Here is a 144179-nt window from a genome sequence, read left to right on the forward strand (position 1 = left end):
TGGAGTTGAGGATTATTACCTCAGCCATGGCGGAGCGGATCTGAGGGGCTGAATGGCCTACTTCTGCCCATGTGTCTTATCATATTGTTAACCATATTTGAAATAAAACTTGTTGGTGGAATTTGGATGTTACTGTCAGATGCTGGCACAACTAAAGCTGAAATCATACAGGAGCCTGGACAGCATGATGGAGGTCTTGACCAGTGTTAAATGTACTGGATGGATTGTTTCTGGTACAGGTCTTGAAGGCAGAACCTGGAGGACAAAAATCAGATATCTTAGTATTGTGGACCCCCACATTTCCTCCAGAACCCATCCGAGAATCTCTATCCCCAGAGGTGGTGGGAGGTCAATGTGAAAAATTGACTGACCGTGTTTGGACTGACAGGGACTTCACTGGGAATCTTCCTGGTAATGGAGAGGCCTGGTCTGAGATCTGATGAGGGCCTGACCCGGAGAGATTGGGCTGGAAACCCCGCAACATTTATTCAGTAAGACCTTCTCTCACTCCAATCACAATCGATCTGAAAGAGGGGGCCACAGGTGTAGCTGCAGGTCATTCTGTGGAGTGGCTGGTGGCTGTGGGACAAGTTTGTCTTTATTTCATTTCAATTGAGTCAGTGATTGGGGCATTTACAGGGTCTACCCTGCAGCAGAGGCTCCCAGTCCAGCTTATGGGGACTGTTGACCTTCGAAGGCTGTCAGCCCCCTGACCAAGCCTGACACCTCAGGAACTCCTTTGCTGTCCTTAACTGGACAGTTGACTTGAGCCAGCCTATGAAATGGCTGCCTCGGGGAAGAGCTCTCAAGTGGCGTGCTAACAGGAAGTCCAAGCTTGGAAGTGGCCAAGCTTCCTGACTACTTGGGACGAGGGTGTGCAAAAATGGTGCTGAACATTCAGAAGCTGGCTATGTGTAGCTACAAAGGGAATATAAATGTCAGTCATTTTATGGCACAGCAAGTTCCAGGAGGAAAAAACCCACGGTGCATTGAAATTCCTGCTCATATTTGAATACTGTCATTCGATCTTCTTATAATCTCCATATGATGCACTGTTACAAGCTGTTGCCTCTCAGTTTATCATGTCATATAAAGTGCAGCAGCTCTGATAACGCAGCTCTCTAAATAAATGAAATCAATAATTTTGCAATCATCTTCCATTCAATTTAATTATTCCCAAATTAACATTCCAAAAGAGATTGTGAAACTTGCTGTGAGAATTTGAGTGTCAAAACTCAGAATTTTGCTTTTAGCCATGAACAGATTGAGCACTAAATGCATTTGTGAACATTTTCTCTGTTCAGTACATTTTTTATTCATTCATGGGCTATAGATTTTACTGGCTAGACCAGCATTGGCCAAGGGCAGTGAAGGGTCAATCATATTGGTGTGCATCTAGAGTCACACGCAGGCCAGACCAGATAAGGAGGGCAGTTTCCAACCCTACAGGGCATTAGTGAACCAGATGTGTTTTTCAACAATAGATGTTGGTTTCACAGTCGTCATTAGACTCTTAATTCCAGATGTTTAAGAAAAGTTAAATTCAAATTCCAATCATCTACCATGGCAGGATTCAAACGGTCCCCAGAATATCGTCTAACTCTCTGGATTAATAGTCCAGTGATATTACCATTCGGCCATCGTGCTCCCTTTCAAAACGGATTGTAAATATGTTCTCACATTTGAGGCCATCTTGGTCAATCATTATGTATGCATGGCCATAATTGTTTTAAGAGAATGCTGATAATCTTGTCAGATTTTCATGGCAAAGGTTCAAAGAAAAATATCTGGTAATCTAATTCATTCTAGTGGTTGTGTGTGTTTGTTCTAAATAGAGTCATCGAGCTATACAGCATTGTCCATGTTGACCAGATATCCCAAATTAATCTCGTCCCATTTGCCAGCATTTGGCCCATATTCCTCTAACCTCTTTCTCTTCATATAACCATCCAGATGCCTTTTAAATGTTGTAATTGTACCAACCTCCACCACTTCCTCTGGCAGCTCATTCTATACATGCACCACCCTCAGTGTGAAAAAGTTGCTCCTTAGTTCCTTTTTAAATTTTTCCCCTCCAACCTTAAATGTTGCCCCATATTGTGTACTTTGCTCTGAATTTAAACTGTTGTTAGACCCACTGAAGTTCCAGCATATGTGCGCATTAAACATTCCTTTTTCACTTTCTTTCTCACTTCCTGCTTAACCATGCATTCTTGTTACCTGCAAATGCTGTCTGTGAATAATCTCTGATTGTACCTGAGAACAGTTCAAGGTGATTCACTCTCCCAATTATTTTCTTGCCCATCCCTATTTGAAAACACATAATTTTTTACTCCACACATTCATCATAACAAGGTTAGAAATTCATGAGACACAAATGCACATCTGTGACTTATCCTGCATGTTAGAACATTGTGTTCATCTTATAACATCTTTATTTTAGAACTGATCTGTTCCATCTTGTACAGATATGATCGTCAAAAATCACAACAAGTTATTCTAAGTTGAAAACCTTTGAAAAGGACTCTAACATGTCAAAGCCATGAGAGGCAATATTTTAATATTTCACATGAGCCAATTGAAATTGCCCTGTTTTATTAATAATGAAAGTGTCGATGCATTCAACAGTATTTCTTTGCTGCTGGTTTATGGATGATGATAATCATGACAATTAATATCTTTGTAGAAGAAAAGTTTCATGTTGCATTTGTTATAAATTTCACACAATGCACTTTGAACTCAAAAGCACTTACTTTCCTGAATTTTGTTTTATGTTTTAAGTGCTCAGGGACAACTCAGAGATAGTTTCTGTTTGGCTCACCATTCATATTATATTAAGGAGTAACGTTCCAGTAAGTCCTATGTGGTGCCCAGCAACTACAGACCATGCAAACTGCACTGTTTGTCAAACAATTGAAATGTACAGCACAGAATGAGGCCATTCAGCCTGCCATGTCCTTGCTTGTTGAGCTTAGTTGTTCATCCCTTAGTTGTTTATCCATTAACCTAGAGTTGCTTCATCCTCAAAAGTGTTAAGGCCAAAACATTAAATGTGTTGGGAGAAGTTAGATGTAGCTCTTAAGTCTAAGAGGATCAAAGGATAAGGGGAAAAGTTGGGACCAGGGTCCAGAGTTGGATGATCGGCCATGATGATATTGAATGGTGGAGCAGGCTCGAAGGCCCGAATGGCCTATCCTGTTCTTCTTTGAGGGTCATCTTTTTACTACTATAGCATGAGCTGTGGGCATACTTGCTACCCATTTCTAGCTGCCTTGAAACTGATTGACTCTCTAAACAATTTCAGCATGGGCAGTTAAGAGTCAATCACATTGCTGTGAGTCTGGAGTCATGGATAGGCCAGACCAGATCAGGATGATAGATTTCCTTTGTGAAAGGACATTGGTGAATCAGATGGATTTCTATAACTGTGGTTACATTACAGCTTTTAGTTCCAGGTTTTTATTGAATTCAAATTTCACTGTCTGACACAGCCATTTGTATTTAGACTATTAACCGAGGACTTTAGTGACAATTCAAGGAGTGTTCTCCTGGAATATGGACGGGAGGTAAGTTATCTAACTTTTTCAAGCCCATGCCCTTATGCCTGAAGTTTCTTATTCCTGGTGACATCCTGGTTAACCCCAGTATTCTTTCTAATACCTTTATATTTTTCTTGAAGTGTGAGGCCCAGAATGCTCTGCACTACTCAAGCTAAGAACAGACCCAATTAATCAAGTTCTATCAATGATAATTTTCTGTTCATATTCCTCAATTAATAAACCCAAGTAACTCAGATTTCAGTCCGTTTCCGTGCTGTACATCTCTATGACTCTATGTGTTTTTAACCCACATTATCAAGTTGCTGTGGTAACTTTAAGGTTGTTTTTCTTATACGAACTCTGAAGACTCTCTGCTCATCTATACTTTTCACAGTTATGCCACTTGTCACACTGTCTTTCCATATTAGCACCCACAAAGTGCATCTCTTTGCACATCTCTACACATTGACCTCTTAACTGCCATGCTTCTGACCATTTCACCATCATGGATGACATTCCGACACCTTTAGCTATATTCACATCACCATCTACTATTTTGCCAGATTTTTAACATTTGCAAACTTTATATGTTGCACCCTATTCCTGTGTCAGGGTTGCTTATAAAAAACTGAAAAAAACAATGGTCCCAAACCTGACCCTTGTGGTATTCTGATACGAGCTTCCTGTCACTTGCCAGGTTAGTTCTTAACCACTTACCTTGACTATTTACTCCACTTGTGCCATTAGAGATTGCTGTTCCTTTTATTGTTCACCCTCCAATTTCACAAATGCGTTGCCTCTACGTTGGTCTTTGTTTCTGTTTTTGCTTCCGATTGCGTAGTCCTCTATTTAGGGCTCTTGTGATGGAGTGGTAGCATCCCTACCTTTAACCCAGGTCTAGGCCCCCCTGTTCCTACCTGGTGTGTCATAACATCTCTGAACAGACTGATTAGAAAATTGTGTTTTTTAACACTCCAACCTTATTGGCATCTTGTGGTTTTTGGCTTTGTAAACACTACCAGTTAATCAACACTTCACAGCATGCCTTTGTTTTTCTCTCTCTGTTTCTGTCACTGGTATTTCCTTTTCTCTGAAACCACACAAACACTAATAATAAGATTCCCCAGTCAATGACTATATCACTAATTATATTATTTCCCTCCTTCAAATCACCATGCCTGTGCCTTTGATTTGATAAGCAATTTATAAGCAGTAAAATTAATCAATTTAACATGATAGGTTACAAAATCAAGTTATCTTTGAGCTCTAACACCATTCTCTTATCAGGTATATGACTACTTCTGTTGTTTTTACTATTGGAGGGTTTTTTCTTGTTCATTAAATCAAAAGGTTAAAACCGTGCGATTTGTTTTTCCTCTAGTGACTTGAGGGTCATAGTCACAGAGTCATAGAGATGTACAGCACAGAAACAGACCCCTTGGTCCAACTCATCCATGCTGACCAGATATCCCAACCCAATCTTGTCCCACCTGCCAGCACCTAGCCCATATCCATCCAAACCCTTCCTATTCATATACCCATCAGATGCCTTTTAAATGTGGTAATTGTACCAGCCTCTTTCCACTTCCTCTGGCAGCTCATTCCATACACGTACCAACCTATGTGTGAAAAGGTTGCCCCTTACATCTCTTTTATTTCTTTCTCCTCTCACCTTAAACCTATACCCTCTAGTTCTGGACTCCCCCACCCCATGGAAAAGACTTTGTCTATTTATCCTATCCATGCCCCCCATGATTTTATAAACCTCTGTAAGGTCACCCCTCAGCTTCTGACGCTCCAGGGAAAACAGCCCCAGCCTGTTCAACCTCTCCCTTTAGCTCAAATCCTCTAACCCTGGCAACATGCTTGTAAATCTTTTCTGAACCCTTTCAAGTTTCGCAACATCTTTCTGATAGGAAGGAGACCAGAATTGCATGCAATATTCCAACAGTGGCCTAACCAATGTCCCGTACAGCTGCAACATGACCTCCCAACTCCTGTACTCAATACTCTGACTGATAAAGGAAAGCATACCAAACGCCTTCTTCACTATCCTATCTACCTGTGACTCCACTTTCAAGGAGCTATGAACCTGCACACCAGGGTCTCTTTGTTCAGGACCTTACCATTAAGTGTATAAGTCCTGCTGGGGTTTGCTTTCCCAAAATGCAACACCTCACATTTATCTGAATTAAACTCCATCTGCCACTTCTCAGCCCATTGGCCCATCTGATCAAGCGGCAGATTTTTTTTAGAACGCTAGCTTTCCCTAGTTGGCCATTGACATCTTTTCCTTTTTATTCATTTATGGGATGAAGGCTTTACTGGGTAGGCAGCATTTATTGCCCATCCCTAATTGTCCAGAGGACAGTTGAGAGTCAACCACATTGCTAGAATCACACATAGGCCAGACAAGGTAAGGATGGCAGATTTCTTTCCCTAAAGGGCATTAGAGAGCAGATGGGTTTTTCCTCACAGTTGACAATAAATTTATTGTAGTTATTAGCTTCCCAATTCCAGATATTTCTTGAATTCAAATTCCACCTGTTTCCATGGCCGGATTCGAACCCAGGTCCCTAGATGTTATCGGGTCTCTGGATGAACAGTCCAGCGAGAATGCCACTAGGCCATCAACTTCCCAGTTTGTCCATTCTGGCTTTGACAAAGAGTTTTCATGGCTTTGGAATAGGAAGTAACTGTTATGGCATTTCCAGAGTTTGGGAACGTTTGGTGAACTAGCCAGACTTTACCTACCTGTCATTTTTCTATATTTTAATTTCCAAACCGACTGGTGTAAAATTTATATTATTCCTTCAAATCTTTCAATAGCACTTTCAAAACTGATGATCCAAATAGGCGTGGAAAAATGGCACATCTGAAAATGGGAGTTGCATGGTGGGCCATCATGTTCATCTTATTTTGATGTATTTCTTGGGATTTGGATGTCGCTGTTTGAGCCAACGTTTATTGCCCAATTCTTAATTGCTGTTGAGAAGGTGGTGGTGAGCTGAATTGTTGAACTATTGCAGTTCATGGGAAGTTCCGATTTTGACCCAGCCACAGTGAAGGAATAGCAGCAATATATTTCCAAGGCAGAATGGTGAGTGACTTGGAGGAGAACTTGGAGGTGCTCCCATGTATCTGTTGCTCTTATCCCTCACAGTGTTGGAGTTTTCAGATTTGAGAGGTGCTGTCAAAGGGGGAATAATAAGTTACTGCAGCACATCTTGCAGATGGGAGATAGTTCGACAGTTCTGGGTCAGCAGTGAAAAGAGTGAATATTGAAGATGGTGGATGGAGTGTCAATTAAGTGGGCAGCTTTGTTCTGAATAGTTCAAGCTTCTCTTTTGTTGGTCATATTTCGCTCCAATGCACACACTATCTTGAATGGAAACTATATCATTGTTTTCTTCAATGCTGCTAGGGACAACACATGAACTGCAGTGGTTCAATATGGTAGCCTTAGCCCCCATCATCTTCTGAAGGGTAATTAAGGATGGGCAACAAAACACTGGCCTGTTCTGCAGTACTCACATCCTATGATAGAATCATAATAAAAGTGATTCAGACAAATGATTTATGCGTGAATATAATTGTGTAATGTGGCCTCACTCCAATCTTGCTTTATCCTGCTTGCAAAAGGATTGTTACGTGCATAGAGGGGCCCACCTAACTTTACAATGCAAGTTGAGAAAGAGCTGGCCTTAAATTTCCAATGTTTGCAGAGGAATAGTAGAGCAATCAGAGGTTTGATAAAACTAAAGGTTTTAAGGCTAAGACTGTGTTACCCTCTATTATTAAAGAGGATCACATGGGCTTCATAAAGGGTCGCAGATCCTCCAATAACGTTAGGAGGCTGCTTAACATAATTCAAGCATGCTAACAGCAGTCAATACAGAGATGGTGGTTTCTGTCGATGCAGAGAAGGCATTTGACCAAGTTGAGTGGCCGTACTTTTTCTATACTCTAGACCGATTTGTTCTGGGTGAGGTTTTCATAAGATGGATAAAGGTTCTCTACAGTGTACCTCTCACTGCGGTCATTACCAATGGGGTACGATCAAGCGATTTTAATATTTCTAGGGGCAGCCAGCAGGGCTGCCCCCTTTCACCATTACTTTTTATGTTGGTGATTGAACCGTTGGCAGAGGTCATTCGTGGGGATCTCAATATATCAGCTCCAGAAGTGGGGTCAAAATTACATAAGATCTCACTGTGTGCAGATGATGTTCTAATTTTCTTGACAAATCCAGTGGTCTCAGTGCCTTGCCTGATACAATGCATTCACGCGTTTGGCGCTTTTTCAGGGTATAAGATTCATTTTGCTAAACCAGAGGCTATGCCTATGGGTGGTCTTACGAAAGAGTTGGCCCTTGAGAGTGACTATAGATTCCCATTTAGGTGGTCACAGGGGGGTTTTGTGTATTTGGGCATATTCATTACTCCAGTTCTGGATTGGCTGTTCACAGCCAATTTAACTCAATTATTTGAAAAAATTAAACAAGATCTCCAAAGATGGGAGGCACTGCCAGTCTCATGGTTGGGTCAGATAGTGCTTTATTAAGATGAATATTCTCCCTCGTTTGCTATACCCTATATGGATGCTCTCCCTGATTTTCAATAAACAAACACTCAGGAGACTGAACAGTTGGTTCAGCTCCTTTACCTGGCACCATAAACAGCCCCTCATTAAATTAGCCAAACTGCAGTTGCCTCACAGATTTGAGGGAGTAGACCTTCCGGACATTAAAAGTTACCAATTAAGCTCACTTTTGACCTAAGTAAGTGATTGGGCTCGTGGGGACCCTCTTTCAATATGGCTAGATATCAAAGTCTGAAAAAGGGCTTATGCCCGAAACGTCGATTCTCCTGCTCCTTGGATGCTGCCTGACCTGCTGCGCTTTTCCAGCAACACATTTTCAGCTCTGATTTCCAGCATCTGCAGACCTCACTTTCTCTTCGTAGATATCAAAGTCTCCCAGGCAAGTTGCCCCCTTACCAGTTTGCTGTTTTTGGACAAGGTGAGGACAGTTAGGGAATATTGCCATAACCCAATAGTCATCAATACTGTTAAAGCATGGACAGCAATTCGGCAGAGGGAAGGTAATATTGGCATAACATCTTTGTTTACGCCTTTAGTGGGTATGCCGAGTTTTCAACCAGGTATAATAGATTCAGGATTTAAACGTTGGGCAGCTAGGGGTATATCTTGCATGGGTGATTTATTTGAGGGAGATCTAATGATGTCCTTCGATCAGTTAGTATGGAAGTACGAGTTACCTAATAGAGACCTCTTTCGTTTTTTTCAAGTTAGGGATTTTATTCAAAAAAAGACCATACTTTTGACTGATCCCTACAAATCTGACATAGAAAGAGGGGTACTAAGGGCTAAGAGCACACTCTCTGTCAGTACTCTATATCACCAATTGGGATGTGCCATCTCAGATGAGTCTGATCGATTCTGCAAGATGTGGGAAAGAGAGCTGGGTGTTGAAGTTTCTTCAGAGGAATGGGTGGATATTTGGGAGAATGCAAGGAAGATATCAATTTGCAATAGGACCCATGCTTTACAGTTGAAGATTCTCCGCAGGGTCCACTTAGCCCCAGACTGTTTGTCAAAATTTAAACCAGGGGTATCTTCAGCATGTCCCAAGTGCAAGGTCTGTACGGGTACTCTTACCCATTGTCTTTGGTCTTGTGACAGGCTCAAATATAATGGAGCGCTGTGGTGGGTGCAGTGGAGAGGATTTTGGGTGTAGGGGTGGAGAAGGACCCTATTTCGCTCCTTTTGGGCCCACCCATTGTATTTCCTGCAGACTCGCATAAGGCAAAACGTTTCAATATTCTTACATGCTGTGCAAGGAAGAATATCTTGCTAGGTTGGATATCAGAAAACCCCCCCAGGCCTGTCGGGTTGGCGGAAGGTTGTTATGGAGCATATTCCCCTGGATTTTCTCACAAATATGGTACACCACAAAACTGAGAGTTTTTACAAGACATGGCCACCCTTTTTGAAATACCTGGACACAGATTTATCTGCCACACTAACAAGGGCTTTTATATAGCTGTAACGATTGTGTTTCATGAGTCCAATATCCAGGGAGGAGGAACTGTGAATGAGTGTTTTATTTGTCTGGGCTAAGTTATTACTATTTGTTTGTTTGTTGTTAGGTATTTATTTAGTTAGTTAAATAGTTAGTTTCGTTTTTTTTAATTTTATATTTCTCCATATATGTTTATACATTCATATAGGAGGGTGGGCTGGGAAATTTTTTTTATTATTTGGGTTTAGTTTCGTACTATTTTTGTACTGTTTTGAATTGCATTGTTTTGTATTTGTTGTAATATTTAAAAATCTATTTTTTCTTAATAAAAATATATTATAAAATAAACTAAAGGTTTTACAGAATAGAGTTCCAGGCTTCTTGCATGCAGTTCAGTGTGCCAGCGTACAGCATGCTCTGAATATAGCAGTACAAATTATGGAGGGCCTGGCCCTTTAAGACAACAGGCGTGTGCATACAATAGGTCTGCATAGGACCTGCTGACATCACTCCATTCCAACCAAACACTGAAATGTATTTTTAGCTGTAAAAGTCTTAGCTGAGCAGCTGGCACATACGAAGTAAGGAAAATGCAAACTGCAATTAAAACAGTGAGCTTGTTGCTTTGTGCTGACACTGTTGTAACTGGCTCGCTGCACTTTGTATTTGCTGCAAGACAGATGCAGATCAGCACAGTGAACACATAGCTTGGGACTGAAGCTCCGTGCCAGATGTAATCCTGGGCAATTGGAATGAGGCCACTCAGCAGCAACAACAACAACAATGTTCAGACAACATATTGAGGTTGTACAGGATGTTGGTGAGGCCTCCTCTGGAGTACTGTGCGCAGTTCTGGTCACCCTGTCATAGGAAGGATAGTATTAAACTGCAGAGGGTTCAGAAAATATTTACCATGATGTTGCCAGGAGTGGAGGATTTGCGATATAAATATAGACTGGAAAGCCTGGAACTTTTACACTGGAGAGTAGGAGGTTGAGGGTGACCTTACTGGAGTTTATAAAACCATAAGGGGCATAGATAAGGTGAATGACAATGGTCTTTTCCCTAAAGTAAGGGAGTTCAAAACTAGGGGGCATATTTTTAAGGTAAGAGGTGAAACATTTAAAAATGACACAAGGGTCAATTTTTTTACAGAGTGGTTTTTGTGTGGAACGAATTTCTAGAGGAACTGGCAGATGTGGGTACAGTTACATTTGAATAAGTACATGAATAAGAAATGTTTGGAGGGATAGGTTTGGATTGTGGTTGGCATGGACTGGTTAAACGGAAACATCTGTTGCCATGCTGTATGACTCTAAGGTTAACTTACATGGCACCTTTAGCATAATAGAAACATTCCGATATGTTTCACAGGAGTGTGGTCAAACTAAAATTGACATCCAGCCATATAAAGAGATAGAAAAGCAGACGACTCAAAACTTGATCACAAGAGACGTGTCTTCAGGGGAACCTTAAAGGAGGAGAGAGATTGAGAAAGGACATTCCAGAGTTTAAGGCTAAGACAGCAGACGTTCAACATTAAAATCAGAGAGGAGCAAGCTGCCAGATTTGTAGGAGTGTACAGATATTATAGATAGGAAGGCATAAAACCACAAACAGAAGGATGAGAGAGTTTAAATTGATTCATTGTGAAATGACAATATTTCATTGTTTCAGGCTTGCAGATGGCTGTAGTATTTATGCAACAACTAAACTCTCAGGGTGGACCAGTTGTTAAATGAGTTTGCTTCAGGTGAACCATTTATTACCTTCTGACTGGAAGTTTGAATTAGAGTTCACTGAACACATTGGTTTGGCCAAGGTGAACTGCCCCATAGTATCCAGGAGCATTCAGGCTAGGTTAGCCACCAACATGTGCTGTTAAGGGGATAGGGTGGAAGAATGGGTCTGGGTGGGAGGCTCTTCAGAGAGCCAGTGCAAACTTGATGGGCTGAATGGCTTATTTCCACACTGATGGGGTTCTATGAACGCCTTAGTGGAGATAGTAGCATATAGTAATGCAATAGTAAACAAAGGCCCAACAAAATGCCGTGAGGAAATGAATTTGAATTCTTTTAATAAATTTGAAATGGAAAGTCCACCTGGTCCACTTAGCATTCAATTGTTGTCAAAACCCATCTGGTTCACAAATGTCCCTTGAGAAAGGAAATCTGCCGTCCTTACCTGGTCTGTCCTAAATGTGACTCCAGACCCACAGCAATGTGGATGATTCTTAACTGCCTTCTGCAATAACCTAACAAGTCATGGAGATCTGGGGCAGTTAGGGATGGACAGCGAACGCTGGCCTGATCAGGGGTGGGACTATGTCCTTGAACAAAAATCTTTCAGTTTGTATACCAGCCAGTGGTGCAGAAAAGGTCCGGTTCTGAGGCAGTGGGAAGCCTACAGTAAAACTCTGCACCACATTCTTGTTGATAGACTCTGGTCTCTCCTGCTTCCCAACTTGGCATCCTGCTAAGGATTTTCGAAAATGTTTGAAATACTTCGAAGTGGCCATTGAAAGCGATCGAAACCAGAGAGTTTAAAGGAATTCCCTTTGACAAGTCAGTAAGGCGTCTTTACTATGACACAGTAAGATGCAGATGTTAATGCAGACACACTAACGCAGTAAGGCGTCTTTGCTATGACAGTAGCTTGAGATCAGAGGCTTTGGGGACAAGCGGTTTGCGAAAACCAGCCCCCACCCCCAGGAGAAAGCAGGAGGTGAAACTTGAGGCAAAGGAGTCGCCGAGCGGTTTGGGGCACTGACAATGAAGCTAATGCCAATTCCAATTCGAAGGTGTTCTGAAGCGGGGAGCGCTTCATCTCCAGTCAGTGTTGAGTTGAGGGCCAATGTCATGTGTAGCCCCTCAGCAACTTGCAGAAACTCTGCGCAGGCAAGCCAGGCCCAGACAGCAGGAGTGTCCAAATCAGGGAGGGTAAATGGGACAGCCGTCACCCCCTCCCCATTCCCTCCTCTGCCCTCCCTGCCCCTGGCTGGGACTCAAGCCTGCGGCCACCAATCTAGTAACGCCGCGATCGTCAAAGTCCAGCTCTCGCTAAAAAAAAGGAGCCCCTTAGTTATTAACCCTATGATGACCTTTACCCCACACTGGGGTTAGCAGCCTTGCAGCTACACGGTATAAAATCGGTTTCGATTGCTTTGACCGTGCGTCTCCACATTTGAGGTTCTTCACTGACAGATAAAGTGAGACCCAGAGGAAACACTGAGATCAGTATCTGGCTTCGAAATGGCACCTCGTGTATTACAGAAAGCCATTTTTTCACAAGGCTGGGAAAATGACCAAACGAACAAGACTTGATAAATCTATTTTTTTTGTAATAAATGAGATCCCCATTCATTTCCAAAAGCGTGAATCCCCGGGGAACTCTCCACTTTTCTCAAATCTCTCTTTGTTTAACTGGATCCACGGTGATCCTCATCTGCTGTTGCTTCTCCAGCTGTTTATGTCCCTCGTTCAAGCCTTCAGTTTGAACTTCTCACTGGAAGGGATGTCTTTAAAATATCCGTGTATCCCTTTACTGCGATAGCAACGAATTGTCAAACCAATCTGAAACTTGAACGAATTTTCCCACCCGGTACTTCATGTAAGATATCCAGCAATAACAGGAAACAATAATATCTGTAACTCAGTGATCTGCAGTTGTGCTGCCTGTGTTAACTTCGACAGGATCGTGAATGTTATTCGATCTACGAAAATTAGCCCGAAATGAACTGTATACCAACACCCACATTGGGCCAGGTGTCATGACAGAAGTTTTTAAATACCCTCTATTCAATAACCTCCTTCAGCCACTCACGGAATGACGAGGCTGACACAATGTACAAGAGAAATCGGCAACTAAGCCTCATATAGGCTCCACCAACTTTAACAAAGTGTACAATTATATTGGTTTGAATTCATTACCCCTTTGACTTGATTCGCAAACGATTTGTCTCCCCCGATTCAATCCTTAGATTATTAACAGTAAAGCCCTAAACATGAGTTTTGAAATGATTTGGGTAAAATCACATTAGTATAAAACAAAAAAAATTAAACTACGGATACTGGTGATCTGAAACAAACAAAAGAAAACAGAAATTGCTGGAGAAACTCAACAGGTCTGGCAGCATCTGTGGAGAGAGAAACGAGAGTTAGCGTTTTCAGTCCTCTGACTCTCCTTCAGACCTGATAAGTAAATAGTTTGTGATCTAAACTATAACGGACCTGCTCGGAAAGTGCATCTTCAAATACAGCAACAAACAACATCAGAAATTGCTGGAGAAAATCAGCAGCTCCTTCAGTATTTATGGAGAGAAAATAGAGTCAACGTTTCGAGTCCAGTGACCCTTCTTCAGACCTGCTGAGTTTCTCCAGCAATTTTTGATGTTGTTTGTGGAGTCACATTGCTGTATTTGAAGATGCATTTTCAGGGCTGGTTCGTTATTGTTCAGAAGACAAACTTATTTAACAGGGAAGAAGGTAGAATGTTGGTAAACGTGGGACAATTTACAATGAATGTAAAGGCCATCTGGACACAAAAATGGAAACTCTTTATTTTTGAAAAAAATAACGAAAAGCGTTCTGTCAGAAGGCATTAGGGCTGGGTGAGATAATCCGCTGGAGTTACCTGTTTGCAGAAGCAGAGGGCTATTTTGGAAAGTTACAAGATTATGGAGAGTGATAACATTGATGTGACAAAAGGCTCCATTCAGAGACTCTTCTCCCTGGAGATTGATTACATAAACTGCGGCTGTATTGTGCGGTTTTTGGAGCTTTTATTTAAAGGGGCAGTCACCGCTCTATTCAGCGGAATTATCAGAAGGTCAAATCGATGGAAAATCGCTCCATGGCGACCCGCGTGATCATAATGGCGCGCTATATAATTATAACTCCCTCTTGTATCAGTTCTTTATTTTTGTGTGTGTGTGAGCCCTCCCTTCCGGCCTTTAGGCCAACTCGTGGTTGGAGCGATCGGTGTAGAGATCCTGCAAGGTCAAAATGTTTACTTGCAAGTTGCGTCCACTCTAACTAGCAACGGCGGGGGAATAGAAACGGGAACAAACATGTTTAAAATACTAGTATCCTTTACTAGAAAGTTTGATGGGTTCCCAGAATTGAATTTTGTTCGTTTTGTACAATATAAGCAGAAAATGCTGGAGAAAATCAGCAGATCTGAAGAGAACCAAATATTTAATTTCAAAATGATTTCTTCAAAACGCATTTTTAAAAATATTCGATGATTACATAATTAACGAAATGTTTTTCGAGATTAACGTCGTTTTAATGCATTTTGTTTCCAAGTAAGCTGTGAATTGGTGCTGTGTTAACATTCAGCGCGCTCTCTCTCTATTGATACATAAATAATGTACACCTACTCTATGTATCTGGCACTAAGAACGAATAATTGGTACATTGCCGATGTGCGGACTGGTGCAGAATTGAAATATACAAAGATGGTCAAACCCCCATTTCATTATCTCACAGGACTGTAATCTCAGAAACTATACCATAGAACAGGACGTGATTCCTTTACCGAGAACATTGGAGCAAATTCGCCCTAGCGTGGCCCTTGTATAGATCCCGTCGAGTTTCCGACAGAGAAGCTGCTGCTTCAATACATGAAGCCGAAGAGATAATAAAAGCCCAGGTGTCCCCGCTCGGAGTAGGAAATATAAAATACAAAAATTTCGATTTGTCTGGCCCGGGCCTGCTGACCTTGTATAATCCAAATACATGTGTAGCTTTAATGACAGGGCAGATTCTGTCTCCCGCTGTTGTGCTTTTGCTTTCCTGTTCGAGAGAAGACTTTCTCCCAAGGTTTATTTAACAAATCCCCAATGAGACCCCGTTTTCGTGTCAACAAAACTGTACTGCTCCTCCCCTGTAGAAATGGGCAGTGTAGACACAAAAAAATTGATTTATCGGCTCATGCCGTTGACCCGTTCCCAACTTTATCGATCGATCTGCTTGTAGTGGTATCTTTTGGGGGGGTTAGTGGGGAACGGGTGTGTTCAGTTTCAGTGATTTTTATGGGGCAAATTTCTGAAGACGTTCATTAAGAGCTTGCCAGCGTTTCTGTTGAATGCATTGTTCAGGGTGCAATTAACCCAACACCTTCGATTACCATTTCGCGTTTAAAGACATTTTTTAAAAAATAAATTGAAATGCAGAATCATAAACCTCGCAAATTTGGAATGTTCGCTGCCTGGAAGTTGCATTAATAAAGGTTCAGTTTTTGCTGGAAGAAGCTGAGAAAATTGACTGACATTTCAGTCGGGGTTATAAAGTGGGAGTGAATGTTTTACCACTTTTGGCGAGGAATTGTATTTTAGTCAGCTCTCTGAGAGGTTACAGCAGCCATATTGGGTGAATGGGAACGTTTACAAATTGTCCCCAATTTATACTTTTGCAGCAAGCTTCATCCCCCCAGTAACAGGAAGGATACAGGATTGGAAAATAATCTACAACTGACTCTGAACGAAAGCAAACCGGGCTCTTTATAAACTGAGATTTAAACTGTGGCCCGAGCACTGTTATTAAGAGGGAAACGTTCGTTAGTATCCCCCATTACTAAGGACATGTCCTGGTCATTTCGTATATTTCTTCCCCTGGAGAGAAATGATTTGTATTTTTTTCCCCGACAGATCTACTCCATAATCACTCTGGAGCCACCGAAAAAAATATATTCTTTTATTTTTGCTTTTATACCGTCAAGAAATATCGATTTTCTTTTACCATTGATAGGACAAGACTTGATTCAATTTATAAAACACAAACATTCAAAACGACATTCAAAAAAAACCTTGAAGAATCAAACACTCCAGCCTGTTTGAGCGAGGGTTTAGTTTAGGGACAGAATATGGGTTATCCATCAGCAGCAACTGCGCCGGAATCGCATTTTATTAATTTGTTTTAGCGAATTTATGACAGCAAGCATTTTAACCAGAAGCTGACCCAGAGATCTGATTAAGAACGCAAAGTCGCTGAAGGGTTTTAGTTTGAGAGAGGGTAACTGTTCGCTGATCGCCGAGAGGGGAGTTAGAGTCAGGCATTGTTGACCGTGATAGCAACATATATTCAGGGGAGTGAGGGTGTGTGTGTGTGATGGAGTATTGTCAGAGGGAGCTTTGGGGCAATAAAACTGCAGTAAAGTATGGCCTAGGACCTGTTGTGTCCTATCGAGACATTAGCGCCCTCCTGAAGGGATATTGTTTTAGGAATCCGTTTGAACTACGACTCCCGAAAGAAAATAGCCAGGGCCGCTCAGTTCGGAATTGGAGATCTGTAAATATGACGAAGTGCGTGGAAGTCGGTGTTTTATTTTGATGCTTTAATTCCCAGATACCAAAACCTTGAAATGTTGAAAACCAAAACGAATTAAAACAAAGAAGCTCATATTTTTGAAACATACAGCCTGGATTTGTTTGAAATGGGGTTCAGGGTGCACATGCTCGTTTCATTTGTAATTCCTGAATAATTCTAAGTGATGGATCTTTTAAACCCTCGCGATGTACCACTTAACAATGTAACTTTAACAGCATATATTACAATTCAAGATTTGAATTTATCCTCCCCCACACACACAAAAAAAATAAATTGTAAATGTGCAACCTTGAACTAATCCTTCTGACATTTCGGAAAGCTGGGTTTGCTGGAGCCTGAGAGAGTAGACCATCTACAAACACAGTAAAACAGTGTCACCTTTCACAGAGTGAGCCAAACAATCCAGTCCTTTGAAACTACGGCCGGCAGCCCCAGAGTAAAACTCGCCCAGACACAACTCAACCAGCAAAGGGTTCGAATCTAAATGAGATTAAAACAGAATGATGTTCACCGAGACTGTTCATAACAAGTCAACTTCAACCTCTGGTGCTCACTGTTTTTATTTTTGGTGGTGGGGGGTGGGTTATTTTACACGGGGTAGTAGTGTGCTTATGAGGAATACCCTCAGTATGACTTTCCGCTCAAGTGAAGACCCAACTCCTAGAATCTCATTGCCCTGCTGCTCCCCCTCCCCACCCCCACCGAATCCTGTTTCCATTCCAATCTCCAAAAATCAGGCAGATTTATTCCCTTTTTAGAATTACGAAACCTGAATGGTTTTCATTCAAAGGCGAAATCCAACGCTTTGCTGATGTGTGCGTTAGGGAGAGGGCGAGAGACTAGAATGATCGGATTTCCTTGTACCGCTTCTCCTGGTATTTAACGGACGTCGGTGTTCCTTTTGCTCTCACCCCACCCCTCCTCCAGTTTTAAAAAAAAATACCCCGTGCCTCCAATTCCGCTGGCATTTTGAGCACACTCTGGACTTTGGCGCGGTCCAAAGTTCACCGTTTTGACTTAGGTGCGGAGCGATAAATAGAGGCGGATTAAAGGTGGCAGGTTTAAATGTAAACACGACGAGCCGGAGTTCACATGGTGCCGGCTCCTCCAACGCACTCTGCTGCACTCCGTGGCGATTTGCATATCGCCAAGACCTCTCTTTTTACCCTCCCACAACCTGCAACACACACACACACACACCCCCAGTGCTACACACTTCCGTCTATTTGCATATTCTTATAAGCTCTTCTCAAAGAAAGATCATGGCAGTTTAAGCAGCCTGAGGGAAGCCGATGGTGCATTCTCTCTTCTTAAATAATTTTTTTGTGTGCGTTTCGCAAGGCAGAGATTCCGATTGGTCTGTTTGTCTCTCTGTCCGTGTGTATATATTCTCCTACACACACACACACACACATACACACACAAAAAAAGCCCCTTTGATTTATTTGGAACATGGTGTCCAAATTGACATCTCTCCAGCAGGAGCTGCTCAGCGCTTTATTAAGTTCCGGACTCTCCAAAGATGTCTTGATCCAGGCGCTGGAAGACCTGGAGCCCTCTCGCAACTTCGAGGTGAAACTGGAGACTCTGCCCGTGTCCCCGCTCAAGATGAACGGCTCGGCGGCGGCGGCGGCGGCGGAGGGCAAAGCCGTCTTCCACAGCCTGACCAACGGCCACGGCAAAGGCAAGCTGTCCGGGGACGAAGCCTCTGAAGACGGCGATGATTACGACACCCCGCCGATCCTCAAGGAGCTGGAGTCCCTCAACACCGAGGAAGGAGCCGAGCAAAGGGCTGAGGTGGACAGGATGCTCAGGTAAGGGAGCTTCCCCGTTATTGTTGCTGGAAAGTGTAACCGAGAAAATAAACCCTCTCGGGGGGTTTTGCAAGGAACCCCACCGCCAAGCTCGCTCGCCTTGTCAAGTTAAAAATCCTAACGGGGCGTAAAGATCTTGCCCCACTCCCCATGCCTGCGGGCTGGTTACTAATTACCTAAACAGTTTGCTATTTATTTCTTATTCTGAATGTACAAACTGCATGCGACGCGAGGCAGCCGAGGTAGAGGTGAACGCGAACCCGTGGCTGTTTTTCAAAGGTTTTTATTTAGTTCCTAGCGCCTTTTGATCTGGGAATTCGTTCTAAAACTGGATTGTGGGGAGGAGTGGGCTTAAATCCAGCTGGGGGAGTGGGAGGGTGGTGTTTCTGCTGTGGAGTGGAGTGCTCATATTAACTACGGGAGGGTCACTTAAAGCAGCCTGTCAGTTTCACACTGTCATTTTGCCAGTTTCACCTTGATTACGAATCTGTCCCCGTTTCGCCAGGACAGCTTTCGCAATCGAGCCCCACGTTAAGCTGAGAGCGAGCAGAGGATCAGAAATTCACAACAAGTTTTGAATCGCTCCTATTCCCCCTCCCGGAGAGAAAAATAAAGAGTGACGGGGGGGGGGGGGGGGGGCGTGTTATCGGTTAGAAACACGGCCCAAAATACTCCCCCTCCTTAATATATAAAGAGCCTTTTCAAAACAAAATCCTTAGCAAATTGTGTGTTAGAGTGCCAAAGGTACTAAAAGGTTTTGTGTTTCCAATTTAGCTTGAAGCTAAATTAATTTTATCTGAAGCTGGGCTGATCTTCTGATACTTTTTAAAAAGAAATTCAAGGCGTTTAAAATAGCTGTTAAGCGGAATTCCCTAAATAAAAATTAGCCTCTTCTGTAAAATGAGCAGAACATCCCCTGTGCTGTAACGCACCGCCCGGGCTCCAAGCGTCTGCTTAAATCGCTGCTTTCGGCAATTCCTTTCGAATCCAGCCGCTTTTATTTCGGAACCATTGTTTTAGAAATCATAAAATGTGAAACTGTGACTCCCTTGTTGAGGAAGGAGCAGACGGTAAGCCAGAAAGTGAGTTACATCGACTGTGTAACCACACTGCATAACTAGACTGAATAACCTGTGTAAATAGACTGTGTATCCTACATAACTAGACTGAGTAAACTGTATAACTAGACTGTGTAACCTACATCTGCAAATGTGTTGCTGGTCAAAGCACAGCAGGCCAGGCAGCATCTCAGGAATAGAGAATTCGACTTGATGAAGGGCTTATGCTCGAAACGTCGAATTCTCTATTCCTGAGATGCTGCCTGGCCTGCTGTGCTTTGACCAGCAACACATTTGCAGTTGTGATCTCCAGCATCTGCAGACCTCATTTTTTACTGTGTAACCTACATAACTAGACTGAATAACTTGTATAACTAGACTGTGCAACCTATACAACTAGACTGAATAGCCTATGTAACTTAGACATGTAACCAAGATAACTAGACTGAGTAAACTGTGTAACCTATAGAACTAGATTGTGTAACCTGTATAAACTCTTGAAATGTCGATTCTCCTGCTCCTCTGATGCTGCCTGACCTGCTGTGCTTTTCCAACAACACACTCTCGATTCTAATCCCCAGCTTCTGCAGCCCTCACTTTCTCCCTGTGTCACCTCTATAACTAGACTGAGTAAACTGTTTAACCAGACTGTGTTACCTATGTAATTACACCGAGTAACCTGTATAACGAGACCCTGTAACCTGTGAAACTAGATTAAGCTACTGGGAACCGGGGAATGAGACTGTGTAACCTGTAAAACTAGACTGTATCACTAGTGAGTAACCCGTGTAACTAAACTGAGTAACTTGTGCACACTCAGCGGACCCTCTAATAGAATATTTCGAGAACAGGATAAGAATGTATTCGTTCGCTTCCTGTAATCCAAATGAACACGGAGTGAGCCGAATGATTAAGGTTTGATATTGTAACAAAGGGCATCATTTCCCCCATTTTCCACCTTTAACAACCTGAAGTAAATCTGACCGCGTGTCTGTAACAATAACCAAAAACAAATATAGAATTATTGAGATTGAAATATGTCCAGCACGTGTTGAAAATACGTAACGAGTCCCAACAGCAATCGGGCCGATATTGGAAGCGTGTGGAACGGGTTTCCTCATTTTTTTCCTGGTTGATTTGAGCTCCCGCCGTCTCTTTCTCAGCCGCCTTGTAGCAGTTTGTAAATATCAACCTGACCCAAGATTGTGGAGCACGTGCAGCTGACGTTTGTGCCCGAGTGCTATTAATTTATTATAAACCATCGACCCCCGAATGCACAGTAAAGTGCAGCAGCTACACTGACTCGGTGAATGGCTAACCTGGTTACTCATTGGCAAAGGCGAGCTGGAAGGGACTGGTCTCCAAACGCGGGGCATTATCCTGAACAAACAACACCTTGTGTGTTTGGATTGAGGGAGAGCAGATAACTTACTAAATATGATCCGAAAATTACAATCGACAATCAGATTTCCACACACACACACAGTATCATATACACAAGTCGATCAAACAGGCGCACAGAGGGAGTCTGTCGTTCCCAGTGTTGAGACCAACATTGTTGGATTCCTTATTGAGATCTCAACGCTGCAATTTCATTGTTTATTTCAGCGACCTCAGATCCGCACATACATTCCCCCGCACCCTGGGACCGTATTCCTTCTTTGAATTAAATACTATTTTTTTTTCAATACTAATTCGCCTGTTCCATTGTGGTTCGACTCTCGCTGAATAAACGCCACGGGAGGAAATAAATTTGAAAGCTGCATTGCAATGGGAGATTCGGTCCTGAAGCGGGTGGGATGGGATGGGAATAGTGGGGGGGTTACCTTGCTAAACGGGAAAGTGCTCGTTCCGGCCTGAGCTCATCTTTCGAACGACTTTTCGTTTCAGAGGGGGGGAAAAAAATAATGTCACCAAAGTGGCCTTTGGAAAGCTTCCGTTCAACAAATATAAGAACAAACGAAGTGTTATTCGGCATTCACGGGCATCCCTCCAGTAGCTCGATAAAGCATTGCCGTCTCACAGAAACACTGAAAAATGCAGTGCACCACGACCCGCCAGGGTCTCCAACAGGATAAATTAACGGAAGGGAGACAGTTCCCGTTGCACTCCCGCGACCCAGATGATTTCAGACCTCCACTGCACTCATTTTACTCATTTCAATGAGTATCAATCGACTGATATTCTATTCATCTGAACATCCAGCAAACTAGCCCATTGCTCTTCTATTAAAAATCATAACGCAGGCTTCGTTAATTGTAGATTTCAAATGTTCATGTTATTTCAGGACGGGGCTGTAACTGACGCTCACTCAGGTGTTTATTTTAATGTGGGTCACTTGTTCAGAATAGGCTGGATCGCGAAACGGGTTCAAATGAACCCCCGTGAATTGAGAGCGAGGTGGGGAGGGCGGGAGTCTCCCTGGAGCCAGCTCACAGTGGGGTCTCCCTGGAGCCAGCTCACAGTGGGTTGGGTCCGTGAGAGTGACTCTCCTGATCGCTCTGGGACAGTGCTGAGCTTCTAGCCTAGGGGCTCGCCTCAGCTGGTAATACATGTTCACCCACTCACAAACAGGACTCGGAAGGGAGTCTCCCCTGTTTGGAAAATAAGCGAGCAAGCTTTGTTTTTTTTTTGGAAAACCCGGGGTTTGCCACACTCTCTGGTGTTTCCAAGGTGCTTGAGATGCTTCTCCTCAGCACTGGACACCAGGAGGGTGGCTTCCAATGTTCTCCAAGCACGTGCTGTTTCCTCTGGTCGCCACTGAACTAGCTTTTCAGAGGCTGGGATCCAGTCACCAAGTCACCCTTTATTTCCATGTGCAGAGTACATGGGCTCAGACCAGTCCCTACAACCAGAAGACGCTCTGAATCCCCTATATTTTTTGCGGGTCAATTGGCCTTGGTGAAAATTGATCTCAGTCAGATCTGATCCACAGGCCACACATTGCAAATCAATGCAATGCAAACCAATTTGTCACCTGGTTCAGGGATGTCCATCGACGTTGTCCACCCTTCTGACCTACCTGTGACTCCAGATCCACAGCAAAGTGGTTGCCCCCTGGCCTAACTTGCCACTCAGTTGTGCCAAATTGACGCAAGGGCTTTCCCCCAAAACGTCGATTTTCCTGCTCCACGGATGCTGCCTGACCTGCCAGCTTTATCCAGCTCCACTCTAATCCAGGCAAAAAAAGTTCAGGAAGAGTAAAACTGAAAGGATTACCCACCTTGACATGGACTCAAAGTTGACCAAAGAACACCTAAACAAGACAACCCTGCAAAGTCTTCCCAACCAATATCTGGGGGATCATATCAGCATTGGGAGAGTTATCCTACAGACAGGTCAAATCAGCACTCTGACATAGTCATACTTGCATAATCATATTTTACAATCTCCCACACACCACCATCACCATCTCTGGATGTGTCCTGTCCCATCATTGGAGATGGATGGCCAAAAGAAAGAGGTTTCCTTGCCCATATTTGTCTTGATGTCTTGAGATAGGACAGACTCAGCAGAGTTGCTCGCACTGTGGTATACAGTTGCCATATGAGTTATAGAGTCATTGAGTCATACAGCATGGAAACAGACCCATTGGTCCAACTCATCCGTGCCGACCAGATAACCTAATCTAATGTCATCCCATTTGCCAGCACTTGGCCCATATCCATCTAAACCCTTCTTGTTCATATAACCATCCAGATATCTTTTAAATTTTGTAATTGTACTAGCCTCCACCACTTCCTCTAGCACCTCATTTTATACATGCACCAGCCTCTGTGTGAAAAAGTTGCCCCTTATGTCTCTTTTATATCTTTCCCCTCTCACCCTAAACCGATGCCCTCTAGTTCCCGACCCCAGGGAAAAGACTTTGTCTATTTATCCTATTTATGCCCCTCATTATTTTGTAAAACTCTATCAGGTCACCCCTCAGCTGCTGACGCTGCAGGGAAAACAGCCCCAGCCTATTCAACCTCTCCCTATAGCTCAAATCCTCCAACCCTGGCAATGTCCTTGTAAATCTTTTCTGAACCCTTTCAAGTTTCACAACATCCTTCCGATAGGGAGAAGACCAGAATTGCACACAATATTCCAACAGTGGCCTAACCAGTGTCCCAAACAGTCATAACATGATGTCCCAACTCCAATACTCAATGCTCTGTATAATAAAAGAAAACATACCAAACTATCCTTTCTATCTGCGACTCTACTTTCAAGGAGCTATGAACCCACACTCCAAAGTCTCTTTGTTCAGCAATACTTCCCAGGACCTTACCATTAAGTGTATAAGTCCAGCTCTGATTTGCCTTTGCAAAATGCAGAACCTCACAATTAGCTAAATTAAACTCCATCAGCCATTCCTCAGCCCATTGGCTCATCTGATCAAGATCCCGTTGTACTCTGAGGTATCCGTCTAAACATGTTCCCAAATTAAACTAGTCCCACTCACCTGCATTTGGCCTATATCCATCCAAAACTTTCCTATACATGTATGTATCCAAATGTTTTTAAATATTTTAACTATACCTGCTTCCCCCACTTCCTCTGGCGGTTCATTCCACACACAAACCACTCTCTGTGTTGTCCCTCACGTCCTTTTTAACATTTTCCCCTCTCATCTTAAGAATATGCCCCACTCTAGAGAAAAGTCTTGTTTTGAACTCGCCCACCCTACAGAAAAGTCCCTTGCTATTTACCCTATCCATGTCCCTCATGATTTTATAAATGTCCATAGGTCACCCCTCAACCTCCAATGCTCCAGAGAAAAACATCTCAAGGCATCAGGCCAAATATGGGCAAGGAAGCCTCTTTCTTTTGGCTATCTACCTCCTGCACATACACCACCTCACCCTCACCCTCACCCCCCCCCCCCCCCCCATGGTGAATCAGTGTCCCTCCATATTGTGCATGGAAAACACACTGAGGGAAACAAGAACACTAAATACTAACTGGATGAGCATTTCAATATTGATCACTGAGAATGGCTCAGTAATAGTGCTACTGACCAAACTGGCTGCGTCTTGAAGAACATTATTACCAGAGTAGGCATGTATCAGGGGATGAGATAAACTATACCAACAGAAATCCTACCTGATTTGTTTTTACTATTCTGCCTGCCACCAATACATCTGCCCATGTCATTGTTGCTGAGAGTGATCACTGCACAGACCTTGATGTGGCAATGAAATCCCATTTTCATACTGCAGCAATTTCCATTGTGTCATGCAATGCTATCACCATTTTCAAAGGAATAGGTCCAGAATGGATCAAGCAGCTTAAATCCCAGCTCCCATTAGGAACCAAGTTCCCTGAACAACAGCACAATGTCTTGCATTCCATCATAACCTGTTCCCTTATGTCTTGACATACCCTTCACTTTGCCAGTTCCATCAAGCCAGGAGACCATTCTAGTTCAATGAGAAGTGCATGAGAGGATACCAGGTACAGCAGCAGGCATACCTTAAAATAAGTTGCCAACATGGTGAAGCTCCAACAGCCTTGATGCAAGCAAGCATTGATAAAAAAAAACATGAATTCCAGAAATGAATTGAGACTGACTGCCCTTGGCATCAAGGCAGCAATTGACAAATCATGGCATCAAGGTGCTCAAGAAAAATTGCAGTCATTAGGAGTTGGGGAAACATTCCTACTGGTTAGAGTTACACGTAGATCAGAAGCAGACATCATAGCTTCAGGCCAATTATCTCAGCCCCTGCAACAGCTCTTGGAACTAGGAGACCAACTATGTTCAGTTGTTTCAGCAATGATCTTCATCCCCAATCATAAATTCAGATGTGACGATATTCAATTATGATTGCACAGTTTTCAATGCAGTTTGCAACTCCTCAAATACTGATGTGATCCATGTATGCATGGAGAAAGCCAATATTTGTGCTTGGACTGATGCATAGCATACATGTTATTTGCCACCTTACTGCCGGAAAATAACAATCTTCAAGAAGAGAAAGTCCAACCACATTCCCCTTGATATCCAATGGCAATTCTATCATTGAATCGCCTACCATTAACATCATTGATTAGAATTAGCACAGGCACAATAGGGAGAAGATACTAGGGTAAAGTCTGGGGATTCACTGGTAAGTCTTTCAACTCCTGATTCTTCCATACTTCTCCATCATTTACAAGACACAAGTCAGTTTGACACCATCCAGGACAAAGCGACATGCTTCATTGGCAGACCCACCACAATCATTAGCATTCAGTCCCTCCACCTCTGACATACCACTGAGAAGGTGCACTAGAGCAGCTTGCCAACTCTTCTTTACCAGCACCTTTCAAACCTATGACTTTTATCACCTGGAAGAACCAAGGCAGCAATATACATGGGAACATTGCCACCTGCAAGATCCACTTCAAAACACACATTATCCTGACTTGAATTGCAGAGCCCTTTTCCTAATATATTGACTACAACCTTCCCAAGGGCAATCAATGAAGGGCATCAAATGGCCTAGAGCGTTGCTGACATCCCATGAATGAATTTTAAAATCTGTGATCTAACAGTGAGAGGCCAGGGAGCTCTCCTAATAAAATGAGGGAGAGTCCCCATGTAGTATCCATAACTATCATAAATATAAATCTCAATTATAAATATAAATTTCAATTAAACAGCTTGTGGGTCGAGCAGTGTATCTGGAAGTACACAATGAATAGAATTGTGCTGCTGAAAGATGTGCTTTAAAAAGGAATTTTGCTCATTTCTTTTTCCTGTGGATATTTCATCCTTTTGTAGGGAGGTCACAGGTTTTCCCAAGGGCGATTAAGATGACTGTGTTACATGTAATATTTTTATTTGGTGTCTCCAATAGGGAGGACCCATGGCGAGCAGCGAAGATGATCAAAGGTTACATGCAGCAGCATAACATTCCGCAAAGGGAAGTGGTGGATGTGACAGGTCTCAATCAATCTCACCTCTCACAACATCTCAACAAGGGCACCCCAATGAAAAATCAGAAGCGGGCTGCTCTCTACACCTGGTATATTAGGAAACAACAAGAGATTCAGAGACGTAAGTATCTTTGCCCAAAGTGGGACATGGTATGGGAGCATTTTCTATTCGTTGTACATTATATATTGAGAAGAATTGCATATTCGTCTCAAATATTGTTATAGAGAGCAGTAAATATTGACTAAAAAAGGTGAAGAGTTTACTCATTTGTTAAAATTACCATTTTAGTTTCTGGTTATAATGTATTGAAGCACTCACAACCTACTTATACATCCAGATGTAATGTAACTTGAAGTTGATATTGTTGTGGATAAGCCAAATAATTTCAAAGCCAGAGGTTTTCTATTTCAATCACTTGTCCAGTTTGCAAATTTTGTATCTGGGAAGAGTTGAAAGAAGTTACAGGAAAAGCTTACTTGCCCAACAAGCTTGTCCCTGTTACTTAATTCTAGCTCCATCTTCCTGCTTTCTCATCATGACTTTTAATCACACCTTTCTCCAGAAACACACCCAGTTGTCTCTTGCAAGCATAGGACAAAGGAATGCAGATTTAGCAAAAGACAATTTAGCACTGCTATTACAAAGTTCTTTATCATGCAGAAAGTGATAGATTTGTCACTGGCTAGAGTCATGAAGGTAGGATCCCTGGAATCATTTAGAAGCCAAATTGAAATGGGGAAAATTTAGGATAATCCCGGATAGAAAGAAGAGATAGACAGATAGCCTTACAGGTCCATAACTGCCTTACAATCCTGAGAATCATTTTACACCATATACTTTAAGCACCACTTTGGTGGTTTGTTCATGGTAAAATAGGAAATAGTAATAAAGGTAATGACTATTTGTAAGTAAGTAACTTTGGAACAATTTATTGTAATAAATCTGCAATATTGTCTTTATTGTTTTAGAAAGAAAGACTCATTTATTTCATTACATCATTAGTTGCCCTCTCTGACCCTTCACGTGTACATATATAAAAATCTATCTGTTCTTGGTACAGAATAAAAACGCAGTTCATTAGTAGAGCATTTCTCTAACATTATTACATAATCTTTGGGGAAGAATAGTAATTTCAAAACAATTTTACAATCTGTAATTATTTGATACAGTTGAATAGTTGTGATATGATGCCAAATTTAATTACTAATTATCCATTGTCAGGAAGAAAATGGAACAGCATACAACATAATAAAGTCAGGATTTGCAATACACATTTAAATAAACTCAGTGTTACAGCAGTGCAAATAATTTGGTTCAAAAGCATTTCAGATCACACTATTTCAATGTGGAGTTTGTCATCTGCTACTGTCTACCATGACATCCACTACTAAAAAAAATCACAGAAACAGAAAAGGGTTTTGAAGCTGAACTTTTATATATTATGTGGAATGACACAATTCATTATGTAATCAAGACACATGACAACTTGGAGTAAAAATGGTAAAATAAATACTGGGATGAATTGGATCTGGTATTAAGTAATGGTCACAGGACCTAAAATCCCATTAATAACTCTTGATTTTCCTCAATCTTTCATTTATAATTGTACTTGATTAAACAAAATGCTTGATATTCTGAAACTGCCATTTCTTTGATTGATTCCAACCTATTTTTTGTCGTAATGCTTTTTTTTAAATGAGTGGACTACAATTTTCAATAATAAACACATATTACCAGTTCTTAAGCGGTTCTAGAGTCATGGAGAATTACAACACAGAAAGACACCCTTTGGCCATCATTTCAGTGCTGGTCATCAAGCATTTATCTAACCCCATTTCATAGCCCTTTGCCCTCAGCCAAGTATAATATGGCATCTTAGGTTTTCATCAAAGTAGTTACTAAATGTTGTGATGATTTCTGTCTTTGCCACCCTTTCAGGCAGAGTTCCAGATACCAATTAGGTGAAAAAAAATCTCCTTTAATCCTCCCTAAACTCCTGAACTTTACCATAAATTTATGTCCTCTGACCCCTCTACTCAGAGGAAAAGTTTATTTTTATTGACTTGATGTATGCTCCTCATATTTTTGTAGATCTCAGTTAGATCCCCTCCAAGCCTTCTGTGGTCCCTATCATATTGCATTTCATTCATGGAGATGCTGAATAATTATTTCTTAAGTTTTCTTTAGTTAATATGCTGACCCACATATAGCTAACAACATTTGCTAAAAGGTGACAACTAATTTTGGACTTCTGCTGACAGAAGCCATTTATAATACACCATTGGTACCATCTGACTGAAATTCCTTATTAAAAAGAAACTTAACATATTGGCTCCATTGGAAAATGAAGACAATGGTAAAATAGAGTTGATATTTTTAAATGATACTTTTTGCTTCAGTCAACATGATGTTTGGAATAACTTGTCTGCTCTTCACAATCTAATCCTCTTGTGCCATTATTTCATTTAAGTCATAATAATTGAACAAAGAATATTTACGCTTTATTATGGAATTTTATTCACATTTCCTATTCATTCTATGTTTTTCTCTAAGTGTCCATAACGAGTTATTGATTATACAACTTTCTCATGAAGGTTAGACTCCAGCACATCTAGGCGCTGAGGCTATTTCATCATCTTTATGGTTAATACCTGTATTAGAAGAACTAATCTATGTTAAGATACCTATGGCACAGTTCTTATTTCTTCTCAATCCATGTTCTCCACTCTAACTGATGACATATTATTTCCCTGATCTACAACAAAGTAGATTTGCCATTAGGTTCCATTACTAAGATCCATGTTCGTAATGGTTATACAGTCTCTGGCAATTGTGTGGATTTGAATCCATTCAGCATCGAAGTGTATGTTGCATTATAGATATGGGAGATTGATCTCCAGTAGCAAATATTGAAAGCACAATGTCGTGATTAGTTATCTCTCTGTCCTCTGGAAAAGCCTTTAAGAAATAGTTTTGAGAAGAATCCCAACTGCCCTGTTTATGATTCTCTAAACTTTTGTCTCTAACGTACCATTCTTACTGTGAGAGGCCAGAGGAATGGTTGAAGTGAAAAGTGCATTGGCTGAGTTGTGCGTATCCTTTTGGGCAAAGGCACAGTTTGATTAAAATTACTCTGTATAGCATCAGAATAAAATCAAAGACCACTTACAAAGGACAGTGAATATTAATATTTTGCTACAGGCATGTTTAAATTGCATTGGAAGCTAAAGAATTATAGCTGTCGAACTAAATACATAACAGAGATGTTTCCAGTGTAGAGGAGTACAAAATTTAGGATCTTGACTGTTACAAAGAAACATGGAAAACAGGAGCAGGAGTAGATTATTTGACCCTTTGAACCTGCCACGTCACTCAATGTGCCCTGTTTCTGCTTTCACCCGATATCCTTTAATCCTTTTAGCTCTAGATATCTCCATCTTAAAAACATTCAACTGACACTAACAAATTCAATAATGACTTCAGGAGAAGCCATTGTGCACAGAGAGCAGTTTGAATGTGAATTTTACCACATGAATTGATTGAGACAAGTTATGGAAATGTTTTAAGGGAAAGGTAGATTAGTACGTGAGGGAGAAAGGGTTAGACATATAAGCAAATGAAATTAGATGAAGATTAGGTGGGGATAAACAAGCATAGACCAGTTGGGCTGAATGGCCAGTTTCAGTACGAGAAATTTTATATAGCTCTATGTAGCTTTCTTTAGACCAATATGACACTGGGTTTGAAGAGTCACTGAACTGGTTCCAGTCCATAACCATTAATTATCCCACGTCACATTGTTTTACACTGAGTTAATATTTGCTGACAGTTTCTCAAATCCTCAAACCAGCGATGTCTGAAAAGCAGACATTTGTGGGAGGTGACATTATCTGATTTGCCCTCCTCACCAATGTCATTGGTGTAACTGAGCTGGAAATCCATGGAGCTGCTCCCACTCCACCACCAACTCTTAGCGGCTTATAAAATGGAGCTTTTCCAGCAAAGTGTCACAATGGATCTGCAGCTGCTTTAAAGAATTTTCTCTTGCAGCATCACACCTATTTCTTTCCAAATTACCCATAGCAATCATTACTTGGAAAACATACCCTCAACACTCAACATGCCTGCTATGTACAACATGACCCCAAAGCCCATAAGATCTGAAATCTATCATGGATCTTATCCTAGGGGTTGCCAGCTTTGAGACACTGTACCAGTATGACATTCAATAACAAACCATCAGCTGCAGAGAGCAACAGAAACCTGTGCTGTATTTCCACTTCAAGTTTGCAATCCATACTTCTGTTGATGAGATTTGATGGTGACTGTATTGACATCTTGTTGTGAATTTTTTTTTGAAGAATAAATGAATCCATTTCTCCTGTTGTGTATAGGCTGGGTCAAATCTACCCTTTCTCTTTCAGAATTCAACCAGACTATCCAGAATACTGGAAACAATATGACAGACAAAAGCAGGCCAGATCAGCTGCTGTTTCTCTTTCCAGAGTTCAATCAGCAAGACCAGGGGCAGGGCTCGGAGGTGGGCACTGAGCCTGCTAACAAGAAGATGCGTCGCAACAGGTTTAAATGGGGACCAGCATCTCAGCAAATATTGTACCAGGCTTATGAGAGGCAGAAGAACCCCAGCAAGGAGGAGCGGGAGGCTCTGGTGGAGGAGTGCAACAGGTAAGTGTTGATAACCCTGTCATTCACAAATATCATTTCTCCTTGGTATAGCAGTTTACAAGTGTGTGACTGGATTCAAGTTAAAGCCCTGACCAGTGTTAACTCAGATGATCATAACCATGATTGCAGTAGGGGTTTCCACCATTGGATTCAGCAGGCCGGGAGAGGGAAAGGCAACAAGTCAGCCTGAATTTCCACTCTTCATCCATGGACTCTTGCCTGAGCAGACCCATGTATGTTTTCAAAAGGCTGTGAACCCAGTGAACTGTATCTAGCCTCAAAAGAGTGGGGAGACAATAAGTTAGGGCAGGAAATTATTGGTGCTGGAGGGGTGTTACATGCTAACACAAATCAGTACAGTCTATTTTAAAGACTCATTGCAATCTTTACAGAACTAATGTTTTGCCTGGTAATGCTGGCTTCTGTGCTGCTGTCACTTTCTTGTCTTCTTCATATTTGGACAATGGGATTGCAAACATGGTGTTGTCATGCCACAGTGATTGTTACGGACAATCTTTGATTCTAGCCGGATATTCTTCATTAGGTACCTCAGCAATCTTTGAAGAGAATGTAGTCAGTGATGATCTCCCTCTGTCGCAAAATAGAATCAATGCGATGAACAGTTGAGGAGGTCAGCGTTAGGACAACTAATCGGGTATGCGTCATTGATGGTGTTTCTACTCAAGGTGATGCAGCCTTATCATGAGATTTTAAATCTTTGTGTGTTTCTATGTCATTTATTTTGACGGGGATGGAAAAGCTTTAGGGTAACCAGTGAGTAACCAGTGATATATTTAGAGATAGTATTGAGCAACAGGGTGAGGAAATTTGGTTGTCATCAGCACTGTTATTCAGAATGATAACTTCAGGTGTATTGTACCCATGGGGGAATAGGTTTTGCTATTTATTCATTTATGTTTCTGACAGACCCAGCATGATGCATTTGTCTGAAGGATTGTAATTTTTGTCTGTTGAATCAATCTAGTATTACACAGGAAAATATAATTTCCAAGGTTTTCTTATTTTTTTAATATAATGGGACATCACTGGTATTTATTGCCCATCCCTAATTGCCCTGAAATTGATTGCTTTGCTCGGCGATAGAAGGCAGTTAAGAGTTAACCCCTTTGCTGCAAGTATGGAGACTGATTTCCTTCCCTGGCCATTTCTTTTAACAATAACTGATGCTACTTCCATTGTCACAATTTCTAAGACTAGCTTTCAATCCAGGTTTTGTAATTAATTGAAATTAAATTGCACTAGTTGTTTGGTGGGATTTGAAGCCATATCATATCACTTTAACCTGGGCGTCTGGGTTTCTAATAGGCCACCGACTCCTTATGAGAACCTTCTGTGCAGGGAGGACAGGGACAGAAAGTTTTCAAGGGGTATTATGGCAAGTAATTTGTGATAAATCTCCCTCGAAGGTTTATTTCAATTTATGAAAATATAAAGGGCAAAATTTCACTCTTCCATTCCTCCAGACTGCTTTCTTTTGAAGTGAAACTATTTAAAATTAATGCATCTTCTGGCAGCACAGTAGCTCAGTGGTTAATACTGCTGTTCACAGCTCCAGGGACCTTGATCCGATTCCAGCCTTGGGTGACTGTGTGAAATTTGCACGTTCTCCCTGCATCTGTGTAGGTTTCCTCCGAGTGCTTTGTTTTCTTCCCATAGTCCAAAGATGTACAGGTTAGGTGGACTGGCCATGCTAAGTTGCCTGTAGTGTCCAGGGATGTGCAGGCTAGGTGGATTAGCCATAGGAAATGCAGAGATGGGGTAGGAGGATGGGTCTGGGAGGGATGCTGTTTGGAGGGTCAGTGTGGACTCAATGGGCCAGATGGTCTGTTTTCACACTATCGGGATTCTATAATTTTCCTCATGTAATGCCATTCGGCTCAGTGACTTATTTCAGCCAGTCCCACCAAAGATGCCATTTTGCTTCATGTTGAAACAAGGCTTGCTCCTTTTGTGTTCACCAACATTCAATTGTCACTTGTTGACTTTAATTGATGGGAAATCTATGGAATTCAAAAGCAGAAAATCTTGGCCGGAGACTTTAAAACAAGACAGAGGAAAGCAAAAGGATTTTAAATTTCAACATCTTTCTTCAACTAAGTTTCATATATGAGATTTGAAAGAAATCTCAATGCTGAATTTGGTCCTCGTTATTGAATTTCCTTTGAAAAAACCCTTATTTCCCTTATCCAAAGATCAATGGTGCACTTTGAAATAATCTGTCAGAATTGGAAGTATACACCTCTGGAGCAGATGTGCCTTGAAACCAAGCCCCCTCGCTCTGAGATAGGGACATATCATCGTGCCAGAAGAGACCAAGTGATAGTCCATGTTTATGGGTAAAAACAATGACTGTAGATGCTGGAAACCAGAGTGTAGGTTAAGAGTGGTGCTGAAAAGCACAGCAGATCAGGCAGCATCCGAGGAGCAGGAAAATCGACGTTTTGGGCAAAAGCCCTTCATCAGGAATAGAGGCAGGGTGCCTTAGTCCATGTTTATGCCAAGTGAAATTGTTTATTCTTGTATTTAAATTTATTTTCATATGAATGAAAATAGGCATGTGCAATTGAACTCAGCAATTCACTTTAATGGTAAAGGTGCATTCAACAGCACTCAGATGAAATATTAACACATTCCTATCATTTCTCACCTCAGAGCTGAATGCATACAACGTGGGGTCTCGCCTTCTAAAGCTCATGGACTGGGATCAAATCTGGTTACAGAAGTCAGAGTGTATAACTGGTTTGCTAATCGAAGGAAGGAGGAAGCTTTCCGTCAGAAACTTGCCATGGATGCATACAACGTTCAGTCACACAGCATCAACCCATTGCTATCTCACAGTTCTCCACATCACCCACAGCCGAACTCATCTCCCTCAAGTAAGCACGGTAAGCTGTTGGCCATTCTTTTATGCCAGTGTACCATTAAAACGTCCAATGTGTTGCAAAGGTGCAACTGAGGTTGGGAATGGAGTGGTGTGATTTATCATACAACTGCAATTTGAGCTTAAGGCACTGATGCTAAATGAAGTTTCACAACCTAACTGATTTTGACATCACATGAGAGTAGCATTGGTTGAAGTGTAAAACCGACGTTTTCCGCAATACAAAGGGATTCCCATTTGGAGAGCTACATGAAACGTATCCCTAGGGAGTTAGCTGGATTAATTGGTTTGGCTACTCTTTTAACCTGTGCTGTTCTTAAATGGTGGGACGTACTAGTGCAGTAGTTTCAAAGCGTGAGTTTGATTATAGGCACAGGAAGGAAAGTTGTTCTGTTAAATCACACTTGTCCAGATTGCTCGATATACCAATATTTCCTTGCTGGAGTTATACTTTTTAATCAAAGAAAGATTTGTAACTATCTATTGCCTAGTTTAGTTACTGTATGGTTTCCAATATTTTTTGCTAACAAGAAGTATAATGGAGACTGATGCCCATTTACACTGCTTTAGGAGTTTAATTCAACCAACATAGTCATTCTGAATTAATCAATGAGATCACAAGCTGAACAAATACATGGAATAAGGTTCCAAGGATGTAGATAGGTCTTTCTCAGGTTCATGAGGCAAAAGTGAGGACTGCAAATGCTGGAGATCAGAGTCGAGAGTGTGGGGTGTTAGAAAGGCACAGCAAGTCAGGCAGTGTCCGAGGAGCAGGAGAATCGGACGTTTCAGGCAAAAGCCCTTCATCAGAGGACCAGAGTGTGGTTTCAAAATTATGGTCCCAAAAGGCACCTCAAGATCCCAATGCCATGGGTGTCACCTTTGAACTTTCAAAAGGTGTACAGAATGAGGAGGGAACAGGAAAGCCCACTCTCTGTCAATTAGTGCCCCCTCCTCTCAAGCTCCTTATTATGAAGGGGTCTGCAGAATGGAGCTGTAAACTTAATATTGGTGAGCCTGAGCATTTGGTGCACATTAGCGTGCTGCATTGTGGTTTGCCACAGTCAAGTAATATTTATTTTTCGTTTAGTTGTAAGTGCTTTTCCTGAGATCTACTTGCATCGGCACATGCGCTGGATCTTTAATATTTTTACGTGGCCCATTGTATTTTTGTTAATGCTACTGGTATAAAAAAGGAATGCTAGGGAAGAGAAATGGGTAGTGGAGGTTAGGCGTTTATAGAGTTGAAATTTGAAAATTAAATGATGGGTCACCATGTCTCTGCATTCACTTGCTTTGAGGGATTTTGTTTATTTTTGTTGGAAGCACTGCATGGCAATACAAGTGGTAGCACAACTGGTGACAAAGATTGCACATCCTGCAGGGAGGGTAATATACCTGTTTATCTATGATACAAAGAACATTTATGAGGCATCTTTTAACATAGTACTACATCATTAATTCTTCAGTGGGATTCCACTATATTAAGAGGAAATAAACATTGTAAAGTCAGGACAACTTATTATTTTTCATTTTTTCATGGTACATGGACACCACCACAAAGCCTAACATTGGTTAACAAACCCTAATCCTTCTTTACCTGAGTCACCTGCTCAGCCATTTCAGAGGGCAGTTGTGGATCTGAAGTCACATGTAGGCTGGGTAAGGATGGTGGACCTCCTTCACTAAAGGGCATTAGTGGACCAGTATATTTTAAATACAACAATCAATGATAGCTGCCATGGTCACCTGCCTGATGAAGGCCTTATGCCCGAAACGTCAACTCACCTACTCCTCGGATGCTGCCTGACTTGCTGTGCTTTTGCAGTGCCACACTTTTTGACTATGGTCACCATTCCTCAAGTGAACTTTATATTCTAGATGTATTAATTGAATTCAAATGAAATCCACCAATGGGCTGAGATTTGAAGCCATGCCCTGAGAGTTATAGCCTTGAGATCTGGATTACCAGTCCAGTGACATTACCACCATGTACAACCCACATGACCACATCCCATTGACACTGCAGATACCGTTGAGGGTAAAAAGGTAGATTCAGTTCAAAACTTCCAATGTAATTCTGGCCCCAAGCTTTATTCCAATGTTGGATCAAGCTATTGGATACTGGATCCTAACATTATCCCATTCCATTCCTCAATCTGAGGATCATGCAATTTGTGCATTAAGGGGAGACATCCAGTTTTATCGTATCTCACACAATCTCCGAGTAATCCAAACTACTGTACAGCTAATGATGCACCTTTAAGGTGTGGTCACTGTTGTACTGTAGAAAATGCAGGAGCTGGATTGTACACAGCATAGTCCCACAAATAACAAGAGACCTTTTCCCTTGCTCAGTGTAATAAACGTGGTAAAAACCAAGAGTCTTGATTTGAACCTGTGGTAAGCTTGGTTCAGGTGGAGTGTGGGGGACCCTGTGTGATGAGAATGGGTTTCTTATGAATGGGCAGTTGTAAATCCTCCACGGACTGGTCAGCTCAAGGCCTGGGTTATTCTGGCCTTCTTGGTCTCATTTTAATGCTCCCCCCTTAGTCAGTTGGTGGAAATTGGGGTGGGACATTGCCAAAGACTTCTGGGGAATAAATCCCAGCCTAAAATAAATACGGTGCATGGAAGTATGTGATTTGTCAGTTAGGGAAGAAGGACCCATAATTGTGACTGGGTAGTTGAAGACACACTGAGAGGGCTAGCTAAGTCAAACCTTCATCTCAGCAAAGATGGAGGACATTTGGCCTATCAAAATCCATGCCAGCTCTCTGCAGACCAACCCATAAATTTCCATTCTCCTGCTCTATCCCTGTAGACCTGTAAGCTTATTTCACTCGAAGCACCTATCACATTTGCTTTTGAAATCATTCTTCACCCATCCTGTCCACCAACTATAACCTTATAGAGCTTTATAAAATCATGGATAGGATAAATAAACAAGGTATTTTCCCTGGGGTGGTGGAGTCTAGAACTAGAGGGCATAGGTTTCAGGTGAGAGGGGAAAGATTTAAAAGGAACCTAAGGGGCAACATTTTCATACAGAGGGTGGCACATGTATGGGATGTGCTACCAGAGGAAGTGATGGAGGCTGGTACAATTATAGCATTTACTGGCATCTGGATGGGCATATGAATAGGAAAGGTTTAGAGGGATATGGGCCAAGTCCTGGCAAATGGGACTAGATTAGATTATGATGTCTTGTCGGCATGGATGAGTTGGACTGAAGGGTCTGTTTCCGTGCTATACATTTCTGTGACTCTTTGACACTATGACTTTCAAGTGGGCTACAGGCCATTACTTGCTGCATAAAACAAAAATATTACTCCCTTCCTTCCCAACTGTATTGTCCAGAACCTTAATGTACTTCTCTCCCTCCTTACCCCACCAGCTAATAGGAACGGCATTCCTCTGTCTACCTTATCTCAAGTTGTCATAATCTTGTGCACTTCTGCCAAGTTTTGCCTCACTAACCTTTGCTCCAAAGAGACTAAGTTTAGCTTCTTCAAATTAACTCTTTCACGAACTCTCACTCCCTTCCAAATGCCACCGATGGATGCTCCAAAAATGTAATGCACCGTCCCGGTCACAGTGCCATCCTGTGGCTGGTATCTGTGACACTGTGCCAGTCCTCTGTGATTTGTCCTTCAGACTGCAGCACCAATGAATTGGGCCTCTGCCAGTCTGCAATGGGCAGTCTCTACGCTGCCAGAATCCTGGTAATTAAAGTAATGTGGGATTGGTGGGGACAAGAACACAATGGGTTCTGCCTGTCAACTGTTTTAACCTCTTGTTCCTTCCTCCTGAACTTCCTGCATGCCAGCTGAGTTATAAGTGGGACTGATGTGTTCAGAGCTGATGGATCGAACCAATGCACAGAGCAAGAGTAGGAATTAATAGTGAGGGAATAGAGCAAGGTCCGATAGAAAGAGAGACTTAGAATCCCTTACAGTGTGGAAACAGGCTCTTTGACCCAATAAGTCCACACCGACCCTTTGAAGAATAACTCACCCAGACCCATTCCCCTACATTTGCCCCTGACTAATGCACCTAACCTACACAGCCCTGAACCCTATGGACAATTTAGCATGGCCAATTCACCATAACCTGCACACCTTTGGAGTGTGGGAGGAAACTGAAGCACCTGGAGGAAACCCACGCAGACACGAGGAGAATGTGCAAACTCCACACAGACAGTCACCCGAGGCTGGAATCGAACCGGGTTCCTGGCGCTGTGAGGCAGCAGTGCTAACCACTGAGCCACTAGTAAGAGTGTAAGCAGGCAACATGTAATCTAATCATGGTGCATGGGACTGAGTAACCTGATTGTAGGGGCACGCTAGACCCTGAACTTAGTCCTTAAGAATGGCCATTAGGACAGAGCACTGAAAGACCACTCTTGGTCACCATCCTGTACCATCGTGTGTGTGAGTACTGTCTGGAGAAGGAGGCGGGAAAGAGTTAGAGGCCAGGGTTGCCAGGGAAACAAGTTACAAAATGAAATCAGTAAAGAAAGAAATAGAATTAAAAAGAACAGTGTAGAATAAAAGTAGAGTAAAAACGGAGCAACAAAGGTTTGGTGAGTGATAGCAGAAATGTCATTGTGATTCTGACGAGATCGGAAAACAATCCACATTGTTCCTGTACCTGCAATCTACACACTGAAGTTAGCAATCCCCTGATCCAAACAAAGGGAACCTGGCGGGCAGTGGGGTCATGGGGAGGTCACCCTGAGGTCGCTGTCCCAAGTATGTAGAGGCGGGCGGGTAGAGGTGGGGGGTGGCACTTGGGCAGGGTGGGGTGGGGGTTGGTTTGTTGGGAGGAGTTCATTCTGCTGACCCTGACTAGCAGCCTTCGTGTCATAGGCCACTCAGCTACAAGACACCCTACAAGCACATTGTCAGCAAGATCAGCTGTTTTCAGTGTCACACTCAGGCTAAAATAATGCAACAGCATGCAGTCAGTGTTGTCATGGCATTGTGTCCATTATGCATGCTTAATTGAAAATTAAGCAAGTGCTTTGAATGAGCCATGTTCCCCTTTGATCTCTCCTGTCCTGCCAGTGTGTACTCAGTCACTGCGTGACGTCCTTTGTTTTTTTATATGAGGGGACTGCATTTGTGAAATGGTATCCATGTTAATTTATCTTTACTCTGCAAGGTGGTTACAGGCTGCCCCCTTTATGTTTCCAGCTCCAGACTCAGTCAGCAGGAGCTGTGCAGTCTATGGGATGCAATGACAGCCCATTCTGCGGTCCTCTTTACCCACCAGGAATGATGGTCCTTTCTTAATGCAGTCTGTGAATTGGGATAGGGGTCTCAAAAGGTCAGGCGTGTCGGAGGCGAGAATTTGTGAATTTTCTGGGGACTGGTGCTGATATTGATTAGGTCTCAAGAAAGGAGGAAATGAGCTCAGGAAATGAATAATGCGGGGACAGGGGAGTGCATGAGTGAGTCAATGAACTCTAATCTTTCTAACCTTTCCCAGGGCACATAGGTACAGAGCATTTTGTTGGATTGTCCCTTCTCTGACTCAACATGAAATCATTCTTTCTTTAAAAAGAATAAACTGTACATGACAGGCCCAACAATTGTTCACTTGAATTATAATCCTTCAGATCCTCAAGATTCCTTGCAACTAAGAGTAGGTTTAGGGAAAACTAACTCCCACATGAGCTGCCTTGTAGGAATTTTTGGAAAGAGAGTTGCTTTCTTTCACTAAGTACTATACTATTAAGCTCCTTTTAAAGTGTAGTTATACTGTACTGGTCTGTCCAGTGGTGACTGTAGACTGTGAATGGTCTCAGTTCTAGTGTTCAATTCAGATTGTGCCTAGCCTCAAACTCCACTCTACCCAGTGCCAACAATTTTCTCAACATACAGAGAGCAGGTGAGGGAGCGCACTTTCATCTTTCACACTTAAAACAAATTTTTTGCATAAGTTTACAAGGTACACAGTGAAACTTTTCACAGTGTGTTGCAGCAGAGAAAGGTTCAATGGTCAAAGGTTCTGTGCAGAACAAAAGGTGCTGGAGATGGGCAGCTGAAGAATGGAAATGCCAGGCGAACATTTTGATGAGTGGCAGCTGTTAGGATTGGGAAATGGGAGTTAAGTGAGAATTTTCTTTAAGAAGGAAATTAAGGAGAGGACCCGGTATCTTTGGATCTTTTCAGGGTTGGATGAGTGATCAGGTGGTGCTCGCATGTCGAGAAAAGATTCTGGCTGGTTGCTTGCGAGAAAAAAAAACTCCTTGTTTAAAATGAGAGCCTTGGGGAAGGGCCAAAGTACAAGGCATTAACGAGGTTTGCAAAGGCTTAGGAGGAAGGGGAGATAAGATGGTCTGAAAGTTTATATTCCAAAGCTGGGGAATTGAACTTATTGGGTGAACGTATGAATTTATTTGGCTGCCCACATCTTCATTTCTTTGTGACATGCAGTAGACAGAAATTGCCACGCTTGTTTTTGCACTAAATCACGTGTGGAAACTATGATTTATCCAAACTAGCATTGTTACCTAAAGGCAGGGACTTCCTACCTACAGCTATAAACTTATGCACAACTCGTAAAAGAAAATTCACTAATTGTGTTTGTATCTCTTAATTAATGGTTCATGCTATTTGAATTTGATTTTTGTGCTCTTTGACCCTCATTGTGCTTAACCAGGCAGTATCTTTAAAATTTTCGTCCTCATTTACAAATCCTCAGCCCTCCCTGTTTCTGCAATCTCCTCCAGTCCCACACCTCCTGGAGATAGCTGTGCTGCATTAAATCCGGCTTCTCCTCCGTCCTTGATTTTAATTGCTGTCTTCAGCTGCCCAGGTCCAAAATTGTAGAATTTCCTCCCTACACCTCTCTACCTCACTTTCTCTCTTGAAGACAATACGTAAAACCAACATCTTTGCCAATGATTTTGATTATCTAATCCAATATCTCTTTACATACCTAGGAGTGATATGTTTTTATAAAGCATCATGGGTCAGTTTATCACATTAAAGGAGCTATGTAAATATATGCTGTTGTTGACGGGAGATTTGGAAAGATCTTTCTCAGTGCCACTGTGTAATTCTCTGTAACCACCTTGCCTTGGTATTTAATGGTATTGGAAATCAGAGTGCCCTCATCAATAGCCTGGGGTCGCAGCTGATGGCGAGTTTAACTGGACCAGTCACATTATGCCCTGGTTTCAAGAATAGGTCAGAAGCTGGGGGTTTTGCAATGAGTAACTCACCAGGTGACCCTCCAAAGTATGTCCATCATCAAAGAACAGATAAGGAGTGTGATGGAATATTGCCATCTGCTTGAATGTGTGCAATGACATCGGTACTCAACACTATCCCTGGGCAAAGCACCCAGCTATATTGGCAGCATATCCATCTCTTCCATCATTCACTCCCTCCACCACCAGTGCACCATGATTGCTGTGTGGAGATGCATTATAGCAACTTGCCAAGATTTCCATGACCTCCCAAGCCTGTGACATCTACCACCTAGAAGGGCAGGACACTAGAAGTGTGGGAACACCAACACTTCCACATCACAACATCCAATGTATCACTGTTGATGCATTGTTGCAAGTTAAAATTCTGTAATTCCCTCCCTCACCATACTGTAGATGTACCATAAGAATTGCAGCAGTTTAAGAAGGCATTTCAACATTATCTTCTCAACGGTCATTAGGGGCAGGCAATAAATATAGGCCTACATCCATTGTATGAATAGAAATAAGTCTCATTCCAACAGATCTAGGTAATTGTAAATAGAATAGAGACACAAGTCAAATTGCCTCTTTGGACAGACAAATAAAATATGACAGGAGTTACAAATCTTCAGGTTAAAGAGATAATAGAGACTGATTGTCATGTGTTGTTTCACGGTCATAAAGCTTTCATTAAACAATCACAGATTCCCTGGATTGCTCCTTAAGTGGTGCTTCGATCTTTCAGCATGCAAACCAACCAAGCAACTCTCAAAGTCCCTCCCACTTCTGTTTAACTCAGAACTGTTTTCCCACAAATATAGTTCTAGAAAAAATAACTGAGGTCCAATGGATCTTTAGTTGGACTTTATGCTGGAGCTATGCAGTGCAGCTCAGTGTAATTCCAATGGATTTTGGGATGGACATTCCAATGAATTATGCTAGAGAACTGGTATAACACCAGTAGACATTGGGGCACACATTCTGCTGCAGGTGCACTGGTGTTGGTGTGTACACTTTGTACCTTCACGATGCTGCTTGCAGAAGGGCTCCAAATCATTTAGCTCTGGTAAGCGGCCGTGGGGCCATATCATGAAATCCAACATTGTTCCCCATAATGTCAAGGCAATTGAGTTCCCTTCCTGTCTTCCTCTGCTGGCTTTCCTATATGCGTTTCTTCAAATTGGGCATCTAGAGTGATCTGTTCTCTATACTGCTCCTTCATCCTAACCTCTGCATTTTACTCGCACCATTTTAGTGAGTGGCAATGAGCCACCATGAAGCTAAGCATGGATTTGGATTGTCCAGCTTTCGTTGTCTACCATGTGGCGACTGGCCTGATTTCAGCTTGGTTAGGGACTCTACAGCAGGTTTCAAGTGCCAGTGGAGAAAAAAAGAGTCTAATGGCACATGCTGAATTACAGTACCTAGAAACATTGGAAAAGGGGTAGACCAATCCTGATGAAGGGCCTATGCCCGAAACATTGATTCTCCTGCCCTTCAGATGCTGCCTGATCTGCTGTGCCTTTCCAGCACCACACTCTCGACTCTGATCTCCAGCATCTGCAGTCCTCACTTTCTCCCATTCAGCCCCTCAAGCCTGTTCTGCTATTCAATGGGATCATGACTGACCTGTGGCCTAACTCAACATACCTGCCTTTGACCCGTATCCCTTAATACTTTTGCTTAACAAAAAAAAATCTATCTCTGATCTAAATTTAAAAGCTGATCCAGCCTCCACTGCCATTTGTGGAAGTGAGTTCCAAACATCTCCCACCCTTTGGGTGTAGAAGTGCTTCCTAACATCTCTCCTGAACGGTCTGCCCTAATTCTCAGACTATGCCCTCTAATTATGGAATATTGTTTGATTTTGTTTTGTTCTAGAATTGTATTGTAAATGTGGACATTAAATCACTTCAATGTCTAGCCTTAAATATGAGGAATGGCAGCTTTGGTGCCTTTAGAGTTGCATCCAATGTAGAAAAAAAGAGAAGCAAAAGAGAAAGTGAGCATTCAGGAAGTTGAAGTGCGCAATGTTCAGAAGCACATAAGCCCATGTTGACACTTGACATGTGGTCAGCCCCAGAACCCAGCCTTAATTATGAACAAACATACAGATACACCATTACCGCAACTTTAATGCAAAGATGGAAAAATTACAGCTTCTCATACACTTTCCAGTGGCCATTTACACAGGAACCTGGTTAGGGGTCCTGGCCCAGGTTACTAGACAGTGATGAAGCTCTGTGCAAAGGGAGGTTGGCACTTTAACAGAATCTTATGAATAAATTCAGGAGATGGTATCACAGTGGCAATGTCACTGGACTAATTATGGAGATCCTCGCCATCTTTGGGAACATGAGTTCAAAGCTCACTGTTACACTCAGTAAAAGTTGAATTTAATGAATAAGTTCGAAATATAAAACTATTTTTATTAATGATAACAGTGGAACTATCATCAGTTGTTGCAAAACCATTTGGGTCTAAAATGGCCTTTCAGGAGGAAAATCTGCTGCCCTTATCTAGCCAGGCTTACATGTGACTCCAGACCCGCAGCAATATGGCTCACAGATAAATGGCCTCACTAGTTCAAGGGCAATTAGGGATGGTGAACAAACGCTGGCCTTGCCAGTGACACCCACATGCCATGAAAGAATTAAAAAAGGGAATAGTTGGATTCCTTGTAGTTCCCAGTCGAAAAGTATAGCGCTGGAAAAGCACAGCTGGTCAGGTAATATCTGAAGAACAGGAGAATTGGCGTTTTGGGCATAAGCCTTCCTGATGAAGGGCTTATGCCTGAAATATGGACTCTCCTGTTCCTCAGATGCTTCCTGACCTGCTGTGCTTTTCCAGCGCTATACTTTTCGATTGTGAACTACAACGAAATACTACTTTTCAAATCTGATCTCCAGCATCTGCAGTCCTCACTTTCTCCTTCCTTGCAGTTCACACAAGCAGTGAAGGACAACTGTACCATTTTCTTTAAGACTCCAAATCCCTGGCAGTCGATGACAAATCTGACTCTCATTGCCTGGCAGCCGATTGGTGGAGTCCACGTAAAGCCAACTTACCAACTTAAACTTTGGCAGCAGGCTCTGAGAATCAGGCTTCAATAAGGTAAACATGAGGGTGCTTTACAAGGTGGTAATCTCAATGAGAACGTCAAGTAGCATCAAAACCAAGAGAAGGTTCTCTTCACCATCTGAATGTAAAGATAGTATTTCATTCACAACAATTGGCATTTGGAAGATTTAAGGTGCAGTGTGTGTGATGTGGAATGTTAATAACTTTGTAATGGATACTTTTGATTTCATATGGAAGTTGTTGTAGCTTACATGGCCTTACTTGTAGTGATCTCCTAGTTAAACATCTCTTTGATCTTAAAATTCTCATTTTTGATTTCAATTACTGCTGTGCCCTCACCACTCTCTATGTCTATAGCCTCCTCCATCCTAACAGCACTCAGTAAACTCTGCACTTCTCCAATCCTGACCTCAATTTCACTGCCCCACCATTGGCGACTGGTCCTTCACTTGTTGAGGCCTGAGGCTGTGAATTTTCCCTGTTTTAACCATTCCACCTTTCTCTCCTTTCTCTGTTAAGTACTGTTAAAGCATTTTTGGTGACCACACTTCTCCTCATTTGGCCTCATTTCACCTCAAGTGTGGCTTGCTGTCAAAGGTGGTTGAAGACACTCCTGCAAGACACTTAAGATCTTTTATTTGTTAAAAAGCTCTCAATAAATGCACATTACTGTTGGTTTGCTGATTTTGTAAGATCAGTTGCTACCATGATGCACATGTTGTCACGGTGACAGAAAGAGCTTGGAAGTGGGGCGAGTGACAGTGTGCACATAACTAGTGTTTATCTTTCGATTTGTTAGTAGTTGGATGGGAAGAAACTCCAGTGTGATGTTGCCTTGGAAATGTGCAGTGAATGGTAAAGGTGATTAGAATATATCACGTGCTATTGTGGACTTTGTAAAATTTGTACTTTTCTCCTTTGGTCATGTTTTGAGACTTCGGTCTGCTTTGACAGTTGTTTTGGGGGCAGACGCTTTACCCATGAGCCTCAGCAGTCTTTTTCTACTACAAACGTACTGAAACATATCGTCATTGTTGTCCCACAACTATTTGCCTTTTTTAAATATACTATTCTCGATAACTCCCCACCTACGTTCGGGACACCACCCACGCCCTCCACCTCCTCCATGATTTTCGCTTCCCTGGTCCCCAACGCCTTATCTTCACGATGGACATCCAGTCCCTGTACACCTCCATCCCCCATCACAAAGGACTCAAAGCCCTCCGCTTCTTCCTTTCCCGCCGCACCAACCAGTACCCTTCCACTGACACCCTCCTTCGACTGACTGAACTGGTCCTCACCCTGAATAACTTCTCTTTCCAATCCTCCCACTTCCTCCAAACAAAAGGAGTTGCCATGGGCACCCGCATGGGCCCCAGCTATGCCTGTCTCTTCGTAGAATATGTGGAACAGTCCATCTTCCGCAACTACACTGGCACCACCCCCCACCTTTTCCTCCGCTACATCGATGACTGTATCGGCACTGCCTCGTGCTCCCACGAGGAGGTTGAACAGTTCATCAACTTTACCAACACTTTCCATCCCGACCTCAAATTCACCTGGACTGTCTCAGACTCCTCCCTCCCCTTCCTAGACCTTTCCATTTCTATCTCGGGCGACCGACTCAACACAGACATCTACTATAAACCGACTGACTCCCACAGCTACCTGGACTACACCTCCTCCCACCCTGCCCCCTGTAAAAACGCCATCCCATATTCCCAATTCCTTCGTCTCCGCCGCATCTGCTCCCAGGAGGACCAGTTCAAATACCGTACAGCCCAGATGGCCTCCTTCTTCAAGGACCGCAGATTCCCCCCAGACGTGATCGACGATGCCCTCCACCGCAGCTCCTCCACTTCCCGCTCCTCTGCCCTTGAGCCCCGCCCCTCCAACCGCCACCAAGACAGAACCCCACTGGTTCTCACCTACCACCCCACCAACCTCCGTATACAGCGTATCATCATTTCCGCCACCTCCAAACGGACCCCACCACCAGGGATATATTTCCCTCCCCTCCCCTATCAGCGTTCCGCAAATACCACTCCCTTCGTGACTCCCTCGTCAGGTCCACACCCCCCACCAACCCAACCAGCACTCCCGGCACCTTCCCCTGCAACCGCAGGAAATGCAAAACTTGCGCCCACACCACCTCCCTTACTTCTCTCCAAGGCCCCAAGGGATCCTTCCATATCCGCCACGAATTCACCTGCACCTCCACACACATCATCTATTGCATCCGCTGCACCCGATGTGGCCTCCTCTATATTGGGGAGACGGGCCGCCTACTTGCAGAACGCTTCAGGGAACACCTCTGGGACGCCCGGACCAACCAACCCAACCACCCCATGGCTCAACACTTTAACTCTCCCTCCCACTCCACCGAGGACATGCAGGTCCTTGGACTCCTCCATTGGCAGAACATAACAACACGACGGTTGGAGGAAGAGCGCCTCATCTTCCGCCTGGGAACCCTCCAACCACAAGGGATGAACTCAGATTTCTCCAGTTTCCTCATTTCCCCTCCCCTCACCTTGTCTCAGTCGATTCCCTCGAACTCAGCACCGCCCTCCTAACCTGCAATCTTCTTCCTGACCTCTCCGCCCCCACCTCACTCCAGCCTATCACCCTCACCTTGACCTCCTTCCACCTATCACATCTCCGTTGCCCCCCCCCCCCCCCAAGACCCTCCTCCCTACCTTTTATCTTAGCCTGCCTGGCACCCTCTCCTCATTCCTGATGAAGGGCTCTGGCACGAAACGTCGAATCTCCTGTTCCTTGGATGCTGCCTGACCTGCTGCGCTTTAACCAGCAACACATTTTCAGCTCTGATCTCCAGCATCTGCAGACCTCAATTTTTACTCTAACTATGTTACTCTGCCTCACCTCATGTATAATCTACTTTTCAGAGTTATTTTGTGTCCCAAAAGAATTGTATTAAATAATTTGAAAGAACTCATGTACAGAACACAAAATATGAAGTTAGTGGCTAATTACAAACTTGGATTATTGCATTATAAAATTGGAAATAATCAGGATGAATGGACCTTTTAACTAAACTGAGGGGAGAGCTTACAGAGTTGAGTTTGGAGGTTTGTGGATAACAATATGTGAATATAGCAACAAGAATGAATGTACAGGAACCATTCTTATAACACATTGTTAAGGTCCATTGTTTGTTTACTAGCACCGAGCGTCAATCTCATTGTAATTCTTTGTATTAATGCTTGTATCTTGACCAGTATGGACCAGTTTGGGCCAAAGGGTCAGTCTCCGTGCTGTAGGACTCCATAACTCTATATGAGTAGATATTCACCTTCAGTGGAAGTGCAAAATGGGTGGTGTGCCAATGACCTCCTGTTATCCATTTCTCCAGCATTCAGTTCCTCTAACTTTAATAGGAAGGAATATTCAATAAGGTGTATATCAGATGGTTGATGTGATATTGTCTGTTTGGGTCCACCACTCAGCTGAGTTTTAACCCTAGATGTTTTTACAATTAGGAGCTTTTCTCTTTGAGGCAATTGTCCCCTCTGTCTTTCAGTTTCTTATCAACATGACTTGGCGAGCAGGTGGTTATGTGATTAGCTCCAGACCCTGACCATTTATAGCTTGTGACAGCAGCTCACCTCAGGTTCTACCTCCCAGCTTTTCTTTCCCTCTCTCCACTTTGTCAAAGAGTTTACTTAGTTTCATTATTTGCCATGACAGACAGCAATTTGTTGTGCTGTTCAGTTTTGCAAGAGATCACGCAGTTAAAAGGAAATGCATTCATTCAATATGTAGCTCAGATTGCTAAGAAAGCGTAATCCCCAGAAAGATACCATTTATGTCCTTTCTTGCTGTAGGTTTGATTTACTGATTGAGTGTGAACAGAATAGAGTGATACCCGCAGGGAATTCCCTTTTGGAAAATGATGGCCACCATCTCCATTTCTCATCCTTTTACACAAATGGGGGGAAGCCCACAGGCTGTGGTCACTCCTCTGAACAGGACGCCCTGCAAGTTCCAGCTCAAACCAAACACGGTTAGCTGTGGAATCAATCTGTAATGTACAACTGGAAACCACACCATGGAAAATGCTAACAAAGGCATTCATATAAATTGCAGTCTCTGTGTATGGTAACTAAATGAATTCTTTCATACCACTAGGATTACAAGATGGTTGTTTTATTCATTGATGAGACCTTGGCACCACTGACAAGGCCAACATTCATTGGTTAATCCTAATTGCCCCAGAGAAGGTGCAAGGTGGAGAGAGACTGACAGTGCTATGAGGAAGGAAGCTCCATGGGCTTTGATCCAATGACAGTGAAGAATTGGTGATAGATTTCTAAGTTAGGAGGTGTCTGATATGGAAGGGACCCTGCAGGTGTATGATGTTTTTGTATTTTTGTTGCTTTTGTCCTTATGGGGAGTAAATCAGGGTTGTGAGTTTTGAAGAGTCTGTTGAAGGAGCCTTGATGAAATTCGAATCCATTTGGACCATTTTAATTCGTCAATCCAGAGATGTCCTAAATCCCTCCTAATGTTTTTCTGAAATGATTTTCAAATTCATCCCTCTACTAATGTACATGGAAGTTTTTTTTTCCACACACTGATCAGTCTTCGTATGAAGTAAAAAATCCTATTATCAATCCAAAAGTGAGTTTGAACCCATATTTCCTTAGTTCTGCTCCCACAGTTCAGTTTAATTTGTAAGCCCAATTAAGTATTTTCTTTTCTGCTTAAGAATCTTAAAATATTTCAAAGGGTCACCTCTCACACTTCCCCCTTTACAAAAGCAGAAACCTTAGGTCTGTTCAGAGGAACACAGATCCTAACACTGGAATCAGCTTCTCTCTTGTCTCTTCTCAGCAATGACTTTGAAACTTTCTTTCGTTCCTAGAGATCCGTTGGCATGGTGGCTCAGTGGTTAGCACTGCTGCCTCACTGCACCAGGGTCCCAGGTTCAATTCCAGCCTTGGTGACTGTGTGGTGTTTGCACATTCTCCGTGTGCTCTGGTTTCCTCCCACTGTCCAAAGATGTGCATTGGTCATTCTAAATTGCCTGTCGTGCATTAGTCAGAGGGAAATGGGTCTTGGTGGGTTACTCTTCAGAGGGTCAGTGTGGACTGGTTGGGCCGAAGGGCCTGTTTCCACACTGTAGGGAATCTAATCAAACTGAAAGCAGTATTTAAGTTGTAATCTGGCCGGATTCATCATTCCTGAAATACTCCTGTGAGTAATACCTGCCAGGTACTAAGCATGGCTTATGAGGAGTAACAGCAGCCTACAGTTTGGAAGAACTTTGTATATATTAAGTTTATTTTCTTTCCTGAAGTGTGTTGGCACTGATAGGGTAAGCAAACTGAGGGACAATAATAAACATCAAGCCACCAATAATAGGTCTCAGTGCCTTTGTTGAGTCTACAGCATCAGACCTTTCCCCAGGTGCAGCTTTTCAAAGTTAGCTTACACCTGCGGCTCTCCATTGACTTTATGCAGTTACTTCACTGTAAGTTGAATGCTGCCAGAGAAGGGATTGTGAATACGGTCATCATCATTGAGTGTGTTGATATTGGTCCATCAGATCATTGACTGACAGATGGGCTGCATAACAGATGGTCAATAGAGTGATGCATCAATGTACTCGCAGGTTGCTACTGCAGCTTAGTAGGGCAGGACTTGCTCACCTGTGGGTTTACTTCCCTTTGTTCCATTACTGTGTCTGTCTGCATTTGCTGCCTCAGTTATTTTAGTGCCAGGGTTAGCCCTTTTCATTTAAAAGTGGCAGCTCACTGCATTCAGATTGGATAGGAATTTAGGCGAACATGCACAACTAGAAAGAGCACACACAAAAGCATTAAACCCATTGATTTCTCCATGCAACTTACTCCCGGTCCTAACTGAGCAAAGAGAAATATCAATTTTGTAAAAAAAATCGTAACGTAGGGTCTTCATGCTTCCAGGGGTGGGGGAAGGGGGGTTGGGGGCGAGGGGAGGGGTGTGGGGGGGGAATTGGTATTTGAGGCCTGAACCCGTTGGTTTGTTGCTGGACACGTCTCCAATACTCTGTTATCGAGATTGCCATTGACATAGGTATGGGGCAGGTTACTCATTACCTACATGTTCAGCCAAGGAAGGGCTGCATTAGGCAGGAGGAAGAACTTTAAACAGAATGAATTAGCTCCCTCTGGGGGGGTTGCCTTTACCAGTAAGCCCAAGAGATCTTTTGGAAAACATTGCAAACCAAACTGAGCTAGACATTGTCCCTTTAAGGAGGCCATTCCAACGGGTGCTTTGTGAACACTGTTTGCTAAGATGTACATTTAATTAATGGGCCCCGGCTGGAATTGATAAGACATGCCTGAGCAGAAATTTGCCTCAACCATAAAGTTCAGGTAAATTCTTCAGACCACAGTATCTGCTTGCTTAACAAGACCAAACAGACTGATCACAGGCTGAACTCCTGGGGTCAAAAGTTCACACTGAAAACCTTATTACTCAAGGCTGGCTGCTACTCCTGGTACCCACAGCATTGTACAACAAGATTAGTTGGATTGACTAATTATCTTTCACTTCTGAACACCAGAAAAAATTGGATTGGTGTGTGGATGAGGATATTTTTGGTTTAATTTGTAACTGACGCAAGGCATGAAATATTTCAAGAGCAGTTAAGTAAGGGTCATGGTTTTGCCCGGCTTCTCTCCACTGTAGAGGAAGCGTGTCTCTCTAGGGTGTGGATCCGTGGGCACCCACCAATTAATTGGTCTTTTTTCTTCCCTGGAGTGTGTCCATCGACAAGACAATTTGATTATGAGCAAATACAGGCAAGGCAGGTACTGAGTCTCACCCCAGGCCAAGCGCTCAGTTTCCAGTAGAGGTCACACACGCGCTTTCCTACAGAATGTAGAGACCAGCAGCTGGAACCCTGGACAAACTTTCCCCCAGCACCATAGCTCTTGATATCCTAGAATGACCCTCCAAGGCATTGACATAGAGAACCCTCACCATGTGCTCCTAAAATTCCTCTCAGGTGGAAGATTTAATCTGAATTATTTCTGCTAAAATTTGGGAGCAAGGGTGTTCACACGAACGTAAGAAGGGATTGATTCTAAATCTTTGGGTGACTGACTGGCAGCGCAGAATAGCCCAGTGCCCAGGCTGATGAAGCATGTCCACTCCTAAGGCTGTAGCTTGACCAGCATTATGGTGAAGTGGCATCAAAATCAATGCCAGTGTTGAACTGCCCCGGCTGCCAGCAAATAAGAACAGGGAGTGAATGGAGGATGGGGTTACTAAAGTTGTTCTCATGCAGAATGACAAAATTCATTCCAAATCTATCCTCGCCGGGCTTCTTTGGCACACCCCTGCATGCGAAAGTGATTGGCGTTCACCTGGCATTCACCCTGACTGGTTTGACCCCTTTCAAGGCAAAACCAGCTGCAATTGACTTTCACTAAGTGTTCATTTTTAAAACAGACCCCATTTAATTGTTTTCACTGATCAAGGTGTGGATGGTTGTGGGGGCTGGCGGTTTTTAGAAATTTCTGAGCTAACTTCCTCGTTGTCACTGAAAGATTTACCTACAAAATTAAAAGTGGGCATATGTAAAAGATGTGCTGCAGCTGGTCAATCCCAGCTTTTGTTTGGTATCATCTTCTGCCGGGTTTAAAATTTGAATAGTCCAGGTCAGTCAAAATGCAAACGTGCAGAAGACTTGCAAAAGAATCACCGTGATGTAAACAAAGCAATCAAAAATGGTGCAAGAGCTCCGTTTTCACAACCAAAGGAAAAACAAATCTGGTATTAACCGTCTGGGTGCTGGGCTGGGCCTGGGGCTAATTGATTATTCACCTTTAGAGACCCTCCAATTATTGGTCCACCCTTCCCATTGTGAGTTCTTGTAACAATTTAATGTACTACTTAGTTGCCTGAGATGATAAATCTCGATGAAGGTGTGCACATAAAATACCTGACCCAGGACATGGGGGTGATTTTCGGACGTTGTTTTGCTGTCAGTGTGTCCTACCCACTCAAATAGAGAAAAATATGGGTTACTTTTTTCAGTCTGTAAAAATAGACCCACGTTAAATTACCTGAGTGATGCTCACGTTGTTCCAATGTAGCCTCCCACTGAATCCAAAACTTTCCCTCGGCTAGTGCTAAATAGGCCCAATTAGGTATGGTCTTGATATATCTCTGGGTCCTGACCTATGGATTTGTTTTACAACACCGTTTCCATTTACTCTCTGCCAGAGGATAAATCATTTTGTGAAACCTTTTATTTTAAATATTCCCAATTACAGCAAGTTACCGTGCAAATAGAGGCCAGTTGAAATGTGCCCTCTTAGTTCAAATTGTGTCCCTATCACCAAAAATAAGATGTTAGTTATTGGAACATTTACATTGCTGTTATCTACAAGCACACTAACCCTTAGAATTGACTCGCTGACAATGCCTCTGGTCACTGATAGTAAGTAAAATATATATAACCAGGATTGTGTTATCTATCACTAACAATCCTCGGACAGCATCGTCATCTTGTCAATCCTGAGATATTCACAACCCACTCCTGTTTATATTATTCTTCATATAACACAGATAAAAAGCAATGTCTTGCTACCTTTTTTTAATGAAAACGAACAAGCATGAGCTGTACATGCTCTATGGAATTAGCACATCTTAATGAGGAACACCCTCCCAAACATTAGCCTCCCGAACTTGCCAAGTTCTCAGGGTGGTCTTCACTTACAGAATGTCATTGAGCTCCCAGCCCAGCCTGCTCGGGATTTGTTGTTTGCCAAGTCTCTGAAGAGCAGGGATTTGCCTGTATACAATTGTCAAAAAGTTGCTAATGAAGAGAGATGGATAAAATGAAGAGGATTTGACTACATAATGGTTACAGCACAATGGCATGTGAGTCTAATATTTAAATGTAAGGTTAATGCTTTGCAAGGGCAGTTTGGGTGAGAACAATGATGGTATGGGCCAGTTTGCTGGGACATTAGATAGAAAAATGGAAAACCAAGTCTTTGGTGAAGAGACTGCTCAGACCCTTGTTTGAATTCATCCAAAGATCATGTCCCAATTCTCACCAAAGCTCATTAGCCCCATCAGTCCGTACACACTGACTTATATTGGCTTCTAATTCAGCAACATCTCCAATGTAACATTCTTATCCTTCTGTTCAAATCTTTTGTCATCACTGGAACATCGCATCTTTTCCCTCATCATTGGCAACCATATCTTCATCTGCCTTTCTTTATCAGCTCTGGAATTCCCTTCCTCAACCTCTCCATCTACTTTATCTCTTTCCCGCTCCAACAAGATGCTCCTTAAATCCAATCCTTTGATGCTTTTGGTCACCTGTGGACCATTTCAGCATTTGATCTGAAGTATTTCTGGATAATGCTGCTGCAAAGCACCATGGAGATTTTATTATGTTGACGGCACCATATAAATGCAGCCTAGTGTTTGTTTCACCTCCCCTGATGATGGGGGACTGGATGAGGCAGCCACCAGGATTATGGCTCCACTGTAACTCCAACGGCCTTCTCTCCATTGGCTTACAACCTGACCTTTGTGGAAAGAGATGGAGCTGGAGGAGTTCCGTGGCACGATGAACCAGCAGTGTACATGTGCGTTCACTGCAAGTATTCTCACACAGCAGATCTCTCAGTCTTGTCCCTCCTTCCCTGCGATTTGGAACATTTGCAGCTGGAGCTCCCACTAAAGCAGGGCTGCTTTTTCTCTGCAAATACAGGCCTCAGTATGCCAGCTAAACCATGGGGTAAGGGTAGAGTCTGCCTCCAGTGCAGCCTGACTAGCCCGGCACCCGCCCATGACTCCTCCTCCAAAGAATCACAATCCACGGGCAACACATTGTGCAAAGGCTGCAGGCATTCCAAAAGCAAAGGGGGAGGCTTGTTCAAATCACTCAGCACCAAGGCTTCTGAGCACTGACAGGGAAATGAAGGAACAAGCAGCAATAATAACAGAAACAACCCCAGAATGCACTTTTGTCAAGTTGTGAAGGCCTCTCCAAACGTACTTCAAGAGACAGGCTGTCACTACCTCCACTCCCAGAAGGGATTGACTTCAGATCCTCCATTGCACCCACCTTGCTCATCCCTGTATCTGACCTGAATGTCAGTGGAAATGAGGCCTCAAGGTCGGAGTCTGGTATATAGTTTAGTTCTGTCTCACTTACTGGATAGAGGCCACGGGCCAACTCCACAGGCCCAAATCCACCCGTACGTTAGCTGCTATGAGCAAACTACCATTCGTCAGCTCACTCCCCCCCTCTCTCTATACTTCCTGTTACAGAGCTAACCAACATCCCACTACAACAACCAAGCACATCTTGCAGTTGAAACAAATATAAACTGAAGATGTTATTGTCAAATAGGACATTATTTATGTTAGAATATAAGGGAACAGCAAGCCTTATTGTATGGAGAATGAGAACGGTTTGCTGGAATAGTATCAGAATTGAGTGGTTCCACAGAAAGTGGCTCCTTTTCTTTCGCAAAGACTGAAATGATGGACGTTTTGAAGATTATGGAAAGGTTCAACAGGGTAAAGATAGTCAAGATGTTTCTAATGGCAGATGAGATCAGAATTTGAGGCCATAGTCATGTGACAGTGGGTAATAAATCCATTAGAAAATTCAGGACAAATTCTATCCCCAGGGAGCAATGAGAATGTGGAGGTTACTACCACAGGGAGCAGTTCAGATAAAGCATGCAGATATGTCAATGGAACACATAGTCAAACAGGCAAGATGGAAAGGAATAGAAAGATATGGGGTGGATATTGTGCTTTCCTCTCTCGCTCATGTATTTGGGGGTGGGGAGGAGGCAGCATGAAATAAAATAGGTGGTCAGCCCCACTTCCTGCCTGCCAGCCTGTGACCTGTCCTCCATATTGTGCACCTTTGACAGCGGGGGCTGCTGTTGGCAGGAGGGGTCACCTCCTCAATTGGGACCCCTGAGCATATCACGGGCACCCTCTTGCCTAAAGGTGGTACACTCTCCACTTTCTCCCACCAAGCACTACCTCGCCATCCCTCTCCTGGGTCTCCCTAACCCACCCACCCCTCCTCTCTGTGACCTCCTCTACCGACCCTCTCCAAGATTTCCAGATTTAATCGAGGTTCTGGAGAAACCTTCATTCTTTCTGAGGGGGATTGGTTGTATTCTGAGCATTGGCGAATGGTCTTTCCTGATGTTGCTGAGTCCATGGAGCTCCCGAATGATCAGAACTCTTTAGAGCAGGACAACCTTTCCCAGAGGGGCAGAAGTCCCATGCTCACCTGACCACGGGCCTCCCAGTGGACCATTCAGATTCCCCACGGGTTAAGGTGCTCACTGACCTTTAGATTGAGGGAGTGAGGTTGGGTAATCCATTCTCCATGAGAACCACCCCCCCCCTCCCCACCCCCCTCCCATTGCATTTCCTTTGCGCTGATAGAGTGAGGTAAGCAGGAATGGGAGGAGAATACTGTTCCAGCAACACTAGTATGGGCTGAATGGCCTGGTTATATGTTACACATACTTTGTGATGCTGTTTATTTCATTCATTAACAATATGCCTTACATACTCTTGCAGAGAAATAACATATCTTAAATGTTATTTAATGTGGGATAGCAGTTCCTCTGTATACTGTAGAACATCAGCAGAAATTGCAAAATAACTATCCAATCCTAGTATGGATCCTCACTCATAGGGTAGGTTCAGATGGGAGATCAATAGATTTTTTGTCTGATTATGGAATCCAGGGATTTGGAGATAATATAGAAAGGTGCAGCTGAAATCGAAGATTAGCCCAGATCTTATTGAATGGCTGGAGTAGATCTGAAGGGCCAAATGGCCTACTTCTAGTCCTTGTTCTTATGTCCATGTGTTTGCAGTGTAAAATTGTGAAATTGTGTCTCTTATTGCCAGGTAATACGTGAGTACCTTGCAATCTAATTCCCATTGATCTCACTATTTGGACACAGCGTCAAAAGCTGACATTGTTTACAGTCAGAATGACACTCTCTGTGAGAGCATAAAGAATTGGAGTGTTATGCGGCAACTCTCAGGGAACACAGTAGGTCATGATTGCACTGACGGGTGCCTGAGAGAACCGAGGAACCAATGCCACGAAAACATATTTATCTTCATCAGTTTCACTGACACCTGTTATCTATGAATTTCCCAGGCTTTGACTCCGGCTCTGAGCTTCGTGAGCTGTACTGGCTCAATGCTGAAACTGGCCTCACATTTATCAAACATCAATCCCTTTCTCCTAGAACCTGCACTCTCGCAACCTCCCCCCAGTTTCCCCACCCTCCCCTGCATGTAGCATTAGTAATTCACTCATGAAAGTGCCTTTCTCTTCCCACTCGGGGAGTATTGTTGGTTTATGGATATTCATTAACCCTCTCATGTTTCTAGGATCACTTCCCTGATTCCTGAAACGCACAATAAACATTCAGATCAATGCTGACCTGCTGCCTACATCAAGTCAGTTTAAAACTTCAAATTATAATAGACTCTCCCTAATGCAGGAGATCAGAGTCGAGAGCGTGGTGCTGGAAAAGCATATCAGGTCAGGCAACACCTGAGGAGCAGGAGAGACGATGCTTCGGGCATAAGCCCTTCATCAGGAATGAGGCTTGTGGGCCAGGGGGGCTGAGAGATAAATGAGAGGGGGCTGGGGCTGAGGAGAAGGTAGTTGGGAACTTGATAGGTAAATGAAGGTGGTGGGAAAAGGTGATAGGTCGGAGAGGAGGGTGAGTGAATAGGTGGGAAGGAAGATGGACAGCTCAAGGGGAAATGAGGAAACTGGTGAAAGCCACATTGATCCTATGTGGTTGCAGAGTCGCAGGATGGAAGATGAGGTGATTTGGCAGGAATTGATGGCCTTAGTGGTATTATCACTGGACCATTAATCCAGAGACCATAGGTAATCTTCTGTGACCTCGGTTCAAATCCTGCTGTGGCAGATGTTGAAATTTGAATTCAATAAAATAAAATAAAAATCTGGCATTGATGATGACCAGGTGTCGATTGTTGCTTCACTAATGTCCCTCAGGGAAGGAAGCTGACATCCTTACCTAGTCTGGCCTACAGACCCACAGCAATGTGGTTGACTCTTAACAACCCTCTGATATGGACAATAAGTGCTGGCCTAGTCAGTAATGCCCTCATCCCACGACTAAGTTAAATTGTAACGATTTAGGGATAAATGTTTTATGTCAGAATCTTTTGTTCACCAGTTGGGTAGAACAAAGTATTCTGGTTCAACACACAGTGAACATATTTAACAAGAATATACCCACAGTCTGAACGCATTGATTCTTTCACACTACTCCTTCTTGAGAAAAAGACCAGTATAGTTGTCCCTTGTCCTTCATGGAGTTAAACATCTCACGAGTCAAGGTTTTACCATCTATCAAGAAGCAAGGTATAGTGATGTCTCTCACTAGCCTTCCCAACAGCTTTTCACCGGCAACTATTATCATTGTTCTGTTCCTACGCTTGAAACAGAAGTGTGAGTTTTGGTGGAAGAAATACAAGTAGTCGGCCTACTTTGACTCTTGTTGCTAAAAGTAACAAGATATGGAGAAGAAAAATGAAACAAATGATTTCGCTTCAGCCTACAAAGGCGAACTCCCTACTCTTCATTAAGGGGTAACTCCTTGAGAAAAGCAGTCGGGGGAGATGATGGGAGGTGGGCAGATAAATAGAGTTGAGGCTGATATGAGATCAGCTATGTTTGCACTAAATGGAGGAGTGGGCCCAAGGGGCTGAATTACCTACTCCAGCTCCTAATTTTTATGTTTTATGATGGAATTGTGACAATATGTTGGCTTTACATTCTGTCCTTTTTTTAAATGAAGAAAGGTTGAACTGTCTGCTCAAAGCCAGTAAAATAACTAGCTTCTGATTGGGGTTTTTTTAAAGTAGGAACAATAGAAGCAGCCTGAATGTTTGGGGTCAAGCTCCCACAGAGCCAGTATTTTTAATTTTAGCTTTCGGCAGCTGCTGGACCTTGGAGCTGGATGTGGAAGACCTTATTACTCTCTCTGTTACAGCTAAAAGCTAGGGTTCTCTTCCTGTTGCTAGAATTACATGTGACTCAGTTTGCCTTTGCCAAGGGTATGTTTATGGAATGTTACTATATTGGAACAAGTAATTATTATTAGTTAAAATATATATTATTTTGATAGATTTACAGTTAAGCCAGTTTTCTGTTATCTTTATTCATTTGTATTTTAACTGTAGTGTAAAAATAAAGTGTCTATTGCTTAAAGTCAAATGGTTTAACAAATCAAATTTCATCTGGAACGTAACGCCTCACACTTGCCTTTCAAAGGGTCTGGGCTATCTTCTCAATATATTTTGAGAGGATTTGGTCTGGTCCTTATCAAATCGGGTGCTTGTCTGGGATCAAAATCTCTAATTCCAAATTGAGTTTAGGATTATTGCACTCAAAGGCAATAATTGGTGAGTATTGGTGTTTTTTTTTAAATTTTGGGTGTTGTATTCTGCTGATTTTAAATAGAGTGTACCTTGTGAACTAATAGCTTTTTCAGTTACTAAGAATTTTCTGGGGGAGGAACAAGTCACTTTGGGAGTTTTACAGCAAGTGTGCAAGGCAAATCTTTTGGAGTTGGCAGCTGGAGTTGGGGTGCCTTTGTTCATGAGAAAAGGGAGGTAATTATAGCAATAACTTGACAGGTGCAATTATAGGAAATGCCATTGAAATCAAAGCAGAAAGAGAGAACATAGAACATAGAAGGATACAGCGCAGTACAGGCCCTTCGGCCCTCGATGTTGCGCCGACCGAATCCTACCTAACCTATACTAGCCCAATAACTTCCAAATGCCTATCCAATGCCCGCTTAAATGACCATAAAGAAGGAGAGTTCACCACTGATACGGGCAGGGCATTCCATGAACTCACAACCGCTGTGTGAAGAATCTACCCCTAACATCTGTCCTATACCTACCACCCCTTAATTTAAAGCTATGTCCCCTAGTAACACCTGACTCCATTAGCGGTAAAAGGTTCTTAGTATCTACCCTATCTAAACCCCTAATCATCTTATACACTTCTATCAGATCTCCCCTAAACCTTCTCTTCTCCAATGAGAACAGCCCCAAGTGCCTCAGCCTTTCCTCATAAGATTTTCCTACCATTCCAGGCAACATCCTGGTAAACCTCCTCTGCACTCGTTCTAAAGCTTCCACATCCTTCCTATAGTATGGCGACCAAAACTGCACACAATACTCCAGATGAGGCCTCACCAGAGTCTTATACAACTGCAACATGACCTCAGGACTCCGGAACTCAATTCCTCTGCCAATAAAGCCCAGTACATCATATGCCTTCCACACAGTCTACTTTGATATTTTTAGTAACACTGCTCAGGTAGATCATGTCCTCCTTCGGGTTTGCTCCGGCCCAGGCCAGCGAGTCTCCCACCGGCAGCCGACATTGGGAGCAGAGGAACACGACCGGCAAATCCCCGCTGATTAAAGTACCCGAATCCCTGTTGTCCGCTTCATCGTCCGTTACCAGATCCACCGTCACTCCCGCCATCTTTCAAACCGTCCACCAGGACTACACTGTCTAGACTAGAATAGCTATGGCAGAGGATAAAGCAAGTGAAAGGAAGGTCATAGCAGAATAAACGGAGAAAGAGAGAGTTTTTGAATTTCAGGGGTTGGAACTAAAAACTTAAAATGTCAGAGGTAGAAGTGAAAGGTAGCAATAGCGATAAGGACAGTGAGGGAGAGCAATCCCTTCATAGCCGAATCCCGGGGGGTTTCTGTTTAAATATGTTCAATGAGAAGAATGCAGAAACATTTTCATTTTATTCGAAAAAAACAGCTAAACAAATGAAATGACCAGTGACCATGTGGGCATTCTGATCTAAACAAAGGTGGTAGATAGAGTTAATGAGGTATTTGCCTCACTATCAGAGGAGTGTGGTGAGGTGAAAAAAGCCATCTTAAGTGCCCATGAGTAAGTACCAAAAGACTGCAGACAATTTTCTAGGAGTCTAAGGAGGGAACCTTAGTTTGAAAGGATCAAACAAAGACATTTTGATAGGTGGATAACGGCATTGAAAATAGATCAAACATATGACGCTATCAAAGAGATGAATATTTTGGAGGAGCTCAGAAATTCACTTCCTGAAGTAGAGAACTCACATGAAAGAGCAGTGTGTTAAAACTGCAAGATTACCAGCAGAAATGATAAGTGATCATGAGTTGCTTTATGAATCAATGTTTGGCCTCTGACATCAATTTCAATCTGTGAGAGATAGAAATTGGGGAAAAGAAAATTCCTCAGGTGTTAAGGGAAAAGGATTGAAGATAATAAAGGTAGTTTACCATAGGCAAAAGTAAACCCACGAAGAGGAAAGAGAAGTTAAATAAAACTTAGGTGTTTTCACTGTAATAAAATAGGCCAGGTGAAGTCAACAGTGTTTGTGGTTTAGAAAAAGCATTGGGAAGGTGTATGTGGGAAAATGGGATAAGCCAATGGTTTGTTGAAGTGGTAAAGGAAAGCACAGTGAAAGCTAAAGAGCTGCAAAAGCATGCACAGCCTGTGCAGGGGTTGGAGCTAGAGTAGTCAACTCAGCCCTCTGGCCTACTCCGCCATTTAATACAAACATGGCCGATCTCATATCAGTCTCAACACCTTTCTTTTGCCTGCCTTCCATCATCTCTCACTACTGCCTTTCTCAAAAGGTTACCCTATAGAATGTGCAATTTGTTCAGGAGTTGGTTGAGAAGAAAGTGCCAGATCCCTTTAAATAATTGACCTGCCTGGGTAAGATTTACTCACATATGCCAGGAAGAGCAGGCAAAGAAATTAAGATTTTAAGAGATGTGGGAGCAAGTCACTCTTTCATGATGAGGGATGAGGAGGTATATAATTCAGAAGGTGTATTGCCAGAAAAAGATAGTGTCATATGTTTGATCTATTTTCAATGTGGAATTCATGATGAGAAGAGCAGTGTTCCACTATATAAAGGGAGGTTCGAGAATCCAGTGAAAAATAGTGAAGTTTCATAGGAGAATAGGGAAATTCTCAATGACAGAAATACTGTACAGTTTGTAATGATATAGCTGGATCACAGGTGTGAATGATGCCCATTGTGCTTGAAAGTGTATCCTGGGATTATTCCTGACTATACTGTAACAAGATCACAAGACCACAGGTGGAAAAATCAAAGAATAAAGACAAGGAAGTTGAAGTTCAATTAACAGAAACAATGTTTGATCAAATGGTTGAGAAAAAAAACGAGAACAGATGGAAGAAAAAGTGGATATTTTTACTTCAAGGAAATTAGCTGAATTACAACAGAGCAAAGAAAAGCTAAAGCACATGTAAAATAAAGCACACATGAAAAAGAATCTGAGTGTAACCTAAAAATTAAGTCTTGATGAGGAAATGGAGACCACCACATATTCAAGTGAATGAAAAATGGGCAGAGGTTCATCAAGTTGTGTTCTATCAAAAGGAAGTGTTGTGGGTAGCATGTGAGTTACCAGTATGAGATCATTTGGGAGTAAGGAAATTCAAGCCATAATACAAAAACACTTTTACTGGCATGCTCTGCACAAGGATGTGGTTGAATTTTGCGGGATACATGTCAGATAATTGGAAAGCCTCAGGCACTTATAAACCAGCAAAATTCCTGCTTTTGAGGAACCTTTTACAACAGTCTTAACTGATTGCATAGGATCCCTACCAAAAACAAAAATGTAGGACCAGTATTTGTTGACCATAATGGATGGAGAAAGTGAGCACTGCAAATGCTGGAGATCAGAGCTGAAAATGTGTTGCTGGAAAAGCGCAGCAGGTCCCCGAAACTTCGATTCTCCGACCCTAATAGATGGACCTACTAGATTTCTCGAGGCCATTTCACTGCACAGTATCATGGCTAAAGGATTGTAGAAGAGTTACTCAATTTAGTTTACTAGATATGGACTACTCAGAAAAATGCAATTGAATCAAGGGTCAACATTTCATCAACGTTATTCAAGGAAGTCATTGAGCTTAGGAATAAAACAGTTAAAATCCACTGTGTACTATCCAGAATAGCAAGGAGTATTAGAATGGTGGTATCAAACTTTAAAGACCATGTTGAAGTCTTTTGGTCAAGACTATCCAGGGGATTGGTATAAAGGAATTCCATTGGGACATTTTTGCAATTAGGGATGCACCTGAGGAATCAACTTAATTCAGTCCATTTGAATTAGCTTTCAGGCATAGGATGAGAGGACCACTGAAAATAATTAAGGAGAAATTGGTGAGTCAGAATTCAGAGAACTCATGAGACTATGTGTCAAATTTTAGAGAGAGCTTAAATAGAGTGTGTGAGTTGGCTAGACAACATTTGAAAGTAGGACAGCATATGATGAAACAGAAAACAGACAAGAAATCAAAATGTTCATAATTTTGCTGGTGGAGATAAAATGTGAGTGCTACTGCCATTGGTAGGTGAACCTTGAAAGGCAAGATTTAATGACCCTTATCAAATCAAAAGGAAATTGAGTGAAGTGAATTATTTGATAAGAATGTCAGATTGAAAGAAATCTCAGAGAGTGTCATGTGAATATGCTCAAAAGGTATTTTGATAGAGTAGGAAAGCAAAAAGAGACTGTGTTACTGGTTATAGCACAGAGTGAAAAACAAGTTCAGATGATTCCGAATTGAACGTTCCTCTAATTAAATTGGACTATGAGGAAATACTTTAAAAACTGGAATAAATTACCTTTTAGAGGAAGACTGAAATGATGTGGATGTATTATTACAATCACTTGGGGAGATATGTGGGAATATTAATTTAATAATGCATGCGGTCAATATATGAAATGCTGAAACAATTAAGCAATGTCCTTATAGATGTAATCCTCTAAAGTTGGCACAGGTTAAAAAATAGATTGAACTCATGCTCAAGGACAAGATAATCAAAGTAAGCTGCAGCGAATGGAGCTCACCCGTAGTAATGGTGCCAAAGCCTGATGATACCCAACGATTATGTGTGAACTATCACAAAGTCAATGCAGTTATAAAATTTAATTCACATCTTATTCCATGTTTGGAAGACTGTATTGAGAAGGTTGGATAAGCAACTTGTATTTCTAAGTTGGGCTTACTCAGAGAATACTGGCAGGTACTTGTATCTGAAAGTCCAAAAAAAAGTTTGGTTTTCATGTCGCTGAATGTTCTGTACCAGTTTAAAGTCATGCCATTTGGTTTGAAAAATGTGCCACTCACACATCAAAGGCTAATCAATTAAGTCATTTCGGGATTATCTAATTGTGTGGTATACATGATGTTTTGGTGATTTTTAGTCACACATGGAATAAACATTTGTTCGATCGACTTCGGGAGGCAGGCTCAGTGATAAACCTGGCTAAGAGTGAGTTCGCAAAAGTCCAAGTCACATTCCTGGGCTATGTCATTGTTCATAGACAGATGGCTCCACAAAGGTTCTTGGGGAGTTTCCTATAGCTGAAAATGTATTGCTGGTTAAAGCACAGCAGGTTAGGCAGCATCTCAGGAATAGGGAATTCGATGTTTCGAGCATAAGCCCTTCATCAGGAAGGGCTTATGCTCGAAACGTCGAATTCCCTATTCCTGAGATGCTGCCTAACCTGCTGTGCTTTAACCAGCAACACATTTTCAGCTGTGATCTCCAGCATCTGCAGACCTCATTTTTTACTCGAAGAGTTTCCTATAGCATCAGCAAAGAGGGAAGTACTACGATTCCTGGGACTATGTTGTTTTATAACATGTTTGTATTGATATTATACACGTGACAGGATGAGAGAATGTAATTGCCGATGCAATTTTGTAGCAATGATAAAGAAAAATGGAGGTGTTCCATGGCAGGAGTAAACAGCTGAAATTGAATGTAGCAGTGAATGGGGCAGGAAAAAGTGACTGAAATGAACTGTAGTGTTGGGGTCTTGAAGCTGGATGTGCAAGTTCCTACTCCTATCTCAGTTAGAGCTAAAAGCTGGGTTCCCTTCCTGCTGCTAGAAATATATGTGAGACAATTTATCTCCCTGAATTTGCCGTTTCTAAGGATGTTAATGAGATGTCACTACATTGGAACAGTTCATTAGTAGTAGCTAACATATTATTTTGTTAAGCATTTCATAGAGTTGTGGCTAAGCCTATTCTTTAATTTTTATTTTCTCGATATTATAACTGCTGTGTTAAAAAAAAAGGTGTTAACATTTCTGAAGCAGGGTCACTGGACCTGAAATGTTAAGTCTGATTTCTCTCCACAGATGCTGTTAGACTCATTGAGTTTTTCCAGCAATTTCTGTTCTTGTTTCTGATTTCTAACATTGACAGTTCTTTCGGTTTTCAAAAATAAAATGTCTTTTGTTTAAAGTCAAGTTGTTTGACCAATGAATTGTATCTGGGAGGTAATGCCTTACAACACCTTAAAAATAAGAAAAAGTTAGGTTCTAAGCTATCTTCTTAACATATTTTGAAGGGGTTTGGTCTGGTCCATAGCAAAAGGCCTGAGGGCACACAAAATGTAATGGCTGATGAGAATGTTGGCTTCCATTTCCTTTGCTTCATCATTATGTGAACCCACAGCTGGGATAAACAGAGAAGTTAACTGGGGCTCTAATTCCTGAACACTGAATGCAAGTCTGTAGCTCTCTCCATGCAACACGGTTCACCTAGGTCTTTGCATCTTTTCCTTCTGGTTTTTAAAATTCTTTCTAAGGTGGCAAAGGAGGTGGAGAATTCAAAAAGGTAACAGCATCTGTAATAAAAGCCATACAGATCCAGAGGGTTATATTATTATGTGAAGGTTCCACAGCTTTTAATGCATTTTTATACCGAAGTTTAGTTAGTTTTATCGATGCATTGCAATTTGTGCACTGTTTTGGCCCACAATAGGAAAACCCTGGAACTGCTCACTTGTCTGGTTTCCAATTGCGTATTCCTAGTTTAGTGTCTACACCAGCCTGGGAATTCAGTGACAGGCAAAACAAGCTCTGTGCTCTCCAGGGTCAAGGACACTTTAAACTGCTTTTGGCAATCTGTCAGCTATATTACATATTGACTTAACCCATTACACCCTTGCCACTTAAGTCAAGAAACTCACTGTCAAACATGACTTGGAGTTGGGCTCCATCCAGGGGTGGCAGTCCCAGAGAAAAGGGGTGGATTCGGGGTTAATGAGTAATCGCATTAGTAGCAGTCAAAAAGAGTATTTAACTCTCATCAGCAAAAGTTTGCTATTGTTGTGAATCTATCCCTGACAATCTTCTGACTTCATGTACATATCTGTATTCACAGCAAATGCCAGATAGCACAGATGGGGCAGATTTTGCAGAGTTTGGGAACTAGGGATTCAAATATTTAAATCTTACCTCATAATTCAACAGATGATTTACAAATACAGACATTAAAACACGCCTGATGTTATTTAACTTAAAGAACCTAAGTACCTTCCTGTAATAATTCTCTCTTTCTCCCTCTCAAATACTGAAGTAGTTAATGAACAAATTTGGAACTATTCTATAAAAATAGGCAGTTCTCAGACCTGCTGTGGTCAAAGTTTATCTTGAAGGAATCATGTGCTCAACCTCTTTATGGAATACTCTTCCCACTCAGTTTTATAAACGTTGTTTGCTGTAATGCAGGTAATAAACAGCAAAGAAAAAACACACAATCCACAGGTGCTGTACCTGAAATGCTACACCTGAAATGTCCTTCACAGATTCAAGCTGAAGGTCATACTCCCCTATATTTCCGAGCAGCTTGTACCAGCCCAAATCCATCTATTTAACGTGGAGAATTAGGCAAGAAATCACATACTACAGACTGACCTGGATAGATCGAGTCACTCCCTGTCCAAAGCTGCCTCGTGCCTCATTCTGCACTGTGTACATCGTTCACTTCTGTGCTCCTACTCCTGTGACATTGAGGGAGTCAAGAAGGGAAGGGACATACTGTCAATGTCTTTGCTAGATTTGTTAGTTTTACTTCATTGGGAGAGAAGTAGGAGACTCAAGGTTTTGCCATAGGGAGTTGTATGGGGATTAAGAGTGTGGTGCTGGAAAAGTACAGCAGCTCAGGCAGCATCTGAGGAGATGAAGGGCTTTTGCCCAAAACGTCGATTTTCCAGCTCCACGGATGCTGCCTGACCGGCTGTGCTTTTCCAGCACCACTCTAATCTAGACTCTGATTTCCAGCATATGCAGTCCTCACTTTTGCCTATTGCATTGCCAAGCCCCTTTGGGGTGTTGCAGATGTAATTGCACTGTGAAAAAAAATTGAGCTAGTTCTGAAGTTTATTACCGTAACAGAAAACAAAATACATGCTCATAAACAGTGAGTGTATATCGGTGAAATTGACTAGTATTAAAAGTAAGAAAGCATTTATATAGCAGCTTTCGCAACTTGAATTCTCCCCAAAGAGTAGATCATAAGCATAGTCATAATGATGATGTAGGAAATTCAGCAACCAATTTGAGCACATTAAGCTCCTAAAATAATAATGTGATAACATCTGGATAATCTACTTTAACAATAGCACTGAGGGACAAATATTGGCCATAGTCACTAGGGAATGCACACTTCTCACCCTCAAAATGGTGAGACGTTTTAGACCTGTCCTGGGGCAAATAGAATCTCTGTTTAACATCTCATCCAGAAGGTATCACCTGCAACTGAGAAGTCTCCCTTAGTTTCAGCCTGGATTTGTGCTCTGGTATCTTGAGTAGGTATTTGAACCCACAGAGCTGAAAATGTGTTGCTGGAGAAGCGCAGCAGGTCAGGCAGCAACCAAGGAACAGGAAATTCGACGTTTCGGGCATAAGCCCTTCATCAGGAATCTGAACCCACATACACTTGAATGCTAAAATAAAGCAATAGATTCATATTGTATCTATCTCTGGTTGTCCTGCAAAAAATTTGTATCTGATGAGGTGTTGAATGATGTACAACAAAAATGAATCAGGATGTTTAAGATGAAAGATATACCAACTGAGGAAAATTCGCGTGGCCTAAATTTGGGCAAAAACGATACTGTCGTACCTTACTCCAAAACAGTACAGGGAACAGGAGAGGTGATGAACTATGCAAAATACAAACTCTAGCAGAGGTGAACTCAATTGTCTTCTGAACTCATGGACAAAGTCAATCTTTGTTGAATGAAGCTATACCCCCCAGTGCCTGGCATGTTACCAAGGTAATAAAATTAGTTTAAACAAAGGCTGTAAAACAGTGTTTGGTAACAGTAAAGTACAACAAAGGGAAGTGAAATTTCCTGGAGTGTTTGGCCCATGAAGGATTGTATTGAAAGTTGACATGTTTTGCAAGTCGAAAGGTTTGCGGTGCACCTAAATTGACAGATTTTATAAAATTTAGCAACAGAGTTGGAGAAGAGACCACAGCATTTCATTTCAAAGAGCAACCCAGCACTCAGAACTTGCAGTTACATTGTGACAGTCAATATAATAATTCACAATGGCACATGTTAACATAAAGGTATGACCAAAAACCACAGATGTAAAGTATGTAAGGAATGCCACTGGGAAGTGAATCTCCTACATAAACATTTTAATAATATATTGATGTTGGTGATTGTACAGAAATGAACATGAATTGGAAGATCACTATAAGTAAAAAGGTTTTTAGAATTCTTTGATGGGATGTGGGTATCAACTGTTGAGATCCTTGAGGGGTGGTGCTGAGCTGTCTTCTCAAACCATTATAGCCCATGTGAGGTAGGTACACTCACAGTACCTTATGGAAGGAAGTTCCAGAATTTTGACCCAGTGACAGTGAAGGAACTGTACTACCAACAATGGTAATGCCACTGAATGTTGTTCCTTGGAGATGGTCGTTACCAGGTACTTCTACCATGCAAGTGTTACTTTCCCCAAAGCAACCAAAGTTTGGATGTTGTCCAACTCTTGCTCCATATAGACATAGAATGCTTTAGATTGGAAAAGTTGCAAAGGTGCAGGGGCTGGTTAGCACTCAGTATTTGTGAGGGGGGGCGGGGGGGGGGGGGGGGGGGGGGGGGAGATCCCAGTCCTCCTTCCTTCAGGTAAATGTTGACACCCAACAAAGATAACCAGTCCATTTCTCTGTCGGATCCCCGCTGGGTGAGCATTTTATCCTCAGCACAGAGTAATGTTGATGAGTAGCAAACCAAACAACATCTACAACCCATTTTGAAAGTGCTTTTGCTGCAGGATTATGAGGAAGCATTAGAAAATAATCTTTCTGGGATACTGCATTGGAACAGATTGCTTACAGAGTGTTAACTAAATCCTAGTGATCTATTAACCTCCACAGACCCTGCAGAAGACTACCATTACCTACTTACCTTTTCCAAAATGGTGGCTTTTTGCAAATTTAGACTTGATACTGTAGTGATTGTAACTAGGTTAGCTGGTTCAACACATCATAGAATCTGAGTGCCCTGATTGAGGGTGTTACTCCACTCCAATCAGGGAGCCCTGGCTGACAGGTATAAACAGGAATGTCAGAGGTTGTGTTCACTCTGAGAGGTGGCTCTGAGGGAGCGGGATCAGTGTCAAAGACTTCATGTGTAATAAAGGGGGATCTTGGTGATGAGATACCAACCTCAGAGACCAGAATGTGGGCAAAGAGTAATTGTCTTCTTTTTCTGCATTTATTTAAAATTTGCCAACTTTCTGAAAATCTAAACGGAAAGCAAAGACTTTAATTGTAACTATTTTGAATGATAGCCACACACTTGTACAATTATTGGCTTTCTTGGAGTTGAAGTTGCTCTGTTCGGTTTCTGTACTGATCTGCATTTGCGTTTTGAGTCTTTGTCTACTCCCTTAATGATGGTTGCTGTACTTCGGGAAGAGTTGACAATTGTTTTTCGAGGAAACAAATTGGAAAGATAATGTTAAGTTTTTAAAAATAATCTATTCACCACAATTTTTAAAAATAGCACTTTATGGTAGACAGTGAAAATACTAATGGGTTTAAAGCAAGATAGCAAATAATAGGAACGTGGTCAGCTTGTGCCAGCAATGAAGAACGCTAATGGGAAGTCTCTGATTGCTTTTGGTCATGTGCAGAGTGGAATTTAAGGGAAAAGACACCAGACAGGGACACAGGCAGCCAATCAAGTTATTCGTAACATCATGTCGCAAAATCTTTCAGACATAACAGAGGCTACTTGAAGGATATAAAGTAGCTAATGGTGACAAGCTGTTTGAGTCAATGAAGCGAAGAAGCATGCCATACTATGGCAATATATTGTTAACTAATTTGCATAATAAAGTTAGGAATGTAGTCTTGTCATAACTAATGTTGCTTTTGTACGCACTGTTAATGATTTACTTCTAATCTTAGCTTGGCAAGTGTTGTCTGGGTTCATTTTTGAAGCTATTGAGGTAACAAAAAATGTTTGTTTTGATGAAGATTATTAAAACCTGGGTTGTCCTTCTATATAGTTAAGCATTGGGCAGTATTTATGCATGCCTAGCCATCATATATTGATTGGCATGATCAGCATTGATGTCCACTAAAAGTTAACTGGGCTTAACATTCTGCCTCGGGTCTGAAATATCGTGACAATGTTTAATGCTAATCTGGCTTGCCCCTTTCAGGCATGTGTTTATGGATTGCTTATCTGGCCTGCCCCTTTAAGGTATGTGTTTATGGACTGCTTATCTGGCCTGCCCCTTTAAGGTATGTGTTTATGGATTGCTCATCTGACCTGCCCCTTTAAGGCTGCTGTTCACTTAATGACTGGGAGATTCAGTCCAATTCAGCTATTGTGGAATTCATTCGAAATATCTAACTCCTGAGTTAAGGATTCTTTCTTATCCACAACAACATCTTTGTTATGATGTCTTTAGCTTGATGCATCATGTGCAAGACATTTTTATAATTGCATGGTGTTGTGAGTTGGAGGCTATGGTGCTTTATGATAACAGGGACATGAAGGAAAAAGTGTTATCCAAGGTAAATGTGACACCTAAAAGAACAGTACACCATACATAACACCTTTCATATAATAGATAGTGGGCTAATTTGATATTGCTGATGGTGATTTGTAGCAGACAATTTATGACAATACTACTTCTACAAAAGTAAAATGGGAAAGAGGTGTTACAGGAAGTAAGTGTGAATTGTAGGAAGTTGGAATCTAAAAGACACATTGCTGGAAACGTTCAGTGGATCTGGCAGCATCTGTGGAGATAAATCAAAGTTAACATTTTGGGTTGCATGACCCTCCCTCAGAACTGATGGTAGCTAGGAAAGAATTCAGTTTATATGCAGAAGATTGGGGGGAGGAAACAATTATGGGGATAGAGACCAAAGAGAAAGAAGAATAGTTTGACAGACAAAGGAGTGGATAGCGACCAGGCTGGGAGGGTGAATAGCTGTTAATGGAGACAGTTAGTGGCTAACAATGGGTTGTGTATAATAGCAGGCTGTGTGATAACAAGGCCTAATGTGTAGGGGTTGGGGTAAGGACATGGGAGAACTGAAGCCTTCAAAGTTATTGAACTTGCGATTGAGACCAAAAGGCTGCAAAGTCCCCAAAGCAGAAAAGGGTTCTTCTGGCTTATGCTGAGCTTCACTGGGGTACTGCTGTAAGCCTGAGACAGAGATGTTGGCCAGGGAATAGGGTGGTGTGTTGAAGGTGGTATTATTTGCAATATTTTTTTTATTTCAAAAATATACTTTATTTATGAAATATTTTGATGGTCTGTACAGTTGGTTATGCCATACATATGTAAACATTCAAATTCTTTGCATTCAAAGATCAGAATTTATCACTTGTATATACAGGTGTGTACATTTATCAATTATATATCCATATATTTAGCTGAGGCGTCAGTGGAGCCCAAATGACTGCATGGACCTCCTGTTCTTCTTCGGCAGGCAGATGTTACACAGTGGTCTTTCCCCACCGCGCCTTGGCGGCAGCTGCCCCAAGTTTCAGCGCGTCCCTCAACACTCAATCCTTGGAATGTGCCAGTCTGCAACACTCAGTAGGGGTCAGCTCCTTCAGCTGAAAGATCAACAGGTTTCGGACCTCCCAGAGAGTGTCCTTCACTAAATTGATGATCCTCCAGGCACAGTTGATGTTCGTCTCAGTGTGCGTCCTGGGGAACAGACCTTAGAGTATAAAGGATCTCACAGACAGAGCCCTTCTCACCACCAGTCAAGCCATGTCTTGGTGCTTGTTGGAAAGTTCTGCCGATGAGGCATTTTGCCAAATGACTTTGACAGTCTGCCCAGGGAACCGCTCGATAGGATCCACCCTCTCCTTTTCCCGAAGGGCCTAAAGGACACTACGTGCTGACCACTTCCTGATGGACTTGTGGTCAAAGGTGTTTTTCTTCATAAACTTCTCCATGAAGGACAGCTGATACGGAATGGTCCAACTACTCGGAGCGTTCCGCGGCAGCGGGGCCAGGTCCATCCTTCGCAACACCGGGGACAGGTAGAATCTCAGTACATAGTGACACTTGGTGTTTGCGTACCTTTGAATGTATTCAATTAAAAATCACACAACATAGTTTATCATCCAACAGGCTTATTTGGAAGCACCAGCTTTTGGAGCATCACTCTTTAGTCAGATGGCTGTGGAGAATAAGATCATGCTCACAGAATTTATAGCCAAAGGAGTCCAATGTCATGGAGATGTGATACAGTAAACAATCTTAGATTAAAACTTTCTTCTTTTATAATGGAATATGCTGGTTTCTGTTCTTTGATATGGAAATCCCAGAACTTCTTTTAAATTACATTCTCAAGATAGCTCAGGTTTTTAAACAATAGGTATGAAGCCTGTCTGTGTCCCAATGCTATGTCAGACTGACAAACCCTCTGTATAGTTTTACAGAGTTTTACATGGATTCATGCAGTTTTTGAGCAAAATAAAATGTAATTCTGCAAAAACAAAATCACCCCATAAGCTTACTTGTGCATGCATGTCAGGGTGACACATTGAGTGTGCATGTGGGTATGGGTGCATGTGATAGAGTGTGTGTGTTTATATGTGTGTGTATGTAAACCTGGTTAAGTGTGATGGGGTATGTTTGAGATATGTGTATTTATCATGCAGTTGGGTCACCTGTAACGTCACATGAACCCAAGGTCCCGGTTGAGGTCATTCCCATGGGTACCGAACTTTGCTATCAGCTTCTGCTCAGCCACTCTGTGTTGTTGCTTGTCCTGAAGTCCGCCTTGGAGGATGGTCACCTGAAGGTCTGAGGCCGAATGTCCTGGACCGCTGAAGTGTTCCACAACTAGGAGGGAATACTCCTGCCTAGTCTTGGTGTGCGGTGTCCATTCATCCATTGTCATAGCATCTGTTCGGTCTTGCCAATATAGCATGCCTCAGGGCATCCTTGCTTGCAGTGTATGAGATAGACAATGTTGGCTGAGTCACATGAGTACTTGCCATGTCCATGATGGAAGGTGTCCCCACGTATAATGATGGTATCTATGTTGACACATCTTGCAGCGGCTGCTGTGGTACGGTTGTGCAGTGTTGTTGTCCTGAGGGCTGGGCAGTTTGCTCATGATCAGTTTAAGATTTGCTGGTTGTTTTAAGGCAAGAAGTGGAGGCGCAGGGTAGGTCTTGGCGGGGTGCTCATCCTCATTGATACTGTGTTGAAGGCTGTGAAGAACATGGCGTAGTTGTTCTGCTCCTGGGAAGTCTTGGACAACGAAGGATATCCTGTGTGTTTTTATTGATGTTTCCTACTGCAATACCTATGGTGAATGCAGGATATGCTCAAAATGGCAATGAATTTGAGACAGCCCTGGAGCCAACTAGCTTGGAAGTGGATTGTTGCAGTTGGCTTAGAAAGCACTTCCTGATGAAGGCTTTATGCCCGAAACATCGATTTTCCTGCTCCTCGGCTGTTGCCCGACCTGCTATGCTTTTCCAGCACCACACTCTCAACAGTGTCCCAATTAACACCAATATCCTCCTTGGTTAAGGGAAGGGAAATAAGCTGTAAGTTTCTCAGTCTTGTTCATAATATCCCAAGTCTCCAGATGGAAAGTACATCTGTGTGGATAGTAAATGAGAATAAGATCAGATTCACCGCGCAGACTGGATTGCTTACTTTGGAAAGTACAACAGAGTTCTGGCATTGGTCAATCCCTTCAGGAATATAGAGGTGAAAAAATAATAAAGAATTTCACGAGCAATCATATAAGATACTGTAAATAGCCAAAGAAATAATGGATTTTTTTCCCCATTGACAGTTTTACAGGAGGCTGGGTTGTAAACTAAAAGCTTTTTATTATCCTCTGAACCATTATGTGACCATTGGGCAACAGAACCATTTAAGGGTTTTACTGTCTTGCTGCTGTTTACAAGGCAAACCATTGCTAAACGGGCTTGGATTAGAGATGGGAAAACTGAATACACTACTGATTTAACATGGATGAATCCTCATGGAAGTTTTACAAAAAAGATTTTAGTCATTGAGGTAGGGTCATTGAAAAGCAGTTAAAAGCTGTTAATTCATGATTCCTTTAAGCAAATAATCAATCGATAATCGGTTACATTCAAATGATTCATAAATATGGCAACTAAAGAATCTGCGATATTGAAGGAGGAGTGATCATTTGCTGAGGGAGTAGGAGATGGGATGCATGGATTTATTTGTGTTTGGTTATTGACAGCTCAGCTGCCACCATCATCATCTGCTGGAGTTGTTTCATAACTATAGAATCGGGAAGCAGCTTTCCTGAGTTTCCTATTGTAGCTCATCAGATGTTTCCTTCCCTATTGTCATTGTATCTCTTCAGCATGTGGTGGGTGTTGGGGAAAGAGGTGAGAACACTCTTGAGTCATTCCGGAGCCTCACTTGGTCTCATGATGCTTTCTGTTGCAAAACTTCATTGGTTCATTCAGTAAAATTAGTCAGATTGATCCTTTATCTTGCCTTGGCAATAGGAATCCCGTTGTCTTTTCCCCACTTTTCCTGGCCTACACATTGGATTGGACTAGGAGAGAAGGAAAATTTCTTTTTTAGCTTTACCTATTTGTGGGCGGCACGGTGGCACAGTGGTTAGCACTGCTGCCTCACAGCGCCTGTAGACCCGGGTTCAATTCCCGACTCAGGCGACTGACTGTGTGGAGTTTGCATGTTCTCCCCGTGTCTGCGTGGGTTTCCTCCGGGTGCTCCGGTTTCCTCCCACAGTCCAAAGATGTGCGGGTCAGGTGAATTGGCCAAGCTAAATTGCCCGTAGTGTTAGGTAAGGGGTAAATGTAGGGGTATGGGTGGGTTGCGCTTCAGCGGGTCGGTGTGGACTTGTTGGGCCAAAGGGCCTGTTTCCACACTGTAAGTCTAATCTAATCTATTGCTTCTTTGACTCAGCTGCTGTTTGGTTAATGAGGGAGGCCTGGTGAGGACTTGTCATCCATACCAAGCCATGCAACCAGACTGGGGAGCCAGTAAGGTGACCATTTCATTCCATGGGTGCTCTGCCCAACAGCAAGACTCTTGTCACATTGTCTGCTGATGCTTCATCCTGAGCTGATATCTTGGCAGTTTTTGTCAGAGGTGGTTTGCTATTGGCTTCACTGTCCCGGTAGGGGGGAGGAGACGGGTCCCAAGTTACCTCGGTTTAAATGGGAATCACAAGGGGACGCTGTTGGTTTTATTATGAATGTCACACTAGTTGACTAACCAACTAGGGTAACCAGGCCACATTGCAAATCGTACTGTACTTTCTGCTCACTCGTTAAAGCTCTACAACTTGAACAAGGGAATGAATCAGCGCCCAGCTCAAATAGGATTTTTTTTCTGACTTCCTCCTCCCTGAAGCCCTGGGTTACAAGTCGATGGCTCTTTGTAGTTCACTGGATAGTCCACTTTTTGTGCATAATCCATAATAATGGAAAAATCCCTAGAAAGCAATCAGGAGTGACTGATGGTTAGGATCAGCTAGCACAGAACAAGCTCTGAAATGTTTAGTTTGTAGCGCACAGAATAGAGGTCCCAAATACTTTCAGGAAAGTAACAAATGGCTGTATACAGCCATTTCTGAGTTGCTGAAAGAACAAACACACATCACAATGTCAGAAATATGAAGGAAGTTGGCAACTGTGAGAAATAGTGACAACTGTGACTCTGAATTATTCAATAATGCCATCACCCTGGCATTTCACAATGTTTGCCCTGGACATGAGTTAACTGCTTGTGTTGGCACATTTCCAGCTATGAACGCAGTCTTGTTTTCATTGCAATTGAAAGGCTGCTTTCAAGGCACTAAGATCGAGTGACGATGTCACAGATTTATCAATCTTAAGTGAGAATCAAGCTAATTTTCCTTTGCGCAAATGGTTTGCAACTCAAAATGTTCTATTTCTCAGTCATGCTACCCCTTGGTTGAGGAAATTCCAGTCTTGGTCTTCCACCTTATCACCTCCCTCCCTGTTTGTCGAAACCTTCTCTCTGTTAGGCTTTAATGTACCTAGACCAATTTTTCCCATTTCATTTATTCCCCTCTTGCTGAGGGAGAGATTCCCTGTTGGAAGTGCTGTGCTTTATAAAACTAAGTCACCATTTGCTCTCTTTTACTTGAGCACAAGCCAGTGCCTTTGAAGTTGAACAAGGGGAAGCCACTCCTGTTTTGGATAATATTTGTCCTTTGACCTCCAACTAGCTGGTCATTTATGTCTGCGGGAACTTGCAGTGTTAACATTGATTGTCACATGTGTTGACAGTATTTGTATTGCTGAATTGGTAATGAAACACTTTGGGGTGTCCTGAGGAGGTGGCAGATTCTATGTAAATCCACATCCTTTTCCTCCTGCACAGGGTTCACTACAGAAATGCGGTTTGTTGTTGTCTGCCCATACTTTCTTTGTCACATTTATTTTTTTTCACCTTGTCTTTCTTTTCTCCCCATTTTTTTCCCTTCATAGGCCACTCGCTGCCCGGCATCTTCCTTCATGAAGGAAGTCAAGGTTCTCCTGGCTATGAACATCTCCACAACCATCAGTGCCCCAACATGGCCAGCTGGCAGGAGGTGCTACTCAGTCAGGGTGAGCCGGGCAGTAGTGCTTTTGTTTCCTCAGAATGTTACGCCTCTCTGACAGAAGCCCCCAAACTGAGGCAAACCTCGGGCCGTCCTGAGAGTGGGACTCAGTGATTTCTATATTGCGAGAGACTCTCAACCCCTATCCCCATTTACTCCCCCCCCGACAATCAGGTTGGACTGGAAGAAATGCCTCATCCATCATAACCCAAGGCTAATTTAAAAAAAAAGCAGTCCTGGAGTTTAAGGCTAATTTTACCTCGCGGTCACTCGAGAGTACAAGGTTTAGAATTGCTGCCTCACTAACATTCAGCGACCTGCTCACAAGGATCTTCCTGCTCACATGTGCTCTCTGAAGTGACATGAATTTGTGTTGTGTTGCTATCCTGTTTGATGTGAGATGGCAAATTACTTCTGGTGAAATGGGGCATCTAACCCCTCAGTCGTCCACACAGACTTTGTTCACCTGGTAGCAAGGCCACACCCTTTCCCATTAAGAACGCCATGCCTTGAAACAATCCATGGGAATTCAGGCCCGGGCTGCTCAAGTTGAGTTTAACCAGCTGATACCCAGCAGCTTACCAAAACAGACCACTTGGACACTTCTTACTACTTGGCTGTTAGCTCCATCCTTCTCTTCAAGGCATTAACTTTCAGGTTTATTTGGAGCAGAGTTGGAGAAAGAAAAATCCCAGACTGCTGTGACAGGTCTATCCCTCCATGTGCGGTTAATAGGCTGAGCTGGTTGGTCAGTCACCAACAGCCCTGAGGAGACTTGCTGATCTGTTGGGTTGAGATTGCCTCCTACCTGACTACCTGCATTACAGATTGCTGTCCTGTTCAGAATTAAGTCGGGGAATGCAGCAGTTCTAGCACTTTCAACAGATATCAGGGCTTAGAATTTCATTTAGACTTTATCATGTAGCACAGCTTCTAAAAAGGCTGGGAAGCATTATTTTCCAACAGAAGAAATCTACGTGGGGCTGAAATTCTTAACTGTGTTTAGAATGATCACCTTGGCTTTTCCTCCATTATAGAGTTAAATGCCTATTTTGATTTGTGGCATGATTTGATGTTCTTATCACATCCAGGTTTGCACACTGAAATGTTGGTCTTTTCATTCTGCTGCTTAGTGGGAACACAGGCAGTGTATTGACTGACGTACTTAGGTATACCAGAGACCTTTCACCTTTGCCCCCGCCACCATGTCAGTGTTTACTTCATGTGTTTTTTTTTTGTTTGCTCTCTGTTGGGCTAAGAAGGCTAAGATACAATTCAGTCGATTTCAGTGTATTTGATTTTGAATTTATTTTGTGCAGCAGGCGTGCGATATGGCCAGCAAGGGACCAGTGAAGTCTCCTCTTCGGCAGCAATCAGCCACCATGGTAACAGCGCCATGGTAACAAGCCAAACAGTTTTACAGCAAGTCTCGCCAGCAAACCTGGACCCAAGCCACAGTCTGCTGTCACCTGATGGCAAGATGGTGAGTACACCTGCACCATTGTAACTGCAGTGCTGATAAGATAAGAGTCCGAGAAGGCAAAACAAACAAGTCGCTTTTTAATGGCGGGCAGACTCATACAAAACAATGAGAGCATTGTCGGAGAGCAAGGTCTGGAATCCAGAATAGGTCAGAACTGCAAGGCAGTGCAGTAACCCTTAGCCTGCACAGCACTAAATGTGCAAGTTCAGTACTCAACCAATCAAGCTGACAAAGAAACCTTTTCAATTTATTGATCAAGCACATTGTCAAGTTATGTTCTGGGGTGTGACACTATTCCTTATCATTGGTGGCAATCATATTGGTAATAAACTAATTTACTTCATGTCTCACTTAGTTTCTCTGACGTTCCCTAACTGTCATTGCCTATGTACCAGTTACTGCACACTGAAACATAATTTTGTTGCATGCAAAGTGAAAAAGGATGTCAAAGCGATACAAAAGGAGCTTTATTTTCTTTTTTCCTATTTCCTTGTTTTTCTACCTTTTCTTACAACTTTCCTTTCTCTCCATTGCTTTCCAATCCAATTCTCCTGTCTGGGCTCATGGTACAACCTCCTACTTTGTTTCCAAGCAATGGAACTCTTACCTGCCTCAGCTTCCTTTCCCCTTGTGACCCACTGGCCTTTCAATCCTTACTGTACTGTGACCTATTCCCAATTTCTTGTTTTGCCTCTTTCGTTTTCAATTTCAATTTAATTTCTGCCTTGGACCCAGAGTATTGAGCACAGGAGTCGGGAGGTCATGTTGCAGCTGTACAGGACACTGGTTAGGCCACAGTTGGAATATTGTGTGCAGTTCTGGTCTCCTTCCTATCAGAAAGGTGTTGTGAAACTTGAAAGGGTTCAGAAAAGATTTACAAGGATGTTGTCAGGGTTACAGGATTTGAGCTATAGGGAGAGGTTGAATAGGCTGGGGCTGTTTTCTCTGGAGTGTCGGAGACTGAGGTTTACAAAACATTATAGAGGTTTACAAAATCATGAGGGGCATGGACAGGATAAAGAGACAAAATCTGTTCCCTGGGGTGGGGGAGTCCAGAACTAGAGGGCATGGGTTTAGGGTGAGAGGGGAAGATATAAAAGAGACCGAAGGGGTGACTTTTTCACACAGAGGGTGGTACATGTATGGAATGAGCTGCCAGAAGAGGTGGTGGAGACTGGGACAATTGCAACAGTTAAGAGACATTTGGATGGGTATATGAATAGGAAGGGTTTGGAGGAATGTGGGCCAGGTGCTGGAAAATGGGACTAGATTGGGTTGGGATATCTGGTCAGCATGGACAAGTTGGACCGAAGTGTCTGTTTCCGTGTTGTACATCTCTATGACTCTATGTCCCTGCACATGATGAAGAGGAAGGGTTTGAGATCAGCTGCTTATTGGTCAGTTTGCTGCTAGGGAGTATGAGAAAATGGTCAGAGAGGGGCTGACCCTTTTCTCAGGAAGTTCCACAGAAGATGGTTGGTATCAGACATTTACCCATTGTCTCCTACACCTCCAATGGCAATCTGGCTAAAACTCCACTGCATTGGATACCTGCGCCTCAAGCCTATTTTCTAATCACGATCCAGGAATCATGCACACACATCACATCCCCATTTACGGCACAAACTCCTTGGGCTCAGTTTTAGGAGGGTGGGAAAGAGGAACCGGGACAACCCAGGGATCGTTAACCCAGCACCCCGGAAGGGTAATGGTCACTGGTTGGAATTTTAACCAGAGACAAGTTTTTTTTGCCCAAAACAAGATGGCAGGCAGACTCCCAAAGCCCCAGTGGAGATGAGGGAGTCGGGAAAATCTCCAGCTTCAGGGCAGCATCTGCCAACAACAAAAAGCAAACAACCAGAAGGGGGTTCTTCAACATGAAGGACCTTAAAGTATTAATGAAGAAATATGAAAACCCATCAGGCTAACATTATTGGGGAGGAGCAGGGATTCCTTCTACAAGGGAATTTAACGGCACTCCCACTCCGCGAGGTAGGTGAGACGGGTAGGCCTGTCTGGAGCCCTGAACACTAATACCCTCTTCCCACCCTCAACCAGCCTCAAACAAGGTGTTCACTCCCCCAGACAGCTAAACGGCCTCTCATCATCACCAGAAAATGACCATGGACGATAAGATCACAAGATATAGGGGCAGAATTATGCCATTTAACAAACTGAGTCTGCTCCACCATTCGATCATGGCTGACATGCTCCTCAATCCCACTCTCCTGCCTTCTCCCCTTGATCCCCTTACTAATTAAGAAGTAGAGACTGACTGGAACATGACAATGAACTGCCTTAAACGAGGATCAGAGTACTCAATTCGATGGGCACCATACCAGGGGTGGGGTAGGTGCCCTGTGGTCAAAAACGCCAGTGCAGAGAACGACGTCAGAAAGCTGTTCATGCACCATCTGCCTGTGCAGGCCTGGAACATTCCACATTGTGCATGGGCGTTTTTCCCTGCTCTGCCAATGAACATGTTCCATCAACCAAAGAATCAGCTGGAACTGAAGAGTTTCCATCAAAGCTCCCTTGTATTAAAGGCAATATGTAGTATTTTTGGACAGAGGAAATTCTTCACAGCATAAGTGCCAATCGTCTGGGAAGTAAGACAGGCCATTTTGGGATGCAGTAAATTGTATTAGGATCCAGAAAGCACTTTCAGGGATTTAAAAGGGGATTTAAAAAAAACACAAACTCCACCCTCCACCAAAAACCTCTTTGAATATAGAGGTTGATAACAACACTTGCAATATCAAACTTAAACCATTGAATTAATCTGTAAAGTTTTTCCAAAAAAAAGTAGATAAATTTATAGTAAAAAGTGAAATGATAGGGAAAAGGGGATATGATGTGGAGAGTTCTGTCAGAGAGACAGATGTAAAGATGGTAAAGATATTCGATTCTGTGAGGAAAGGTAAGACTGAGTTTCTCCTAAACACAAAAAGCCTCCCCTTATTGATCTTGGAAGGTAGTCCACACCTTAAGTTAATTTTCTCTGCTCAGCTGCATGCTGCAATCAATTTTCAAAACAGAATTTTTCCATTGACAGCCATTAACAGTAATTACATTGTAGCTGGCAGCCACTTACCATTTAATGGTGATTTGCACTATTTCCTGATGGTACGTATCTGCTGTTAGTGAATGCAGGGCACCACATTGCACTTCTTGTGTGGAGGAGATAATGAGAAGGAATTAGTGCTGGGAGTTATTCACTGGAGGACTAATTGAATTAAAGAGTCACTAAATCTTTGCGGGAGATGTTTTGGCCCTTTGACTTCCAGCTTTGCTGGCTGTCTGTACCTAGATCCAGGCAGTCCCATTCTCACATTCTATGCCCATCGCCCTGCAAGTTTATTCCTCTCACGTACCCATCCAATCTCCTTTTGATCATCTCTCCCTGCACTCTGTAGGCACTGGGCTCCTGTAATTACCTACTCGCTGCTAAAGAAATCTATTCACAGGCCTTTCTTTCAATCTCCTCTATGTCTTACCCAAAACTTTGGTTCATGTCTCCTAATGGGAATTGCTTTACTTCATCTGCAGAGAAACAACTTTGGCATCTCCACCTAACTTTGCCGTCCCTCATCACCGGCACCATTCTGGTGAATCTCCTCTGCACCACCACGTCCTTCCTAAAATGTGGTGGCCAGAACTGGACACACCGCAACTGTTGTTATCTGACCAGAGCTTTATAAAACTTTTAGTAAAACCTTCTCGCTTTTGAACTCAATGTCTCATAAAGATGGAGATCCTATGTACTTTGTTAACCACACTCTCAGTACCTATCATGTTCAGAAATCAATGTGCACAAACCCTCGGGTCCCTCTATCCCATTAGACTCTTTTGTTCTGTGGCATTAAAGTTCCTCTTGCCCTTTTCCTAACCCTTTTACCAAAATGCATCAAACCTGTCTGTTTGACAGTTCCACTCTCTATCCATTCTTCTTGCCTCTCCATGTTTTACCAAAGTTGACTGGTTGAAAGCAGTGACCCTAGTACTGACCCTTGCGGAACACCAGCGTCTACATCCTCCTGTCAGAAAAATATCTGTACACCTCAAGTTGCTGTTTTCTATCCTTAACCATGTTTTTATCAAAGTATATAAGTCGCAAGCTTTTAAACCATCTCTTTATGTGAAGCTTTACCAAATGTTTTCTTAATATGTAGACAGAGCATCCATTGACCCTTTCATAAATCTGTTACTTCATCAAACAATTCACAATTTGCCTCTTTTATAAATGCATGCGTTAGTATGTAGAGTGTTTGTACATGCTGTATAAGTTCTTTGAAACTTGTCATTTCTTTTCATGAGCATAAATGCTGGAAAAGACAATTGATCCCAATGTGGCCTTTGACTAGGTCCATTTGATTTATAAGAGTATTTCCACTAATGTTCACTTTATAGTATTGATGGGAAATATAACACTGAGCTGTTTCAGGATACAAATTCTTATAAAAATGGTAGCAAACTAACAGAGATTGGTCACTTTTGAAAAGGAAGTCACAATTATGTCAGGGACAAATCTAGAACCTTCTCTTTGTGCCCATGAATAAAAAGAGCTGTATGATGCAAAATGGTTTGTAATACTCACTGTTTACAGATGCAATGATCCATTTAACAAGCTCTTACACCCACTGGCTGAACACATGCCACGAAATGAGTAACTTCTGGACAAGTTTCAACTAGTATCTGATCTGGTTTCTCTTTTCTCTTCTTTGTTTAGATCACTGCTACAGGTGGACCTCTGCCTCCGGTCAGCACGTTGACAAATATTCACAGCTTGTCACAACCTCCACATCACAATCACCAACAAACACAGAATCTCATCATCAACCCCCTCTCTGGAGTCATGGCGATAGCACAAAGTATGCCTTCTTTCCAACTAACCACTGGTTCTTCCACTTTGCAATGAGAGTTTCATAATGTTCTGGGGCCTTGTGTTCACGTTTATTCATGAGGGATTTGCCATAAGATTGTGGTTCTGCTGTCAAAATAGACACACCAATTAATGTGGCACTGTCCAATAAGGATGTCATGGTCGACTCACATCTCATCTCAAATAGCTGATCTTAGTCACATTTCAAATGAGAATCAGAGCTCTCGAGAGGGGAGGCAGGCCGAGAAGGAGTGTGCCTCTTTTCTTTCTTTGCTAATTATTTGTTTGTTGGATGTGGAAGCGCTGACCTGGCTGAAGTTGTTGTCCACCTTTAGTGGGTTAGAAATGGTAGTGGCTCATTGGCTTGAGCTATGGTCCTTGTGGGGATGGTGTCAACTAGGGAATTCCAACAATGCTAAGGAATGACGGTGTATATGTCCCAGTTGTGACAGCTTCTCACTTGGAAGGAAGTCTGAAGAAAACGATATTTCCATCATTTGGTTGACCTCCTCAGCAGTAAAGGTTGAGGAATTGGGAGGCACTGTCAAAGTAGCCTTACTGAATGGCTGCACTGCACATTGCTCATAACATAGTACACCAGCGGTGGAGATAGTGGACTTTGAATCCACTGGCAGGAAATACAGTATATTAGCTTCACCTCTACACCCTAGTGAATTTTCATCATTATCGGAATCAGCATTTCTGCAGAAGAGAGCAGACAGCAGTAGAGGATTATCCAGTGACTGCTCCTGAGAAGTCCATATGTGTGGATGTTGGCTCATTTGTGATGCTTACTGCTCAGACTCTCACTGGAGGGGAAGTACTGAATCCCAGCTTCCAAGAAATTAGTTGCAATTTGGATATAGGGATTTGCTTGGCATGAAACACATGGAGATTCCCTGAACTGCATTCCCATTGAGCAAGACTCTGGAAATCTTTGTCTATCTTAATATTGTATCAACACATGGCTTTAAAATAGAAGAAAATCAACCAGATTCAGAAATATAATTTTACTGAAAAGGGCATTATTATTTTCACAAACTATTTCTTGAGTTGAGAATGATTTTGGCTGTAATTACTCTCACTCTACAGTGACCTTGCTTTGCATTAGTGCCAGGAAACTAACATTAATCAGGAGTCAAGGCTTGGTCTGTCTCCCAAGCAGGGCAGAGACTGCTCTCTCAGTTATGGCCATAATAGTGCTGAATACTCATTAGAAAAAAAAACAACTGGCTCACGAATAGTCCTTTAGGGAAGAGATTTGGCGACTCCCTAGAAGACCAGGCCTACTAGAAACTGTATCCTGCACTTGATGACTGACTCTTAACTCACATTGAAGTGGCCTAATCTAATATTCAGAGAGGAATTGGGACTGACAACAAACAAGGCCATGTCAGTATTGCTTAAATCTCCAAAGCACCGATGAATTCTGAATGTGTAGAATGAGGGTTATTACAGAGATCATTCAGCCTGTCCCATCTGTCTGATCAAATCCATATTGAAACATCCAGCCATGAAGCAAAAGATCCAGCTTTTATTTTATCTAACTTTTTTAAACCGTAGAGGTAGTAAAGGATTAGGGAAATACAAAATAAGTTTTGGGACAAGGACGAGAACTAAATGGCAGAATAGGCTCAAGAGGCCTCGTGAGGCCCAGTCCTACTCCTCTGCCTTATATTTTTGCGAAGGCTATTGCCTGTGTTAGTCACTATTTGAACTGATTGATATTTGTCTTGGAATAATCTTACTCTCATTTGAATTTGTTTCCTGTCCAGTTAATTCTGTCATTGCTCGGTTTCCACTTTAAAATCTGTGCCTGTTGTGAATCTGATGAGTATCTGAATCGAACATAAAGTTCAAAACTGTGTATGTTCCAGCTGCAAATCTAGTGGCAGCTCACTCAAAGAACTTGCTCCCAACTCTGACAAGATTTAAAAACAAGTCGAAGTCAGGATAGTCCCATGGGACCATAAGGTTGCTCTCTCATTAGAGAGAGATGGTTGGTGGTGAGTTTAACCTCAGAGTCACCACACCTCAGGCAAGGGGAGAGATTGAGAAGGTGGGACCTTTGTGGTAACCTCAGACAAAGCAGCCCATTTGATTGGCATCACATCCATAAGCATCTATTCCCTCCACCACCAACGTTCAGTAGCAGCAGTGTGTACTATCTACAAGTTGCACTGCAAGAATTCACCAAATATCCTCAGACAGCATTCTCCAACCCCTACGACCGCTTCCATCTAGAAGGACAAGGGCAGCAGATACACAGCAACACCACCACCTGCAACCTCCTCTCCAGGCCGCTCACCATCCCAACTTGGAAATCCATTGCTGTTCGTTCACTGTCTCTGGTCAAAATCCTGGAATTCTCTCCCTCGGCATTGTGGATCAGCCCACAGCATGTGGACTGCAGCGGTTCAAGAAGGCAGGTCACCGCCACTGTCTCAAGGGCAACTAGAGACGGGCGAGAAATGCTGGCCAGCCAACCACACCCACATCCCACAATTGAGTAAAAGGACAGTATGGGAACTGACGTGCACATATCTACCCCTCGGTCAGCACAGTACCACCTGTGGGTGAAGACTTTCCACCAGTCTGTAGCTGTGTTTATTTTTTGAGTAGGTGGGCAATGGGTGGAGGTACTTTAGTCGGGCAAATGGAATTTGGATGAGCGATGCTTTGAAAGATTTTTGCGTATGGAGTACTGACATTGTTGCCCTGTCTTTGTGTTTGTTTTATTTTCCAGGTATAAGCACATCCCAGGGGCAGAGTGTTCCTGTTATAAACAGCGTGACAGCAGGTAGCCTGGCAGCTCTACAACCTGTGCAGTTTTCACAGCAACTTCACAGTCCGCATCAGCAGCCAATCATGCAGCAGTCTCAGAGTCACATGTCACAGCAACCGTTCATGGCCACAGTGACCCAGCTGCAGAACTCTCACAGTAAGACGTTGTCATGGCTTGGAGTGGGAGGTTGGCTGTTCAGTGTTTTTTTTTATTTGAAAAAGGACCTCGCAGCCTAATGAAAGTTGGATGATTAAGTGTTTTCAGTTCCTGCCAACGTCTTTTTGCCTGGTTACCCAGTTGAAGTCATACAGATACTGCAGCCCTTGAGTCATCTTTAAGCTCAATGAAATAAGTGTAAAGCCAGGTCTCTTCCTTCCCTTGGCTAGAACATTCTTGTTTTCTGTTTTCAAAAGGAGCTTTTCTCTCCTCCTGACCCTCACTGAATCTCCCTGCCACTGTGGTGTTGGAAAGTATGGATTTTCTCAAGTTTCCTTCTCAGAACCACTTCCAGTCTGCCTTACTCACGGCCCTGAAGGGTGAGGAAGGCTAGAGTCTGTGCACAGGACAAGCCTGTTGGAGAACAAGCACAAGGCTGGCAGCCTGGGTGTAAGATACATTAGACCCAAAGTGGTCTACTACAAGGTGAGGGTTGGGGTGGGGTGTGGGAGCGGTCACTGTTCATTAAAGATGGAATCAATTGGACCAAGGGTCCTTCTGGATTCAGATCTGGCTAAGTGCTCACCATTCAGCCATAATATGTGGCAAACTATCAGGCAGTCAAGTTCCAATGTGAGGCAGTGCTGGGTCACCGTCCCAAAACCTCCTGACTGGGAGTCAAGTGGTATAAAGCTTTATTTTACAATAGGAGTTGCTGGGGCTGGCATTCTCAATTTGAAATTAAAATTTATTTCATGGCCTTGATGAAATTTTTATGAGGTACTATTAACCCTCAGACTGCCAGCAGGATTAGAGACCTAAATCAGCACAACAATAAACCAGCTTGTATATTGTTTTCTCTATAATATTAACCCTATTGTAACTGAATCGTAAGTTGCTGTGTCAATATTTTGCCTGTGATTTTTCTGCATCAGTGGTCACAATGTAGTTACATGATGTGGCCACTATGTGGCTTTGTGAAGTGAGAGCAAGGAATCCCTGCAGGTACCATTGCCATCTTGCATATAAAAGATCAACTAACTAACTGCAGCAACATGAAGAGAAATTATTAAGATTAAACAAAAATGGAAATAATTTTATACATGCCCTGCATTTGGGCTGGCACCCCTATTCTAATGGCCTCTTATGTTGTAAACTGCAATGTGTTGGACCTGCTCCTCTTCCCTACACACCAGTGATTACAATGTACTGTACACCTTCTGCAGGATGTCCCACAGCAAGCTACTGAGACAACTTCAACAGCAGCACTACCCAGACCAGTGACCTCCTCCAGCCTGAAGAATTATTTAGTAAATGAATGACATTGCTATCACCTGCAAGTTTCCCTCCAAATCTCACACCGTCACATCTTTGAAGTGTGTTGATATGCCTTCAAGATCCTAAATGTCCCATCCCTAAGAATACTGTGAGGGTACCTTCACTACTTGGACTGTTGCAGATCAACATGGAAGCTCACCACCTGCTTCTCTGAGCATGGGCGATAAGCTCCAGCCTTTCCATTGACATCAGTGTTTCCAAAAGTGATAGATTTAAAATGGAAACTTGCAAAATGTCGCTTTTGAAAAGGATTTGGTTTGCTTATTTAATAGAAAACCTTAATTCATCAAATGGCCCCAGTGGCACAATTGACCAGCAAATTAATATCACAATATTAGACTCTCTGAATCTCGGTGATTCCTGACCTAGTCTGGTATCATGTGACTCACAATAAACACAACAACATCTCCTTTGGGAACTCGGGCAATGACTGTTAAAGGGTATTCTCCCTCAAGGAGCATCTGAGTCAAGCCTGGGGATTCTCCCCCAGTATTCTAATGTAAGCCACTGGATAGTGACCTGGAATCAAATCAAGATTGATTATTATCTCTTCAATTCAATTAAAGCACCAACATCTCATCACTGACCCTTCAGTTGAGATCAGATAACACAGCACAAACTGATATTTTAACGGCCTGTGAGATTGTACCTCACCCTAACTAGCATATTTTTTAAAAATCCACTTTCATATTCTTCTGGATTTTAAAGCCCAAGGAAATTGTTTTTTAAAAAAACATTCATCGTTGAAAATAGATTTTTCTTTAATATGTTCAGTAACTCGGCAGCTTCTTTCAGACAATCAGGGAGCCATCTATTGCTTTTGAAATGGTCGGGGAATGTGATGAGATTTGGTCATAATTGCAATATAGTTCAAAAAATTAAGATTCAGAGCCATATATCACATTACCTTCTAATTTACATTCGGAGTAAAGCAGTAGAGACTGGAGCAAAGGGATCTTGCCCCCTGCCTCCGTTGAGTGTTCTTTCTTATTGGATAAGGTTAGAATAAGATGCTTTTCTTTTTACATGTTGATGAGATGAGGGCATCATTATGTTAACCAGCATTTATTATCAATCCTTAATTACCCAGAGTGCAGTTAAGAAGCAACTAGGGGACTGGATGCGGATGGCAGATTTCCTTCCCTAAAGGGCATTAGTGAACCAGAGGGGTTTTAACACCAATCCATAGTGATTACATAATTGCCATTAATAGGGCTTTTAATTCCAAATTAGCATTGAATTCAATTGAAACTTTGGCCATCTACTATAGTGAGATTTGAACCCGTTTCATCAGAACATTAACTTGGAATTCCTGGATTATTGTCCAGTGACCTGGCCACGAGGCCAGCACCTCCCCTGCACAGGAAACAAAATGTTTGAAGTTCCTTCTTTGATTTCTTTGCCAATGCTTAGTGAGCCACGACACAAATTGTGATCTCAACATAAAATGAACGACACTGAATAATTAAAGCTTTGCCAAACACTTCTGCATGAACACAGGAACAAAAAGACCCATACATACAGCCTTTTAGATATGGCTGAGATTGTGACTGATACTAGGAAGCACTTGCCTCTATTAAAAAGGGGAGAGGTTCCATGTAGCTCTCAATAGGGTTATGTTAGGGTTAGACCCATCAGTTAAAGTAATTTTTTAAGTTACTTGCGTCCAAAAAGGATATATTTGGAGATAATTACTGAGATCAGCTGTAAGTGTGCAGATTTTTTGTAAAGTTGATTTTTGAAACAGAAATGTGGTGGGGGGGTGGGGATGTTGGCCGGGAATATGAATGTGAAAGGTATATGGAGGTGTGGGTGGCAGGGATAGGTCAGAGAGGAGAATGGAGCGGATAGATGGGAAGGAAGGAAGATGGACAGGTAGGACCAGCCAAGGGGGCGATGCCAAATTGGAGACTTGGGACTGGGTTAAGGTGGAGGGAGGGGAAATGAGAAAACTGTGAAATCCACATTGATGCCGTGTGGTTACAGGGTCCCGAGGCGGAAGATGAAGTGTTCTTCCTCCAGGTGTCGGATGGTGAAGGTTTGGCAATAGAGGAGGCCCAGGACCTGCATGTCCTTGGTGGAGTGGGAGGGGGAGTTGAAGTGTTAAATGCAGTTTAAAAGGCTGCTGCCACATGACGTGTGGGATGGATTTTAAATCTTTAGACATTCCTGTCCAGTGGCTTGGACCTATTGGCTGTACAGTCAGACGTTGTGAAGGGAAGGAGAAATTTGAAGGTGCACTATAAAATGGCTTTAGAACAAACGTGTGCATCATTTACAGTGGGCGTGGCTTCCGTTCACATTGAGGTGAATAGTGGAAACGGTCTGCCAATTTGCTATCGGCCCACCTCTTATTGGTGGTCGGCAGGACACAGCCCTGTTGCGGACCAGCTGAACTTGTTTCTGATGTGTTTGCCTGGCACTGTTCTTTTCATTAAGCTCTTTTGCAAAGAAAGCTTGTTAACTTGTCTCCCTAGATGTGACTCATGGCACCATGAGCTTGTGGAATCACTGGTGCTCTTTCTCCTCTTTTAAACCAAGAGTAGAGTCTGCTCTATCTTTTTAAAACTGAAGTTAAAACTCTCTCAATGCTGTCTCCATCAAAACCTCTCAGAACAGGTACAGTGTGGGGTTGGATGCAGAGCAAAGCTCCCTTTACTCTTTTAAACAGAAACTAAACTGAAAGTAGATCTCCTTCTATTCTTTTAATTGAAAGTAAAGCTCCCTTGATATTATCCCCATCAAACACTCCCAGGACAGATACTCACAGGGTTAGCTATAGAGTAAAGATCCCTACAATCTTACATGGTGTATCTGTACTTGCTTCTGTGTGCAGTGATGATGACTATAAGCAATATTTAAATATTCACTTGTGTTGCCATTATCCCCAATGCTATGATCCCAAAGCTGTAAAATGGAATTGATGTCATCAGACTTTGCCAGAGGAAGTAATGGAGGTTGGGACAATTCTGACATTTAAAAGGCACCTGGATGGGTATATGCATAGGAAGGGTTTAAGAGGGATATGGACCAAGTGCTAGAAAATGGGACTCGATTGGTTTAGGATATCTGGTCAGCATGGATGAGTTGGACCAAAGAGTCTGATGAAGAGCTTATGCCCGAAACATCGATTCTCCAGCTCCTTGGGGGCTGCCTGACCTGCTGTGCTTTTCCAGCACCGCATTCTCGACTCTGATCTCCAGCATCTGCAGTTCTCACTTTCTCTGGGTTGGACCCAAGGGTCTGTATCCGTGCTGTACATCTCTGTGACTAGGGTGGCTTTGATGGGCCCAATGGCCTGTTTCTGTGCTGTAAACATCTACGAGATAGTGGCCTGCACAAATCCTCCTCAACTAATAATAATGCTTTATTTGACAGAAAAATATTTTACATTGCAAGTTGCTTTAAATTAAACATTACAGTTTGCAAATTAATGTAAAAGCACAATACCCTGTTCTACTTATTATCTGAAACTTGTCTTTAATGTCCTACATGATGGAACAAGCACAGATTGTGAAAACATCATCAGCTTGAGGATTCAAGGTTAGTGAAGGAGTCACTCATCTAACTCTGCTGTTCTGTTTTGGTTTCGTTCCAGTGTACACACACAAGCCAGATCCTCCCCAGTATTCCCACACTACACGCTTTCCATCGGCCATGGTTGTCGCGGATACGGGCAGCATCAGTGCACTAGCGAGCATGTCCTCCAGCAAGCAGGTAACTGAGTACAACAACCACAGGAGCGGCTCAAGGCGGTATATTGGCTGTGAGCCTGTGGCTTTTAGAAATGCTGTTCCAAAGAGATTGCTAATCCATTGCAGATACACATTGGCTGAGTTTGTTGTAAAGTTCTAGGTGCCAATGGTGTGCATAACTGATCCACATATTTATTAGCACTGGACAGTTGCCTTGAGTCAATATATTCCTTTAAACCAGGAGGTGAATAGTGGACTGAGTTGGACGAACTCATTGCCTTTTCCTACTTCTCAAATTCCCAGGCATTTTCAAATCCTTGCATGTTCTGGTGGCTCCCTTTATCTGTTATCTCCTGAAGTCTCAAAACCTTCTGTGCTCTTCAAATTCTAGCTGCATGAACATATTCCTGTTTTTAAACAGCTCCAACATTGAGTCATCAGTTACCAAGGCTCCAAGCTTTGAAATTCCCACCCTAACTCACTCTGTCTCTCTCCCTCTCTTCCTCAAGGACTTTTCTCAAAATTTACCTTTCTGAGCAAATATTCCTCTGCTCTAATTGGTGTTGGATATTGATTGATGACACTGCTAGACTGTTTTTGTTTTTGTACGTGAAAGGCATCATCTCAATGCAAGTTGTTGCTGAATGTGTTAATAATGAGAAAGGCCTTCAGTTCATCCAACACACCATTATTTACAACTAAATTCAACGAATAATGAGATTTTTAAAGAGTTGGCCATTGCCGTACAGTATTTTCTATCATGTGGATACCATTTACTGGCCCAGTTTATTAGTTGTGTAGAAGGAAGTCGGGGTGGGAAGGGTTAGCTTGGTTGTAGTTAAGAATAGGGTCCCATGTAGTTGAGAATAGGGTCAGCTGCCAGATTTTGATCCTGTTCAGACTGAGCTGGACTTAGGGCCTAACTCTAACACATTCACAGAATAAGTGTAGTTTGGCCATCCTCAGACAATTGAGGATGTGACCAGAGAAGAATAAGGGTAAGAACCTGATGCGTTCACAGTTATACAGTCCCCTTTTTAAGATGAACTGCACAGTTTGCAGGTGATACCATGACATAGGTATTGGATGAGACAGGCAAGTTGTCTCTCAGCCCTAGGCCTCCAGTTGTTAGGAAATGTTGAGCTGCATTGGAGGCAGCTTCCAAACATGCCCTACCCATTGTATATGGGACAGAGACTCTATGAGAAGCGAAAGGAAACAAATAGCTATCAAATAGTTTCCTGTTCCTTTATTTCAATCTATTTTTGTTCCATTTCCCCAAATGCTCCTTCCTGTCTTGATTGTGTAGTGTACAGTTGGGATCTGATTTCACAGGGAATTTGCCCTCATGAACCCTCTCTGTTTGTGAGCCTGATTGGCACACTCAGGTTGGGAGTGCAGAAGAAATTACTGGCTCCTAAACCTGACTTTGATCCCAAGGCAGCCAGAGCAGGGCTGCCCCTGTAAAGAGACCAGGAGCAGCTACATGGGCTCTCAGGCGTGTGGACCCTGTGGAGGGTTTATTGGAAAGGCCCACCTTGGCTTCATTCTTGATGAAGGACTAATGCCCGGAATTTCAATTCTTCTGCTCCCCGGATGCTGCCTGACCTGCTGTGCTTTCCCAGTACCATAGTCTCCACGTTGAGGATCAGTCACTTTGTCTCTGGTAAAATGGTTTTTAAACAGAAAGCCTTCATCCCCACATCTGCCTCATTCTCAGATACTCCTTAAGACCCAACCATACTATCTCAGATCGCCCACCAACTTCCTCATGGTTCCTCATACCCTCCATATCATCTTATGCAGCTCTACCCAGCCCCATGGCTCTTTGCACACCTGTGCCAACTCATTTCAACCCTTATCTCCTCACCTAGCTTTCCTTGTCCATACTCCTTCTACAAGATCTCACTCAGTATCCACCATGGACAATCCGCAGGGTATGATATAAAATAGTGAGGTATGGTTGAGGACCCCTTGTAAGACAGTCAGCATTGCCTAGAGGAGCAGGTGGGAAAGAGATCCCATGACTAGCAGAGATTGAGCTAGATTCATTGGAGTTGATTGGACTTGATTCTTGTTGTACTAGGAGCTACCTGTTTGTTGAGTCTCTGAGAAGTAGTTAACATATTTTCTGTTGTTAAGTTTTAATATACTATAGAAAATGTGGTATATTTAAAATAGTATAATACAAGACATAAATAGATGAATAATATGATTAATCAGTTAAAATACATGAGGATGCCAGGACAAGTGATGTGTAATGGCTGTAATATGTAGGAGCTCTTGGATACCATTGTGACCTGGGCTAGCATGTCTGTAAACATGTTTGCAGTTCACATGGCTTTGGCTCTGAATTTATGAGTTGGAGGCTGAACTACAAACAATGTGATACTTCAAGGAGGGAGAATGTTACCTCGAATATTTGTCCAGGAAGCAGTCACGCCACTGAGGGGAACATGTTCTGATGTTGTCAATGGTCAGGGTGAGTTGGTGTGTCTGGGTGTGAGGGAAAGGTGTCAGCCTCTGAAACTGTCTGATGGGTTTAAGGTTCTCTCAGCCTGTTGAGAAAGGTGCAGGGGCTGCAAGGTCAATGAGCAAATTGACTATGGCTACAGCGTGCTGCAGGAAGTCATTCAAGTGAGGTGCACAATAACAAATGTGTAGTAGTAGAGCTTAGCGGTGTTAAGGAGATTGACACCAGGATTTGCAGAAAAGATTGAGAATCCAGGCAGTTGTGTTGCCTGCCCAGTGGCAAGTTTAGTACATCTGCTCAGCTCTGGAAAGGAACTTGTAATTAGAGGAAGGAGAGTGTGGTGCTGGAAAAGCACAGCAGGTCAGGCAGCATCCGAGGGGCAGGAGAAACGATGTTTCAGGCAAGAGCCCTTCATCAGGAATGAGGATAGTGAGCCCAGGTGGTAGAGAGATAAATGGGAGGGGGGCAGGACTGGGGGGAAAGATAGCTGATATTGCGATGGTTAAATGGAGGTGGGGGTAATGGTGATAGGTTGGAGAGGAGGGTGGAGTGGATCGATGGGAAGGGAGATGGACAGGTAGGTCAGGTCATGAAGGCGGTGCCGAGTTGAAAGGTTGGAACTGGAATAAGGCGGGGAAAAGGGGAAACTAGTGAAGTCTACATTGATGCCATGTGGTTGGAGGGTCCCAAGGTAGAAGATGAGGTGTTCTTCCTCCAGGCGTTGGGTGATTAGGGAGTGGCGATGGAGGAGGCCCAGGACCTGCATGTCCTTGGCAGAGTGGGAGGGGGAGTTGAAGTGTTTGGCCATGGGGTGGTGGGGGTTGGTTAGTGCGGGTGTCCCGGAGAGGAGACGGGACTCCTACTTGCAGAACACTTCAGAGAACATCTCTGGGACACCTCACCAACTGGCTCCAGTACAAGGGAAAATAAGGGCTGTGTTGGGACGGTCTACACCTGAACTGTAATGGGATCAGTGTTCTTGTGAATTGCATAACTCAGGAAGTAGAGAGGATTTTAAACTAAAGGTGAAAGGGATCAATTCTGGAAAAATGTGGTATATCAAAGTGTACAAACAAAGTAATAGAGAAAGATAATGATATGGAAAATGAGGGTCAGAGAAAGAAAGAAAAACATCTTTCAAATATACCAACCATTAGGGCAGTACAGTGGTCAGTGGTTAGCACTGCTGCCTCACAGCACCAGGGTCCTAGGTTCGATTCCAGCCTCGGGTGACTGCCTATGTGGAGTCTGCACATTCTCCCATTGCTCCGGGTGCTCCGGTTTCCTCTAACAGTCCAAAAATGTGCAGGTTAGGTGAATTGGTCATGCTAAATTGCTTATAGGTGAAGGGGTAAATGTAGGGGAATGGGTCTAGGTGGGTTGCTCTTCGGAGGGTCGATGTGAACTTGTTGGGCCGAAGGGCCTGTTTCCACACTGTAAGTAATCTAATCTAATCTAATCTAATCTAATCTAGGTAACAGTGACCACAAAATAATTGAACTTTGCATCCAGTTTGAAAGAGAGAAAATTGGTTCTCAAACTAGCGTTGCAAACCTTAATACGAGTAATTATGTGGGCATGTACATTGAGCAAGCCAAATTGAATGTCATATTAGGTTAGGGGACAGTTAAATAGATATGTAGCAATAGACATTTGAAAGGATATTTCAGAATAAGTGGGTTCTGGCTCTTGACTATTGGTACCAGTACAGGGGAAAATGAGGGACGTGTACGCCTGATCTGTACTGGGATCAGAGTTCTTGTGAATTGCATAACTTGGGAAGGAGAGAGGGTTTTAAACTAAATCGTAGGGGGAAGGGATCAAATGAACGAAAATATGATATATCAAGTAGAGAAAGATAGTAGTATGGGAAATGAAGGTCAGAGAACGAGTGAAGAGAGATAGAATCCTACTATGAAGAAAAATATCCAAAGAGAGGAAAACACCATTTGTGGTTAACTAAAAAAAGTTAGGGAAAGTGTCAAACTTAAGGAATATGCATATAATTGTGTTAAGCTGAGCTGTAGATCAAATGTTTGTACAGAATACAAAGAATGGCAGGGAATGACTAAAAGGTTAATCAGGAGGAAGAAATATTATGAGAGGAAATCAGCTATAGAAAATGAATAGCAAGAGTTTCTACAGATTTTTATAAAGTGAAAGTTATTAAGTTGGGTGTTGGTCCTTCAGGAAGTGAGAATTAATACTGAATGACAAGGAAATGACAAATGAAATGAATAAAAATTTTGCTTCTGTCTTCACTATGGAGGTTGCAAAAAATTTTGATAATCAGTGTAAATCCAGAGGTGGGAGGAAGAGAGGAATTTAGTGAAATTACTATCACGAGGGAAATGTACAAAGCTAACTGGAGGAGTTGCAGGCTGACAAATTTCCAAACCAGATTGACCTCAACCTAAGGTCTTAAAAGAGCTTGCTAATATGGCAGTAGCTGCTTGCTGTTAATTTTCCAAATGTGGCAGCAAATAACTGCTCTAAATTTGCAAATAAAACCCCTCCATTCCAAAAGAGAGGGAGGCAGGAAAGTATAGGTGAAGTTAGCTTGATGAAGGGCTTATGCTCGAAACGTCGAATTCTCTATTCCTGAGATGCTGCCTGGCCTGCTGTGCTTTGACCAGCAACACATTTGCAGCTGTGATCTCCAGCATCTGCAGACCTCATTTTTTACTCGAAGTTAGCTTGCTGTCTGTTATAGGGAAGGTGTTAAATTTGATCATTAAAAGAGGTTATAGCTCTGCACTCAGAAAAACCCCAGGAAGAGTCAGTATGGTTTTGTCAAAGGAAAGTCCTGTTTAATTATTTCTTGGAGTCTTTGGAGGATTAAAATACTCTATGGATAAAGGGGATATTGAGCATATAGTGTTGTTGGATTACCAGAAGGCATTTGATAAAGTATCACTTCTAATGTTTTGCAGAAAACCAAAGCACATTATCTAAAAGCTAACATATTCGCATGTATAGAAGATTGGCTGGCTGGCAGATAACAGAGAGTATCCGTAAATGGGTCTTTGTCTGATTGGCAGGATGTAACAGGTGAAGCCCACAGAAATCTGTGTTTGGGTTTCAATCTTTTTAGAATTTACATCAATGACTTTTCTCTCAGAGAATTGCATGACTATGGAACTCTATGCCTCAGAAAGAGGTGGATATAAAGTCATTAAATATTGTTAATGCGTAAGTAAGTAGATTCTTGTCAGGCAAGGAAATCAAGGGTTATTAGGGTAGATTATGTAGAATTTGAAACATAAACAGATCAGCCATGATCTGCAGAGCAGGCTGAATGTATCAATTGGTCTATTTCTGCTCCTATTTTGTGTTTGTATGTTTGTAATATATCATCTATTGATGAATTCATTATTTTGTTTTAAATGCATTGAAACGCATTCACAAATTTTAACTTCCTTCAACAATTTAATTGCTTACAACATCGAGCATTTGTGGTCAGAGTCCAATTTCAAGGCCTTTAAAACCACTTTGACAATCAAACTGCAAACTGACAGGCACCCTGCTATAACAATGCTAGGTTATAATCACACAATAACAATAAACTTCAGGTGTCTGTGATCAGATAGACTGAAATAGCAAGCATTGGATTTTTTTAGAACTGGAAACGGTTTTTTTTAAAAAGAAAAAGTAAGGACAGGACATGTAAATGCTTTAACAGTTTGATAGTTCCCTTAGCAGCCCAACAGATTCCTTAACAGTCCCTTTGCATGTATCCACTTACACACATCCATAACTACTGTTTACAATCTCAAAGGACATTTGACATCTCATGAAGGGCAAAAAACATATCCAGCAGGGTGACCTCTCCTCTCCAAATATACCCTCATCCTTCAAAGGCTTCTGCTGATAGGTCTAACGTGCACAAGCCCTGTGGCTCAAACAACAGAAAGGCAACTGCATTTTACTGTGCTGCCTCCATGAGCTACAAATCTGTAAAAAATAGAAACCATCCTGATTCCCTATCCCTTAATGATGAAAATGGATGGGGGAACAAATGTGCAACTGACTCAGAATCACTCACCTCAGGCACTGTTCACCTCAGAGTCAGCTCATAAATATTCATCTTAGGGACAGCTCACATCGCCTCCGTGTGGCTTTGAGCTGACTTCACCAGCTCCATTACATCATATCCTGCTTTTATATTCTTTACTGATAGATTTAGTAAGACACAGTAATCCAAAGAAAAGCACTGAAACAACTAAGAACATTGTCATTCTTTAGTGGAAATTAATTTGTGTACTCTGCGTAAAAATCATGAACATGTTCATTACAGTTTTAATATTTTGTTGAATTTTTTCTTTGTATTGAATCATGGGATGGTGGCAGCACTGGCTGGGCCAACATTTATTGCCCATCCCTAATTACTCTCAAGAAGGTGACAGTGAACTCTTTTGTGGACCATTGCCGTGTATCCACAATGGCTGCACCTAAAGTGCTTTAGGAAGGGAGTTCCAGGATTTTGAGGCAGTTCTGATGAAGGAATGCCAGTATATTTCCAAGATGGAATGATGTGTGACTCAAGGGGTAACTTGCATATAATGGTGTCCCCTTTCTGCCTGCATGTCCTCCTCTTCTGAATGATAGTTACATCGATTTGGAAGGTGCAACCAAGGAGCCTTGGTGAGTTGCTGCAGTGCATGTTGTGAATGGCACACACACTGCTGTCACTCGGCATGAGTGGAGGGAATCTTAAAGGTGGTGGATGGGGTCCTGATCATGCAGCCTGCCTTCTCCTTGATGAGGTTGAGCATGGTTGCTGGAGCCCTGATAGTTCAGTCAAGTGCAGAGTATTCCATCACATTTAAAATGAATTGTCCTTTATGAATGGAATTCAGGAGGTGACATTTTTGTTTTAGATTTTTAATTTACTTTGTAAATTCCTTTATTCCCTGGCTTTCTTCAATACTGGTGGCCTTGCCTGCAGATTAGATTAGATTACTTACAGTGTGGAAACAGGCCCTTCGGCCCAACAAGTCCACACCGACCCGCCGAAGCGCAACCCACCCATACCCCTACATATACCCCTTACCTAACACTACGGGCAATTTAGCATAGCCAATTCACCTGGCCCGCACATCTTTGGACTGTGGGAGGAAACCGGAGCACCCGGAGGAAACCCACGCAGACACGGGGAGAACGTGCAAACTCCACACAGTCAGTCGCCTGAGGCGGGAATTGAACCCAGGTCCCTGGCGCTGTAAGGCAGCAGTGCTAACCACTGTGCCACCGTGCCGCCGTGCAGTCCCAACATGGAAGTCTGTTCCCAAACCTCTCTATCTTTCTCCCAGTTTCTGACTATATTTTTGACCACATCTCTGTCTTCAGTGTGGTGATACTTTTTGTCTAATAATACTTTGGTAGAGCAGCTTGGGACATTTTAATATGATCAAGGCACTATATAAATGTAATTTGCTGTCACGAGTGAATTATTTTCAAACAAGGGGCAATGAAAAAGCACCAACAAGTCTCAGGTATTTTTAAGTAAGTAGGCTTGACTAAAAATGCTCACAACAATTTGTGAAATGGATAGAAACATTCTAGTAACCCAACGAGCTGCAGACTAAAAGATTCTAGCTTTATATATTTGCGTCACAATCGTGTTTGGTATTTGCATTATAAAACTCGATACACAGCAGCTCAGCCTTCCTGCCGTGATTAAAAATAGTGGAGTATGGGCCTCTTTCTAAGCTGTGCTCCACAGCAGTAACCCAAACTAGCAGGATCACTCCAGGCACATTAAGTTCAGTGGAGAAATAATTGTAATTTGCAGCACACATTCGATAAAATTCTTATCCGAAAGAAAATAAGTTATGATTCAATTCTAATATTGTTCTGTTGAGGATAAAGTTGATTTTGCATAAGCCATCTGCTATGGCAGGATTTGAACCTGGGTCCCCACATTAATAGTCTAGTGATAATACCATGAGGCCACCCACCAATATATAGCTTTCCACTATTGGAAGCCATGTCTTCAATTGACTGGGCCTCATGCTCTGGAATTGCCTCCTTAAATCTTTCTGCACCTTCTCCCCTCCTCAATGTTCCATTAAAGCAACTTATTTGGCTAAACTTTTGGGTTGCCTGTCCTGATAGCTCCTTGTGTGTCTTGGTATCAAATGTTGTTTGGTATTGCTCCTTAGGCTGAAACGCCTGTGATATCTTTGGGAGTCCCACTTTGCAGATCACCCTTTCATCCTTGTGCAGTCGGCTCTTTAGAGGAAAGCACAGGCTTAGAAAGCCTTACCTTCCTGCTGTAAACATCATAAAATCGTGAAGAACTTGATCCACATCGACTTCATGAGTCTCCTAAACGAGGCAAAATTACACCATATAACTCAGTACGATTGTACTTTTGCCTCAGATCTACGCAACAGAAATGATGCAAGAAAGGTAATCTGCGTAGAAAGTGGTTTTACCTGAAGTAACCAGCAAGCTCCACATGCCAGATCGCCTTAAACTGAACCGCACCCATCACCTATAAAACACAGAGCAGCCTTGTTTCCTTCGGATACTGCACTGAGTGTAGTCAGTAACTGCCAGCAGTGTGATTTATGACAACCTATTACAATTTTGTGTTTATTTGCTTTTCCCATTAACCAGTATGATTTTCACCAGGTAGGTCAGCACACCTTTTTCTACTGGATTCAACCAACTTGTCTGCAAGCCTTGAGAATGCTGTTCATTGACTCTTCCATATCCCCACTTTCTCCTCCTTTCTCAAAAAAACCAGTCCCACCTTCCTCCCACAAGGAGCTTTCTCTTAGGATTTGCTTAAAAGACCAGTCCATTTGCAAAGAAATGTCATTCACTTGGAGCACCAGGCAGGCTTTTCTCCACAGGCCTCAGGACCTCACCATCGGACTCGAATGGAGGTCAGAAGCCTACCCTGTGTGAAGGAGAGCTACGAACCTCACATATTTGCCCATATGGCCCATTAGTGACCAGGTGGCCCAGTAAAGGATAGCAGGCAAGTTCTTAAAGATGGAGGGCCAATCGGGGTCCAACCAAACCATAAACACATAGAAGCTAATCTCTCAATTAGCTAAATGAGAGGTGGGGGGGTCACCTGAAGGTAGCCCCCTACCATTCTGTCTTCCCCAAATAAACTTTGAAATAAAAAGAATTGTCAAGCAATTGGACCACCATTGTACCGTTGTGAAGGGGGACACCTCTCTAAAGGCTTCCCAGCAGTTGCAGCCAATCGTGTTTGGCCTGTTAGATTCTTGATCTGCCAGTGGCCACAGAGAGTACTATCTGCAGGATGCACCGCACCATCGAACCAAGGCTCCTGTAACAGCACCTTCTAAACCCGTAACCTCTACCACCCAGGATGACAAGGGCAACACACACTTGGAAACACCATTGTCTACAAATTCACCTCAAAATCACTCACCATGTGGATGCATATTGGCATTCTTCCTTCATCACTGAGCTAAAATGTATTGATTCCCTTCCTAACAGTGCTGTGTGTATCTACGTCACACCAACTGCAGTGGCTCAAGATGAGAGCTCACTACCAGCTTTCCAAGGGCAATTACGGCGATGTATATCAGTGACACACACATCCCAGGAATATGGATCTGAAGAAAACCTTGTGAAAAGGAATGATGATATTTGCTGAAATTTTAATCATCAAGTCACAGAATCTATTTATCATTATAAACCCTACATAGAATGCCCATTTTTCCACTCCAGTCTTACTCCCTGTTAATAGGATTTGGTCACGTGTTTCTCAACATGTACTTTTGCAAACTGCTCAGGCAACATTTTCCATTCAATTTTCCTATGTCAGCAGTTAAGAAACTTTGACCGCTAGATGGCTCTGTCAAGTGAATTTCTGAAGTTTCTCTCCCAAATCTGTCACCATCTTGTATACATAAACATAAAATTTAATTAACTGACTGTACAAAATCGTAAGCCCTTTCTGCGTATCTTTAACACTGACTGTCCCAAAGTAATCAATTCTGGATTGTCCCTTCGTGGTTTCAGCAATGGTAGCCCACAAATTGAGATTAGAAAATGATTGCTTACAAAGATAAGAACATAAGAGTTAGCAGTAGGCCATTTAGCCCCTCTAGCCTGCTTTGCCATTCAATACAATGGTGGCTGACCTGATTGTAACCTCAACTCTACTTTCCTGTCTGTCCCTCCACAGCCCTTGTCCCTCTGTGCAGATTGAAAATCTGTTTTATTTCCCTATAATGTTTCTTAATCTCTTGTGAGAGGTGGGCAATGCTGACAGGGCTAGAATTTATTGCGTACCTTTAGTTGCTGTTGAGAAGATAGTGATGAGCTGTTTTCTCGAACTGCTGCCGTGTGCTGTAGGTAGACCCACAATGCTGTCAGGGAGGGAATTCCAGAGTTTGACCCAGCGACAATGAGAAGGACAATCTAACTCAGACATGGTAATTATTCAATGACCCAGCCTCCTGCTCTCTGGGGTAGAAAGAACCAGAGGTTAATCACGTTCTCAAAAATAAATTTCTCCTCATCACTGTCTTAAATGGGAGCCCCTCATTTTTATACTGTGCTTCCCAGATGGATATTCTCCCAGAAAGAGAAACATTTTTCCAGCGTCTGTCAAACTTCCCCAGAATTTTCTTTGTTCCCAAATGATCATTAGTAATTCTTTAAAACTCCAATGGGCTTGAGCTTTCCTCATAAGTTGACAATATTTTTATATGAATTTCTTGTGCCCACCACAAATGTGTTAATACATTCAATCATTGTTCACTAATATCACAAACTGATCTCTTTCATCACCAGCCAAGCAGTATGGGTTTTGGAATGGATTAAATTGCTGACTTCACCAAGACAGTCATTCCCTGACTGAAATAAAACTTCTTTTAAAAATCCTTGCGTTAAGAAATATCGGATATGTGGAGTAGTTTAGATTACTTAGGCCCAAAGTGGGAGCTGTGACCTCAAATGGTGTGCTGACTCATTCATTTTGGGGTCGTGACCTCCAAGGTAGGAATGGCTAACATATGGGACTGAGTGAACAGCTGCAAGGCAGCTTTTAAACCTTAAAATATTGTTCAAATTGTGGGTGTGACCTTTAGTGACTCAACCTTGATACCTGGTTCCTGGAGCAGTAAAAATGATGGAACTTAACATGCTTATAAAAGAGTAGGAAATCTTCTTGAGAACTCTCTCTATCTGACTCCTCCCTGTTGCCTCTGTTCAAAGTCTTCCCTACTACTGGCATTTTTTAAAATTCACATGTGGGCCATGGGAGTCTCTGGCTGGTTGGGATTTATCATCTATTCCTAGTTGCCCTTGAGAAGGTCTTCTGTCTTCACTGCAGTCTATTGATACAACTGAATGGCTCGATAGGCCATTTCAGAGGGCAGTTGAAAAAGAACCACATTGCTCTGGGTTTGGAGTCACATAGTCACTTTGGGCAGGACAGTGGCTCAGTGGTTAGCACTGCTGCCTCACAGCACCAGGGCCAGGGTTTGATTCTAGGCTTGGGTGACTGTGTGGAGTTTGCACATCCTCTGTGTGCTCTGGTTTCCTCCCCTTCACAGCCCAAAGATGTGCAGGTTAAGTGAATTGGCCATGCTAAATTGCCCGTAGTGTTAGGTGCATTAGTCAGAGGGAATTGGGTCTGGGTGGGTTACTCTTCGGAGGGTCGGTGTGGACTTGTTGGGCCAAATGGCCTGTTTCCACACTGTAGGGAATCTAACATATATGACAGACCAAGTTAGGGTGGCAGATTTTCTTCCCTGAAGGACATAGTGAGCCAGATGGGTTTTTCCGACAATCAACAATGGTTTCACAGTCTTCAGTAGATTCTTAATTCCAGATTTCTTTTATTCAATTCAAATTCCACATCTGTGGTGACAGGATTCGAACCTGTGTTTCGAGGATATTAGCTGAATTTCAGGATTAATAATCTATCGATAATACCACTAGGCTAAAGGTTCAAAAGTAGGATACTATTAAATTGGAGAGGATGCAGAAAGGATTTATAAGGATGTTAGCGGGACTGGAGGGTGAGAGTTATAAGAAGAGGCCGGATAGGCTGGGACATTTTTCACTGGAGCGTAGGAGGTTAAAGGGTGACCTTATGGGAGGTTTATAAAATCATCAGGGGCACAGGTACGGATAATAGCAAGGGTCTTTTTCCCTAGGATAGGGGAGTTCAAAACTAGAGGGCATAATTTTAAGGTGAGGAGGAATATTTAAAAGGCTCCGTGGGGCAGCTTTTTCACACCGAAGGTGGTTCATATGTGGAATGAACCGCTGGAGGAAGTGATAGATGCAGCTACAATTAAAAGATATTTGGGCAGGTTCATAAATGGAAACATAGAAAATAGGTGCAGAAGTAGGCCCTTCAAGCCTGCATGACCATTTGATATGATCATGGCTGATCATGCAATTTCAATATCCTACTCTCGCTTTCTTAGGAAGGGTTCAGAGTGATAAGGGCCAAATGCAGGCAAATGGGACTAGGTTAATTTGGGACCATGGTAGACATGGACCGGTTGGATTGAAAGGCCTGTTTGCTCTGTGACTCACTGTTAGTCTCAAGAGAGCACAACAGTTTCCCATCCTTGAAATGGGTTTCATGGCAAACAGAATTGGGAATCACAGTTTTATAGGGTTAATCACTCTTGTGTATTCATTACCTTGTACTTTCATACAAGAGAGTGAACGTGGACAGTGGTCTGAGCCTCTGTTAAGGAATATATGTTTAGTATTTGCTGTCATGGTTTCCTTTATTTCTGTCCTTTTTGTCATACTGTCTCGAAAGATTTCCTTCAACATAGTAGTAAAGTCCTACATTTATAAATAGATAGCTGCTGTCTTCACAAAAGTATTAAGCATTTAATTTTGGAAGTGAACTGTTGAGAGTAGCATCCAAATGCAACTTTCATCATGGAAAGAGTAATAATGAGATGTTCCATCTCAATTCACCTTACAAGCAATTGTAAATAAGCAAAGGCCTTTCCTAAATGCATCTTCTTTAATGTAGATATAACCCTGTGTTCATTTGTGTTGAACCATGTCAATATTTCCATTTATTGATGTCATTGAAAAGACTTGAAGAACATGATAGAATGGAATGCAGTGCTTACTGCAGTTAAGTGAGTTCATACAATTGTCCCACATAGTGTTCAGCTAAAGTATTTCCATCATAATCCCTTCTTCACTGTTAAAACTATAATTTGCCTACCTCACCAGTAAACAAAGACACTTGAATTCAGTTAAACAGCAAATTTATTTCTGTTGGACTAAAAGAAAGGTGAACAGAGGTTAATATACATAAAATAGAAATTGAGTCGTACTGTTTGCTGAGGTTCTGATACACAAATCTCAATCAGTTGAGCAGTCAGGCAGAGAAATACTCCTAAGTAAACGAGGTTTCCTTTGAAACTCTCTATCAATCAATATGCTAACTATTCAGCCTTAAACTGGTTTGATTAATTATGCCTTCATACTCCAATGGGCTCAGATGAGTTGCTTGTTGGAACAAGCCTTCACAGTGCAGGAAATATCCTCTTATCAAAATACGAAGTGACGCTACCTGTTAGTTTAACATACATTCAGATAATTACCATCTTCCCATCAGAGTCTCTGGTCAACCTTCCTTGAAATATAGTTAACTGGAGCTAATGCAAATGCTTTGCGCATGAGGTGGCACATAGTTTACCAGAACAGACGTTTCAAATAAATTCCACTCACTGTCTTTCCTGTTGCTGGAATCGTGAGAGCACTTTCCAGCAAGTTTCATCTAACAGGAAGGTGAAACTGAATGAGTGAAACACTGAGGAAAGGAATTTGAGTTTAGGTTACCAGGGAAGACTATTTAAACAAAGGAGATGTATTTGGTCAATGCCAGCACATCAACACGTATTTACATAGCGCCTTTGATGTAATAAAACATCCCAAGCTTCTCAGGAATGTTCTCAAATAAATAATGATACGGATACATGGAGGAGGTATGAGGTGAGATGATGAAAAACATGCTCGAAGAGGTAGGTTTTGTTAAGGATCAAAAACGACAGGAGGGAGAGTAAGATAGAGAGGTGGAAAGGTTCGAGGGGGCCTAGTCAATTGAAGGCATGGTCACCACTAATGGAATGAGTCAAATCTGAGATGTACAAAGGCCAGAACAAGAGAAGCACAAATATTTCGGAAGGTCAAAGGGCTGGAGAAGCTGACAGGCTCAGGAAAAGGGAGACCGAGAGGGATTTGAAACCAAGGGTAAGAGTTTTACAATGCTTGGCTGGGAGCCAATGCACACCAGTAAACCTAAGAATGATGTCAGTGAATGGGAATTGGCAAGAGTTAAGATCTGGGCAGCAGAATTTTGGATGACCTCGAGTTTATGGAGGGTAGAATGTGAATGGTCAGCCAGGAACATGTTGAAATAGTTGACTATAGAAATAGCAAAGCCAAGGATGATGGTTTCAACAATAGCTGAGCTGAGTTGGGACATGTTACTATGATAATAAAAGGCAATCCTTACGAATGGTAGGAATATGTGGCTGGAGGTTCATCTCAAATCTAAATCTTAAAGCCAAGGTCAAAAGCAATCTAATTTAGTCTCAGACAGTTGCTGGAGAGAGGGTTGGTGTGAGTAGTTAGGAAACAGAGTTGGAATGGAGAACAAAGACTGTCCAATATTTAATTGGAGGAGGTTTGTACTCATCCAGTATTGGTTGTTGGAGAAGCAGTCTGATCAGTTAGCAGCTTGGAGGGTCAGGACAGGGTGCAGTGCCGTCACACTGGGTGTCATCAATGTACAAAGTAGCATGGTGTTTTCAGATGATGTTGCTTCAGAACAACATGTAGAAGAGAAATGGGAGGGGTCCAAGGAATTAGGAGACACCAGTGGCAATGGTCAGGGAGCAGGGGGAGAAACCATTACAAGTCACCCTCTGGCTGGGGTCAAGTGAGTGGTGACCCTCAAGGAGGGCACACTGATAATGTGGTGAAGCATGGCAAAGATTATCTTTGCCAATGTCCCTGTAGCATAAAAACAGTTTATAAAGAAGAGGTGGAAAGTTTTTCTTTTGCAATAGAAATCTTTAGTGTCTGTGACAACATGTAATTAAACAAAATCTACTTTCTTTCTTGGGATGTGGGCCAGCATTAATACTCCATCTCTCATTGCCCTTGAGAAGGTGGGTGACCTTGGCTGTGCCTTTCTCAACCACGATTAGATTGGTGCTGGAAAAGCACAACAGGTCAGACAGCATCCAAGGAGCAGGAAAAGTCAATGTGTTGGGCAAAAGCCTTTTGTCAGGAATGAGGCTGGGAGCTTCAGGGGTGGAGAGATAAGTGAGAGAGGGGTGGGGCTGGGGGGAAGGTAGCTGAGAGTGCAATAGGTGGATGGAGGTGGGGTTAATGGTGATAGGTTGGAGAGGAGGGTGGAGCGGATAGGTGGGAAGGAAGATTGACAGGTAGGATAGGTCATGACAATGGTGCTGAGCTGGAAGGTTGAAACTGGGATAAAGTGAGGGATGGGGAAATGAGGAAACTGGTGAAGTCCACATTGATGCCCTGGGGTTGAAGTGCTCCGAGGGGAAGATGAGGCGTTCTTCCTCCAGGCGTCGGGTGGTGAGGGAGTGGCGGTGGAGGAGGCCCAGGACCTGCATGTCCTCGGCAGTGTGGGATGGGGAGTTGAAATGTTCGGCCACAGGGCGGTGGGGTTGATTGGTGCGGGTGTCCCGCTCTGTGGTAAAGCGAACCACTTTATGAACCATTACAGTCCAAGGGGTATCATTCCAGATTTATCCATTGAATTCCACCAGCTTCCATGGTGCAATTTGAACTCATACCCCCAGGGCATTAGCTTGGTACTGTGATTGCCAGCCCAGCTATATTACCAGTACATCACCACTGCCTCCATGTTATTTATGGCCTATATTGCTACTGTAAAAGCTTTTCAAACAAGTTACAGTTAATCCACTGGAAAAGAAAGTTGAACACAATGTAAAACAGGTTTCTAACATGAGAGTTAAACACATGGACAGCCTGACGATTATGCAGCAAGGATTATTTACAACCACTGCATCTAATCATTACCAATATTAAGGCAAGAAAACTAGAAGAACAGTGTATTTACATTGAATTAAACCTTTATTTGTACATATTGATTGAGGAATCTTTAGTCTCCAGCTCCAAGTGTGGCCATTTGTGTCCATTTGCTTGGTGACTCTGTGGGGTTCAGTATTACACACATCTTGTCTCTTACTTCAAACATTAATACTCTGATTTCAGAAGGATGTCCTCCAACACCACCCCTCCCCCCCCCACCAACAAACCATCTCTAAACCTTTCCTTTCCCTGTGCCTGTCCAAATATCTTATAAATGTTGTAATTGTACCTGCATCTACCACTCTCTGCCAATTCATTCCACATTCGAACCACCGTCTGTGTGAAAAAGTTGCCTCTCAGGTCCTTTATAAATCTTTCCCCTCTCAACTTAAACCCATACCCTCTAGTTTTGAGCTCTCCTACCCTGAGTCATTTGAGTCCTACCATTTAAATTTCTGGAAGCTGAATTCAATAAAACTATGGAATTAAATGATAGCTGAACAGGGTGACTGTGAAACCCTTTTTTGTTAAAAAAAAACACAACCTGGATCACTATTGTCCTTTTTAATATTTGTGGGTGGCACAGTGGTTAGCACTGCTGCCTCACAGCGCCAGAGACCCGGGTTCAATTCCCGCCTCAGGCGACTGACTGTGTGGAGTTTGCACATTCTCCCCTTGTCTACATGGGTTTGCTCCGGTTTCCTCCCACAGTCGAAAAATGTGCAGGTTAGGTGAATTGACCATGCTAAATTGCCCATAGTGCTAGGTGCAGGAGTAAATGTAAGGGAATGGGTCTGGTTGGGTGTGATTTGGAGGGTCAGTGTGGACTTGTTGGGCCAAAGGGCCCATTTCCATACTGTAAGTAATCTAATCTAATATCCTTCCTACTGGGAAGAAAGAGGGGAGATTGCTTATTCCTCAGTTTGCAGCTAATAATTTGATCCCTATTTCGTCTGTTGGTCTCACTGCTGTTAGATTTTAGCAAGTGCCAAATCTTTATTAAGGTGCAGTTAAAATGTATAATTTCAGCTCCAATCTCTTAAAGTCCGACATGTGCAAAAGAAATGAGAAAACTGGCTTTGTGTGAGGAAATTTCTTCTTAATTTAGATTCAGGAACCACCATGACCTTTGCCCCCAGGCAACACTCATTCACAGGGTGCAATGGTCAGGGAAGAGGAGGGGGGAGATCCATTTTGCTGGGTTTCCACATCACTTCATGTACAATCTTTGAATTTCCTATGAGTATGAGTCATTTCAAAGTCTTTGTCTTTTAAAACTAGCACTGAACAGCATACACCCACACTCCTGTACACCCGAAATTCCTCAATGAAGTCTTTAACATGCTTATTTTTGTGAGGGGCCCAGTCTACTATATCCATCCTTAAAATTAGAGCGGAACATGGTGTTGTGGTTGTACAGGACATTACTGAGGCCTCTTCTGCAGTACTATGTCCAGTTATAGGAAGGATATTATTAAGCTGAAGTGGGCTCAGGAAAGATTTTCCCGGATGTTGCCAGGAATAGAGGGTTTGAGTTAGAAGGAGAAGCTGGATAGGCTGGGACCTGTTTCACTGGAGTGTAGGAGGTTGAGGGGTGACTTTGTTGAGGTTTATAAAATAACAAGACTTTCAGATAAGGTGAATGGCAGGACTCTTTTCCCTAGGGTGGGGCATTTCAAGACTAGGGGGCATATTTTTAAGGTGCGAGGAGAAAGAATTAAAAAAGACATGGGGGCCACTATTTTACACAGAGAGTGGTTTGTGTGTGGAATGAACTTCCAGAGGAGGAATTGGATGCAGGTACAGTTACAACATTTAAAAGGCATGTTCATGAATAAGAAATGTTTGGAGGGATATGGGCCAAGCACAGGCAGGTGAGACTAGTTTAGTTTGGGATTATGGTCAGCATGGACTGGTTGGACCGAATGTTGTGTGACTCTAGCATTCTATGACACAGCTCTTGGTTTGAAAGGCCCATATCTGAGTTCCTGGGTATAGGTAGCCACAAAGATCTGATCAGTAAGTCATGGCAAATGTGAACTCAAAACTAGGCACCTTTTGAGCTCCTGATTCCTGACGAAGGGCTTTTGCCTGAAACATCGATTTTCCTGCTCCTCGGATGCTGCGTGACCTGCTGTGCTTTTCCAGCACCACTCTACTCATTTCGAAGGTTAGCTTTGTTAAACACCTGATGGGGATTCTTTGAGAAAATGGCTGGTGATCACATCGTTCTCCTCATTCCTTAACAAAGACAGTCGATTGCAGGAAATTCAGGGACAGTACATGAAGTGATGCGAAGATCCAGCATCTCCACCCCCACCTCTTCCCTGACTTTTGAACCCAGAGAATGAGTATTACCTGGGGGCAAAGACCATAATGGTCTCTGAATTTAAATCAAGACAAAATTCCTCACATAAAGCCTGATTTTTGTCATTTCTTCTGCACATTTCAGATTTTTAGGGGATCGGTGTTGATATTCTGAAATTACACTTTTTAACCATTTAGAGTATAGAGATGTACAGAATGGAAACAGATCCTTCAGTCCAATCCGTCTATGCCAACCAGATATCCCAACCCAATTTAGTCCCACTTGCCAGCACTAGGCCCATATCCCTCCAAACCCTTCCAATTCAAATACCCATCCAAATGCCTCTTAAATGTTGCAATTGTACCAGCCTCCACCACATCCTCTGGCAGCTCATCCCATACACGCACCACCCTCTGTGTGAAAAAGTTGCCCCTTAGGTCTCTTTTATATCTTTCCCCCATCAACCTAAACCTATGCCCTCTAGTTCTGGACTCCACATCCTCAGGGAAAAGACTTTGTCTATTTACCCCATCCAAGCCCCTCATGATTTTATAAACCTCTATAAGGTCACCCCTCAGGTTTCAACACTCCAGGGAAAACATCCCAGCCTAGTTAACCTCTCCCTATAGCTCAAATCCTCCAACCCTGGCAACATCCTTGTAAATCTTTTCTGAACCCTGCTTAATGAAAATTTGGCACTTGTTAAAATCTAACAGCAGTGAAGATCAGCAGAAGAAATAGGGACCAAAATTATTAGCTGCTAATTGTGTCTTCCCTGAAGAAGGGAAATTGAAAAGGATACTAGTGAACCAGATTGTTCTTTTCACAAAAATGTTTGCAGAGTTACCCTCATTAGACAAGTGTTTAATTCCACAGTTTTATTGACTTCAAGTTTTATTGTAGTCCCCAGGACAGTAGCCATATTACTGCAGTTTATTAGATTAGATTACTTACAGTGTGGAAACAGGCCCTTCAGCCCAACAAGTCCACACACCGACCCACCCAGACCCGTTCCCCTACATTTACCCCTGCACCTAACATTACGGGCAATTTAGCATGGCCAATTCACCTAACCTAGGCATTTTTGTGTGAGTGGGAGGAAACCAGAGCACCCGGAGGAAACCCACGCAGACACAGGGAGAATGTGCAAACTCCACACAGTCAGTAGCCTGAGGCAGGAATTGAACCCAGGTCTCTGGCACTGTGAGGCACCAGTGCTAACCACTGTGCCACCGTGCCACCCAGTTCTGTGTTATTTATCTACTGAAATCATCACTACCCCATCAGTTCCCTATATCTGTCCTCAGAGACGTTAGAAGATGATTACCAGCTTCCCCTCTGTTTTACGTGAATGGCAGGTGCCTGCAGTGTGACTCAAACTGATATGACTTTGGGTCATGTGATCCCATCATTGCATCGTGCCCTGTGACTTACTATTGTGATGTGAGTCGTAATTTCCAAGCATGTTACTGAGAAACAGCAAACAGTACTGCTAGAGTGACAAGAGCACACCCTGGGTATATTGTAGAGAAATAGCAGGCCCAATATATTTCAGAAATCACGTGGCTTGCATAAATTGTCAGTATAAAGGAATAGCATGTTTTGGATCTATTTCAGAACCAAACACCAGCATGCATACATAAGATCAGATTTTTCTCTGGAGAATCTATAGGAAATATTGAGGCAAAAGCACATTCATATAAATGACAATAAATGGATATAATGTAGAAGGAAAGCCCGTGAGAGAGTGAAGAAAATAATTGGAGAAGGAGCATATTATATATACAACATGGGGAAGAGCATTGGTGAAGCAGGAAGGAATGCATGTTATGAGGAATGACATACATTTGCTAAGTGTGTACTCTTCTTTAATTCTTTCATGAGGCATGGGCATCACTTGGAAAAGTCAGGGTTTGCTGTCCATCACTAATTGCTCTTGAACTGAGTGGTTTGCCAGGCCGTTTCTAAGGGCACTTAAGAAGCTACCAAAGGATCTGGAGCCCCATGTAGGCCAGACCACATATGGCTGGCAGATTTCCTTCCCTAACAGACAATAGTGAATCAGATGAGTCTTTACAACAGTTGAGGATAGTTGTCATGATCACGACCTTGAGACTAGCATTACAAATTTTTAATAAAATTTGAATGCCACTATCTGCCAGGGATAAATGTAACAGGTAAAGCTACCATGGGCTGCTCTGTCATTAGAGACTGAGACAATTGGTGGTAGTTTAACCAATGGTCACCACACCTCAGGCAAGGGGAGAGGTTGGGAAGGAGAGTCCAACATGTCACTTCAACTGGTACAAGAAGGATAAAGGTAGCTGTCACACAATCCCTTATGATTTTGGAAGTCACTCATACAAGGATTGATGAACTCTGAACTCTCACCCATCCCTGTTCTATTGGGTAAATGTACAGATGGGAATATAATTAAATTTGGCGCTGCTATCCCTCAGTGAGAGTGGTCATTTAGAAGGAGTACAGATTGGAATTAAGAGTACAGTATTCTCGCTCAATCTCTGCTCTGTGCTCTCTTTGAACATAGGTCAATACTGGGAGTGCCACAACACTGAATTTACAAATGTAAATAAATAGTCAAACCTGCTAATCTTTGCTCTTTAGTGTATGAGCATTCAGTGTAAATCACCTTAGTGTTACTGTATGCATATATAAAAATGAATGATGATATATGTATTCCTCTAAAGTCTCTAATCGTATATTATCAGAGTGAACAAATTTGCCCAAGTAAGACAACTGCTAGAACATTCCCATGGCTTTGTTAGTTTGGGAACCATTGCACCCACTTTAAGGGATAAGTCATGTTTGTATTGCCAGTGCCTGATTCACAGGGGTCTGGTCTTAATGACATCTCCTGGCGTCTTCTTATCTATGCATTATTATGTTTACACTTCCAATAAATTAGGCCGGTCACAAAAGCTATCTTTGGCATTACTCTCCCCATGAAATAAGATCAATCGCATCGTATCTTTTTATAGGATACCTTGCAGCAATTTGTTGTACATAAAAGAATAGTTTAAGGAGGGTGTCAGCAAGCACATGAAATTCTTATAGCAAAGCGACAGAATTACATATTGAATGACATTTTAGGGGAGAGAGGAATTAAAAACAAAGAGAAGGTATATTTCCTTTTACGGGCTTTATTTTGGAGACTTAGAATTCTGCACCCACCTCTGCCTTTTCCTGATAACACAGATGTCAGTGTTGGCCACATCAGCACATTTTATTATTTATCGTGGGTTCTGGAAGGTTTCACTATATTGGCAAAAAATTATTGACTGTTTTAAAATTGGTTTTCTGATTTTTGTCCCCCAAAATTACGACTAGGTGTTGAAAGGGCAAACAGTGACAGATTATCTCCACTGGTTGGTGAATCGGTAACTAAAGGAAATAAACTCAGGATTATTACCAGAAGAACCAAGGTGGGACATCCAAAGACACTTTTCCACATTGGCTATTAGAATATTAAATATCTTACAATTTGGGGTGGGGAATGTAACATGGTTTAACATTTAAGAAGGAAGAATATCATGGAATACGTGCAATAAATAGGGGCATGGGATTATTGTAAATAGTTCCAACAATTGAATAACTAACACCAGTACAGATGTAGTGAGTTGAATGGCTATTTTTGCTGTTGTAACCTGTATTGGTGAAGTGAAAAAAAGGCCAGTTGTGCAACACCGTTTGTATCATAGTGACGCTTTGTGTTGGTACAAACTGTAGAGCTTTTTAGCTGGATACTTGCCCAGATCTATGCTAAGACAAGATGTGCCTTTACATTGCACACTCCTTAAGCAATATTTTGTTAAATGGAAGTCCAAAACTAGAGGGCATAGGTTTAAGGTAAGAGAGGAGAGATTTAAAAGGGACCAAAGGGGTTAATTTTTCATGCAGGGGATGGTGTGTATATGGAATGAGCTGCCAGAGGAAGTGGTGGAGGCTGGTACAATTACAGCATTTAAAGGGTATCTGGATGGGTATATGAATAGGAAGGGTTTTGAGGGGCTGTGGGACAAATGCTAGCAAATGGGACTAGATTTATTTAGGATATCTGGTTGGCATAGACAAGTTGGACTATAGGGTCTGTTTCCATGCTATATATCTCTATGACTCTTTGATTGTAAATATAAACATTTAGGTGCCAATGATCACAAAATCCACATATAAAGGCCTGTAACCTCCAGGTTTTGAAACTCAGGTTGCTTGACTATGTTCTGCGCTCTGCACGTTATGAACAATGGTATTTTCCATTAAGAGGATTTTGTTGCGCAGTCCAGAAAGATATTCTGCCTACCACACAACTGACTAGTGTTATGAAACAAGAATTTCAGTGCCAATGCAATGCAGGTACATAGGCTGCACATCTCAATGCCTGGCTGATCAAATTAGTTAGCATATTCTTTGGGTTGTTCATCACGGTAAAGAACTGACCATATTCAACCAACTTACACTTGCAAATCCCAAAACAAAGTGCCTATAGTTAGATGTGCTTCCGTGATTGGGCAACACTTGCTGAACAATCTTGAATGTGCTTATGGTTACATTAACAAACATTTTAAGGGAATCAATCAAGCCTGTATCACAGCTCATTTACACTTACTAGAGATAGCACATATTCGTATGCAGAGATCCAATCTCTGCAAACAAAGGCAACATTGTCAAACCTTGTGCCTTTTTTAGAAGTACCAAAGGGGTTAAGGAACCTGTGATTTCTCATTGCTTTCTCCATGGCAATGCCTTAGCCAATCAGAATTGACTGGCTAACCAGACAGCACCCTTTAATTATCTACTATAAATTATTATTATGATTTGAAATTTAGAATTCTTGTATTTGCCTTGATCAGAGTAAGATGGAAAGCTTCATCAGCAATGTAGAAAGAAGGAGTTGTAAGATTGTCATTTTGTTTCCTTATCAGAAGGCAGAGTCAATATGGTGGAAGGGCATGGAGTGAGGAAATTCTTTTTTCTGGTCACTGTGTGTACCAGCTCAGCGGTTAGCACTGCTGCCTCACAGCACCAGGGTCCCAGGTTTGATTCCAGCCTCAGGCGGCTATCTGCATGGAGTTTGCATATTCTCCCTGTGTTTGTGTGGGTTTCCTCCGGGTGCTCTGGTTTCCTCCCACAGATGTGCAGGCTAGGTGAATTGGCCATGCTAAATTGCCTGTAGTGCATTAGTCAGAGGGGAATGGGACTGGATGGGTTAATCCTCGGAGGGTCGGTGTGGACTTGTTGGGCCAAAGGGCCTGTTTCCAAACTGTGGAGAATCTAAACTAATCTCAACACCGTAAAGAGAGATTTCAGTTACTTCTGTTTACCATTTTGTTGGAACTACCATCCAGTGGAAATTTTCACGAATATATTGACATTGGAGGTAAAAGATGCTGTTTCAGGATGGGCAATCTGAGGCTCGAAATTTACAATCTCACCAATGTTCTATTCAAGCTGAGTGTGTAAACTAAACAGGTTGGGACTCTACTCACTGGAGGTTAGAAGAATGAGAGGTGATCTTATTGAGACATGCAGGATTCTTAAGGAGCTTGACTGGGTAAATGCTGAGAGGATGTTTCCCCTCATGGAAGAGTCTAGGACCAGAGAGAATACTCTCAGAATAAAGGGGTGCTAATTTAAGACTGAGATAAGGGGGAATTCCTTCCCTCAGAGGGATGTAAGTCTCTGGTACTCCTTGCCACAGAGGGCTGTGGGGGCAGAATCCTTGTGTATGTTTAAAGTTGAAATTCTTGATCAGATGGGGAATCGAGGATTATAAATTTGGAAAGTAGACGCAAGAAATGTTGAATCAGCCATGATCCTATTGAATGACAGAGCAGGCTATAGGGGCCTACTTCTGATCCTATTTATTTTGGGCTTCAAGCCTTGGAATATTTGCCTCAGGATTAATGGGGCAACTCTTAATATTTGCGTTAACAGCAGCTGCTTATTCTTCTTTTTTGTTTATTTCCTTAGTGTCCTCTTCAAGCCTGGTGATGCTCCACTCATCTCCTCTCTTCTAATCCCAGGATAACAGCATTAAGAAGGAAAACAAAATGGCTGCCAAAAAACAACTTTCTGGTATCCAGAGGTTTCCATAGAGAACCTCGCTGAGCCAGCCAGTACACAGAACAATTCTATGGAGCTGTCCGAGGCTGGCCTCCTCTGCAGCTAAATTCTTTAGCAGACTGACAGAGAATACATTGCAAAAGAGAAAACCTGGCCCAAACTTTACCTTGAAATTCCTGCTGGAACAGTATTTTCCTATTCACCACACATGTCTCAGATTGTGCTCTGGCTTGCACAGGCCTCACACGAGAACAAAAATAGCAAAAGAATTTTAAAGAATTGGGGTTTGTTTTAGGAACTCACTTGTGCAGCAAATTCGTTTTGTTTCCAGAAAATTTACAGCCAAAGCAAATCTCCTTTTTATCTGTTACTGGAAGTTTGAAGCAAAAACACTTTGTACAGTTTAACCAAATTTGAACCGTGAATGTTAAATGAAGGCAGATTATAGTTAAATTCTAAAGAAGGGACAGCCTAGAAAATGAAAATAAAAATCTTGATTGACCTGATTAAGTGCAATTCCTGGGATGGGCAACATCTCCAATGAATGCATTGGCTGCAAGTGAAATTGCCAAATGGGAACTAGGTGCTGAACAAACATGAGGAAGGAAAAAGAGTTACTCCAGTTGGTGTCCAGGGATTTTGAAAGATTTCGAAGTGAATATCCCCCTTTGAAGGTGGAACAAAATCTGATTGGTATTCCTTGGAGCACAGCACTGCCCCACAGTGACGGAAGTGATTTGACAGGAGAAACAGATTGAATTCAATCAACGCGAACTTCATATGTTGAAAAGGGGCACGCCTTTGCTAAAAAGGTAATGACATGGGGATTTGCAATAAAAGCAATTATTGTGGAGGTTTGATCAACATTCCAAAGCTTTGTAGCCTTGATCATTCCAGATTACATCCACCAATTTAGGGTTACTGTTAAATATTGATATTTCTGGAAGAAAAGGGTGGAAATAATTAAGGTGTCTGGTGGAAGGTTATGGATTAGTTAGCTGGAAAGCAGCCCATTCAATATATGGTATCCAGTACTTCCTGCACTGGTTTCATATTCACTGATGACTGGTAGATTTGGTGATGAATGCAGTCAAATATTTGTCCCATTCCTATGTACTTTAAAGTCTAATAATGCTGAAAAATGTGTTGCTGGAAAAGCGCAGCAGGTCGGGCAGCATCCAAGGAACAGGAAAATCGACGTTTCGGGCATAAGCCCTTCTTCAGGAAATAATAATGCTGTCTAATAATGCTGTCAACCATTTCATTTCCATGCTGACATTAGATCTGCTTGTGATGCAGCGAACAGGTTTTAAACTCATTTTCAGTCACAACATTGGCCAACAGGCAGTTGGATACAAAAATAACCCAGCTGGTCGACTATTTTGCTTGTTTGCTCTCCATGAAGTATGTTTTACTGTGAACTTTGCCCCAGTAAAATGGGGAAAGACCAACAGTCAGAAATGCATCCAGATTTATTCAACTCATTTTGAACTTTCCCAACTCAGATTGGATCATTTGCAGGAAGCCATGTCCAGTGAATGCACCGGTGAACCTTTGAACGTGCCTGTTGTCGTGCAATTGTAACAGAAACGCAAGTGTTGGAATTTGGAGTCGGTTTGGGTTGGGATTTTTGGTTCAAATTAACATTTTTGATTCTGATTTTCTCGAGTCGTATTTAGGACCCTCTTGAACTCTGTACAAAACAATTATTCACAACCATCAATCTTCACACGCACCTAAAGAATAACGGTGGACTTCAACCTTTCTCTGAAAATGAATCTCAATTTTTTGTAGAGCTCCAGTGGTACAGTAGGTGGTACCACTGCATCTAATTCAGAAGCTCCAAGTTCAAGTCTCACTGCAGGTCTTGGTGACCATGGAAGAAGAGTTCACGGTCTGGTCCGCATGTGGAGAGTCAGCCAACAAACCCTTTCAAACCTTTGCCTCCGTACTGCCAAAAAGGAAGAGAAGTGCATAAAGATACAAACCAGCTTCACAGATCTCTACGATACTCAAAACATTCTACCAGATTTTTCTTTTCAAATCCCCAGATAATGGGACTACAAGGAGTTAGATCCCTTGCTGTTGACTGGGAAAGGTGATGTAATCCATTATACCAAAGGACAGTAGCACTTCCAATTGTCTGGAACAACCTGTGTGTCAAATCAGAAGGTCACATTCCACCTTCACCTGGCAGCTGAACAGGATTGCACTGAAGTAATGTACAGGCCTCATCAGCAAGTTGGAGAAGCAAGCTATTAGAAATGATTGTTTCCAAAAAATGTTACAGCTCTCAAGTAGTAGACCTTCCTGATCAGGAGATCCTGATTTCAAAGCCTTAAAAAAAATCAGTCACTCAAATATTCGGCCTTATTTAGGTGGGAATAACCAATGGATAGAGAGGTTGCAAATTGTTGTACTATGATGCGAAATCTTAAAAGAACAAAATACAAACATGTTCTGACTTGCCTGCTTTGTTGTATCCCGCAAGTTGAAGCCAGTTATTAAAGGCTGCCCATTGGCTAACAGATCATTAAAAGCCTGGAACATTCCTCATGCCCACTGACCATGTACCCAAAGAATATGCACTGATCAGCATCAACAAATCATCGACATGATGGGGAGAAATCACTGAAGACATTTGGGGAAAATAAACTGTGGCTTGAATGATCTGGCCTCCACAGTTCTTCTGAGAACCACTCCCAATGGTCTCTTCTTCTACTTATGGGAACATCGAAATGATACATTTTCACATTCTGCCACTCATTAAAAAGAAACAAATATTAATATAACACAAACAGAAATTGCTGGAAATGCTCAGCAGGTCTGGTAACATCTGTGGAGGGAAATGAAGAATTAATGTCTCAGATCCAGTCACCATTCCTCAGAACTGAGGAAGTGGAGAGAACTGTGGAGAGAAATCAGCGTTAATGTTTCAGGTCCAGAACTGAGGCAGGGTCACTTGACCCGAAACATAACTCTGATTTCTCTCCACAGGTGCTGCCAGACCTGTTGAGCTTTTCCAGCAATTTCTGTTCTTGTTTCTGATTTCCAGCATCTGCAGTTCTTTTGGTTTTTGTTAATAGAACAACTTGGGATGATGAAGTGCTGGACTATGTTTGACCTAAAAGTCAAACAAGTGTTAAGTGCCTTAATGAGAACAAGTTTATCTCAGTGACAACATTCCCTCCTTTCAGCATGAGATTGAAATAGACCATATCCTGCAGTCTGGTGGTTCTGTTTGTGTTAGCTGTGAGTAGTAAGGTTGGAGGGGCTTAGAGCTACCTTGAAATAGAAAAGGGAGGGTGCAGTTTACTTACAAATTCCAGCAATCGGCCAACAAAATCAGAGCAGAGCTCAGGTGAAGCTCAAAGATCTGCAGCCTAAAGAAATTAAAGCAAGCTTGCCAAATCATTGTTCTTTATCATTTACTGAGAGCTGCTACACAATTTTAATGTGCCTTCATGTCAGAAGTATCGGATTTTGCCTGTTATTGTTGGTTTCCTCTGATTTCACCTCGGCAGTAAACATTGCACTTTGTGTGACAAACTAACACACCTCTGCTGCAAAGGCCAGCAAAGCAGAAAGGTTTTATTATACCTTCACGTTGTTATACTGGCCATTTCCCGGGTTTAATTGTGTCAGAAAATAACGATGGCATAAGGGCTGAATATTCCGAGGAATCCTCTTCGAATGAGAGTGAGCTGACAGATAAAGATATTGCTGATTTCCAGATTATTATTTATACCACAGTGACAGGGCCAATGCTGTAAGATGACAGGAGAGGGCTGCTTTGTCAGTCATGGACTTCCAGCATCACCCACCACCAGCCCTTATCGGGAAATTGCAAAAATCTTTAATAATGGACAGAGAACCATGGGGAGCATATCCTCAATTTCCCAATCTCTCTCTCTGGAAGTGATACTCCCTCAAGGGAGTATGTATTTGTCAGTTTCTGTTCTCATCACTGGTACATTTTACTTGTATATTCTGAGGAATGTCTTCTGTGATTATAATTATAATCAGGTCCTTCGGAGTACTCTGATTGGATACTTCATATCATGTTTTTGCTGCATTAAAATGTATTTACTCTCCACAGATTTAACTATGGTTTTGGAATCATATATCATGTCCATTTTCTCACAGAATTCAGTGCTCCTATAGTCATTTAATGGATGTCACAGCAAGGATTACCTTGTGAACATTGGAGGGACTGATTTCCCCAGGTCTGATTGAGTTAAATATAACTAGTTATAGAGTACTAGTTATAGAGATTTTATAATGAGATTTATAAAAAGTGGGCAGATTTGGTTCTTTTTAACATCTTCAGCTTTAGTCCTGTCACTGTCCACTTTGTATAAATTATCTATCCAGCATTTCAGAGGGCTTTTACATACTTTATAAACTGTCACAGTATTTACAGTCTCATTATATTAATCTTGCTTTGACAAACTGTGAATCTACTGAAAACTCCGGTGATCGTTGTGCAATGATTTGCGATGATGTACTATGTTGAATGAAACAAGAATCATCAAGTCACTGCATGTTTAATACTTTTGCCCTGGTTCAGAGGTGGTGTTTTGCCATTTGGCTAATGATACCTGCACATATTCCAACAAGAAATTCAATTGTAAATCAAATTTGTTCTCCATTAAACTGGTGTCCAGAAACTGTTCCCATTGGCAAGCCATCACACTGAATCATGTGTTAGATTATATTGATATCCTTCCAGTCAAACATGGGCATCCTTTTGTTTTGGTGGAAAGAATGAAACACTTGCATTCAAATAGCACCTATTGTGCCTTAGGACATATACAACCCCTGGTAGATGACAGGCATGCCAGCCAATTTGTGCCCAGCAAGATTCCATAACAAGCAGTAAATGAACAACCTGATAATCTTGTATCTCTGCACATTACATTGAACTGCATGCCACTACTAACCATGTTATTACATCTGTTGTTTAAGACGTTCCCCGAATTCCTTAACTCATTTTACATCTTCTAAGCTTTAATTTATTCTCCTGTTATCTGCAATTTTACATCCTGCTTTTTTCTCTAGTTAAAAAAAAAGCACAGCTCAAGAAATGTTCAGTCTGTTTGATTCTGTGCAGATCTTTTAAATGATTAACATTTTTATTCATCTTTAGATTTTGTTTACACCATCTCTAACTGATACCTCTGAATACCAATTCACCTTATTGATATGAGATTTTTCTTTTAGTGAAGGGCGACAGTCCTGCATTTCCGGATTTTTAGGTCGACCATATAAATGCTTGCCTCACTAAGTAATTGTATCACAGGCTGAGGAAATAGAGGGACTAAAATTGTGAATATTGTTTCAAAGTAAGGAAATACAGTAGGTTTACAATAAGTGTTTGAAAGTTCTTATCATGAAATATTTCTGATTGTGATCCTGAATATATATGTGATACATTTCACAACAACAAAATGGCACCTTCTTTTATTCTCTTTTTTTCAATCTCCTTTTAAGGTCTTTAATTCTCCCTCTTGTTTTCCCTCATTAATAATCAGTCCTTATCATCTTCATAGAGTCATACAGCATGGAAACATTCAGTCCAACCAGTCCAGACCAGCCATAATCCCAAAGTAAGCTAGTCCCATCTGTCTGCGCTTGGCCCATGTCCCGCCAAACCTTTCTTATTTATGCACTTATCCAAACGTCATTTAAAAGTTGTAATTGTACCTGCATCCACAACTTCCTCTGAAAGTTCATTCCACACACAAACCCCTTGTGTTCGAATAATTACCAAAAAATACTAAAGAGGCTAATTTTTCTGGATTAGAAAAGGCTATGGGGTGATCTGTATAAAACGTTGCCCCTCATGTCTTTTTTAAATCTTTCTCCTTAAAAGTATGCCCGTTAATCTTGAAATCCCCCACCTTCGGGAAAAGGCATCTGCAATTCACTTAGCTATGCCCCTCATGATTTTATAAACCTCTATAGGGTCACCCCCCAACCTCCTACGATCCAGCAAAAAAAAAGTTTCCAGTCTACCCATATAACCCAAACCCTCCATTCCCGGCAACATTCTGGTAAATCTGAACCTTCTTGCTGTCTCACTTTCTCTCTCTCTCTTTCTCTTTAGTTCTCTCACGACAATCATTTTTTTCCTCTCTACTCCCTTCTGTTTCCTTTGTCCCAAACTCCCTCAGATCCACCACTCCTTCCGTTCTCTCCCTCCGAACATTCATTTGACAAAACAGTGTTATTGAAACTTTCCAGAATTTTAGATAAAAATGTATAATTATTGAAGACGTTGATTCTATCTTACAACTGGTGTATTTTACTGCTTTGTAACTTTTCTAATGTCCAACACACAGTATTAATTTACGTTTTTGCTGAAGATTCTCGGTCAAACTGAATTTTTCAAACAAAAGTTATAGTAAAATAATTCTTATTTTGTAATGTACAAAATTGTTCATCATGAAGATGTGTAACTTTTTAGTAATCTCAGTTCCAGCTGATTTTCAATGGTACTTGCCATTTTATGTACAATTGCAGGCAACAGGTCACAGAGACCCAGCAGCAGAGACAGTCCGGTCTTTGGTATAGTTTTGTCTGTTGATGTTTTGGCAATTTCTTTACTGCCGAGGACATAGAAGAACTCTGACCTTTTTATCTAGAGGAAAAAAATGCCGTTAGAATTGATTTGTTTCGATGTATTATTTTTGTAAAAATGCAAATCCAGTCTTTTAAAAATCATATTTATACTTAATGTGTAAAGTGAACATTGAAAGTAAACAATGTTAATGAAAGCTGAAGGCTGCAGGAGTTTTCTTTTCACTCAGAGTCAAGCTGATGCTTAACAACTAGTATTTAAGTAGCACCTATAACATAGAGCAGGTAAGGCACTAGGAATACAGGAGATCCACAACTTTAGACATCCAACTCATGAGCACTCATACTTACAAATGCAATCCCATACAAAGGTATAATTTTAAAGAGTTGACATATGAATATTTCTTGTACTTACAACCACTACTTTATATCATTCTGCATTGTGTTCCGACTTGCGTACAACTCAATTTGCAACCAGATTCCAGAATAGAACCATTCACAATCCAAGGACTGCCTATACTGCAGTGGGTAACTCACCTCCTGATTCGCTAAAGCCTGTCCACCACCCACAGGGCACAAGTCAGGAATGTGATCGAATACTTCCCACTTGCCTGGATGGATACAGCTCCAACAGTGGCCTGACACATCCAGAACAAAGCAGCCCAATGATTGGCACCACATCCACTGCTCCAACACTGGTGCTCAGTAGCAGCAGTGTCTACTATCTACATGATGCACTGCAGAAATGCACCAAAGATCCTTAGACAGCGCTTTCCAAACTCACCATCACTTCCATCTGGAAGCGAAAAGGCAGCAGATACATGGGAACACCATCACCTGCAAGTTCCTTTCCAACCACTGACCACCCCAACTTGAAAATATATCATCATTCTTTCAGGGTTGCTGGGTCAAAATCCTGTAGCCCCATCTTTCGCAATATTGTGGATCTCCCTACTGCACATGGACTATACTAGGTGAAGGAAGCAACTCTCCACCATCTTCTCAAGGGCAACTAGGGACGGGCAATAAATTCTGCCCTAATGTTGCCACATTCCATGACCCAAATCAAAAAAAAGGAAAAAAAAACTTTCTTTCGGGACAGATGTTAATTAAGACCTGGTCGGCTCTCTCATGTGGTTGTAAGAGATGTCTTGAGTAAATAAAAAGCAGAACAGTTATTATGAAATACTGGACAATATTTACCCCTTAATCAACCTCAATCAAAATATGACTAAAATAGGTCACCCAGCCATTATCACATTATTGCTTGTGGGAGCTTGTTCTGCATAAATGTTGCCTAAATTACAACAGTCACTATGGATATTTCAAAGGTACCCAATTGTCTTTAAAGTGCTTTTGGAGCAGCTTGACATTACAAAAGGTGCCTTATAGATCCAAGTTTCCTCATTTAAAAATCAGCATTTACAAAAGGGAGGCATTAGCCGAGGGATATTATCACTGGACTGTTAATCTGGAGATTCTGAAGACCTGGGTTTGAATCCCACCATGGCAGATGGTGGAATTTGAATTCAATAAAGATTTGGAATTAAGTATCTAATGGCGTCCACAAAATTGTGGGGGAAAACCTATCTGATACATTAATGTCCTTTAGGAAAGGAAATCTGCCATCCTTACCTAGTCAGGCCTACATGTGACTCCAGCCTAACAGCAATATGGTTGACACTTAACTGCCCTCTGGGCAATTAGGAATGGGCAATAAATGCTGGCCCAGCCAGTGACACCCTCACCCTGTAAATGAATTTTAAAAAGTTCTTTTCTCTCTCTTGTGGTAATGCTGAAATACAATGGAGGTCAGGAACACCTCCCCCATCTAATCCTCTGTACCTCATGGCAATTTCCACCCTTCTTGTTTTGTGTGAGATTGAACAATCGTCCAAATGTATTAGAATACTTCCCAAGAAACACTAAAGAGGCTGGTTTCTCTGGATTAAGACCATAAGATATAGGAGTGGAAGTAAGGCCATTCGGCCCATCGAGTCCACTCCACCCTTCAATCATGGCTGATGGGCATTTCAACTTCATTTACCCGCATTCTCCCGTAGCCCTTAATTCCTCGAGACATCGAGAATCTATCAATCTCTGCCTTGAAGACATTTAGCATCCCGGCCTCCACTGCACTCTGCGGCAATGAATTCCACAGGCCCACCATTCTCTGGCTGAAGAAATGTCTCCGCATTAGGAAAAGCTAAGGGGCGATCGGATTGTAATCTTTAATGCAGTGAAAGGATTTGACGGGGTTAATATAGAGAAAACATTTCCATTTGTGGGGAGCTCAAAATGAAAGGTCGTAATTATAACAGTCACCAAAAAAAAAATCTTAACAGGCAAATCAGGGGAAATCTCTTTACCCAGAACGTAGTAAGAATGTAAAATGTGCTAGCACATATAGTTATTGTAAATAGGATGTTTAAAAAGGTGATATCTAGAATGAAATGAAGTACAGTGGAAGACCATTTGTGTGGAACATTACACCAGTACAGGCCAGTAGATTCTGGTGAATGGTCTGTGCAGTACACTCAATGGAGCTCAACATATAAAATATTAGGAAGCCCACAGCAGCCGAACCTAATCCTAAAGTGCATTTTATAAAGGTCGCATTGGGACCCCCAATTCAGCTTGGAATTTTCTAGCCAGGTGTCCTGAAGACAATCCTTGTGTCCTTGTTGCAGTCAGGACTGACATGGGTGTCAACCAAGTGACTTTCCAGATCAGATTCAGATCTATAATCACACAACCTACTCACCTAACAACTATTCAAGAACTGACAGCTAATATTCTCAAAGGACATACTTCCAAAATTGCCTCAGAATCCATTTTGCTGACAGCCTGTGGGAGTGATTCACAGCAAAATAACTCATCCATCAACAAAATGTTATTTCACTGACACATGAGATTATTATGACAAAAGAATACACCCCATTGTATCAAAACGTTCATTTTCTGATTGTGTCAATGGCCCTTGATAAGAAACTGGCTTGTACAATGAAACAATGGATTAACTGCATTTTTTTAACCACACCCTGGGTTACACCCTCTCCCCACCCCCCGGCTACGTCTTCTCCCCCTCTCCACCACCTAGTTATACTCCCACCCACCTCCCCATCCAATGCCTACGGACAGGATGTGGTCTCCCTCCCTTGCTCAATCTTGAGGGATGCCCTGGAAGTCCAAGTTCCAGATCTGAGGGGAGTGGAAGCCAATCCCAAACTGGAGCTCCATTGGAAATACCGACCATGATGATGGATTTCCAGGGAACAACCCCTTGGAGAGGCTGGGGCATGGGGTGAATGGGGGCGTAATATTGGGAGAGGAGACAGACAACATACATTCTTTACAAACATTGAGTTGAGGGTTCCTGATGATGGGTTGTGGGCAAGTAAATAAGATGTTGCTCCCAATGAGTATCATTTTACCAAAACAAGAGCTTTGACAAAGACAGAACTACAACACGGTCAATCCATTGGACCAGAGATCATGAACCTGAGGCTGGAGAACCACATGGGACTTGTTAAGGCAGTTCCCACTCTCGATTATATTTGAATTGAGTCAATTTAGCTTATTATTAAGTGTTTTGTTTCTTTAAAAATTTATCTTAATGTTTCACTTGTGAAAAGCTCTCAATAGCTTGGTCTTGGAATTGGTTTTGGTGGGAGTTGGGGGATGTGGCATCCAATTCTTTCCAAGTTGTCGGGTTTTCATTGCCCTGAAACTCCAAGATAGTACCTTCTCTTTAAGTGAGGTTTACCTCAGACTTTCCAGACCAGTGATAGTATAGATGGAGGAAGTTATATATGCTCCTTTCCCTGTTTGGAACAATGCCACGTGATGCAGAAGAATGGTGAGGTTATGAGTGGTTACCAGATAGTAATCTAATCAATGGGCTGAGCCATTGCAAATTGCACGAGAAAAGGTCGAGTGGGTTTATTACTGTTATCTGAACACTGGGATTAGATTACAGCTTTGAAATCATCTTTTGGAATGTCACTTGTTTATAATAGATAACCTTTATTTTTTTTTGTTTAAGGGTTTGTCCAATACTGCTTGCTCATGCTTAAGGGAACTGACAATGGCTCCATGTCACTGCTGTGCTGTGGTATTCAAACAAGGTTAACTCTGGGAACACCACCTTAAATATTATCAAGGGACAATCTATGAGGCTCATTTTGCAATGGTCCCAGGGCAGGGGTTAGCAATCTTAAGAACAACATCAACACTTTACATTTAGTCAAATTTTAAGAGCTGCAATCAGTCATACAAGAATGAAGAACAAAATGTATTTCAATAACAATTCAAAGATTTAGTCATAGAGATGTACAGCATGGAAACAGACCTTTTGGTCCAACTCATCCACACAGATAAGATATGCTAAATTAATGTCGTCCCATTTGCCAGCACGTGGCCCATATCCCTCTAAACCCTTCCTATTCATATACCCATCCAAATGTCTTTTAAATGTTGTAATTGTACCAGCCTCCACCACTTCCTCTAGTAATTCATTCCATACACGTACCACCCCCCCGTGTGAAAATGTTGCAGCTTTGATCCCTTTTAAATCTTTCTCCACTCACCTAAAACCTATGCCCTCTAATTTTGGATTTCCCCACCCCAGAGAAAAGACCATGTCCATTTGCCCTATCAATGCCCCTCATGATTTTATAAACTTCTAGAAGGTTAGCCCTTAGCCTCTGATGCTCCAGGGAAAATAGCCCCAGCCTATTTATTTACAAAAGTGTGGTTAATTGAATGAGAGGTTTTTTTTGCAAGTATAGTACTAATATAAGTTTAATAAAACAGAGTAAACCATTTAATAGACATCAACATTGGCTCGATTTAAATGCAGTTGAAAATGTGTTGCTGGTTAAAGCACAGCAGGTTAGGCAGCATCCAAGGAATAGGAAATTCGACGTTTCGGGCATAAGCCCTTCATCAGGGATTTAAATGCAATCAAGATCAGAAGCCTCATGTGTCTTTAATAAGTTCTACATGGCTCGAGAGAATGGGCACTTTCTCACAGAGAATGTAAAAGAAATCAGAGCAAGAGGAACCCAGTGTCTGATAAGGAAGGAAACACTGGAGTCACATGGGTTGCCTGATGCTATCAGCACAGCCACCGAGTCCCAGTTAGAGCAAAACTGTAATACCTCAGGGTGAATTGTGACAGCATTGAGTATAAAAGTGTAGACCCCTTGGCTCTGGCTCTTCAAGTGCTTCAATCTAAACAGCTTGATGGTTTACATTGGAGTTAAATCTCAAACACGGTGGCTCAGTGGTTAGCACTGCTCCATTACCACGCCAGGGACCTGGGTTCGATTGTCTTTGTGGAGTTTGCACATTGTCCCCGTGTCTGTGCAGGTTTCCTCCTGCAGTCCAAAGAAGTGCAGGTTAGGTGGATAGACTGTGCTAAATTTTCCATTGTGTCCAGGGATGTGGAGGCTTGGATACTCTTCAGAGGGTTGCTGTGGGTGTAATGGACTGAACGCCTGCCCCTACACTGTAGGGAGTCTTCGAGATCCTTTTTAACACCTTCCTTTCCAAAATTGCAATTTTGTCATTTTTGATGGCAAATCCCATGATGGAAAGCACTTCAAATTTACTTGTAAATTGGGGACATGAGAATTAATCTATATTTATAAGCTTCCACTAATCGCTTCCTCAATCCTATTGAGGAAGTATGTGTGCTGAAACCTGTAGTGTGAAACTTCACAAGACAGGAGCGCTGATCATAGAATGGGCATTGTTGTATGTTCCACCTGCACCATGGGCTCTGCTGTAATGAGGCTCCAGTATCACCCAGCTGTTTTAAAATACCATTAAACCCTTTGGTAAAATGGAGCCTGCAGCTGAGATCTTCTGCTGGGAGCTCGGATGTTGCTCATGAGTTTGTATCTAATTAGGAAGTACCTCATCTGTGAGGAAAAGAATTCAAGTCCAGAATTTGTGCAAATGGGAATTCGAGTCAATCGCGGATGATTTTTCCCTCTTTTTACTTCATCTGGCTCTCCAATATCTAGTACCTCTTTGCGGGGGGCTCTTTTGTTCTGCCACTCGTTCTAATTCCATGAATGTGTCCCGTCACCAGGATTTGGGATGTCACAGCAATGCTAGAAAGCTCAGTGCTACTACACTCCCACCCCCTCAGACTGTTGCACAGGAAGTCTGTCCTGTTTACTCCTTGTTCCCAGCATACTAGGGCATCTTGGTATCCTGAACGAGTAGCTGTGATACACATATAATTCAGGACAATAAAAGCAATTGGGCTTTTCATCTGGGAAGGAGTTGGAGCAATCCCGCTTTTATCTGATGGTCTTCCAATACTGGTCCCCGGATGATGATCAAGAGTACAAATGTTGGCCTCCCATCTCCTTCCTAATCTGACTCACTTAAGCAAATTATAGTCACTACTCCAGCCCCTCAATTGGCATCAACATTTTTCTCCAGCTCTCCCCGCACTATGCATATCCTCCTTACAACTGGCTCTCAGGGGGCTTTATGGTTTATGATCAATCCATAAGACCATAAGACATAGGAGTGGAAGTAAGGCCATTGGGCCCATCGAATCCACTCTGCCATTCAATCATGGCTGATGGGCATTTCAACTCCACTTACCCGCATTCTCCCCATAAGATAGGGTATCCTCAGGGGGATATTGTGTGACAACCAATTCCCAGTAAACCCCTGCCAAGCAATCCAGTTGATTCCACCCACCTTCCTCTTTCTTTCCTTGAGCAGAAGATCCCCAACTTCCAGCCGGCAATGCCCACCATGGCCCAAGTGGAATTTGGCAAGTGGAGCAGTCACTGGAGATAGGCTGTACCTGAAAAACATCTAACAACTAGTCAACTGTTGGGACTGAGATCAGGACAAATGTATTTTCGCATTTTGGTGTTTATTCTCATTTGTCCTGTGTGACAGAAAAGCAGCATGTTACCTTCTGAAATGGTCTGATTAACACATATATATATATAATGACATAAGCAACACTAATAAGCTGGAAGTTACTGCTTATCCAGTTAGAATAATTGAATCCCTGTTCAGCCCATCGAGTCTGCACCAACCTTCCGAAGAACATCCCATCCAGACCCAGCACCCCACCCTATCCCCACATTTCCATTGGCTAACCCACACTAAATGGCAATTTCGAATGGCCAATCCACCTAACCTACACATCTTTGGACTGTGGGAGGAAACCAGGGCACCTGGAGGAAACCCATGCAGATTAGATTAGACTTACAGTGTGGAAACAGGCCCTTCGGCCCAACAAGTCCACACCGACCCGCCGAAGCGCAACCCACCCATACCCATACCCTTATATTTACCCCTTATCTAACACTACGGGCAATTTAGCATGGCCAATTCACCTGACCCGCACATCTTTGGACTGTGGGAGGAAACCGGAGCACCCGGAGGAAACCCACGCAGACACGGGGAGAACGTGCAAACTCCACACAGTCAGTCGCTTGAGTCGGGAATTGAACCCGGGTCTTCAGGCGCTGTGAGGCAGCAGTGCTAACCACTGTGCCACCGTGCCGCCCACTAAGTGCCACCGTGCCGCCCACTCGTGAGGAGAAATTGCAAACTCGACATAGACAGTTTCCAAGGCTGTAATCAAACCAGGACCCTGGCACTGTGAGGCAACAGTGCTAACCACTGAGCTGCCATATCAACTTCAGAGTGTAAGACCAGAGTCACACATAGGCATAAGAGGATTTCTTCCCTGAAGGAAAGATATAAGCAAAGTTTTCACATGTTGCAAGTTTCATTTCAGAGTTTTCTGCAGTGAGAAGTGAAGACATGGTCCTATCAGAGTGAGTGTCCTGCTCTATACCATGAGTGAGTTTCCCCAGACCTTATTGACCACATCAGCTGAGATATTCGAACTTTAGGTGAAGGTATAAAATGGATCATACTGAATGGGTCACCTGTTGTGTAACTCTCTTTCCTGCTTCCCAGTGATTGAAATAGATTCATTGATAGACCGATCTATTGAACTGTATATATTTGACTAATGAAGAGCCTTGCCAAGGTCCTGGAGACCCTATACCTCAGAAAGGACATGTTTGTCCTGCAGTTGGTGTAGCTTCACCAGAACAATACAGGGTCTCCACTGTTAAATCATGAGACCAGTTTTGACACAGTTTTAACCCCCTGAGTTTGAAAAGCTGAGGTGATCTGATTGAGATATTTAAGTTGATAAAATAAATGGATATAGCAGTCACAAAGAAATTATTTCCTCTGGTGGTGCAGACATTAATTGAGAGCTGGGATGAAATCAGGAAGCACTTTTTTAAATGATGGCCATAATGCAAAAAGACATTGCTGGGAATTCTCACCTGTTACATTCTGAACAATGTTAACAATCACACAACACCAGGTTATAGCTCAAAAGGTTTATTTGGAAGTACTATTTTTTGGATCACTGCTCCTTCATCAGGTAGCTAGCTGCTGAACTATAACCTGGTGTAGTGTGATTTTTAATTCTGAACAATGTTACTTGATAATGATGTATATCCCCACCTACCTTACTACCCCTTCCCATGGGGTATGGACAAATCCAGCTTTACTTGCAGTCTCCAATAAATGGCTTCCAAGTATATCAAACAGCTTGAGCTGTTATTATTCAGCATCCTCACACTGTGCAGTTATTGAACTCTGACCTCCAGCTTCCCAACCTGCCAGGTACACCCAGACCAAACAGATAAATTACAATCCAGCCCATTAATCATAATTCATTCTCATTCTCATCATGAATGTGGGAACACTGTCATAAAAGAATAGAGACCAATGAGTCATTTGATCTCAGAGAAGCTTTGATTTATAGACACATCATAAACATTCCTCACTGGGAAATGTACTTATGAAATATCAAAATAAACTGGGCACTCCTCGATTCAAAATAAGAATCATAGGAACTGTAGAAGTAGGCAATGTTGAATGTATCGCTGGTACAGCAGAACAGTGTACTGTTGTCCATCTGGCTCATTAATATCCATCACGGAAGGAAATCTGCCATCCTTACCTGGGCTGGCCTACATGTGACTCCAGGCCCACACCAATGGCCTGTGAACTGTTCCCTGAAATTGTGGAGCCTGCTGCCTTGCTGCATCAAAACTATAAAAAACAAGCCTCAAAAAGGGAATAAAACTGTGTGGTTCACCTGGCATCAACATAGCCACTGGAAATGACAATGGCAAAAACATTCCCAATCTACTCTTCAAAAATCTTCTTTAAATTCTAGCATCTGGGGGCTAGTGCCAGAATTGGGAGACCTGACTCACAGTCTAGTCAAGCAACAGCCTGACACAGTCTTACTCATGCAATCATACCTTACAGACCACGTCCCAGCACCACCGTCACTATCCCTGGATATGTCCTGTCCCATCGGCAGGACTGACCCAGCGGAGAGGAAGGTACAGTCAGGAGGGCATTTCTCTGTTCTCTCAACATTGACTTCATAACCCACGAAATCTGATGGCATCAGGCAACATCCTGCTGCTTGAGGGCCATTACCCACCCTGTTCTCAACTGATGAATCTGTGCTCCGCCATGTTGAAAAGTGTTTGGAGGAAGCACTGAGGGCAGCGAAGATGCAGAATGTACTCTAGGTGGGGGGATGTCAATGTCCCCCACCAAGAGTGGCTTGGAGGCATAACTAGTGGTCAAGTTTTAAAGAGCATAGCTGTTAGACTGGGTCTGTGATATAGCTGTTATAGGGCATAGCTTTTAAACTGGGTCTGCAGCAGATGGTGAATGAAGCAACAAGAAGAAAAAACAATCTTGACCCCATCCTCACCAATCTACCTGCTGCAGATATCTGTGAGTGTATTGGTTGGAGCGATTATCGCACAATTTTTGTGGAGGCAAAGTCCCGTGTTCACATTGAGAATAGCCTTCATTGCATTGTGTGGTACTATCACTGTACCAAATGGGACAGACTGAACAAATATAGCAACTCAAGACTGGACATCCGTGGGTCATCATTAGCAGCAGAATTTCACTCCAACACAATCTGGAACCTCACGGTCCTGCATATCTCCTACTCTACCATTACCATCAAGTCAGGGGACCAACTCACGTTCAATAGAGAGTGCAGGAGGGCATGCTAAGTACAACATGACACACAGCTAAAAATGAGGTGTTCAACCTGGCAAAGTATTGAAACAGGTCTATTTGCATAGCCTCAATTGATAAACGGAGCCAAGTCATTCCAACCCAAAAGATCAGATCAAGGCTCTGAAATTCTGTCACATCCAGTTGTGAATGGTGTTGGACAATTAAAAAAACCCACTTAAAAAGGAGACTCCACAAATATAAGATGGGAGAACCCAGTACATCAGTGCAAAAAATAAGGCTGAGGATGAACTTTGTCTTTATTAGAAATATATGATTGTTCCTTCGGAGTCATTGGGTCACAATCCTGGAACTCCTTCCCTGACAACATTGTGGATGTGCCAACAATAAATGGACTGCAGCGGTTCAAGAAGGCAGCTTACCACCACTTTCTCAAGGGTAACTTGAGACGGGCAATAAATACTCGTCAAGCCAACAACATCCCACCTCCCATGAAAGAGTGAGGAAGCAGCTGGTTTTTATTACTTGAATAAAGGCAAAATACTACAGATTCTGGAAATCTGAAACAAGTACAGAGAATGCTGGAGAAACTCAGCAATTCTGGCAGCATTTGTGAAGAGAGAAACTGGGTTCTGTTCTGAAGAGAAGTCATAGAGACGCATAATGTCAACTTTGTTTTTCTCTCCACAGATGGTGCCAAATCTGCTGAGTTTCTTCAGCATTCTCTGTGTTTGATTTAGCTTTCATTACTTCGTAAGATAGATAAAGTGTAACAACTCCCTTTGTGTTTCTTCACTTATTCCCTGGATAGATTGAGGCACTTTTCATTAATCAAACAAAACTGGCCGACACCAAATGGAACAGAAACACCTCAGTGATTTAATTAATTAACTTACACGCAGTAGACCAGCTTTCCAGAATGGGCTCAGTGCTTTTCCACTTTCAGAGCCTGGATATTTTCTCTTCCTTTCTGATCTAGAAATGGGCTAGAAATTTGACACGTGCAGCACAAGGGAATATTTTCATCCCTGTGAGGCCCCGATATGTTAACACGAAGATCCAATGGAATCTGGTCATAAGTGCTGTGTGAATATTCATTGTGGGTCCCGAAATACCATTTCACATCACTGAGTAAAACAAGTGGAGCATTGCCTGAAGGACATAGTCTGCACTCACTGATGCACAAACACTAAAATTCAGCCTTGGCTTTTTGTTTTGCCTCCTACTTAATTTAAGCACGTTTGTTTTCTCCTTAAAACCGTGTCGCTGTCGTCACAAAACTTAATTCTCAGACAGTGCCAGGGTCCCAGGTTCAATTCCAGCCTTGGGCGACTGTCTGTATGGAGCTTGCACATTCTCCATGTGTCTGCTTGGTTTTCCTCCAGGTGCTCCGGTTTCCTCCCACAATCCAAAGATGTGCAAGTTTGGTGAATTGGCCATGCTAAATTGTTCATAGTGTCCAGGGTGTGGGTGAGATGCATTAGTCAGGGACAAATGTAGAGTAATAGGGTATAGGGTAGGGGAATGAGTCTGGGTGGGCTACTCTTCAGAGGGTCAGTGTGGACTTGTTGGGCCGAATGGTCTGTTTCCACACTGTAGTGATTCTATAACACTGTGAGGTTACAGCATACTGACATACAACATTAGGGAAGAGTCAAAGCATGTGGCGCTGGAAAAGCACAGCCAGTCAGGCAGCATTTGAGGAGCAGAAGAGTCAACATTTTGAGGATAAGCCCTTCATCAGGGACAACAATAGTGCCCAATTATAAATGGCATGGAGGGTGGGATGTGATGGCACAGCAGGTCAGTAAAATCACCATTCAACACAACGTTTGTCCACATCCAGTCCAGAAATACAACCTCTTCACCTGTTGGCTATACCTAACACACATGGCACAAAGCTGGTTGAGTTGACTAGAAAATGCCACCCCCCCCGCCCCCACACACACACACACACACGATTTCCAGTCAATCAAGTGATATTAGACCATGTTTACTTTATTTGCTAGTTCAAGGGATGTGGGGGTCACTGGCTGTGCCAGCATTTATTGCCCATCCCTCAATGCCCTCGAGAAGATGATGGTGAGCTGCACAGTTCACAGAGTGTGTTGTCAGCACACCCACACTACAGTCAGGAAAGGAGTTCCAGGTCTCAGTGACACTGAAGGAATGGCCATTTGGCTCCAAGTCAGGATGATGTGCATTTACAGGAGAGATTCTGAACAGTGGAATATTTTTGAAGTTGAGATCAAGAGATTTCCAATGATGTAAAGGGATATCTGCATAATGTGGGGAAATGCATTGAAGTAGATGGTCAACTATGATTTTTTTGGATGGTGAAGTAGGGTTGAAGTAGGTTGAATGACCCCTGCTCCGATGTTCCTATGTGTGTGGCTTGGAGTGGAGTGGTGATGTCCTATGCATCTGCTGCCATTCTAAATGGTAGTGCTTTGGAGGTTGGAAGATGCTGTCTAAGGATGATTGGTGAGTTGCTGCAGTGCGTACTGTAGATGGTACACACTGCTGCTACCATGTGTCGGTGGCGGAAGGACTGAATGTCGAAGGTGATGGATGGGGTGCCCAGCAAGTGGATTATTTTGTCCTGGATGGTGTCAACTTTCTTGAGTGTTGTGGACAGGCTGTGGGGAGTCTGGAGGTGAGTTACTTGCAGAATTCCCAGCCTCTGATCTGTTTTTGTAGTCACATCATTTATGCACCTGCTTCAGTTCTGGTCAGTAGTAACTCCCAGGATGCTGGTAGTGGGGAATTCTGTGACTCTAACACCATTGAATGCCAAGGAGGGATAGTTAGATTTTCTCTTGTTGGAGATGGTCATTACCTGATACTTTTGTAATGCAAATATTATTTAGAGTGTAAAACCAGTTGTCTCAATTGATCTCATTGCAAAGAAGATTAACATTATTCCCTTAAAATTTAATAAAAATATGGGTTTGACAGCTGTAGCTGTAATTCATGTTGGCCATAAATTACATCATAAAATTTAATCTAACTACACATTAATTGGCATCCTCTCCCCAGAGTGGACAAATCCAAATTTATACTGGTTTAGTAGGGTTTCCTTTGATGGTTTCTGGCACATTCCTGTCAGTAACCTAACCAGTGTTGTGGAGGGTGGTCAACTCAGTAAGTTCAAGTGTGGTGTGAGTGATGCCAACAGTACGAGTCCAATCCCTGTACCAGCCAGGCTAGTTCATGGTAGCCTGCCACCTAAATAGCCCTCACTTGATGAGTAGTGCTCCTCAAGCTATGTATTGACCTAGCTCTCTCTCTCTCTAATGGTCCCTTGTAAACTATGGTCCCTTGTAGACTATGACTAATTACCAATATGTTTGCTGACTCTTCCTCAGCAACTCTATGACCTTTCTTCACAATGGTGCCGTTTGACCTTTAAGTTCACCGGAGAACCTAAAGCCTCATTTTAATGTCTCAACCGAAAGCTTGCATTCTTTGACAAGTCCGCAGAAGGAAAGTACCAATGCACTCAAAAAGCCCTCTGTTTCTCTGCCAACATGCTGCTAGATCTGCTGAGCATTTCCAGTGCTCCATTTGTTTAAACCAACCTGCCTCTGTTGGCTGCCTGGGTCAGATAGTTAAGGGTTCATTCCCCAATCCAGATTTGAGGGCCTGAGTTAGGAAGACATTTTGCACAATTCTGAGAGAATGGTAGGATTGTTGGAGTTGTCTTTCAGGCACAAAGTTAAACCTTAGATTCTAACTTCCTGCTCAAATCAAAATCCAACAGCATTACTTGAGGAGAAACAAAGTTATCGCTGTTTCTTTGCTGAAGTTCCACCTTTTAATCCACAAAATATTACATTTGCTGCTTCAAGGTCTTACTCAGCACAATTAGCATTATATTTATTCATAGTCCTCTCACACCGAGTCAGATGTTTGTGGATTTGTGCATATAACTCCAGGCTGATGCTTCAGTGAAGTACAGGGAGGGTGCTGATCTGTCAGCAGTGCTGTCTTTCAGATAATTAACAAAACTACGCCATCTCTGGTAGATGTAATGAATAGTCCCAAGGTACTAAATTGAAGGAAACACTGAGAGTTTCTCTGGTATCCTGAACAATATTTAATCCTTAAGCTACACACCTAAAAAAGATTACACCTTCATTCTCACGTTATTGTCCAAGGGAGTTACTGTGCACAAATTGGTTGTTGCGTTTCCTACAACATTTGCGGCACTTCAACAGGCTGATCCTAAATAACACCAGGTAAATGCAATTTCTTTATGGTTCTTATCACTGTTTCACACCATTGCAATTCAATAGGAAAGAATGGAAGTTGATGTTTCCCATCAACAGAAACACTAGCTGCTATATAACCAGTGTAGCAAGGTACTGGAGCTGTACAGGAAAGAGGTGAAAGTGATGAAAACTGCAACTCCAATAACTCTACAATCTTCACAAAACATCCAGAACTTCACAACAGATTGCAGAATCCTCTAGCCATAAAAAGAGCTAAATTTCAGGAACAATGGAACACTTAAGCCTCAGGCTCTGGAGAGAGTTTTTAGGCTATAATTGATATCAAATACAGTGCTAACTTCAACATTTCTCTCTCTCTCTATACACACACACACCCTGTATCTATTGTATGTAATTGGAACTGTTAAATACATGTTGGAGGACATTAAAAAAAGAACAAAGTACCTGACAAGTGTTAAGTGCCCTGATGGTTTTATTTTGAGATGTTTTCATTTGTCCATTGAAGATTTGCCGAGCAATTTGTGTTGGTTGTTTCATGTTTAACAAATGAAGTCAGTTAGCAAACTCAACAAATACTGCCTTGTGACCTGTTGCTTTTTAAAATTAATGTTATTTAAGCCATTCATTGATCTATGCTACACAACAACGAATCAAATGGAATACCTGAATTATGACAGATACTTGTGGTGCAGTGCAGACATTGTAATGGCATTTCAGAAATAATTGTTCTTTTTGTTCGGTGGAGTTTGATGAGAGTGATTTAAATTGATATGATACCAAGTCAGTTTTGGGACAAGAGAGACAGCTGGCCAGAGTATATCAGAGCTTCATTCCCCCATGACAATACATTCAATGTTATTCAATGTTCTCAGGTTAAGCGCAAGGAAGATTCCAAGCCCAATGTTCATAATTTTCCATCTCTGGTCTGTGGAAAGTACTAACCTGCCTTATCTAATAGAAGACAAAGACTTTATCCTCTGTTAAATCTTGTTTTGGAACCTTTCTTGACCTTTAAACCTTCCACACAAAGGCATCAATACATTTATCATTCTTTCAATTGTGCAACTTTGATTCTTTCAGACACAAAAGTGTAGAATTTGACTTGGTGCAATTGCGTAAAACAGGGGACACTGAGTTGGCAGCTCATTTTAAATCTCTCCCAAGTTTTCCGTGAAAATCAGTGAAAATGCAGAATGGTCATTTTACCCCCCCCCCCTTGCATAAGATCTACTTTTGGAGAAAGAAAGAGATGACTGAGGTTTTTATGTACTTGGGTTTTATAACACTGCAATAAATGTACGGTTGGTCAGGCAATAATTGGACTTACAGTTCATCTCTCCACCACTCTCTGACTCTGTTCCAATTTTTCCCTGTGAGATCTTTCTAAACTATTTGTCTCTAGCAGAGATACAGATTGGGAACTAATTTAAGCCTCCTTAAAATAAACATGACTGTCATTCTGCCCACCCCGGTCTTTATTAGAGATTTGTACTTGGCTAGTCATGGCTTTTATATTGCTTTAATGTTGGAAGCTTGCCATAACAGTTAAATAGCTTGTCTCTCTCATTAATGCTACACAGCATACTCCAGTATATTTTAGAATAGGGTCAAGGTTTTGTCTTGTATGCTCGCCAGTCCATCGTATTGCCCCATTCATTTTAAGGGACAGCAGGATCCCAAGCTAATGCATATATGCAGTAGAAATTCCTGGCTCAGGTATTAACAGATTCAATACAGGATAAATTTCTTCCAGTCATAAAGCCTTGGGTAAACTATTTGACTGGGAAAGAAAGCGTGTACACATATCCATTTGGAAATACTACAAAGTGCTTTAGGTCCCCTTTAATAACACAGTGGAAGGCAAGCTCACTGTTTCACACCAGAGAGGTGACATCTCTGACAAGGCAGCATTCTGACAGTGCTCCTGCACCAGAGAGCTAACTCAGGCTGCAGGCCAAAGCACCAAGAAAGGATTGAATGTCCAAGCCTTGATACTCACGTGCTAACCTTTAACCGACTGAACCAAGCTGAGGGGTCTGTGAGCACTGCAAATAAAAGATGAACAACTGTTTAAGCCTCTTCCCACCTACCCATATCCAGCCCACACCCCATTCCTCCAGTCCTTGAAATAGCCCTGAGTTATACTGATTCCCAGGTAAAAACAATGACTGCAGATGCTGGAAACCAGATTTTGGATTGATGGTGCTGGAAGAGCACAGCAGTTCAGGCAGCATCTGAGGAGCAGTAAAATCTATGTTTCAGACAAAAGTCCTTCATCAGGAATAAAGGCAGAGAGCCCCGAACCGTGGAGAGATAAGCTAGAGGAGGGTGGGGGTGGGGAGAAAGTAGCATGGAGTACAATAGGTAAGTGGGGGAGGGGATGAAGGTGATAGGTCAGGGAGGAGAGGGTGGAGTGGATAGGTGGAAAAGGAGATAGGCAGGTAGGACAAGTCCAGACAAGTCATGGGGACAGTGCTGAGCTGGAAGTTTGGAACTAGGGTGAGGTGGGGGAAGGGGAAATGAGGAAACTGTTGAAGTTCACATTGATGCCCTGGGGCTGAAGTGTTCCGAGGTGGAAGATGAGGCGTTCTTCCTCCAGGCGCCTGGTGGTGAGGGAGCGGCGGTGAAGGAGGCCCAGGACCTCCCTGTATTCGGCAGAGTGGGAGGGGGAGTTGAAATGTTGGGCCACAGGGCGGTGTGGTTGATTGGTGACAAATGTCCTGGTGATGTTCCCTAAAGCGCTCTGCTAGGAGGCGTCCAGTCTCCCCAATGTAGAGGAGACCACATCGGAAGCAATGGAAACAATAAATGATATTGGTGGATGTGCAGGTAAAATTTTGATGGATGTGGAAGGCTCCTTTAGGGCCTTGGATGGAGGTGAGGGAGGAGGTGTGGGCACAGGTTTTGCAGTTCCTGCGGTGGCAGGGGAAGGTGCCAGGATGGGAGGGTTGGTTGTAGGGAGGCATGGACCTGACCAGGTAGTCACGGGGGAACGGTCTTTGCGGAAGGCGGAAAGGGGTGGGGAGGAAAAAATATCCCTGATGGTGGGGTCTGTTTGGAGGTGGTGGAAATGTCGGCAGATGATGTGGTTTATGCGAAGGTTTGTAGGGTGGAAGGTGAGCACCAGGGGCGTTCTGTCCTTGTTATGGCGGAAGAAGTGTTCGATGTCACGGCGTGTATTAAATTCATTGATGTCTGGACGGAGGGGGATGAAGGTGAGTCCTTGGCTGAGGACTGATCGTTCGTCCTCAGTTTCGGGAAGGTCTGGTGAAAACTTGGCAGGGCTGGGAGCTGGGATCGGGTGTGGGTGTGGAGCTGGAAGTGGGGGCGGAGCCAGTAACTGGAGTGGGTGTGATGGTGGGGGGAATGGGGTTGGAGTCATGAGCAGGGGTGGTGCTCCACTCAGGGTTCTGGGGGCCGGGAATGGTGACAGTGGGATATGTGGGGGGGCGTGTCAGCAGAATGCAGGTGAGTGACGTTGGTGGGGGCAGAAGTGGTGGCAGACACAGCAGTAGGAGTGGCAGAAGTCACTGAGCGTGTGACATCAGCGATGATGTGAGGGGTAGAAGTGATGTCACGTGTGATGTATGAGGAATTGTGAGGGGCGGAAGTGGTTGTGGGAGCGGCCATGATGGGGGCAGAAGTGACATAATTAATCAGCGTGGGGGTGGCAGCTGCACCAGCCGCATGGCTCATGGTGTCTAAGTAGTTCCAGAGGCCAGGGGAATCTTCTGGAGTGTTTGAGGAGCGCTGTTATGGAGGTGGGTAGATAAAAGTTTGTTGTACTTACTGATTCCTGTCAACTAATCTGAGGAATAAACTTGTCCTCCTTCAGGAATCCAAGGCAAAAAGTAATTCATTCACCAACATCTGAGCTTAGCATGTCCAGCACCTTGTTTGCTTCTGACATGTTGCTCCCTTCCCAGTGGTGTTCCCTCTCCTACTTTGTTTGCTATGCTTATATTTTGCATTGGACCATACCTTCAAGCTCCACTGCAGGTTTGATTGTGTACAATCTACTCATGGCACTGTGGGATTCATTCTGGATAGCTGCATTACCTTGTTTCCTGGTTAATAGCACAGCAAGCTCCCACCAAAAACAATGGGATTACGACCAGTCGATCTATATATGGGATTGTGACTATGGGATAAGTACTGACCTGGACACCATCTGTTCTTAATGCCATGGGATCTTATGCATCCATGGAGGAGACAGAAGAGGCCTCAGTTTAGTTTAAAAGGCAGCAACTCTGACAGTGCAGTACCACTTCGGAGCATCAGTCTGAATGGTATGTTCAAGTTCTGGCGTGGGACTTGAACCCTGAACTTGAACCTTGTGTTTCAGAAATAAAACTATCAACATCATTCTCAAAATGTTCTTTCAATATGTCAATTCAGATCAGTCCTGCTCTGTGCCACTTGTATCTCAGGGTTTATCACACAGACGTATATATAGAATTCAGGGACCACACGAGCAGCATGTTACACTTTGTTTCACTAATTGGATAGGACTTTGTAACCTGGACTGCCTTGGAGGCAGGGCAAGAGAAATTCTGTACCTCAATCTGTGCCAGCAACATGTACCGAATGTGCAGTAAAACTCCTCCTTTCTGCCTTGCACTTTATGCCTTCTTCCATTCCTTGTTCTTTACTAATCACACATATTGTAAGCATCCATGTTTCGTCTCCTAGGCCTTCTTCAGACGCATTTTCTGTATTTTGCAATACAATATTAGTCACAGAAGTAAAAGTTCCTTGTGCTCATCTTGTCCTGAAACTGCACTCTCCTGAGCAGACAATCAGCTTGAATACTAATTTCAAATTGATGTTATATTCCTTAATTAAGATCCTGGTTAGTTAAAACATTCCAGCTGTTTTAGGACTTTGATCCTTCAATGTCACATGTCACTCTCAGCCAACAGAGAGAAAACAGATGGCCTGTTCCATCATGTCTGCCAAATTCTGTTTACTCTATGTTTCTGGGAGCCTTACTAGACCTGGGGGAAGTGCATTGTCCTTATTGTTTTTCATGTTTCTCCTTCCCTGGGCTTTTATTGGTTCCTAGACAAAGTAATTGAGTAAAAATGGATATTATGATAATTCTTAAATTTGTCAATAGACGTCAGTGACTTAGTCAGCAATTATTACCCATTCCTAATTGCCTTTCAGAAGCTGATAGTGAGCTGCCCTATTGAACTGCTTTACTCCTTGGGATGTAGGTATCTCGTATACAGCACATACTGCGGTGACTGTGCATTGGGAGTTAACATCTATGATGGTGGATGGAATGCCCATCAAGCAGGCTGCTCTGTCCTGGATAAGAACAGAAGTTGTAGGAGCAGAATTAGGCCTTTCAGCCCATTGAGTCTGCTCCACCATTCAATGAGATCATAGCAGATTTGATAATGCTCAACTCCACTTTGATGACTTATCCCCATAACTTGATTCCCTGACTGATTAAAAATCTGTCTAACTTTGCCTTGAGTATACTTAACAATCCAGCCTCAATAGCCCTCTGTGGTAAAGGATTCCACAAATGTACTGCCCTCTGAGGCAAGAAATTCCTCCTCATCTCTGTCTTCAATCCATGACCCTTTACTCTGAGATTGTGCCCTCTGGTCCTCGATTCTCCCACAAGAGGAAACAACCTTTTGGGATCTACATTGTCAAGTCCCCGAAGAATCTTGTATATTTCTGTAAGATCATTCTTCTCAACTCCAATGAGATGGTATTGAACTTCTTGAATGTTGTTAGGTGCTGCAACCATTAGACAAGTAGAGTGTATTCCTGACTTGCGCCTTGTAGATGATGGACAGGATCATTATTACCTTCTCAATGATATCATGATGATAGCAGAACAAGAGGAATTAGGAGCTGAGTGTTTGGAGTCTCAGATTGACTCCCTCCTCTTTCCAGTGGTTTGTGTTATCTTTAATAAAACCTATATACGCTCATTTACATGAGCACAGACCTGATCTTGTTGTAAATGACATGTCTGAAATTAGCCAACTGAAATCAAGTGTTCTTCACCACCACGCCATCTTGCTGTGCCTTCAGCCATCCATTTTCATCAAAACATCCTCTCATGTTACTCGAGCCAATCACACACTTTCTTTTGCAAAAGAAACTACTCTACCTTCATGAAATGTGAAGCAGTAAGTTGAAATTATTACACTAAAGGGAAAGAAGTGGCAGTTGTGATTCCCAGCACATCAAAGCCTGATCCAAACGCTGCAGGTAATATTAGGTTGTACATGTAATCATGATGAAAATGCTGGGAGACCTTCATTTCTATCAAATGTTACACAAAGTGTCACTGATTCTGTCAGGGGACCTTGCTAGACAGCAGTGCAAGTCAGGGATAGAACTCCATCATGACATGGCCAATTCTTCAGACTTTTTTCAGATTGTGAAGACATTACCAACTGCTCAAGCCTTAAGTGGTGTGGTTAATGATCTCAAAATAACCCTGCGCAGAGTCATACTCCCTGTGCTTCTTTTCTGTTCTCATACCCAGGGGTATGTGAGGCAGATAAAGCACGTGTTTACATCTATTTCTGTGACTAGTACTTCCTGGAAGAGGTCACTAGCCTGTCACCAGAGGCTGTAACTTGAAGGGTGCCACTCCACTCCAGGCATGACTGACCAGGAATCTCTCTCTCTTTACTGGCTCCCATTAGCTAATTGAAAGCTAATTGAAAGGAGCACAGGCATGCTCTCCCTGTGTCTGCGTGGGTTTCCTCCGGGTGCTCCGGTTTTCTCCCGCAGTCCAAAGATGTGCAGGTCAGGTACATTGGCCATGTTAAGTTGTCCATAGTGTCCAGGGATGTGAAGAATAGGTGCATTAGCCATGGGGAATGCAGGGTTACGGGGATGGGTCTAAGTGTGATGTTGTTCAGAGAATTGGTGTAGACATGTTGGGCTGAATGGCCTGTTTCCACACTGCAGGGATTCTATTTAAAATAATTTCACAGGTTGATGATCAACCACTTGGCCATGTTGCAAAGGCACCCAGTCTGAGCAATAATTACTTTATTGGGCAGAAAGTAATTATGAACAGCCATTGCAAAGACAGGTCTGATCTGGATGGCCATTCTTATGTAGATAGTCAGAGCTCCCTACATTCTCAAGAACTGGGATAAAGCACCAGTGAAGAAAACATATCTAGCAACCAAATGAACCTTCCTGCTCAGCGAACAAACTTACATCCAGCACCTCAATCTGAGCTACAAATCTTCTCAAAACTCACGAGCCACAGTTCAGTTGGCAGCACAATCCCCTCCCTGTCAGAGCATCGTGAGTTCAAATCCCTCTCCAGAGACAAAAGAAAATGATCAAGGCTGATACTTCAGTGCGGTACCGATTGGTCCCCATACCATCAGAG

At 42.5% G+C, this 144179-nt stretch overlaps 1 protein-coding gene across 1 annotated transcript; it reads left to right on the forward strand.

Annotated features, from left to right (window-relative positions):
* The first annotated feature begins 18362 nt into the window (after positions 1–18362).
* On the forward strand, positions 18363–92418 carry hnf1ba (HNF1 homeobox Ba). Its single transcript, XM_060847765.1, has 9 exons — positions 18363–18724; positions 26610–26809; positions 31114–31375; positions 34049–34281; positions 77932–78095; positions 82825–82966; positions 85724–85918; positions 90855–91011; positions 92340–92418. The coding sequence occupies exons 1-9, from the start codon at positions 18363–18365 to the stop codon at positions 92416–92418; spliced, it is 1794 nt and encodes a 597-aa protein (XP_060703748.1).
* Positions 92419–144179: the final 51761 nt, after the last annotated feature.

This window comes from Hemiscyllium ocellatum, chromosome 31 (genome assembly GCF_020745735.1).
Source record: "Hemiscyllium ocellatum isolate sHemOce1 chromosome 31, sHemOce1.pat.X.cur, whole genome shotgun sequence".
Taxonomy (NCBI): Eukaryota; Metazoa; Chordata; class Chondrichthyes; order Orectolobiformes; family Hemiscylliidae; genus Hemiscyllium; species Hemiscyllium ocellatum.

Excerpts from the sequence above, each read along its gene's own strand:
- hnf1ba (XM_060847765.1), top strand. The coding sequence starts at position 18,363 with ATGGTGTCCAAATTGACATCTCTCCAGCAGGAGCTGCTCAGCGCTTTA. Across the intron at positions 31,376-34,048 it reads CTGGTGGAGGAGTGCAACAG|AGCTGAATGCATACAACGTG; the intron begins GTAAGTGTTGAT and ends TTCTCACCTCAG. Across the intron at positions 34,282-77,931 it reads ATCTCCCTCAAGTAAGCACG|CAGGCGTGCGATATGGCCAG; the intron begins GTAAGCTGTTGG and ends TATTTTGTGCAG.